Source organism: Eublepharis macularius, chromosome 5, assembly GCF_028583425.1.
Source record: "Eublepharis macularius isolate TG4126 chromosome 5, MPM_Emac_v1.0, whole genome shotgun sequence".
In the NCBI taxonomy this organism is placed as follows: Eukaryota; Metazoa; Chordata; class Lepidosauria; order Squamata; family Eublepharidae; genus Eublepharis; species Eublepharis macularius.
In genome coordinates this window covers 82,402,809-82,531,172 of record NC_072794.1, presented here as the reverse complement: position 1 = coordinate 82,531,172, position 128,364 = coordinate 82,402,809, and the positions used below count along the sequence as shown (strand labels likewise).

At 41.0% G+C, this 128,364-nt stretch overlaps 2 protein-coding genes across 5 annotated transcripts; one reads left to right on the top strand and one right to left on the bottom strand.

The window, feature by feature from the left end:
* Positions 1–33,654: 33,654 nt before the first annotated feature.
* On the top strand, positions 33,655–96,445 carry PRKAA2 (protein kinase AMP-activated catalytic subunit alpha 2). Of its 4 annotated transcripts, none has more exons than XM_054981964.1 (9): positions 33,655–33,754; positions 39,190–39,331; positions 41,120–41,213; positions 43,284–43,428; positions 51,562–51,649; positions 52,238–52,462; positions 53,733–54,234; positions 55,075–55,201; positions 59,659–66,301. In XM_054981964.1, the coding sequence occupies exons 1-9, from the start codon at positions 33,655–33,657 to the stop codon at positions 59,892–59,894; spliced, it is 1,659 nt and encodes a 552-aa protein (XP_054837939.1). In that variant the 3' UTR covers positions 59,895–66,301. The 4 variants fall into 4 exon arrangements, with proteins under 4 accessions (XP_054837939.1, XP_054837938.1, XP_054837936.1 ...); XM_054981961.1 differs by lacking the exon at positions 33,655–33,754 and adding an exon at positions 96,412–96,445 and having other exon boundaries at positions 39,252–39,331; positions 59,659–59,897; XM_054981963.1 differs by lacking the exon at positions 33,655–33,754 and having other exon boundaries at positions 39,188–39,331.
* On the bottom strand, positions 68,544–126,648 carry FYB2 (FYN binding protein 2). Its single transcript, XM_054981960.1, has 20 exons — positions 126,540–126,648; positions 121,012–121,789; positions 120,102–120,239; positions 114,927–114,960; positions 102,037–102,137; positions 101,363–101,394; positions 99,725–99,750; positions 96,742–96,826; positions 95,378–95,504; positions 88,297–88,429; positions 88,133–88,173; positions 84,554–84,623; positions 80,714–80,806; positions 77,623–77,651; positions 76,939–76,999; positions 74,501–74,590; positions 71,474–71,570; positions 70,147–70,306; positions 69,703–69,736; positions 68,544–69,191 (listed from the first exon to the last, which is right to left on the bottom strand). Exons 1-20 carry the CDS (start codon positions 126,546–126,548, stop codon positions 69,185–69,187), a joined length of 2,145 nt encoding a protein of 714 aa, XP_054837935.1. The 5' UTR covers positions 126,549–126,648; the 3' UTR covers positions 68,544–69,184.
* Positions 126,649–128,364: the final 1,716 nt, after the last annotated feature.

The window sequence follows — 128,364 nt, the reverse complement described above, 5'->3', positions numbered from 1 at the left end:
GTTGACAGGCTATATTTACCATGAATAATTGGTGGAAGAGGACTGTTACAAGTATATCAGGTGGTGGAAGAAGAAAAGAGAGGCCTGAATCGTTACATCAGTTGAAGTACAGAAAAATTATTTCAGGCTGTGAAAACAGAGAACATATTAAAAACAACCGAAACAAAGGCTGAATACAAGAAGAAGCAGTTTGATAATAGATTAAATGGCTGGAAGAACAAACCCTTACATGGGCAACATCTAAAAAATATTGAAGGAAAAAGTGACAACAGCCTAACTTGGGCATGGTTCAAGATGGGTACAATCAAGAAAGAAACTGAAGGTCTGATCTTCGCAGCACAAGAACAAGCATTGCAAACGAATGTTATGAAAGCCAAAAATCAGAAAATCAGTGAGAATCCAAAATGTCGACTTTGCCAGGAAAAAGACGAAACTGTGTCCCACCTTATTTCTGAATGCAGCAAAATTGCACAGATGGACTACAAAGCTAGACATGACAGGGTCACAAAGCTGATTCTTTGATCATTGTGTAAAATATATAACTTGCTTGTATCAAAGAATTCATGGGAACATCAGGTGGAAAAGGTGTTAAAAATGAACAAGTCAAGAAGATCTTGTGGCATTTCAGAATTCAAACTAATCGGCACCTTGAACGTAATACACCAGACATAACAGTCATGGAAAATCAAAAAGTCTGGATAATAGACATTGTAATTCCTGGGGATGCCAGAGTCGAAGAAAAAGAACAAGAAAAAATGATTAAATATAGAGATCCGGCAATAGAAACCACCTGACTACGGAAGAAGAATGCAACAGTAGTCCCCATTGTCATCGGGGCACTTGGAACCATCTCAAAAAACTATGCAATTCATATGGAAAAACTACAGCTTTCTGACATAACACCTACAGAGCTGCAAAACATGGTGCTACTTGGAACAGCGTACATATTACGCCAATATCTGGTTGATGCTTCGGTCTCTGGTGGAAACCTGTATCAGCTTAGCAAAGCCAATCAATAATAACATGTGACCTCTGCTTATTGTTGATTGTGTTTTGGATAATTTGAATAATAATAATAATAATAATAATAATAATAATAAACAACTCTATTTCAGCATAGTCCAGTTTGTCAAGGTTTTTTAAAAAAAATCTGCCTTGTCCAAGGTCATTTGTCACCATGAGTCATTTATAGTGCCATCTTAAACAGAGTTACACCCTTCAAAGCCCACTGACTTCAAAGGATTGCAAAAGGTATAACTCTGCTCTGATAGTAAAGATCCAGCATACAGTGTTAGTTTTGGAATAACTTGAGTTAAAATCCTGTTGCAGTTAGGAATGCCTGTCTGAGGGCTGCAACTCCTCACTGAACTTTTACATTGAATGCTTCCATTGACGTACCCAGGCTGAGATAATTGACAAACAACACCACTTAAAGCAGAATCTCAGCTGTGCAGAAAGAGATGCCATAAACAGCCTCAAAAATAACTCTGGCATCGTAATCAAGGAAGTTGACAAAGGCGGCGCAGTTGTCACCATGGACAAACATAACTACATACAGGAAGCAGAGAGACAACTCTCCAACACAACATTCTATAAAACACTATCTTCTGACCCTACAGAGCAATACAAAAGAGAACTCAATAAAATATTAAAGACACTCCCCATGGACATACAAGAACGTATCCATATGGACACACCCCAGGAACCACGGCCAGGAACATTCTATCTACTATCCAAAATCCACAAACCATGTAACCCAGGATGCCCCATTTTTTCAGGAATTGGCACTATCACAGTAGGAGTCTCAGGATATATGGACTCTATCCTCAGGCCCTATGCCACCAGCACACCCAGCTATTTACGGGACACCATAAATATAGTCCATTGACTACCTACCAGACGACACCATCCTAGCAACTATGGATGTTGAGGCTCTGTACACCAATATCTCACATGTGGATGGACTGCAAGCCATCAGGAATATTATTCTGGACAAAACCACAGCACACCTCACCACTGAACTTTGCCTCTTCGTGCTTATTCACAATCACTTCAAATTTGGCAACACCTTATATCTACAGATTAACGGCACAGCCATGGGCACACACATGGCACCACAATATGCTAAAATATTCATGGCAGACTTAGAGCAATGCTCCCTCAACTCCCATCCACTGAAACCACTCCTGTACTTAAGGTTCTTGGATGACATCATCATTTGGACCCATGGGAAGGAAGCCTTTGAGAGATTTCATCAGGACTTCAACAACTTTCACCCTACTTTCAACCTGAGCCTGCACCACTCTACACAACAGGTACACTTCCTGGACACCACTGTACAACTATATAATGGACAGATAAATACCACCTTATACTGGAAACTCACTGACTGATACTCATATCTACATGCCTCCAGCTACCACCCTCAATATACCACTCGGTTGATTGTCTACAGCCAAGCCTTACGTTACAATCGTATCTGCTCCAGTGCTCTTGATCGGGACTCCCGCTTAAGAGATTTACAACAAGCATTTTTGGGGCTACAGTACCCACCAAATGAGGTGAGGAAACAAATCAACAGGGCCAGACTAGTACCCAGAAACAGCCTGCTACAGGACAAACCTAAAGGAAGTAACAACAGAACACCACTGGTTGTCACCTATAGCTCCCAGCTCAAACCCATCCAACGTACCATCAGTGATCTACAGCCCATCCTGGAAAATGATGCCTCTCTCTCACAAGCCCAGGGTGGAAGACATCTCCTTGCCTACAGACAGCCCCCCAACCTTAAACAACTTCTCACTAACAACCATGAATCGGCTAGCAGAGTCACCAATACAGGTACCAGACTCTGCAACAGACCCAGATGCCAACTCTGCCCTCATATCTACCCAGGAAATACGATTACAGGACCCAATGGCATCAACTACACTATCTCTGGCTCTTACAGCCGCTCATCCTCCAACATGATATATGCCCTCATGTGCCAACAATGTCCATCTGCTCTATATATTGGACAAACTAGCCAACCTCTGTGCAAAAGAATAAATGGACACAAATCTGACATTAAAAATGGCAACAGCCAGAAACTAGTGGGAGCACACTTCAATCTACCAAGACATTCCATCAAGGACTTAAAGGTCACCATAGTTCAACAGAAACCTTTCAAAAACAAAATCCAACGGGAAGCTGCTGATTTGGAATTCATATGTAAATTTGACTCAGTCAGACTTGGATTGAATAGAGACTATGAATGGTTATCTCATCAGAAGTAACTGATTTCATTAACAGAAGCAAACTGATCTCATTATGAGAAGCAAACTGATTTGCATCTACTCCCCCCTCCCCTCACCACCTATGTATATCTGGCCAGTTTCTTCTTACCCTGACGAAGAGAACTGTGGTTCTCAAAAGCTTATGCTACAGTAAAGTTGGTTAGTCTTAAAGGTACCACTGGACTGTGATCTTGGAGCATTCATTGTCTCGGGGCTTCGGTTCTCCAACTGTAAGATGGGAAATCTACAGTAAGAAGCGTGAATTATCTATTTTGTGCTTGCAGCAGTGAACAAAGGAGTGTTTGTGTGTGTGGGGGGGTGCTGCTTAAGAGGCAGGGTGGCTTAAGGATCCAAGACAAGTGGGCAGCACCCTGGAAAACAGCAACTGGAGAAAATAATTGGAGGTGGATACAAAGAATTGGAGAAAGGAGCAGCCAAGGAAAAAAATAGGACTGGGGCATAGGCTGTGTGGCTACGGTTAGAGGATAAGGGACTGCAGAGCTGAGAACCTGTCCAGGCAATCTGCCCATTTATTTATTTACTATTTATTTTATTCAATTTATATTCCACCCTCCCTGCATCAGCAGGCTCAGGGCGGATTTACACAGCATGACCTGGCAACAAGGGAGTTGTTGATTTGTGGTACAGTTGAGGGCTATCTATCTAGACCCTCACTCTACCATTATTTTATTTTTTACGTTGTTTATGATGTGTTGTGTTATTTATGTTATTTGTTTTACTTCTTTTATACTCCCCAAAGTAGCTTACATTACTCTCCTCTCCTCCATTTTTTCTTCATAACAACCCTGTGAGATGAGTTAGGCTGGGAGTGTGTGACTGTTCCAAGGTCACCCAGCCCCGGCAGAGTGGGGATTCAAGCCTGGGCCTCCCAGATTGTGGTCCAACACTCTAGCCACCACACCACAGTCGCTCTCATTGAGCTCATTGGATGGCCTACAACAAACCACTAACAGCTAACAGGCTAATCTCCTGAGGGAGAAATAATGTAAGGGCTGTGAAGCACTATGTATAATATATATTGCTGTAGATAATTTATACTAGTTTCTATGTAATAGTAGATAGATAATAAAGGTCTAGTACAAGAACACTTGGCATGCTGCTGTGGGTTTAGAGTGTTAATATGTGCTTTAGAAAATCCATCTGTTCTGAGTGTCCTGGAACTGTCTGTATCATTCTTGTGAAATTCAACAGGCAATCCAGAACTATAAAACATCCTTTCCAGAAATGCTCATGTTATCCAAATCACTGTTAACCCACAAGCATACTTATTTCAGGAGCAATGCACACAAAGCAGCCACTGCGCTATAGTTGCATGTTAGTCCCCTGTGGCAGCTGTAAGACATTTGCGTACGTTTGACAATGCAGTTCACACCACTGAAAGCATCTTAAAAGAAAATATAAGGAAGTCACATGGAAGAAAATCCCCTGATATGCGAGAAGGTATTTATGTCCAGCAGATCATTATGTGGTTTGAGGAAATTTTTCATCACAGCCTTCCAAAGAAAAAGTTTTCAGTCATGTGGGACAAGATCCCTGATGCACATGGCAGCTGTTGCATGTACATGATTGGCCATGTGGATGTTGAGATAGTAGCAAGGGACCAAGGTTTGCAAACAGGTTGCCATTTGGGGGCTGTTTCATGTGACTCAGCCCTTGTTTCATTAAATGTCAGCGTCAGAAACATTTCTATTCCATAGGGGCATTTGTGTTACTCTGTTTGGTGTAGTACTAAAAGTGGCAAGATTCTAATCTGGAGAACCAGGTTTGATTCCCCACTCCTCCACTTGAAGCCAGCTGGGTGACCTTGGGTCAGTCACAGCTCTCTCAGAGCTCTCTCAGCTTCCCTCGCCTCGCAGAGTGATTGTCGTGAGGATAATTATAACACGCTTTGTAAACTTCTCTGTTTTGCATTAAGTTGTCCTGAAAGGTGGAATATAAATCAAATGGTGGTGGTGCAGCCAAAACAATAAAGATGAACCCATTCATTGTGGCACACACTTTGTGGGCTGGAATCCACTTTGTCAGATACTCAAAGTTAGCAGACATATATTTCTATGTTCCTTTAGTTTTAAGAGCTTGGTTTCTGGTCCTTACCTGTTTGTTGTGTAGGCTGCTGTTAAGATGTTATCTCACATTTCCAAAACACCAAAACTGAGAAAATATTAAGAACACACTAGAGAAGCACCACCAGGTAGGTTTTGTTAACATGGATGCCACAGGATGAATTACACAGCTAGCATAATAGAATATGCTGTTTAACCTACAAAATAGGTACATTCCTTTTGTTTCTATACTGTAATCTGCTTTGGCCAGCTGTTTGCCTGATTCAGAGATTTCTGAGCCCAAATTACACTCAAAGTTCTCTTGTACAACTGGAGGTCCTATTTCAGAAGAGGGAACAAGGACGCATGCAGAGACCATCCTCCTGCCATTAAAATGAATACAGTTTGGAAGAGAGGAGCTCCATGCATGCTTTAGAGTTTCAGGTTCCGACTTGCCTGGGTCAGAGTATTCTAAGAATATTTGAAGGGTACAGTCCTAGCTTTGGGACTTAGACCATTTTTCTCTGTACTATATGTAGGGGAAAGGTTAACATAAAGGTCCTCTTGCTGGATATTTGGCATTGTCCTTTAAGCAAAGTTTAGCTGTTTTGCCTTCATGGGACAGAATGATCACAATATCTTGAATTTGAGCAAGAATAATCTCCAAACTGTGAGACTGCAGTCACGCTATTCATTTAGGATTATTCTTATTTCTTAAGCTTCCTTTCCTACTAACTAGAAATGGCTTTGGAATTGTGGGCATTCACCTGATAAATGACTGGCATGAGGGTAATTCTAGCATTCTGCAAACAGGATATAAGATGATTACATTTTTGCAAACAAGCTACAATTCACAGATATCAAAATTCTGACCCAGATTCCACACACAACCTGGAAGTGAACAGTCAGGAACTACAGTTATTTTATCTTAATTTCCCTAGCATAGTTAGCAGGCATATTTTTTAAGATGTGAATTACTTTCTTTCTTACACTAATTCTGTACGGTAATAAATCAAGATGGGTAGCCATGTTAGTCTGTCGGTAGCAGTAGAAAAGAGCAAGAATCCAGTAGCACCCATAAGACTAACAAAATTTGTGGTAGGGTATAAGCTTTCATGAAGAAGTGAGCTGTGACACACAAAAGCTCATATCCTACCACAAATTTTGTTAATATTATAGGTGCTACTGGATTCTTGTTCTTTTCTTCTGCAAGGTAAGTTGTTTCTTTAAAAAAAAGGACCAACGAAGTTTGAGAGAAGATAATCTCTCCCATGGAGAGCTGTTTTCCAAGACAACACAGGCCAAAGAATTAGGAAAGTAGCAATCAGTCACATGTTTGGATACTTAGTACCAAAGAGATTAGTTGTATTGTCCCTCAAGACAATCAACTCCAATCTTCTATAGATTGCAGTGACATACGGAATAGAGGTCCCAATACGAATAGAACAGTTTACTAACAAAAATAGGTTTCTGAACATGCATTTTCTCTAGAATGAATGAAGCAAGCTGTTGCACAGGATAAAAAGTACAAGGACAAAAACCACCCTGTGGTTAGCAAAATGCATATATACCTAGCATTAGGGAGTACCTGTCATAGGGATGTACAGTCTGCCACCCACCTGATCAGATTATCGTGGGAATATGAATCAGTCTCATAGTGGATTGATGTGAGGAAGTGGCATGTGGAAATAGGGTGACTGAGTTGAGGCCTAGTGCCTTGTCTCTTGCTTCCACCCAATTTGAGAAATTTGTTGGAGCCCTAAGAAACTTCAGCTCTTCACTCCCCATAGATCAGTGACAACCCCAAGTGCAGGAGCAGACATGTAGTTATCTGGAAAAATTGTTCTAGTCTAAGAATTCCAGGGGGTTACTTTCAAGTTGCCTTTTGGCTAAGAGAGGGGGAGGGAAAAAAACTATGATACAATAGCAACTGAAGAAGAGGCATTTTGGTTCTTAAAAAGAGAAAGCAGAAGGTGGAAAAAGGAATATATACTTCTGCAAAACTGTTTTCAAAATAAAATGCCTTGTTAAACTGATACATTCTGTAATATAACAAGAATTTTGGAAGGATAAATAGGTCTTTAGAAAACATTCCTGTGTAGTTCTATGCACTCCAGGGCCAATAAACACCGACCATCTCCTGCTTAAGCCCTAGTGATTATATGAAAGGGTGTTGTGCAAGGAGAGAATACTCTAGTTATTTACTCTTTCCCTCATATCCAGGGTTATCTACTCTGGCATCAATTCACTGGGAAAATCTTCTGTTTAAACATCATTAATGTGAAAGTTGGGCAAGAGTTGTAACATTAGCAAGCTACCTTCTTCCCCTGAAGCAAAAACCCTCTGATGTCAGGAAATAGTTTTAAAATTCAGTTTTCAGGCTGTGCAGTCTAGTTTTCTAGTGTACATCCCCCCCCCCCGTTTTGCTTTACACATCTCTCTAACTACTACAAGGCTATGCCCCCTATCATATTAAGTTTGTGCTGAGGACAGAACTGGATGTTACGATAGACACGTACCTGCCCTGGAAAACTTCCCTGTGACTTCTGCTCCTCTCCCGTAATGTCACTTAGTCATACAAAAGACACAATTGCACCACAACTCACCTCATCCATTTCACTTCTTCCTGTGGGAGGCAGGAAAACTAGCAATGAGATGATGTCCTATCAGCTTTTGTATCCATTGTCATTTCCGAGTGTCAGGCACTGTGGGTTCAAACCAGGAGTCCTGTGGATCTGGTCATAGGTTGCCTGCACAATTGGGATTGTTGTCTAGAAAAAGAAATGACAAAAGTTAGCAGATCAACTTATGATCCGCGTGGCCTGGAAAGTCAGTCAGGATAGAAGGCCAAGCAGATGTGACCAGGTGATATAGACTAGTAGATATTCTGATTTCCTAAAGTTTGGGTTATATGTAATGGGAGGAGAGAAATTACTATCCAGCCCAGCATTCTTTGGCCTGCTCCCCAAACATCTTCATGCTACTTCCAGTTGACCTGTTAGCCTTCATTTTGTTTGCTGCTGAGCTACCTGCTTCTTCTAGCTTAAGTACCTGACAGGGTGGGACGGAGGGCAGGAAGAGAGAACAAACTGTAGGGTGACTGTTTTTAGTGCCAGTGATGAGTCTGCTGTATTGTTTAATTTTGATTTAGGAACCCTGTGAATTGGGTATTTCTTTATTTGTCTGATTGTTTGTTCACTTCATCTATACTCTTTCTTTCTCCCCAGTGAAGACCAAAAGTGGTTTATATCATTTTCATCTCCTATGTTGTATCCTCAGAAGAACCCTGTGAGGTAGGTTACGTAGAAAGAGAGTAACTGGCCCAAGGTCACCCTGTGAGCTTACATGTCAGAGGGTGGATTTAAACCCGGGTCTCCCAGATCGTGTTCCAAACAGTACGCCAGACTAGGTTTGTCGGCCTATCTGGCAAAGACTAAATGTGGTTAGAATGTGTTTTGACCCATCACCTGGCAAGTTCATCCCCCCCCCCAACCATACCTGTTTTTTGCAACTGATAGCATAGCAAGACAATTTGCTCCTCCTGCCCTGCAGAGGGTGCTGTTGTATTTGCTCTGTGTATGTTTGTGCATAGAACTAAGATGAAAGTTAGGTTATTCTTTAATGAAAAATATAGCTTAGTATGAAAAGCTTGTCCAAACAGAAATAGTTGTATTGCTTTTTTCGCATTAAGTAGCTCATATACATTTGTACTGAATTACCATTTAGGGGAATGAGAATTTAGAACTCTGTATAGTAAGAGTAGCTTCTAGACTGTCATATCTATGAAAACAGAATGCTTTCAGACCTAAAGTTGTTCTAGATAAACCCTGAAAGAGTTCCATGATGACACTGGATGTACTCTAAAGCAGTGGTCTTCATTCTTCAACTCAATGAGCTACAAGCATGTGACATGAAGTTATGTGATATGATATCAGAGTGATGTGACAGGAAGAGGGGAAACCCAAGTAATGATCTCATGGGTCTCAAGGCCAGGACCATGGACAGCAGACCAAAGGGGCTGAGGGCAAGAAACACAAGCCACACACCAAGAGGCATTGTGTAGGGACAGAGAAGCCATGGGTCAGGGCGATACCGGAATCCCCTCCACCACTGTGTGCCCTTGCCTTGCCAACCTGCTGCTCTTCTCAGGAAACATGCAAAGAGAGGCAGGAGGCATGACACCCTCACTCTCTGTGCATCAGGTCCTTCCAAAAGACAGCAAAAAACAGCAGCTCTTTAGGGGCTGGAGGGATCTATGACCCACTTAGGGATCCCATCCCATAGACTGAAGACCACTGTTCTAAAAGAAAATCTGTCCAGTTGGTGGTGGTGCTGCAGTTATGCCTAAGATAGAAGGACATTCCTCTCTGAAAGGCCTCCATCCCTGGAGTCTTAAGTGTTGCCCTAGCAATGTCACAAGTGCAAGAGACCCAGGCTCATGTTGAGAGCCTTTCAACCTTCTCATTATGGCCATCACCGAGAAGGTCAGAGGGGAGCAAAATCACGGAGAGGTGATGCCAAGACAATGTTTCCTTTTTTGTAATGAACAAGACCTGGACTTTGGTGAAATTAGAGCTCAGCTTGTTCAAAGTCTAGGGCAGCAACTCTTCCCTTTGCTGTTATGACCACCCCAGTATAAATTTCACTATCATCTCTAGGAGTGTTTATATCACTCTTGGCATTTTTCTGCTTTCATATTTGGTAAAAAATAATGTGAAATGGGAATCGCTGCCCTAGGCCCAACTCCATTCAGACAAACTCCTTTTTTATCCTACTACTAGTTGCAGTGCATTCCTAAGCAAAGTCTCACCCTTTTGAGGTCATCAACTTCATCAGACTTGGAAGGGCATGACTCTGCTTAGGATGGCACAGTTAGTTTTTGTATTGAACATGGTGTTAGCATGATTGTGAACAGAGGAAAGGAGGAGGTGGAAAGAACAGGCTGTGCCATAAGAAAGTAACTCTGCCAAGAATGTTTGGAAATCATTTCACTAGACAATCTTCAGGATGAAAAAATGACCTGCTGTGTTATGGCGTGTTCATACATGAAATTCTTACTCTCTAATGCATACAGCAATCTTTGAATTTCTGCTGTGCTTGCATTCTTTTTGAAGTTAATGGGCGCTTCAAGCCTCCAAAGCAAAGCCTGATATCAAAGCACAGAGATCTACCACATTGGTTTAAAGAAAAATCTTTTTCTCCTTAAGAAGGCAATGCATATGAATGAGAACGTGCAACTTTAAAATAAGTTTTTCATGGAGTTTATAGAGCACTACAATCCTCAACTGACTCTGTGTTTTTCATTGGTAAAGTACAAAAAGTACAAAACAAGAATAAGAAGCTATGTGAACAAAGCCAGGGGAAGCATCAGGTAAGATGTTCATAATAACTTGACCAACATTCCAAAATATATCTAACTACAGTACAAATTCATGCTTCCTCTCAATATACCTATCATTTTATGTGGCCCTTGTAGTATTCAACCTTGTTACTTTTGCAGAAAAATGAAACATATCACTGGTCTGACCCACTTCAATTCTAAATTCATTTACTATAATAATATATAGAATTATAATATATATTATTATAATATTATAATATATGTTATAATACACAGTATAGTGTAGTATATAAAACAATAATTTACTATTTAAGTTCCACCTACTTCCAAGTAAACAGGTATACAGTCATGCTGCAGTCCTATGCACACTTATTTTTGAAGTAAATGCCACTGAATAAAGTGGGGCTTACTTCTGAGTAAGAAAATGAAGTGCTGATTACACACCTACATTCTTATCGTGAATGTGGCTGAGATTCACAACCCGCCTCAGTTAAATCATAAGAAACAGCCACATTTTTACACACTTGGATCGGGCAGCAACAGCACATCCTCAGAAACTATGCATAAGATGTAACATGGTAGAGAAAAGCTGTTGTCAACAGTGACACCTTTGCTTGCCTCTTCCAGAAATCACTAATATTTCACCGGGCCTTTTGATCCCCAAGGAGTTGAAATATCATTTTACTGGCCTCCCTGTTTTGTTTTGCTCCAAGTTTGCAGAAGTTGAGTGACTACTATTATCAGCAGATTAATGAAGCTAATTTGGGGGCAGCTATGTGAACAATGAGTCTTCATAAATGGTTAAAAGAATTGTAAAAGATTATTTAGCAGATTAACAAGTAGTTGATATATTTACTGGTGGTTGTTCCTTTGTGTGTGTAGGGGGGGAGTGACTGTAAAATGGGAATAATATTCATGGTCCTCTTAACTCTTGGGAATAGCTGAGCTGCAGCATTCTGCTCCAACGGGAGCCTCCAAGTTAACTTAGAGTGGAGATCTTTGTATAGTGTGTTACAGTGGTCAAGTCTTGATATTACTATGAAATGGATCCAGGTGGCCAGATCAGCCAGGGAGCCATCTTCCAGTCTATCCATCTTCCAGTTTGTGGAAAGTATTTTTTGCAGCTGCCTTAGCTTGCTTTTCTAACAGTAGTGCTAGAAAACCCCTAGTATAACCCATAGGCTCTTAACTGAATCTGCAAGGGTCAGACAAACTCTATTATTAATAATAATAATAACATTCAATTTATATACTGCCCTTCGGGACAACTTAATGCCCACTCAGAGAAGTTTACAACGTATCTCATTATTATCCCCACAACAAAACACCCTGTGAGGTGGGTGGGGCTGAGAGAACTCCAGAGAGCTGTGACTAGCCCAAGGTCACCCAGCTGGCTTCAAGTGGAGGAGTGGGGAATCAAACCCAGCTCTCCAGATTAGAGTCCTACACTCTTAACCACTACACCAAACTGAAAGTGTGGAGTACAATGTCCTTCAAGATCTCTGCCTTCCCAGAAAACATCACTTCCATCTTGTCTGGGTTCAGTTTCAATTTGTTTGCTTTCAGCCAGTTGACCACAGCCATTTGCCTGTGACCCAAGGAAGCTACTATCAGTAATGCGATAGGGAAGGATCACAGACTTTACTACTATTGCTGTAAATATTCATGGACCATAGACTCCATAGACTACTATTGCTATAAGTATGATCCTATTGGGTAGTTCCTATCTTGTTTAATATGTCAGTCATAGAATTGCCTATGTTCTGTTTCAGCATTTCTTCAGCTCTGTATTGGATTTCTGTAGGTTTTTAAAAATCATTGCAAATTTGCATGTATATACCCATTACATATTTTATTGAAATATCTTTGATATTAACTATACTAACTCACACTGTGTAATCCACCCTAAGTCTCAGAGAGAAAGGTGGAAAATAAATAATGTAAATAAATAAATAAAATAGAAGTCAGAAAAATGTGGTTGGCGAATGTGACCGAGGCTTTTACAAACAGAAGCAAATGCTACCATCTAGTGCATTCAGAGGAAAATGCAATCCAAGGGAAACCTACAACCTTGAATATAATAGGTGGATTTCAGACTATTACTGAGCCACATTTGCACATTTTTAAAAAGTGCTCTGCTTTGCATGTGGCACCATGGTACTTCACCCGCACATGCTCAAATTTGGTACATTACCAGATACTAAACTGCCTACCCCTCTTTATTTGTCTGTTTCAGCAAAGTGAAACAGAAATCAAGTGGCACCTTTAAGACTAAGAAAGTTCATTCTAGTATAAGTTTTCATGAGACATTTTTTTTAAAAAAAAACTCTCTGATGATTATACAAATGGCTATCTGTGGCACAACACAATCCACTCTGTAGGGCAGAGACAGGGAGAAAGAGATGAAGGAAAGACAGGAAAAGCTATATTGGATTCAATTGAGTATGAACGTGATGCCCAAGTGGCAGTGATTAAATAACAGCCTTTGTCTATTGAAAAGACAACACCTGAGAATCAGGGATCACCTCCCTGGGAAGCAAGGTTTCTAGAATATGGCCCAAAGAACTATTTTGACTCTCTAATAACCTCCCAGTTGCAAAAGTGGATGCCATCCCATCACTGAACCTCAGACTGGCCTTCATGTGTGAGTGTTTGCATGGGTGTGTGTAGGGAGACCATGCCATTCTTGAGTGGCTTAGCATATCAGAGTGATGCAAAGCACTGGGACCAGAACAGAGGTGCTGGAAAATCAGTTATTCCATTGTTTTCATGGCCACAAAGCTGTAAAAGATTAGGCAGTCCTTCAGTTTGGAGGCTGGCAGGGATAAAGAAGGTGAACCTCACATTTAAAAACAAGTGAAATAAATAATAATCCCTTCTTCCTCACTTCTTCCCAGCCCAGCTGCTTTAAATATAATATAAAATTAAAGTACTGAAATTGGAAAAATTTACTGTTCAAATACAAAGATGTTGAAAACATATCTTGTTTATTTTGAGAAGCAAATTCAAGTATTTGGTGGAGACCTTGGATTTGTTTTGATGTGATATTGCCAGTGCACAATCAACCTGGGATGGTGTCTGACATAAGAGTAAAGCTTGTGGAACTGGACTTTCTTGCCTTCTGCTGAAGGTCATAATACTACCGAATTCTGTTCCTGAGAGTTCAGGGGACCCTTTACAAATAAGATGGTGAACAAACAGGGGCATGCAAGAGGAGGGGGGAATCTGTAAAAACCAGCTTATCTGCCAATTGGAAGGGCAAAAGAAGAGCTTTGCATCTAATCTCTTGTGCAGACTCAGAACTTAAAGTTATATATTTCATAAGCATCAATTATGATAGAAAGGTGAGATATGCTTTTTCAAAAATAAGTATTATATGGTTTCTGAGATGTTCAGCTGCCAAATATAACGCCTGGAGCAAAATTAGAATAATTATGGAAAGCTGTTAAGTAAGGCAGAAAGAAGAGTAATTGTTAGACATTCCAGCACAAGATCAACAACAATATTTCAAAATCACAGCATTTCCATGTATATATATATATTTCAAACTCTTTTTCATGTGGTTATGGCTAAACTTATAGAACTGTGTATAGACTACCCTATGTGTTATGTACACAAAGCAGGCATTTTGCAGTAAGCTGGGAATGAAAGAAATAGTATGTGTGCAAGGGTCTAAATAAAGGCTGGTAAATTCTGACTTTGTGCTTATATGTTGGCCTGCATCCAGAAGTTAGTTTGGCAGGCAAGTAATGTGGTATGCTGAGACTGCATTTTCAGGTCACTTCAGGGATAGCCCTGCACTTGGGAATTTTATAAAAGAATCGTTTCAAAACCGAATGCATCACTGTTTGCACTCTTCAGATACAGTATTATTAGTACTAAAGACAAGTGTCCCAATCGAGAGCCCCATATGAGCATCAATGTACACTTAGAGCTCCTGCATCTATAGAGTTCCCCATTCATTCCTTAAGAGGGCTATGTGTGCCCTAAAAGGAAGGGATGTGAAGGGAATCCCCATTTGGTTGGAATAAAAGGGAAAACTCTTGAAAACTCAGTATGCAAATCAGATTTCCTCTTCCCTGTATGTGCAAGAGAATACTGGAGTGAATGAAGGATTCTTTCTATAGAATTCATGTCACCGGTGATTTTATATGTGTTTCACAAACTAAAAAAAACAAATTAGAAATAACACTGGAATTCATCAAATGGAACTACAGATGTGTAATTTGGCCTAAACAGCCACAGGCAGAGGAGGGCAATCTGGATCAGGACTGTAACACCACAGAAGGAGGAATAAATTCTTCCAGCCATCCTCCTCTGGTACCAGTCAGTAGAGAGGAGTGCCTGCACAGTGAGCCACTTAGTTCATGGGTCTGTAAAATCTAACCCCTTTCTTCAATCTGCTTGAAATTTAGGGGGTCTTATCCCTCTAATCTAAAGACTCCTTAAGTTTCAAGCAGATTGAAGAAAGGGGTTCTGTGAAATTTGGTGCCATTATCTTTATAACTGCTGCCCCAGACTTTTATATATATTCCCCGTTGAAAATAATGGTCTCAAACTCTGGAACCTGAAAAACCAGATTTGAATCCCAAGCCAGTAATGTCCTATCTGGAAACAATCACCGTAAAAATTCCCCCTGCACCAAAGCCTGGATCCAAAATTATAAGACAATTTTCTATCCAATATGCAACCACAGTACAGATAGCCACTTTGGGTGTGCCTGATGAAGGCTGGCATGTAAGAGCACCTTTATTGCGAAGGATTTAATTCCATACATCTTACTGCAAATTTTCATAATATGTTTTGTTCAGAATAATATCACAATCATAATTTCTTTTAACAAGGAATGTTTCGTCTCAGTTCTATACACAATAGTGCAACGTTTCTGGTCTTTTATTTTACAGGTGGGAGTCATCTTGAGTAATAACTTTCATAAGGTAGTACTAAATTGGGCTATCTTATAAGTAGGATATTTATCATGGTAGCACAATAGTTACTTTGCTTTTCTCAAAGTCATTGGACTCTGCTGTCCTTGCCAGTACAGCTGACAATGAATGCATCTGTGAATAAATGTAAGAAATAGTGACAGCTAATAGTATAAGTCTGGAACTCACAAGCACATAAATGCTGACTTATTAGGAGGACTTTGTCTGAAATCTCAGTATGGTGAAGGCCAAATGCAACAAGTTAACAAGTTAAGACTGAGAATAAGTTAAGACTGTTAGCAACTCTATTTTATTCTGGATGACTTAGAGACCTAAGCAGGTCACACTCAGAATCCTACTCAGGTCTATGCAATGGGGATGTATTTTTCGTATCACAGTGTCACAGTAAAATCCTGTGCAGTTATTCCAGACTAAATTCATCAAAGTTAATGGTCTAAGACTGGAAGAATTCTACACAGGATTGCAATCTCAATCTATTTTTGTGAGCAAATGTTTAGAAGGGTGAATTATCTCTTTTTGACCCCCAGATCACCCTGTTGACAGCTAGAAGATTTCCTTGAGTTCCTGGCACAATCCATGCTAGATGATGTGCTAACAGTTTCTGACTTTCCTGATAAGCACCTAAAGGGCCCATCATTCTCCTTATGATGCAGCTGAACCTAACAAAGCCTCTAACTGAGCCAAGGGGATCTTAGTACTTTAAGTACTTTAAGACAACTAACTGGCAGATGACACTGACTATGCTATCCTATGCAGTGATTTCAATGGGCTTGGACTGGGATAACCCTGCATAAAATTGTACGGTTACAGACCTTTTGAGTGTTTCATTTTTTGCCTTTTAAGGATCAGTTTTTGTCATGAGAGACATTTTTCAAAAATGGTTTTTGAATACCTTTGTTGTTTTTTCCCCCATCAGCATCTCATCCCAATTTGGGAACACCATGGCATCCTAGCTCATGCTGTCCAAGAATATGACCATGCTATACATACTCAATTCTTTGGCTGAGGATTGGGAGGTCAATAAGAAAAAAAACAGCCTCCTTTTATTCCTTTTAGGATCAATTTACACAACCACACTGATGTTTAGGATGAATTGCCAATTCATTACTGACTGAGTCATTCATCACAAGCTGAAATCACAAATCCCTGCTCAAGTCAAGGCCCACTCCTGGATTTTCATTTTTCTCGTTTGAACTGGGTTCAGAGATGAGAGGCTGACAAAATGGGAGGAAATGTTCTTTAGGTTTGCTTCATGGTGACTGTCATGAACGGTATTTGAAACTATTTTAAATAATGTGGTGCGATGTGCGCCATCTAGTGTATGCTTAGGGCTGGGAAATTTGTGCAAGATTCAATGGCCTGTATCCTCCTACACTGCTCAGTCAAGTTTGAAGCCTTCCTTCAGTCTAAGGAGCCTTCCTCCCATTTGTGGCTCTTACACTGTCTGGATGAAGAACTAAGTAGCTAGAGGAAAGCTCCTTTCCTGGAGGAATACAAACTTTACTAAGCAGAGTGGAAGGATTCCGAAAGAAGCTGTTAGCAGCTGCATGGGTCCCAAAGTAAAATTCAAAAATCAAAACACAATCCCCATAATACCTTTTATTAGGACCAACCAAATGACACATAATAGCGTGCAAGCTTTCAAGTCTGCAAAAAATGTTCACCTGGCTGGATGTTGCAAAATAAATACATAAATAAATAAGAAGTAGAAAAGGATCCAAGTAGGATACAGGCCAATGGTCCAGAGGACTGCAGCTAGTGCAGGCCAGCAACATTTGCCCTGGATGCTTGTACAGTTTTCTTTCATGTTTATGCTTTAAACATACTCACCAGATCATCTGGATTTGACTAATTGGTCTCTGGCATGTGTCAGATGAGAAATGGTGAGCAGTCTTGATCCTGAGTAAAGCAGCTGTCCTTGAATCTGCAAGACAAAAGGCCTCCTCATTTGTGCTTGTTCACAAAAATGAACCCGTCCTCTTTTTCCATGTATGTTTGAGTACAATAAATACTCTGTGCAAATACTTCATTATGATTTATGAGCTGGTGCTGAGACAGACAGCCTGGTTTAAAAATCAATACAGTCATCATCCTTTAAAAAAAACAAAACCCTGAACCAAGAAGCTTTGATTATTTAAGAAGATATTTAATCAAATATTTTGACCTGAATCCTAAGCAGAGGAAAACAACTTCCCTGCTTCCCCTTTCTCAACTAGCCTTTTTTGACACACATACCCCAAATGTACTTTGGGTATGTGAACCTGAAGAATCAGTGAAGAGTAAGCTGGTGATCTGCAGCAGAATGGGGGAAATGACAAAATTTGCCTTCCCCTCCTTCTCCGCAAACAGAAAAGGCCATTCTATCAGAGGAGCTGCTACTGTGCCAAAGGAGCCAAGCCTATAATGCATTATTACGAAGGAAGAACACCCAGCCATGTCTAACTAGCGGACTTAGTAACTGCATGCCAGCTTGTAATTAAACGGTGTGGCATGTACTACTTCATGTGCAAGAATGCACAGAACCTTATTTGTCTTTATTTTAAACAAGAATGTGTTTCTAGCCCTTATGGCTGTATAGAAAAACTGAAAAATGTACTGGCAGTTTTTGCCAAAGATTTATAGACCAGAAAAGGCACGAGAAACCCTGTTTGTATCCATAATGTTGGCTTTTTAGTTTTGGTGAATCATATTTTCTAATCTTTCTCATTGTACTGGTCTTGCCCCTGGCTTGTACATCCTGTTCCCATTTAGCTCCTCTTCTCCTTTCCCACAATACTAATCCCTAATTAAATATAATTTAACACAAACTGAAATCTAAATTCTGCCATAAATAAAGCCTTCAATTGTGCATCAGTTCTTACCATAGTTTTTCTTAAATAGTTTACAACCCCCTCCCAGTTGTAGAACTTAAACTTTGTAGGGAGTTCAGCACGTACACATGCACAATTTCATCTATCTGGGAATTGTCACGGTAGATTCCACCACATCCACATCCATCGAGGCTCATTTTATTTCCCTCCAGCCTGCAACAAAATATTTAGGCACTACCCGTACCAAACACATGCGTTTGTGCGTACACACGCACACACACACAAACCCCAACCTCCTTTCTCTGCTCTACTTGCTGATCTGAAAATCTGCCATCCTATCAGCCTAGTTTTGTAATTTTCCATGGAAAATCAATGTTTAGTTGGGCTTTCTGTATGGGGGATTTTGGAGTTAAACCATGCTACTTTCACAGGGCAAACCTTTGCAGAGTTACTCCAGTCTAAGGCCATTGAAATCAGTGGGCTTGGACTGGAGCAGCTCTATAAAGGATTGCACTGTCAGAATAACAATGAGGAAGATCAGTGGTATGTTAATCTGGATTTGACAAGCCTTGCCTACAAGACAGAGAGGGAATGCAGTGCCTTATTTCTCCTTTAAGAAAAGCTAGAGCTAAACAGATGGGAAACAGCCCCTCTTTATTGTAGAATGATCACAAATATGTGACCTCTGTAAGTTTTAGGAACAGACTGAGCATGCCTGCAGTTCTGGACTATTTGTGGGAAGAAGCAAGTAGGTGAACATACTGTGTTAGTTAGTCACCTGTGAGCTGAACCTCTTTCACTCATCCACCATCCACCCCAAACAGCTGTCAAATAGCTCTGCAACTGTGCAGTAACTGTGGCGGTCTGGTTTCATTTCCTAATGGTGGTGGAATTTCATTTGCTTGCTTTGAGGGGGTTTAGGAGTAGATGAGATCGTTATACTCAGGGTCATAGATTGTCAGGTCAGATAATTAAATAATGTGAAGGGGGAATTATGCCTCCCCTAAGGTTGTACAAAATAATGTTGATAACATGGACTTAAAGAAACACCAAACAGTGAGACTTTAAAAAAAAAATCAATATATCTAATTCTCAACTTGGCACCCTCTGTGGATACTTAAGTTCAGAGATTAGGTCTATGGACAGGCAAAACAGATCTTTCTACAAACCTGAGAGAAACCCCAGGTTTGCAGAAGTTTATGTTATTTCTGCTATCATGTTAGCAATGCCCTTCCACTGTCTACATTGGACAAATAGGTCAGTCTTCACACAAAGGAATAAGTGGACATAAATCTGCCATTAAAAATGACAATGCTTAAAAACCAGTGGAAAAACATTTTAATCTTTCAGGACATTCCATTGCTGACCTAAAAGTGGCAATCTTCAAACAGAAAACCTACAAGGGGAGATTATGATGTGAGACCTTGAAACTGAGTTCATTCACAAATTCAGAACAATGCCCCCCCTCCCCCTGGCCAGAGCTAAATAAAGACATAGGATTCTTATGTCATTACAGATGCTAAGTTGCATTTTGCAACTTGACTCCCTTCTTTGCTACTGCCCTTCCACATCCTGAGTGGGATATAAAGGCTCACAGATCTCCATTCCAACTTGTATCTAATGAAATGAACTTTAACTTTTGAGAGCTTTATACCATAAAAATCTTGTTGGTCTTCAAAGTACTATAGGACTGAAATCTCTAGATTTCCTGAAAACTCTGAAATCTTTTTAAAAAATACATTGGGTTGTTTAAAAAACCCAAAATAACAGCAGTGCCTGTTGCTTTAAAAAAACAAATACCTACTGTGGTCATTGCTGCGCAACCACAACAGCACTGTCAGTCTTCAAGATTGGGTTTCCATCAGTAAAAGGTAGGGGGAAGGGACAGGATCTTTCCAGGGCTATTTTGGCCTTTGAAGAAGGATTCATTGGGGCAACCACCAGGGTCGAATCCACATTACTCATTCTAAGTCGCATGTTCCCCGCATTCCCCACGCAATCCCGAGTGCTGGTCACATTACCTCATTAAACAGACGCATTTCATTCGCATTTCTCCCAAATATGTGGTCACAGGTTTTCAACGGGAGTTTCACGGTGGCCGTGAACGGGCCAATGCGCAATTTACACGTTTTTTTTTAAAACCACCCCCCTTCCTGTCTCTCTGGCCGTTCCGAGAGTTCCTATTGGCTGATTCAACTTGCAAGTGCTCCATAGTCTGCAAAAGACTGTTTTTGACTTCATAGCATTGGATTTATTGATTATGCTGTTTCTGAATCAAATCTGGTAGTTTGAAAAATCATTTTGGGGTGAATCCATCCTCAGAACGGACTCGCGAAACTTCCTTTTTAACTGTTTTTTATTTTTTTTATTTTATATTACTGTAATATCGAAATTATGAAATATCAAAATAATGACACTCCAAGGAAGTGAAACTTCAGTAAAATTCAGGCACTGAACTGTCCTGCATAGGAAATGCCCACAAAAGCTTCCCACATGCTTCCAAATTTCCAAAAAAGAAACGGGAGAGAGCCATCAGTGCTGTCAGTGGGGGAAAGAGAGGCATCATTATCTTCAATGGTGTTTCTTTATAAGGCAAGATCGAAATAACGGAAAAGTGCGCTCAAAATTTTTTTTAAAAAATGGGCGGGGAAAAAAGGTCCCACCCAAAAAAGCAGTTTTCTAGCGGCCGTGTGACCGGAGGGACGCGCAAGAAAGACGGATTGGAAGCAGGAATGTGAACAAAGAGGAAAAAATCACGGATTGGAGGCAAACGGAAGATATGCGATAAACATGCGGGTAATGAGTGAATGTGGATTCGACCCAGGTTGCTTCGATGGGTCAACCACCAGGACTTGCTACCACATGATTTGAGTAACTTACCCAGGACCAGCCGCTTACTCCTTCCATAAAAGCCAGGGTGTGTAGAGGTTAGAGTTTCGGTTTAAGATCTGGGAGATCCAGGTTCGAATCCCCACTCTGCCAGCCTAGCCTACCTCACAGAGTTGTTGAGAGGAGAGAAGGAAGGAGAGGAGAAAGATGTATGCTGCTGTGTGTGTGTCCTCTGGGGAGAAAGGAGAGGTATAAATGAAGGAAATAAATGGTAAATACAGTTGAAGGAGGGTAGATAAAGGTAATTTGGCTGATGGGTGGGAAGGAGAAAAGAAAACAGGGAAAGCTGAGAATATAGGAAAAGAGAGAACCAGAAAGGGTGAGTCATGCAACCAGAAAGAGAGAAATCGGGGAGGGGGGGTGTTCAGGGGAAAGTCAGGTGTTCTTTGCAACTCCTTGCAGATTTTTTACTGTGCTACTGTGCCCAGTCTAGCTGGCATCATGCAACTCAGTTCAGCCCGGGGAGAGTCTGCCAGGGAGAGGAAGGGAAGCTAAAGACAGGAGGCCAATAAAAGTAGATTAACTGATGGATGGTGGGGAAGGAGAGAAGGAAGCAGGAAAGGGCAAGGGGCTTTTAGGAACAGGAAAGCAGAACTACTGGGAGACAGGAAAATGAAATTACTCCTGTAAGTCCTTGGGTCCTCTTCTTCTCAATAGATCTAATTCTCAGCATCACCAAATCTGTGGATACTTCAATCCAGATATTAGAGCCATGAACAAACACGACAGATCTTTCTACAAACCTGAAAATGCCTCAGGTTGCAGAAAAATCTGAAATCTTAACAAATATACATTGGAAGATTAAAGTGCCCCCAAATAGAAGCTGTGCTTGTAGCTTTAAAAAAACAAATAACCTCTTAGTGGCCAAGGGTTGCTAGGCAACCACAACAGTATTGCCAGCCTTTAACCTTTGGTTTCTGTCAGTAAAAGGCTGGAGGAGTGGGCAGAGCCCTTTCCAAGGCTGTTTTGGCCTTTGGGGGAGAACTCAACACAGCCAAGCCTATGAGCATCCACCAAATGACTTGATACCACACAACTTGCATGACTCACTCAAGACTGGTTACTTGCTACTATTCAACAGCAGCCATGCCACAAAAGTCAGTGTGGCGTAGTGGCTGGAGTTTCAGGCTAGGATATGGGAGACCCAGGTTTGGATTACCACATTGCCATGGAAGTTCAGGGGGTAGCCTTGGATTCCCTGCTTTCATCCTCCACCCCCTGCCTTCACTTACCAGGCTGGCAGGGGAGGATGGTACAAGAATGGACCTCCAGGGCATGCTCCTGGGGCAGTGCAACAATGTTATTGACATCATCGCGCTGCCCCAAAAGCTTTCCTACAATTTGCCACAGGTCAATTTGGGCCCCAAATGAGCCAATTTGGACCTGTTTGAGGCCCAAATCAGCCTGCTGTGAAGCATGTATGCATTCCTGCATCTATGTGGTGATGTCACTGGAAGTGCCGTCACCGGAAATTTATTTATTTATGTCATTTATAGTCCGCCTTTCTCACTGAGACTCAAGGTGGATTACACAGTATGAGGTTAATACAATCAGTATCAAGTACATTTCAATACAATATCATAAGGTAAACAGATACAAGTTTAAAAGACATAGCATTAGCAAAGATCCAAGACAGAGTAGAAAAAATACTGGAGCAAAACATAATCAATTCTAGGACTAACATTAGACAACATGGAGCGCTGGTTGTACATAGAAGTAATATTTAAAGCAGCAGAGAATATCATGGTGCTGAAACTTGAAGAGAGGAAGAAGGAGGTAAGATTCAGGTCTCGCCCCCTCCTGCCGGGAGGGTAAGGGGACCTGGCAACCCTACTTGGGCTAGTCACACATATTCTCAGACTAGTCTACCTCATAGGGCTGCTGTGAGGATAAACTGGATGAGAGAAGAATGATGTGAACTGCTTTGGGTCCCCACTGGGGAGAAAGGCAAAGTATAAACAGAGTAAATAAATAATAAATATGGCTAAGAGTAAAAGACAGGTTGGTTGGTGTACAGGAAATAGAGAAGGAAACATGAATATATGGGGTTTGCCAGGAGGAGAAAAAGAATAGTGTGGGGAAGGCAATAGAGAGGAAAGTGAGGTGCCTCCTGCCAATCCCCATTTGCAACTGGGCCTAGTGGCCAGCACTGTTCAATTTGTCTATAGTTTTCCAAGATAGGGGCTTCCAGGGGATCAAAGTAGGGTTCCCAGATGCCCACTAGTGATGGACAAACTCCCAAGGATTTGCCACCTTGCCCGCCGACCTGCCAGTGGTCAGTGGGAGGTGGCAAGCTCCCAAAGGTTGCCCGTCACTGGCAGGCACCTCAGGAACATGCACTGCGTGTGCACTCCAAGCAAGCACGGCAACGGCACTTTCAGAAGTGACATTGTTACACCAGCCAAAGGAGCGTTCCTGTGCTTTGTTTGGGGCCAATTTGGGCCCCAAACATTCTGAATCAGCCCCGCATGGAGCGAGGGAGTGCTCCCATGGCCGGTGTGACATCACTTCCAGCAGTGACGTCATCGCGCAGGAGCCACAGCACACGCATGCTTTGTGCACACACAAAGAGGAACTTGCTGCCAGCACAAAGTAAATGCCAGGTCCCCCCAGGTGGGAGGGTATAGAGACCTGGCGACCCTAGATCAAAGGGGGAAAGCAGAAAACTGAGGGGCAGATCAAGTTAGGTGGGCTGGTAGGTGGGAAGGAAACAGGAAAAGGGAGATGCTATAGGGGCTTTCAGGGAAAAGAAAGAAGAAATAATAGTAAAGGGGAAATGAGATGTCCCTTGCATACACTCCAATTATATAATTTTATAATTGCTGGCTGATTGATTTGCTCACCATTTCTTTATACAATTAGCTGCCCTGCAGTATGCTGCAACAGCAGATCTGTAACAGAGAGGGGAAGAGGGATTCTCAGCAGCAGCGGTCATTTCGTAGAAAAAGAGCTGGAGGAACTCATTAGAATAACTCATTAGCATATGCCATGCCCCTTGGCAGCCCCAAGAAGTGAGTCGTTAGCATAACTGATTTGCATATACAATGCCCCTGACATCACCTATCCTGGTTGTTTTGGACCCAATCCTGGCCATTCAGGGCTGAAATTGGGACCAAAATGGCAAAAAGGGGCAGAAAATGGCCAAAAGGGGGCTCAAAATGGTCAGGATCAGGCCGCTGCTGAGCGGGAGAGTGACCCACCACCCGTCAAAGGCCCAATCCGGGCCATTTTGGCCCCAATCCAGGCCAAAACGGGCCCAAAATGGCTGAGAGTCAAGTGGGTGAGGCCACCTGTCATGTGACCTATTTGGGGAACTGCTGGAACTGTGTTCCTGCACGTTCCCCCTCAAAATGAGCCCTGCTCATCAGGTTGCATAAGAATATGCATGTGAGACCGTGCCAATTGCACTGCATTGTACTATATGGAGAGCTAGTGTGGTGTAGTGGTTAGTGTCAGACTAGGATAAGGTAGACTCCAGTTCAGATCCCCACTCCACTGTGGAGCTTGCTGGGTGGGCCAATCACACTCTCTCAGCCTGACCTAGATAATATGGAGGAGAGGAGAATCATGTCAGCTGCTTTCAGTCCCCTTTGGAAAAATGGTGGAGTATAAATAAAGTAAATAAATGAAGTAAATAAAACACTATTTAAATACATGATGGGTAACCCAACAAACACCCTTAAACTGTTTTGGAAAAGCTAAACTGATTGATGAAATCTTGGTTTCCTGTTTGCAACCAGTGAACTAACTATGAGCTGAATCAGCAGGTGTTTGAACACCCTTCCCCCTCCCACACTTGCACATATTTGCATGCAGTTCTGGGATCTAGGCCGATAAGGACTTGACAGTTGGAAATTGATGCTGACAAATGCTTTGCCTCAGACTCATCTTGCCAGCTTTCAAACCGTATTTACAGTTTATTGTATTATGTATGTTTACAAGGCCAGTGGAAACTAGCTGGGGTCGATACAACATGTGGAGAATTCAAAATAATGTTATTTAAAGTAATCATGGAGAATATTTGACAGTATTCTTTTCACATTGACTGGTCTGGTACCATACTTGAAATATTTTGGCTATGTCCAGGAGGGCAGTAATCAAAGAAAAAGAAGGGGGGGGGGCTGCACCAAGGCAAAACGAAGATGAAGAGACAATTGGTGCAGAAGAAAAAGCAGTAAATATATGGAACGGAACTAAAAAGAATCTGGAAGATTCCCCCTAACAAAGCTTCATGTGAAACACATAGGGGTTGTACAATTATTAAAAATTCTTTTTCTTCTGTACCAATTGTTTCTTCATCTTCACTATGCCCACGAGATGAAATGGATTTATAATAGAGATTTCAACAGCATGAGTAGAGGCATTATTTGTTGAGCATGTATGGGAAAGGAAAATGGTAAATGTAAGCAAGGGGTCAAGAAGCACCCTCAGCATATTCAGATCACCTTGTATCTTAGAAATGATGTTCAAGAAGTCTGTAGGGCTTGTTCACATTTACACTGCCACTTGGCTGTGCTTCCTCTCTGTATCTGAAGAAGGGAGCTCTGACTCACAAAAGATTATACTCTGAAAATCTTGTTTGTCTCTACAATACTACTGGACTCAAAGCCAAAAAAACTGAGAGTGGCTGTCATCAGAATAATACTAGAAGTTGTGTTCATTGAGAGGTGGCATAGAATATATTTGCAACAGCAAAAAAATACTTATAGTATGGCAGTAGAAAACCAAAATATACAATTGAGCAGAAGAATGTTTCCATGAAAAATTACTGCTGCTCTGTCACATACATCTAAGAAAAATAAGGCTATATAGTTATTTGTGAAAAGATAGCAGGCATTTACGAACAGAAAAGCAGTTCAGATAGCCTGCACGTAAAAATATTGGCAATACTTTATTTAAATGACATACCTAATTTTATGGAGCATTTGTATGGGAAAAGAAGCGATAAAGGAGCACTGAAGAAATAAACAACAAAATTAATCTTTGGGATGGTTTGTTTAATTCAAGCTAAGGATTCCCAACCCCAACCCCCCATTTTTATGTAATACTTGTTACCTTAATATAATGAAAGGTTTTTTTAGAAAAACATGCTTAAAATTCTGGGGGCTTTGATGACCACCCTAAATTAGATTATGTGAACAGGCAGTAGGGATGCTGGCCCTTCTACGAAGTCATCACAGACTACAAGAAGCCTGGACAGCATAGGAAGCAGTGTTGTGATTGGCCAATGCCCTCTGCAGCTCCCTCCTCCCAAACATCTGATACCATTTGTTTGACAATCCAATGATCCAGAACCAAGCCTGACCACCTTTCAGAGCAAAAAGGTGTGGGTGTATATATAGCTAGGACATACTGTAAAGGCCCTGGTAACACCTGACATTACTAATGCTTAATCTATAACGTTGCTGTAAAATATTCTGTATTCTATTCAGTGAAGTTTTTGATCTTCAGTGAAGTTTTTCCTCACGATTTACTGAACAAATCTTTCTTTCTTGGCCTACTGATTATTTCCTATGTATATCAGGTATTCCTTAAGAAGGAAAACACAATTGATTCTTCCATTTAAATTACACAGCAGAGATTCCCATCTATTTTCATCATGTTTTTGAACTTGAAAGAAAAATTGTGTATACAGGTTATCAATCCGTTAGAATAATGGTTTTTTCTGAAGACAATAAACTGAGAAAATAACTGAAACCCCAAGGAAACTATAGGAATGTTTTGGAAAGCAGCATGAAGTGGTGGAGAATAATAATTTTCATAATCTATTGAAATAAATGCCCAAATGATTTTTGCTGAGTGTGCCAATTCATAAAATGGTGGGAGTGCCCAATACCCCACAAAATAAGAGCTCCCTGATCTTACATAATTTATCCAAGGTCACAACCTACAGAATAAAAATCTAAACTCCCCAGGGCTTCTCTTAGGGTTGTTATGCATTAAAAAAACAGACAAATTCCTACTTGCTTGGACATTTTTTTGTCACTACACCAAAAGGTCTTAATTTTTGTTGCAGCAGTGGTTTTCATTTGATATCATATCATGCATTCATTTCACTGGATTCCCTTTATTAATTTGCTCTTTTACCAGTATTGTACAGTCTGTGGTGTCTTGGTGGTAGAGAGTGCTGTTAAGTCATAGCTGACTTATAGCGACCCCTACTGGGGTTTTCATGTCAAGAGACTAACAGAGGTGGTTTGTCATGGCCTGGCTCGACAATAGAGATGGGCACGAACATCAATACGAACCCAAAAAAAGCCAAACAACCCAATCTGCTGTTCGAGAACAAGCTGTTTGTGAGGCCCCATTCTAAATGAACAGATGGTCATTGCAAGCCTCGTTCCTTGCTGTTCATCAAGCCAGACAGTCTGGCACCTGCAATCAATTCCCTTGCCAACTTAGGCAGGGATTGTCTGAACTCCTGCTGTTGCCCTGGAAACCCCAATCTAAGCCCAATTTAGCTTGATAGGCAGGTCTTCCTTCCAAGTGTGGAGCTCCAAATTTATTACAAGGGAGCAAAGACCAGGGGGAGGGGGGCTCCCAGCTCTGGCTTTGCAGACAGTGGAGAGGGAGAGACAGCTGCTGTTGGCATTTGATAAAGTGCATTGGGGCTTGAATTTTCTGTGTGTGTGGTGGGATAGGGATCTACCCCTTCAGGTTCCAGGGCTGCTGCCAGGCTCTGGGGCCAAGCTAGTATTTATTATCGGTACCTTTCCTGCTGCCTGCTCAGGTCAGGTTTCTGGGAGTGGTACAGTAGGGATCTTGACCAAACTTGGACAAGTTTGCGAGTCCCTGTTCGTGGATGGCAATGAACAACGAACATCATGTTCGTTTTTCTTTCTGTTCTTGCCCATCTCTATTCTACAATGCAGTTCTTTGTTGGAGGTCTCCCATCCAATTACTAACCAAGGCCAACCCTGCTTAACCTCCAAGATCTGATGAGATCGGGCTTGTCTAGGCTATCCAGATCAGGGCCTGTGATGTGTTATTTAATGGTAAACCCTGTAACACTTTTTGAACAAACAATAAAAAATACGTTCAATTATGTCCTTCCAGAACTGATCAAGAGTTAATACTGAACACAATACAAGATGAATGAGCATGGCCTGCTCCTGACAAGAGTAGTTTCTTGGATTTGACTGTTGGTGGTACAAAGGAAAGATTAACACATTCCGGTGGATCAAATGATTGTATCTGACAAACACTGGGGAATTTGCCAACATTAGCCTCCTTGCCCTGTTGGAAGTCTTCTTATGAGGAAGGAAGGCTCCATCTTTGGATTCAATCCACTGAATGTGGAAAGCTGTTTCAAATCCCATATAGATATGAGGATTTTACCAATCTGTTCGTTCTTTGTCTTTCAGTATAAGCAAATGAGCATACTTACCTTTTAATATGAACGTAGCTGTGAATTGCTCACTTCTGTTGAGTTATGAAACAGTAATACTGTCATCAGTTTTCAGTTTGAATGTCACTCTGTTCAGTCTTGTTATTTGAAAACTCTTTTCCAGACTGGTATATTTTATTGCCTGATTTTTTTCTGAATAGCATCATCTATGAAATATGCACTAAAGATTTAAACATATAACTAAAATCATTGACATCAGCAAGAACACAGTACCGTTTATGACTCTGAAGTGATGCTACAGATAATAAGAACTTTTAAAACTTACACTTGTGTTTCTTCATATTCATTCAAAGCAACAGTTCAATTGAAAAAAAAGCCTTTACTAAAAATAGCACATCTTTGAGTGCCTAATATGGAGCTTTCATTTTAATTATTTCAGAGTAGTTCCTAGGAGATGAGGAAAGTAAGAGCCCTATTCATAAACTTTCTGGCATTCTGCCACAAAAAAAGTTTTTATTCAGCAAAAGGGGAAAAGGTAGAATGTGTGTCGTTCCAGTAAGAATGTGTTTTTTAAATTCAATTCATAAATCCTTTTTCACTCCATTGATGAAGGGTGAACTCCCATCCATTTACTACTGATAGGGAGAGGGTTTGATAGAATGATACTTAAAGGGAGCCTGGAGAAAGAAATTACATTCTTAAGTGTTTATTAAAATAAATTTAGAAAACAGTGTCACAACAGTGTTGGGACAAATGAAGAAGCTCCAAAAACAAAATAATCTGAAATGAGGGGTTATAATTCAGTGAACTTAATTGTCATCACAAAATCAATAAAATAGTATTGAATATGTAAGATATGATCCACTTGTTAATAATAATTTATTTGTGAAGTGTGCAAGACACTGGATTCTGTAAAAGATTTTATACATTCCAAGGGCCAGTTTCTGCTACAAACTTACGTTGGTTTAAATTCCAATGTAACTCTCCCAACCCCGAACTGTAGTAGGTGAGCATGCTGATAATTCTCCATTAATAGACCCTAAGTCTTTTTCACAGAACATTTCCCACAATTCCTTTTGTGGTAGAAATGTATCAATTAAACATCTTTGTGCAAAGTGCTGTCAAGCCACAGCTGACTTATGGAATCCCCAGCAAGGGGTTTTCAAGGCAAAGAACTTAGAGAAGTGGTTTTCCATTGTCTGATTCTGTGTATCGACCTTGGACTTCCTTGGCGGTCTCCCATCCGAGTACTAATCAGGGCCAATCCTGCTTCCAAAATCTGATGAAATCAGGCTAGCCTGGGCCATCTAGGCCAGGACCCATTAATTTAATACTTTTATGTTAACCCTGAAATGAAGGAAATATGAGAAAGTATGTACTTGTAAAAGATGGGGCATGTTAGGGAATAGTATTGCAGCCACTGCTAGATGTACAAATACAGATAACAAACGTATTTATTGTGTGATGGACAGGCCAACAAATGGACCCCCATAGGAGTTAAAGTCATTGTGCTGCAGTGGTTAGAGAGTTGGGGAGATTCACCTTCAAATTCCTTCTTGCTGTGAAACTTTCTGAGTGGACTACTTAATCTCTTTCAGCCTCACCTACCTCAAAGGATTGTTGTGAGAATAAAATAGCAGATGGAAGAACCATGAGATCCTTGGAGGGAGAGAAAGAAATGTATTACATAAATAAATGTGCATCCAATCTCTCCCTTTGAAAAGCATTGTGTAGAGGAAAAAAGAAGGGTACTCGTGCAGACTGTGACATGATCTGGACCACAACAGTTACTGTAGAAAGACCCACTGGTTGTATCCAACAACTCCCTTCTGTGAGCGTCATCCCGATGGAGAAATGCTCCTTTCAGCAAAGTAAGGTTCCTCATTTATGGAAGCGAGTCATTGTATCAAACCCAGAACTTCCCACTTTCACAGGACTAAACCAAGACGAGGGACAGAATGTCCAGTTCCACTGAAAAGAGACCCTCGTGTTCAATGTTCTGTTGTCCTTCAGTGAAAGAGAATGTTGGAAAGCAGTACCATTGCCATCCAAAAGAAATCTTGAAAATATTATTAAATATTATCAAAAATTGTTAATAATGTTTTAACATTGAACAAAATGCTGCGGCTCGACTATTACCAGGAGCAAGTAGGAGCTTGAACATCACTCCCATCCTACAGTCACTCCATTGGCTACCTATCAGTTACTGTGCTCAGTTCATGGTATTGGTTATTACATACAAAGCTCTTCATGACCTTGGTCTGGCATACCTACAGGACCGCCTCCCTCCGTATGTTCCTCCACAGCAGCTTCGCCCATCTGAACAGGGTCTCCTACAGGTGCCAGGCTGCACATGGGTGAGATCAACAGCAGCCCACACATGGGCTTTCTCTGTGGTGGCCCATACCCTGTGGAATGGTCTGCTTGAGGAAGTCAGGAGTGCCGCCCTCTCCTGGCTTTCTGTAAACAATGCAAAACTGAATTAAAAAGGCTTTTTACTCAGATAGGAGGGCTGTATTGTAGGGATGAAGTCTCAGATGCTTCACTAATGAGTTAGGGACCATAGACTTCACAATGTTGCCTTACATACTATCTGCTGCTTTAAATATGTACACCTATGCACTACTGTGCTTAATGTTGTCAAATGTTAGTCCTAGAATTGCTTATGTTCTGTTTCAGCTTCATGTTGTCTATTATCAGTCCTAGAATTGATTATCTTCTGTTTCAGCATTTCTTCTACTCTGTATTGGATCCTTGCTAATGGTAAATCTTTGTAAACTTGTTTATATTTACCCTATGGCATTGTTTATGGAAATGTCCTTGATACTGATTGTACTAAGCTCATACTGTGTAATCTGCCTTGAGTCTCAGTGAGAAAGGCGTACTATAAATGGAATAAATAAAATAATAAACACATCATAGCATATTAATTTTTACAAAATTATTTATATTTTTAAAAATATTGAAAATATTGTGTATGTCTCCAGAAGAAGAGGGTTTTTTTCCCCAATGCTCCCCAAAATTTCCCACTGGAAAACTGCGACAGTCCTCAGACTTTCTCATGGATGTACTTTTGGAATGAGTGAATACTTTATAAGTTTTTTTCCCACTCTCTATCTCAGGAGGTTTCTTTCAGTGCTATCTCTTCATTGGAAAAATCAAAGTCCTCGGACTTTTTCATGCTTTACATTTGAATATGAAAAATTTTGTCTTAAGAAGGATTTTACTTATATTAAAAAGAAAATATGGTTTCTTTTCAGTGTTCCCCCAAATTTTCCAATTTTTCCATCATAAAAATGGGAAGGGGAGCTCCTGCTAGGTTTCCCTCCCTCACATCTTTACCAAAGAGTTTATTTCAGGGGATTCCCTGTAAAATCACGAGTATCCATGTATTGGATTTTAAAAATTTTACTCAGTGATTGCACCATTAAGTGCTTGATCCATGGTTTTTTAAAAGTGTAGCTTATGGATATGGATGTGTCCTTTGATTTGAAAGTGGGGTTCAGAGAACTACATGTAAAAATCATGAGAAGCCATGCACCTCAGACCCATGTTTTTGCACTACTGTGGCAGCATGGAGTACTGGATCCATGATTGTTAGCAAGTAGCATGTGGACACAGAGTCTGATTTGGCAGTGGATGGGGCAGAGTTCTGTGGAAAAACTAGAGTATCACTCTCCCCCCACCAAACGTGTAGTACTAAAAGTTGAAAAGCTAAACATTCACTACCCCCCACCCCCAAATCCTGGGTGTCAGAAATGCGAAAAGCTTTTTTCAGAAATGCATTGCTTACCAAAAAGGCAAGTCTACAAACATTTGAGTGGGGGGGGGGGGGGAGAGGGAAAAGGTCCATTTTAAAGAATTCTTTGTCTAAACAGTTGGCTTATTGGTGTACCTTCTCATTCACCAAGTCTCTTCCCTGATCTATCTGGTCCAACATTTCTCGTGTGCATGTGTCACCTTTTAAAAAAAATATACATAATGATGTCATTTTGCTGTAATTGTAAGAAGGGTAGTTGAATAACCTGGAAATAGGCTTTATAATGGTTGCAAATAGGCTAGTTATTCTTGCAATGGGGAGGAAAGTACGTTGTTTCTGAAATAACAGTAAACAATATAATTCTTGATTGTTTTGATATATTTCTGCAGATAGTTTTGCACCAACACATAATAACATAATTACTAGGGGGAAAATAAACGGGGGGAGAAAAAATTATACACTTTTATACCTCCCCCCCCCCGGTCTCAGCCTCTTGACTCTCAACAAGAAAAGCGGATGGTCAAGCATTAAGGGATTTTTTGCGGAAATTGCAATGGCTGTATTTAACTGTGCCTGCATATTTTGTTCCGTGAAAGATGAATTTCCGAACATTTTCTCAGTATTGGATGTCGCCAATAATTTTTCTGGACAGTGAATATTAAAGTCATGAACACTCCTCTTGCATCTAAAGCCCCAAAATCTGTGCTCGAAGAGCAACCCCAACCCTTCCCCGCCAAGAGTCATCAGACGCCAGTCCCAACCGACCCGCTGGGATTCATGACCTCCTTCCCAAAAGCGCTGCGTCACAAATTTCCGAAACGCTGAGCGAAAAAGAACCGCGAATCTGATTCGAGAGCCGCGTCCAGTCACAGCCGCGGCTAAGTAGCGGTCCCGCCACTAAACCTGATCTCAGTCAATACTAAAAAAAGAACAGCAGGTTAGAAATCTTTCCTCAATAGACCTGAGCATGTGCAGAGGGCTCGCCCGTCTTCTGGTTCTGCGCGGCTGGAGAGGAGGAGGAGGAGGAAGAGGACAGGCGGCGTCCAGGCAGGCAGGCAGGTCGCTCCTCCGCCCGCCTCGCCGGACTCAGCCACCCCTTTACCTGTCCGCCTCCCCCTCCCCTCTCGCCGCCGACGCCCGCCTCCCTTCTCCGCCCTGCTGCATTGTGGTCCGGCCGGTGGCGGCGGCGGCGGCGGCGGCGGCAGCTTAAAGCGGCGGGAAGATGGCTGAGAAGCAGCCGCAGAAGCACGACGGGCGGGTGAAGATCGGCCACTATGTGCTGGGGGACACGCTGGGGGTCGGCACCTTCGGCAAAGTCAAGAGCTGAGTATGGGGCGGTCTGGTCCGGGCGGATGGCGGGGCCGCAGGGGCGGGCGGGCGGGCGGGCAGGTGGAGACGGCAGGCTTCACCCCCAGCCGAGCTGTCCCCCGGGCCCAGCCGGCCGTCATATCCCCGCGCCCTTTCCCCCTCCCTGCGCGCAGGATCCGGGGTCCCTCCCAGCCAGCACACCTTTTAAAAGACAAAGGGATGCTCTGGAGCCTTGCGGGTCTGGCCGGCCGGCCGTTCTGACGGCGTTTAGGAAACCAGGGCGGGGATTCAAATCCAGGGCCCCTGGTGGTCCTGCGAGCAGCGACGTTTCCTGCCCTCTGCTTACATGACTAGTGGATCCCATCCCCCCCTTCCCTCAAATGCGCAGCAGAAAGGCAGGAGGTCTAATAGATAAATAAGTCGAATACACAAATTCTGTGACTTGTTATGGAACACCGTGTAGGAAGAAAAAACAGGGCTCTGCCCTGAGGGGTTTACAGTGTCAGTCCCATACTGTTTCTGATACAGCTTTCCCCCAAAGTAGTAGTTCAACTTTATGACATTTCCAGATGTTAGTCTTTAGCAGCAAAATAAAACGTATTCCAGCATAAACTTTCAAATGGGTTTTGTTCATTAAGTTGCTACTTCACTCTTGTTTTCTGTTGGTATTTGTTGCTCATAGCATAAATTTGCTTTTGCATAGACCTGCTATTTAGTTTCCATAGGCCTTTAGAGCATCCCAAATCCATATGATGATTCTGAAGATTCCCAGTCAGGAAGATATTGGAAGTTGCCATAGCCTGTCAGACATTTCCAGTGTTTAATTGGGGCGGCAGTGGTGTATATCATGGGAGTGAGTACCTAACTTCTCAGTTCAGTTGAAACTATTATCCACAACCTTTTGTCAAAATCATTCTTCCAAGCAAACATAGAAGCAAAAAGAGATACTGTCTTTCTGTACACATGCTTTGTACTTTTTAAATTTTTATAAAGATAATTTTTAAACACTGTATAAAGTTAAATAATTTTCTGGCAATAGAAAACAGCATAACGGGAGCTGAGGATACTGTAACACACAACAAACAATACTCTTAAGACATTCAAGCAGGCTTAACAACTCTCAAGGGAATGAAACAGCTATATCTATGTATCTCTGTTGCTTACAGCAAGCAAATGATCGATAAGCAAAACAGTCTGTTTATTGTGAATTATTAATGTATCAGCACTAAGATACCCACATCCTGACTCATGTCAGTTCGAGATGATGAAGATTGATTTTTTTCCCCTCCTGAACCATAGTAGGGAGAAGGTGAAGATCCTTGAATATTGTATATAAAACAAACACTCATCCTCAAGAATGTGGGCCTTGATGATAGCAGAACATCCAGCTGGCTTCTCTTTTGTTCCTGACTGTCTGTGAAGTGGTTTTTGCATTGCTGGTCTGGGACAATGAGATGCCAGATAGGTAAAGTGATAGCATCAGTCCACCTTCTAGAGGTAGACAACAGGAAAAGCCTAGCTGCTGAAGGCAATTAATTACCCAAACATTTTATACCCATTTAATCAATAATGTACTATGTTGCTATCACTTAGTTGTTTTATGTAGTGTCTTGGCAAAATGGATGAGAGGGTATATCCTGATCCATGCAAACATAAGCTGTTGCTATAAGTACAGATTTTTGACACTGTGTGGTATATGCAGACACAGCTGCAGGAGTCAACTGTGTATTGTATTCAGGAGAGGGCTTGCCTCATCACATTTAAGTCCCTCTTCAGCATTCACATACAACTGGCATGTGTAAGGTGTCCATTTACTAAGGAAAAGAGGGTTGGCAACTGACCAGAAAAAACGCCTGACCTATTTCTATGTCTTTGTAAAGCAATGTTTGGTGCAGGTTTTTTACAGTGTAGAGATAAGCGCCATCATTTACCAATATCAGTAGACCAATCTCCTGGTAAAGATACAGGAATATGAGTCAGTTAAAAAAATGGCAACCTAATTACCTAAGATTGAACCTAAGATTGAAGCATCAAGACCCCATTGCCTTGAGATTCATAATTATGGGAAGGATCACTGCATTTAGAGTACTGGAAAGAAGGTCACACCAAATGGGCTTTGATGGAATCTAGAGAACCCAATTAGAACCTGCCTGGTGAACTGCATTAATATGGTGACCAGTTACAAAAAAGGATAGCTTATGTTTCTTATATATCAGCGCTAATGTTGCTGAAAGCTGCATTTACGAAGATGTCTTTTTCTACACAAGAATTAAAAGTAGAGAGTGAACATCCAGGATATAAAAAGCATTCATTTTCTAGAGGGAAACGTGTTAATTTCTAGGGAGAAGCATAGTGTTAGTAGCAGGTAACCTGGGGTTCAAGGTTCCTAGGTTCAGTTTCCACATCAGAAAAAAAAAGTTAATTCTTTATGCTTCCTGCTATTTTCATGGGCATTGTCTTTTTGGACCATTTCCTAGAGTGACTTTAATTGCATGTACAGCTTTTCTAGCTATAAGGTAATGTGTATCCCTCTAACATGTAGAGGCATCGTTTTTTTTTACTTATCCTCAGGTTATAGTTAACCAGTGGGCTGAACATGTAAATTACACAGGAGGGCACTTTTTAACTATTGGGTTTTTTTAAAGAACATATAGAAGTGCATAAAAAGGGCAAGCCAGAAGGATTTTATTGGAAGCATGGCAAGGCATTTTATTTTTAGAACGCTCTTATTGAGGAAAGAATTCAGGCTCCTCTTATCTCTGCTAATAATAGTGACTTGCTCACCCTTTACACAGCTCCTGCATCATCACTTTGCCCCTTTCTGTTGCTGGGCCATGTCTGCAATCCCAGATTGCCTCTTTCTTCCTAGAATCACCTTGTGATAAAATTCAGCCACTTAGAGGTGAAATGTTAAACTCTGTACATGTAATACTTACTGCTCCCTCGTCTTTATTTAGGTACTATAAAGATTCTCTGACTTTTAACATAGTGTCATTTCAGTATTTGCTGAAAGTAAACATAAGTCTCTCTGCCTTGGTGGTGTGTTTTATAAAACTAGTTATTTCAGTTCACGATATAGCTATGCGTAGAGTCTGGTAGGATGAGCTTTTTTTTCAAAATCATACTGCATTTTTTTAAAAAAAACCTAGTTGTTGCAGAAATGCTAAACTAAAACCCATTCTCCAGAGTCACTGGATGTTTTTAGATAGGTACAAGGAGCTGATGAATGAGACAAGCAAGCAGTTCCTAAACAAAGACAAAAATCACTATTTTTGAAATTTCTGGTTAAAAAGAAAACAGCCAGTGTTGATTTTTACATATTTATGATTATATGAGCATTGATGCTGAAATACTTAACTTTGCTAAATCTTGGATTTTACATTCTGGATCTTTTCTTCTAAAAGAGTTCTATCTCATTTTAAATTTATATTTGAATCTGAATCTGGGAGGTTCTAATTTTAGATATGAACTTTAAGAAAAGAAGATAAGTATGCAGTGCTATGCAGTTACTTGGATGTAAGTTCTGTTAAGTAAATATGCAAGCACTGGTGCTTTTCAGTTTTTCTTTCTCAATTGTATACTGCATAAACCAGTTAGGCAGTCTTTATTGCCTCAGCGAATTAAGCCATAGTAACAATACAGTGATTCCATCAAAGTAAAAATGTATTAAAATAGATTATAAACTCTGTAGAAAACAGATAGCAGCTTAGGTAACCACTGGGCAGCTCAGGGGAGTAAGTCTTGTGGGAACCCTCAGGATCCTGGTAAGAAGTAGAACTCCAGATCCCCCAGGTTAGGCTCAACAATGGAAGCAGTTCCTGGGTCTGTCCAAGTCCCATGCAAGGCTGAGTTCCACAGAGTCAAGACAGGAATCAAAGGAACTACAGAATTAAAACACGGAATCATTGAGACTGATTTCAATGAAGGAGAAATGTTTTTACAGCAAAGCTGGAAGACAGACTGAGGAAGTACTCCTGTAAGGAGGCAGGGTTGCAAGGCCCATTTGTTTGGCTGCTGGTTCTTAAAAGCACCACACTGCCGAATGCTCCTCTAGGACTAGGATACTTCATAGCCATGAAAGGTCAGTTGAGAGAGACCTGAGGCACTGTAGCTGGCTCTGAGATAAGGGTTTTGGATCTGAGTCTGAGGAGGAAGGCAGTATTTTTTTCTCAGTGACAGATTTGATTCAGTCTCTTGGGGCTTCTGCAGTATATCCAAGTGTTCCTCGGAGTGTCTTGAATACTGCCTCCTGGGTCTAGTTCCAGACCATAACCTTTTTAAATAGAGTGTTTAGCTTTTTTACCCAGTGAGGAGGAGCCAGTGATCTGTTTCCTGATGATCTATGGAAGCAGCTAACAAAGATCCAGCTGATGAGTCCCTCAGAAACCCATCTGTGAGAAATTCAGTGGTAGAGATGGTCAGTTGATGAAAAGTGAGTGCTGAGGGAGAGTTAAAACGTTTTCTTTCTACTCTGTCCACTCATAGTGAGGTATTTCAAGATCCCACTTTTTTCTTGGTATAGCGATTGGAGTGGTGGTCTAAGAACTGGGAGACACAGATTCAGATTCCCACAGCAACAGAAGCTGACTGGCTGAGCTTGGGTCAGTCACATACTCTTAGCCTAACCTACCTCACAGAGTTGTGAGGATAAAATGGAGGAGAGGCGAACAATATAAGCTGCTTTGGATCCTCATTGGGAAGAAAGCAGGGAGGGGGGGAGAGAAATGAAATAAATGTTGCTCTGGTACCTAGGCAAAACAATTTTGTTTACACATATTGATTGAAATAGCATCACTTGCCCTGCTGAGACATTACAATGGACTAATGTGCAATCTGTGTACCATGTATACTGGATTTTTGTTTATATATGCATTGTGTAATTTTCATATTACATTCAAGGCATACACAGCTGAAAGTGTGAGAAACTCCACATTTATCCAGGTATTGGGCCCGGGTTTCATTTGTTCAGTGAATGCCTATTTGCTGTTTCTTACAAATAGATGTACACATGTATATGCAGGATGTACACGTTTTCACTGTAATGTGAAGAGGGCTAGTGCCTGGGTGCAAGTGTTCTAGTTCAGACAAAGAAATAGGTACAGATTGCATTGTTCTCCTTCAGCCTCTCACTAAGGATCACTTCACTTAATGACTCTTCATACATGCAAAGTACTATTCAGTGCTCATATTTAGTATCCTTACAGTTCTTTGCATGCTAGTTCTTTGAATGTATACATGATGTAGGTCCTCAGTCTTTGAAGGGCTTATCTGCTAGGAAGAATTTTTTTTAACCTCTATCTCTTTGGGCTGGCTGCGAGCCAGAAATCTCAAAAAGGTGATTTTCTTGTATGAATTGTAAGAGCCATGGGAATCACATTTCAGCCGCTAAATAACTTTCTTTGAGTGCTGACATTTCTTTCAGTTAACATTCCACTTTTTAAAAATTTAGTTGGCGAACACCAGCTCACAGGACACAAAGTGGCAGTCAAAATTTTGAACAGACAAAAAATCCGCAGTTTGGATGTGGTTGGGAAGATCAAACGAGAAATCCAAAACCTAAAACTTTTCCGGCATCCCCATATTATCAAACTGTAAGTCTTCCTGCTGCTGTTCCCTCTAGTTCTGCTGTGTGTCCCATTGCATGAAATGGGGTGGCATAATTTCATCTCTGTATTCCTGGATATTTTACTGAGCTTCTAATTAATAGTTTCAAGGATAAGGTGGTTGTTCTGTACCAAAATAAACAGGATTTGTACTGGAATGCAGTTGACTTAAAGTTGATTTGTGTGAGGGGCTGTTACAAAGAATTACTCTTCTGGGCTTCTTGTGTGTTTGCATTTTTGAGGGTTGTATGTGGACTAGGGGGAACATGAATTGTGCAATGAAGCAGACTGCCAGTACAATCCTAAACAGAGTTCAAGAGGGTAACTCTGTTTAGGTTTACGCTGCAGATGACCTAACCTACCTTGCAAGGGAAAACGAGGTAATCCCATCCAAGTGTGCTACCCAGAGCTCCTCTCAGGAATGATAGGATATCCAGATCTCCTTCCATGTCAAAAAGAATCTTCCCAGCATTTCTGACCTGTTGAAATGAATATGCTAGATAGATTTAATCTAAAGTTATTGAATTTAAAGATAATTGTGGTACTTAATTAGGCAGTTCCTTGAAGAAAGCAGTCGGTCGTGTTTTTTAGATTTTCGTCTAGTTCTCTGAAATCTTTTGATTTTAAAAAAAATGTTTGAATGGACTTCGTTGATTAGAAAGTTTCTCTACAATCTTGGTTAAAGCTTTGGGTTATACAGTTGTATGTAAAATTAAGCCCTGTCTGAACTGGCATTGCCCTTTTATTTCTTATGTTCAAGAGCAATAGGCATTGGTAAACAGATCAAGGAACAAACAACAGTTTATTTTTGTGTTCTCTCCTGTTTGATATCTTTCTATGGGTATCTTACTGTCCACTCCTAAATGGATTGGTAAACTAGATAGATATGACCCAACAAGGCACTTCCTATGTTGAGTATTGCTCTAAATGGTGGTGGTGAAAAGTGCCATCATGGTGGGAAATCTAGGAATGCACATCTTCTGGATGTGAATAATAGTCACTACAGCTGCATTTACACATTGTTAGATTTGTACTATTGTAATCATTTGCATCCTGGGTTTTCTGGTCCGGACAGGAATCCAGTCTATCTCATATAATTGTGAGGATGAACAAGAAGAGGACAACTTTACAAATACAGTGTTAGAATAAGCAATGACTTTCACCACCCAGTTGCTGCCATTCTTTACATAGAAGACTTCGTCTGTCTTTTGATGTTGGCAGTTACTAGAATTGTGTATGCTTCTGATATTCTGCTATCGTAGTTAACTAATTGGACAGCAGATTATGTTGTATGGAAAAGTGAATTCTGTGCTGAAGTGTTATAACTCTGACTTTGTACTCTGGCTTTTTTATCTTCTAGTGGCACCACAATTCAGCCTTATTGTGCCTTCTTTACTGTTTTATTGCCTTTGCATTTTTAGACATTCTTGAACATCTCTAGCAAAAATAGAAATTCGAACAAAGGTTAGTCCTAAATGAGGTAGGCTTATTGAGCAAATATTCCAAGAATTACATCAAGATTAAGGGAGTAAAAAGGTAAATCTATCAAACATCCATTGGCTACAGCCCAGAAAGAGTTTGTATGTACTACTTACATCTTGAAAATATTATCAATTTCAGTTTCAGAAATAGAAAGCAATTCTGTGGAAACCAATTATTATTTTATGGAAGACATTAGATCTTAAGACGTATGTATCTTATGACTTTACTCTTTTCTTGCTAGTGAAAGCTTTTCAGTCAAGAAATTATCTTTCTTTTTTTACCCATTTTTAATAGGTATCAGGTCATCAGCACACCAACAGATTTTTTCATGGTTATGGAATATGTCTCCGGTGGGGAATTGTTTGATTACATCTGTAAAAATGGACGTGTAAGTGATTTTATTTAACAGTGGTAAATGTGTGTATGTTGGGGACCAGGTATGGGAAGGGAATAGTGTAGGAAGCTGGAGTAGTTTTGCGTAATGATACTATTTTAGGGTTATTAAGGCCCAAAATAGGCCTTAAGTTCTCACAGTCTTACCTATAATGGTGTGTAGCTTCCTGACAACACTAGGACACATTTTCTCATTTGCAACCATTCCCTATATTATTCAGTAAAAACATTCTCTCAGTCTGTTTTGCTTCAGGTTACATACCATGTTCATACACAAGTAATGCATCAGCTTTTTCTGGCTTGCTTTATTTTTTAACCTATGGTACTCAAAACTGTTTGTTGTAGAGTAGTACCACTGACTTGTGTGAAACTCAGTTGGGGATAGTGTGTAGTCATAAACTTGTGTAGAAATGTGTACATGTATACCCTGTATCAATAGTGTAATGTTTTATGACATTACACTGATTGCTTCAGGCAATCCTAAGCACTCCTTTGCACTTTTTAGTATATCTTGGTGATCTAGGGTTGCCAGGTCCCCTTACCCTCCTGGCAGGGGAGGGGCACCACTCACGTTTCTTCTCCCCTCGTGTGGGTGCAAAGCACACACATGCTCCCGGTGCAGCGTGATAATATCACTTCATCATCATGCAGGGCCTGGGAATGCTACCATGCTTTGCATCAGGATGATTTGGGCCCCAAATGGGGTCTCTTCGATGATGTCACTCCTGGAAGTGATGTTGGACTGGGAGGCGTACCTGAAAGGCCTGTTCTCCTGCCTTTTCCTCCCACCAGCTAGGTGAGTGGTGGGGGGTGGAGGGTGGGAACAGGGGATACCCTGCTCCCACTGGTGAACCTAGCAACCCTACGGTGATCATCAGTTAGTGCTAATGATTGCTTAGCAATAACAATGAGCAATTGCAGTAACAATGAGCCACAAAATTACTTAGAATGTAGGTAGGAGTTCAGGCTACAAAGCAAAGACAATTGCTGTCCTCTGTAAATACATGTTTTACAGGTAATCAGCACAATTCATTGAAAAAACTTTTAAAAAAAAATGTCTTGTTTTTGATTTGTACTGATTTTCCTGAAGCTGAGCTGTTTCTGGATGTTTGTATCTGGAATCCAAATACTCTGCAAAAATAATATATTTTATTTCCAGTTCATTGATTCAACGGTTGGAAGAACATGAAGCTGTTCTCTCTTTAATCCTTATGAACTAAAATGTTCCCTACCACATGAGTTATGTAATTGACAGCTCAAGTGAACTATGTAAAATTTAGTGTAAGGGTTCCCCCCCCCAGCAGTCTTAAATTTTCCTAATTTGATCTATTGCTGCTAATTCATTCAGTGAACATTATAATAAACTATATAATTATACTTCATTTTAAAATATAAAGTATATAATCATCATGAATACAGCATTATGATTAACGGGTGAGGCTCATCAGTTAATGGCCTGAATGTTCTGTTAACAGACCTCACCAGCCTGAGCTCCCTCACTACCTCATTTTTAATGCATATGTAGAAAAGCATGAGGTGGTAGAATGGATAGTACAACTTATTGTATTGTAGTGGAAAATACCAGTTTTAAGATTACCCCATAATTCCCACTTCATTCTGTTGTTCCCTGAAGGGGGAATATCCAAAAAGAAGGGAGATTAAGCATACCCTTCCTTTTTGCTTTGCCTGGCACTGAGCCTCAGGAAGAGTGTGAAAGGATATAAGGAAGACTGTTGGAAGAAGGGGAGCACTCTCAGACAGGGTCCTCCATGTTGGGGAGGTTTGGGAGAAAAGAATGTCTCTCTGTGTGTGGAGTTGTAGCAGTGAAAATTTTCAAAGTGATTAGTTGTATATTTGGTTAACATAAGAGCCTTTAATTACTTTAGCAGTCTTGATTATAAGACTTGTACCATAAAGTATCTTCTTTGGATTCCTCCTCCCCCCAGTTTAGTGTCATTCACTGTAATTCTGTCTCTTTTGTCTTGTTATAGAGACACATCTTGTCTTGCTGAGAGTCCTTTCAGAAAAACCTTGAACATTCTTTTCCATCCTGCATATTTTGTAGGTTGAAGAGTCTGAAGCAAGGCGCCTTTTTCAACAAATTCTGTCGGCTGTTGATTACTGTCATCGGCATATGGTGGTTCACAGAGACCTGAAACCGGAGAATGTGCTGCTGGATGCACACATGAATGCCAAGATAGCTGATTTTGGTATGTGACCCCAGCAGCATTCCAAAAACGCAACCCACTGAAAGCCTCTTGCTAGTGTGTTAACATCCTTCAAAGAACCCAGAATCAATTTTCATCACTATTAGCAGTTCCTTTTCTACTGTGAGCCAAGCTACAAGTGATGCCTGGCACAGGTTGGACACTTGTCAGCTTTCCTCAAGTTTTGATGGGAAATGTAGGCATCTTAGTCTTACAGCATGGCTCTCCATTTAATTGAAGTTTACAGAAACCCTCCCACGCACACCCAGCGGAGGGCTGTTTTTAATGTAAAAATCTGAATATATAGCATTAAAATAATTTTCAAAAAATATGCAGTAAGGGTTTGTCCATGGTAATATTTTCTCTCTGTATTTAATTCCAACCAATGATAGGCTTTCTGTTACTTCATTTCAAATAAATCTGTTTTCTCATTTCTTTGGCTCACTAGGCTTGATCATGTGCCTTCAGGTGTTGCTCCAGCATCTTATCCTTAGCTACTCTAGAGACACGCAGGTTGCAGTGCCAAGCTAGGCACTGCAACTTGAGGCCCTTTCTCTCTTTGGAATATCCAGTGGCCTGCTCCTCTCTAGGCCTCTTGGTACAGAGTTTACTTTAACTCTATGATAATCACCTGTGTGCAGAAGCTAATAGAATAGCTAACAGGTCTTTTCTTACATCTCCCAGAATACTAGAATGGGGGGCACCCAGTGAAGGTGACAGGCAGTAGATTAAAGACTGGCAAAACAAAGTACCTCTTCAATTCACAAGTAATTAAATTATGGGATTAGCTGCCAGTGGATGTAGTGATGGCTGCAAGCATGGATGGCTTTAAAGGGCGATTAGGCAGATTCATGGAGGATAGTTCCATCAGTGGCTACTAGCTAAGATGACTAACGGCTACCTCAATATCAAGAGTCAACCAACTATCCTTGTTAGGATGCAACATCCAGGGAAGACCTTTATGGCCTGTTGTTGGCCTCCAGAGTAACTGGTTGTGTGATACAGGATGTTGGATTAGATGTACTCTCTGTCTAGGGCAGTGAAGCTCTGTATTCTTGGTGTTTTTGGGAGGGGGGCAATCAGTGGGAGGGCTTCTAGTGTCCCTTCCCCACTGGCAGACCTCCTGATGACACCTGGGTTTTTTCGCCACTGTGTGACACACGGAGTTGGACTGGATGGGCCGTTGGCCTGATCCAACATGGCTTCTCTTATGTTCTTATGTACGACTGCTCTGATCCAGCAGGGCTTTTCTTATGTCCTTAAACAAATATACCACATTTCCAAGAGTCTTATTTTTTGTTTTTGTTTTGTTGTTTTGCTATACTATATAACTTACCTTGCACCTTATGTAGTTGTTCTTCCCTTCTCCAGTGGTCTTAGAAGTGGAGCAGTCCTCACTTCTGTCATACAGCTCCTCTTTTCCAAAGGCAGGGCCAGTCGGCTGAATTGATCCTGGAGGGGAGGGGCTTGTCCTGGGGATTGCCAGTCTCTCTGGCACTGCCTTCTGAGCAGGACGTCTTCAGCAGTGCTCTGTAGAGCGCAGTGATCCTAGGCAAAAAAGAGGCCTTCAAGAAGGGATTAAAGCATCAAGTTTGCACAGGAAGGGCTCTACGCCTCCCCCCATATTGCTTTGGAACAATGGCGAGTGTCCTAGTCAATGGCCCTAGGTACTCTGAAGTTCTCGGCCACAACCATGAACTCCTGCCAAGTCCCCAGCCTTCGGGCCAGGAAGAACTCCCTCAGATGACCCAGAGGCGGGATTGAGTCTGACAGCCTGTCCTGGAGCACTGACACTTGTGGCAGCTCCTGCAAGCCTGGAAGGAGCAGGTTCCAGCGACAGCAGAGGAGCAGCTCCAACCCCAGCAGCCCTGACTGAACCGCGGTAAAGCTGATCCAATGGGGATGGGGAGCCATAGAAGGAAAGAAGGGAAGGGGAGAAGTAGAAGAAGCCTCAGAGCCAGCTGACTCTGAATAACAGGGATCCATTTCCTTTTTCCCTCCCTCAGCTGGTGGTTACTATAGCATACTTCCACTTTCGGTTTCTTTTCCTATTGGTGGGAATATCAGCAAAGGCAGGCTTAGCCACCTCCCAAGGCTCAGTGAGCACAATCTGTGACTTGGATTTCCCAAACTTTCCAGCTTCTACTTCCTCACAGACTTCCCAACAGGCCAGTGAAGGGAGGGGGTCCACTATATATGGATCTGCCAGGTGAGCAGGCCAAGGCAAACCTCCTTGTGTGGCTCAGGATGGAAATAAGAAAAGAATTCAAAGGAGGAGATGAGCAAAGCTAACCGCTCTATTTTTTCAAAGTTCTATTCACTGGTTCCAGATGCTGTTAAGAGGATCAAACTGCCATGGGTGGGTGATCCGGTGACCAGCTTGGCATCCAATTCCGTGCTGCCTGTGGATGCAGAGGGTCTGCTCAAAGATTCTTGTGTCAGGTGGATCGAACAGGCTCTGTGCAGAAAATTTGAGGCTTCCACTACATCTCTCAGAGCATCAGCAGCAGGTTGGCTTTTTTGCTAGAGCTGCATTCTCCTGGGCCTTGGACCTGGCTACAATGAGCAGCAATGTCCTCAGTGAACTGAAAGACAAAATCAAGAAAAATGTAATGGCAAAAGTCTTTGCGAGAGATGTATCCTTGGGTGCTCTGCAGCTGTCAGCAAGAGCCATGTTTTTTAGCATGGAATCCAGTCACAACACTTGACTTAAGATCTGGGATGTGGACCCTTCGGCCCAAGCCAAAGTAGCTGCAGTCCCCTTCAAAGGCATTAACCTATTTGGAGAAGGTTTGGACAAATACTTGGTGGATGATAAAAAAAAGAAGAAAGTCCTCTCCTCGAAAAAGAAGGAAGAGAAATCAAGAAAGAGGTTTCAGAAAGTCCAATCGTCCTTTTCACACAGGCTGTGCCAGGTCATTCAAGGGAAGATGGCAAACTAAACCTCAAGGGGAGAATAGATCCTCCTCCTTTAATAAATCCAGAACACCAAGGGACTGAAAAAGGGAAACTCAGTGTAAATATGCTGAGACAACAGGCATGATTGTGATTGGAAGCAGTTTACAATGCTTCACAAACCTTTGGCAACAGACAGTAAGTGACAGGTGGGTGCTGGATACAGTGACCAACGGGTATTCACTGGAATTCAACTCTGTGCCACCCGGATATTTCCTACAGATTCCAAAGACTCATTCAAAGCAAAAACACCAACTTTTGGAAAAGACCATTTAGCATCGTCTACATGTAGGGGCCATAGATTCAGTGCCAGAAGCTCACAGAACCTGAGGAGTGTGCTCAGGGTTCTTCATAGTCCCAAAGAAGAATGGGGACATCAGGGCCATATTGGACCTAAAATGGCTGAACAAGAGCAAGAACATTGAAAATGGAAATGCTCAAATCCATTGTGGCTGCCATTCAGAAGAGAGATTTTCTGGCTTCCATCGACCTGTCAGAGACCTATTTACATGTTTTGATATGAGAAGCCCATTGCAGATTCCTGTGCTTTGCATACAATGGGAGGCACTTCCAATATTGGGCTCTGCCTTTTGACCTGAAATTGTTGCCCAGGGTGTTCACCAAAATCCTAGTAGCTCTAGTAGCACATCTGAGGCTGCAGGGAGTGTCTCTTCTTCCCATATCTGGATGACATCTGGATCAAGGCTCCATCTGTACTCCAGGAGGTGGAAGTGATGAAACAAACAGTAGCCTGTCTCCAGGTTCATGGCTTCATGGTTAATGAGTTAAAGAGAAGTTTTCTTCCAGCCCAGAAAATTGTGCACCTGGGGGTCATGATAGACATGGCCCAAGACAGAGTCTTCCTGTTGCAGAAAAGGCAACAAAAGATTCAGACAATGGTAACAGATGTCCTAAGGAACTAGAAAGATGGAGGTGATACTCCTGGCTCACCTGCTGGGGATGATGGTATCCTGCCAGGATGTCCTCCAGTGGTCAAGGTTCCTTGCTGTGCACTCCAGATTCCTGTTGCCATACCAAGAGAGTGGTATATGATAACACACAAGGGGTCTATAAAATTGAACAGGTTAACAGCTTGGTATACTTAGGGGTAGTCTTTCAGGAGAATGGATCCAAGGCAGCCCATTGTAATCTGAGGGCAGAGTGCACTGAGAAAGCTTCACTTGCAATTTTGAGATTCTCCTGAGCTAAAGGTGGTTCTTATGTACCGGCAGTGCTGAAAATTTTCCAGGCTAAAGTCATTAACCAACTCCTTTATGGCACCTTTTTGAGCATCTCAGATCGTGGTTTACATTCTCTGGAGAAAATTCAATCTAAATTTCTCCAGTCCATTTTACAAGCTCCATCCAGGGTGCCCAATTCCCTACTCCGATTAGAAACGGGACAAATGAGGTTCGCCTATGGCTTAGGACACATAAGAATCCAAAAGGCCTTTTCCATTTAATAATTCAGGATGGCTACCAGCCAAAGTGGCTACATCTGAGAGTAAGTTTAAAAAGATGGGCTTCTCTCTTGAAGCTCTGTTGTCCCAAAGTTTTGATCCTGCAAAATCGCAAATAAAACAAAGGATATGTGACATTGAGTGTCAGCAAGACATAGTAAAAAATCCTAAATTTAGGGCATCAGAGGAATCCAATATGAAGATGACCCAATATCTAAAAATGTAGAATTCCCTCCCTATAGGAGGGCTTTCACTCTAGCGAGATGTGAAGCCATGCCATCCAAGGTAATGGAAGGGAGATATAAGAAGGTACCTTATGCTCAAAGCATTTGCTGGTGTCCCCTTGGAGAGGTGGAAACACTGAAACACGTGTTTTTTCACTGCCCCTTCCATAAAAGGATTAGAGACTTGACAATTCTTCCCTTGTTATCTGGATCGGAGGGGATACCAGATAACATATCCTTGGCAAAGCTATTGGCTGTCAAAAATCCAGCTGTCACTAGGATGACAGCTAAGAGCCAAAACACACGAGAAGAAATACCTAGATTCAGCACGTGTTCTCTTACCTCAAGGTTTGCCGGGATCTGTAGGCGTCCTGGAAGCTTAAAGTTTAGCATTTACAGAGCAGCAGGAAGGGATATACAGGCGCCTATATTTCCCTTCCCCTTCCTGCTGCTCTGTAAATGCTAAACTTGTTCTCTTACCTCAAGGTTTGTTGGGAAGTGTAGGTGTCTTGGCAGCTTAAAGTTTAGCATTTACAGAGCAGCAGGAAGGGGAAGGGAAATACAGGCGCCTGTATATCCCTTCCTGCTGCTCTGTAAATGCTAAACTTTAAGCTTCCAGGACGCCTACAGATCCTGGCAAACCTTGAGGTAAGAGAACACGTGCTGAATCTAGGTATTTCTTCTCGTGTGTTTTGGCTCTAAGTTTTGCAGCCAGGTGATTGTGCAACAAAACAGACCATCAAATACTGAAATGGCCACAAGAGATTCTCCTCACCCTGATTAAGTTTTAAAGACTTTTGCCTAATACCGCTTTTATATCAGGGGAATACAGTGAAATAAAAGTCATTCAGGATTTTGTTAAGCTTACCTCTATATTGGTGTATTAGGATATGTGTTTGGATATTTTATTTGAAGTATATGAATTCTAAACAATGTATTTTATCTTGCTCTATGTTCTGATTTTATTATGTATAGCTGGTCTAATGACCGTTACAATAAATACTACTACTACTACTACTACTACCACCACAAGAGGTCTAAGGTAATTCAGTTGCCAGCAACCCTTAAACAAGAGATCAACTGGTGGCTAGACTGTGTCTGGTTCCACAGTGGTATCCCACTCAGAGAACCAAAGAGGATGGTGATGGCAACAGATGTGAATCTATGGGACTGGGAAGCCCACAGCTAGGGAAGAATGACACAGGGCACCTGATCGAAGGAGATGAACAGCAGTATAAACCTTTTGGAGCTCAGAGCCATCAGACTGGGTCTGGTAGAATTCCAGGATCTTCTTGTAGATCAACATGTATTAGTACAGATGGATAATATGACAGCCAAAGCCTATGTGAACAGGCAAGGAGGCACCAGATTAAAGTCCCGGCATGAAGCATGCATCATGTTGAAGTGGGCGGAGAATCACCTCAAATCTCTAAAAGCAGTACATGTAGCAGGCCAGGACAACTTCCTGGCAGACTGGCTAAGCCAGAGAGTGATGAACCAATCGAAATGTATGCTATCCTGAGAAATTTTCCTGCAGGTCTGCCGGAGGTTTGTCAAGGTGGATGTGGACCTATTTGCCAACAATCAAAACTGTCAGGCTCCGAGATTCATCTCACAAAGACCTTCAAGCCATAGGGGTAGATGGCTTGAACTCCAAGTGGCCTCGACAGCTCCTGTACACCTTTCCCCCTGGTGCAGCTGTTGCACAGAGTTGTTCAGAAAATAATAGAGCAACATTTAGAGGTGATACTAATAGCACCATTTTGGCCAAGGAGGGCATGGTTTCAAGACCTGAAGAGACTTTTGATCATGGATCCCTCGCGCTTCCCACTGAAGAAGAATCTGCTAATGCCAGGGACAATGCCACAGCCTCGACCAGCTCTTCTAAACCTCACAGCCTGGAGATTGAGTGTGAATAGCTAATAGAGTTAGGTCATGCAGAGGGTATAATTAATGCCATGTTAGTCTCTAGGAAGAGTTCCACAGAGTCTATAACAATACCTGGCAGGTTTTCCACACATGGAGCCTAGATAGAGTAATAGGGACCTTATCGGTGCCAGTTAAGGAGATCCTATCTTTCCTTCAAGAAAGTTTGGATAAAAGTTTTAGCACTAGTACCCTTAGACAGCAGGTAGTGGCCATTTCAGCTATTAAGGGTTCTAGGAAGGGAAATTCCATAGTGCAACACCCTCATATCATGACATTCTTAAGGGGAACCTCATTGTTAAATCCTCTGCAGGTCCACTGGTTTCCCTTGTGGAATCTTAATTTAGTACTAAGAGCATTACCCAAAGAACACTTTGAGCCTCATTTAAAGACTATTTTTCTGGTGGGAATCACATCAGCTAGACTGGTGTAGAGCTGCAAGCCCTATCAGTAGAGAGGGAACTCTGCATTTTTTGCAATGACAGAGTAGTAGTATGGAGGAGATAGTACTGGCCTCCTTCTGCCCTAATCCAAAGCATGAGAAGGAAAAGGAATGGCACTGCCTTGATGTACATAGAGCTTTGAGCTTCTACTTGGATAGAACTGAACAGTTATGCAAGTCTGAGGCCCTATTCATGTCGTTTAGGAGGTCCTCGGGGCAGAGAGTGTCTATTTCCATGCTAAGTAGGAGAATTAGGGGGGTGCATCATCCTGGCATACAAGGTCAGATGTCTAGAGCCACCTCATGACACATTCTCTAAAGGAGGGCGACATCAGCAGCCTATGGATCCTTTCCGTTGCTAGAGATAATCTGTAAGGTGGCCACCTGGAAATCAGTGCACTCCTTCACCAGGCACTATAGAATAGATAAGTTGGCCTCTGCAGAGGCAGAAAGGAGGGGTAGTACAGCACACCCTCTAGGCCTGGAAGCCAGACGACCCACCCCGGGGCACACTGCTTTTTTATGTCCTGAATTGAGGACTACCCCACTCCCATGGAAGACTTGTTTTCACTTACTGTGAAGCTTCCTTTCTCGGTGGTCCAGGAGTGAGGTAGTCCTATCTGAGATTTCTTACAGGTGGCTTCCAGGAAGTATGAGGGTCTGCTGGAGAGTCAAGATGGTACTTTCTTCCCATAAGTGTTCAGGGGGAGGGACCTTAGTCTAAGGAATTGAATGAGAATAACCTAGGCAGTTCTAGACTGTTGGATTAGATTTAACATTCAGTGTTGTTTAATCAGTTATGGCGGTTTCTATCTGAAGAAAGTTGAGGAGAATTTCTCTCTCTTGGTATCGTTACGGGGAGTCAAGGCTTGGAAACAGACTGGCAATCCCTGGGATGAGCCCCTCCCGCCCCTGGGATCAATTCAATCGTCTGACCCTGCCTTCGGAGAGGAGGAAATATATGCCAGAAGTAAGGATGCCCCACTCCTGGACCACTGAGAAAGGAAGCTTCATGGTAAGTGAAAATAACTCTTCCATTCACCCTTCTTCATTGTAGTGGTGACCAGAGTTTTCTAACCATACCTTTTTGGTGTATTTGTGCATGTCAACATGGGAGAATTTTTTTTTAGGACTTTCCAACATGATGTCTGATGGTGAATTTCTGCGAACCAGCTGTGGCTCACCCAACTATGCAGCACCTGAAGTTATCTCTGGAAGGTAGGACATGAAACCACTAGGTAACTGTTTTTTTAAAAAAAATCAGCGGTATGGTTTTGGAATGGATATTTATTCCAACAACTGAGAAATTTGTGGTCATAGATATATTTAGTCAACGTTCATATGGCAACTTCCTACATAATTTAGATTTCACTAAAATAGTAGCACAAAAAATACTTAGGGAAGATCCCAATATTTCACCAGTGGTGCAGATTATGATTTACCTGTGGCCAGTCCAGAAACATTTTATTTCTAATCACTGCACCAAGCTATTCAAGGAGACTTAGTTAACAAATTTCCAAAAGAATTGGAGTGGCAAAGAATGTGTTAGAGACATTTGGAAAATGTGATACAAGAAGATCAAAAGGGAGGTCTGGGGAACTCTAGAATGATGGACAGGCTGTGAACAAAAGCATGGTGGATGTTACAGTAACCAGATATTCTTTAAAATGTCATTTTGAGGGAGGATGAGTGTTTACCATTCCTCCCCTCTTGCTCTTCCAGAAATCCAGAGTGAGCTTGGGGGCTTCACGCAAGATACTGCGATATGAACATTGTCTTAAGAAACAATGTCCTCCTTTTGCTCAGGTTGTATGCTGGTCCGGAGGTTGATATCTGGAGCTGTGGTGTAATTCTGTATGCTCTTCTCTGTGGGACACTTCCTTTTGATGATGAGCATGTTCCAACACTCTTTAAAAAAATCCGTGGAGGTGTCTTTTACATTCCTGAATATCTCAACCGTTCAGTTGCTACCTTACTCATGCATATGCTACAGGTTGACCCACTCAAACGAGCAACCATTAAAGATATACGGTAAGTTTTGACAGAAATGCTACCTAGCAACATTTTCTCCCATGTGGAAAAGATGCAGGATCATGTTAGGTGACATCCTCAAAAAGTTTGAGTTCCTCTGACATAGAGAAGGAACTATTGGACTAGAGACAATCATGTTGGCTATGTCCTCTATATTAATCCGATCTATAGTGTTTCATAAATAAGGTGGACTTCACAGTATACAACTCTAGTAATTGATGATATAGTGGTCAGCCTGTTCGATTTTAACCAGGAAAAACCTGATTCAGATCTCTGCTGAGCTGTAAAACTCATTAGGCAACCTTGGGCTAGTCATTATTTTATGTGATGCTTGTGAGATGGTGTGGGAGGAGTACTGCTACCATGAGCTCCATGGAGAAAGGGCAGGATAAAATGTGGTGGATAGTTATTGAAATGACATTCATGACAGGTGAATAGTCTGCACTATAAATAAATTAGAGTACTTTTTAAGCAATGGTTGCCAAAATTCCTGAGCCAAATGTAACATTTTTATGTGACCCAGACGACAAAATGTTTTCACAGATAACATTGAAATAATCCACCATGCTATTGCTGGTCTTTCTTCTCCTGCTGCCAGTTCAATTTGTGTTCCTCAGGAATGTCATATCCTAAGACCTCTACAATTTTTGTATCCTCATGGATACAGCACATTGTCATAGCCCATGCTTGAGAAATAGGAGTAGTCTGTATAACGCATATGCATACGGGGATTCCTCAGTATTAATTGGGGTGATGGTAAATTATTAGCTTGTTTTAATTTGGCTAAGTTGTTGACCAAAGTTTGGCTTAGTTGTTGTTAATGTGCAGTTGTGGCTACATATTATTATTGTTCACATCCAGAAGGAAAAATCCATGAGGAAAAATAATTGACTCAGTAACCTGGATAGCTCAGGCAAGCCCAATCTTGGAAGCTAAGCAGGGCCAGCCTTGATTAGTAATTGGATGGCAGACCTCCAAATAAGAGCAAGGTTGTAGAGGTAGGCAATGGCAAACCACATCTGTTAGTTTCTTGCCTGGGAAACCCCAGCAGGGGTCGCCATAAGTCAGCTGTGACTTGAAAGTACTTTCCACCACCAATATAAATCACAGCCTTTAGCACCAAAGTGGCTTACACCAGTTGACATTATAATTGTTATGGTTTACACAATTTGACATTATAGTTGTCATTTTAGTGCTATGGTTTGATTTTCATGATGAATCATACCAGTGCTATCATTAGTATTCATTAGTCACAGTTTTTCCTTTTTAGAGAACATGAATGGTTCAAACAGGATCTGCCAAGTTACTTATTCCCAGAGGATCCTTCTTATGACGCTAATGTAATTGATGATGACGCTGTGCGAGAAGTATGTGAGAAATTTGAGTGTCCAGAATCTGAGGTGATGGCCAGCTTGTATAGTGGGGATCCCCAAGACCAGCTTGCAGTAGCATACCATCTTATTATTGACAATCGGAGAATCATGAACCAAGCCAGTGAGTTCTACCTCGCTTCCAGCCCTCCCACTGGCTCTTTTATGGATGACACTATGCACATCCCCCCAGGAGTGAAACCCCACCCGGAGCGGATGCCTCCTCTAGTAGCAGATAGTCCCAAAGCAAAATGTCCTTTGGATGCACTGAATACCACTAAGCCAAAACCATTGACTGTGAAAAAAGCCAAGTGGCATTTAGGAATACGGAGTCAAAGCAAGCCTTATGACATCATGGCAGAAGTCTACCGTGCTATGAAACAGCTGGATTTTGAATGGAAGGTATGGAATGCAAGTGGCTGTTTATCTAGAACACTTTGCTTGTAAATTCTCAGTTGTGCAATTAGCAGTCTAGTAAGTTTCATGACAATGCCTGATTGTAATTATTATTTTACTGCTGGTTTTGAATATTGAAATATGAACTGTGGTTAAATAACGTTTATATTTTAACTACTGACCTGAGAACACATTTTCTTTTTAAAAGATGCATGAGCTTGAGATGGGGAGTTCATTCTGCCTTCCACAGCTGTAGGAGTAATAGAAAGTCTTCAGATTTATAATTTTAGTAGCTGATTCCCTTCTGTATAACTGATCTTCCTGAAAGCTCCTAAGGCAATAAGTTTCTCTTATTTTTTTATGCATAGTTACCAGGAATCATGAAGGCCAGGAAAAAACATGCAACATTATCCCTTAAATCTGTCTTAAATAATGTGGTACTTTCTAGCTGGCTCATCTTTTTGCCCCAGGATAGTTGCTTGATACACATACCACAGGCTAAAGCATGTTCAAGCTGCCAGTGCCACAGGCTGCCACATCTGGGGAGCTTAGTATTTATGGAGAAGAGTTGGTATTGCCCCAGACAAGTCTTGAAAAATAGACTAAAATGTTGGTGACCGAGAAATGGAAGAAATGATAGTAAGAAGTATAAAATGCATTTCCAAGTATGCTAAGTGGAGAGCTTTATAAAATTAGTTTCTGTATTTTTTTTCAACTAGGATATTGACAGTATTTAAAGTTCAGTTATTCTTTTGAGGCAGCATTATGTTCTTACCATGTGTAAAAGGCTGCTGTTTCTGTTACGCCAAAATTCTATTTTTCCTGAAAGCTAGTTACATGTTTTAGGTGGTGAATGCCTATCATCTGAGAGTTCGTCGGAAGAATCCAGTAACGGGAAATTATGTGAAAATGAGTTTACAGCTTTATCAGGTTGACAATCGCAGCTATCTTTTGGACTTTAAGAGCATTGATGGTAAGCAGGTTTCTGGGGAGGCAGCATAGGAATTTTTTAAATAAATAATAAGAGCAGGAAATGCTGTGGCATAAAATCAAGATATTTGTTTTATGCTTAACAATTCTACCATCTCTTTCCTCTGCCATTGCCTCTTTTTTTAAGGTTACAGGCTATTTAATGGTTTCTGCTAGTAAGAACTGTTTTCCAAAGAACACTTTGATCTGCTTGTTATCACTGGTGTTATCTGTGAGAGTTTAATAACTGAGTTGAAAAATATGTTTCTGCTTACCAGGGATAGTCTCTATTTTCTGGAACAGCAGGATTTGAGTCTAGTGGACCTTAAGGGTATCTGAAGAAGGGAGCTTTGACTCTTGAAAGCTTATACCCTAACAATCTTCTTGGTCTCTAAGGTGCCACTGGATTCAAATCCTGCTGTTTTACTGCAGACTAACACAGCTGTCTACCTGAAACTATTTTCTGGAAGCTGTTCCTGGTAAATCATAGTCTGTGTTTTGCCTTATTTTCATTTGGGATGGGGGATGCCTTGTTAAAATGTTGTTGGTATGGGTAGCTAGAGTTGTCTTTCTTCAGGATTCAGCATTCTCTCCAGGGTTTATCTGCCTCTGGAAGTTACCTCTGGGACTGTTGTGTGATGCATCCTGGCTAATGCACATGCATTTACATGGTTGTGTGTGACCATTGTGGCACAACACACTACACAGCTGGCTATTTGCTCATTCTGTTTTTAGCATATCTTCATCCTTTAAATACCTTATTGGATATTTTGTGACCCCTTCCTTGTGTATTGGATTATAAATATTAAGTATTCAAAACTTTGAAGAAAATGAAAGAAGCATGCAACAGAAATAGTAAACTCCACAATGTACAAGGGCGAATGCATTCTTCTCAGGCCATAATCATTCTTGTGAGACAGCTTGTAGTATAACAAGCATATCCCAATTTTTGTCTATGAAACATTTGAACTATGGAATCCAACTAATAGAAAAATTTACAAGAACCTGTAAGCAGATGATGATTTCAGTAACTTCTTTGGTCATAGACTGTTTTAGCACTTCTATATAATTCCAGATTTTTTCAGCATACCATGCTCTCCCTCCCCAAAGATGCCATTTATGATTTTTTACTGCTTCAACTGAACCAGAAAAAGCCCTTTTAGTTTCATTTTCCCTTGTATTATGACCAAAGATCGTATTTATTTTTCATTTCTGTTTTTCTTTTTAAAATGTTGGGAGTGTGGTGTCTGAGAACTGGAAGAAAGAGTCTTTTGCTTAGTTTTACCAAACAAGCAAATTTTAACATGAAGATCAAAATGTACAGCAATTCACCTACCTACCCTTACCTTGTTTTTATTGTCATTAATATTTTATGTTACAGAACCCAGAAGTTACATAGGTTTAGATGCCCTGGAGATTGCCGCACTCTCCCATGACAGCTTGAAATGCCCCCCCCCCCCCCGCCCGCCTTCCTAGGAATGAGATTTCAGGGGGCGTTTCAAGCTACAGTGGGCAGGGGGAGACAATCCTTCCATCCACAGAAAACTCTGGGGGAAGCTAAGCCACAGACCTTTCCAAAATAGTCTTATAAACACACCACCCAGTTTAATTAGCATCTTAGTTCCTCTGAGGTCAATGGAACAGAGGCATACATAACAGTAAATTCAATTGAATTCACATTCAGTCTTTGTTAACTGCTCGGGAATGGGCTCTAAGATAAAATCAGGACAAGCCTATAGGAGGGGATTTGCTTGGTAAGAACAGGGAATAGAGTCAGAGTTAACAGGGAGTAAATAGAACAGAAAAGGAATTATTAGGGTAGTATACTAAAGATGTGCAGAGGAAATAAGATTTGAAGGAAGAGATGATATGATACAGTTAGGCTGGATGTAGTCATCACAAACAAACAACAGTTTGTTGGCAACATGAACAAACTTGAATTCCATGGGAACATGTTTTCATTTTTTTTTCCCTTTTCCCATGTGCAGAGTTAAAATCAAAGATACCCTGGTTTAGCAAGTCTTGGATCTAGCCACAGTTTATATCATATTCAAATTCAGGCACTTCAACTAAGTTTATTTCTTGACCACAAATTTAGAATTCCCATTTGTTAGCAAGGAACAAATTCTAATTCTAAATTCTTAAAAGTGGCTGAATTTGTACGTAACAATGAATTGTGTCTGGATTGATAGGTTCATAAACTGGAAAGTCTTCAATCTGATCTCTGCATACAAGGGCAAGAGATAAGGTTAGGGAGGGAGATAGCATGCAAGCCCAACTATTTGGTGCTTATTCACATTATTTTTAAAAATGTGGCTGGTTTGTAAGGTTTGAACATAGTTATGCAGATCAGATTCGTTTTATTGTATATGGCCATTGGCCTTCACGATATCAAAACACTCTCGAATGTCAGTATAATACACAATCAAAATTATCAGGTAATCAAACACTTCAGAACCACATAAAATGCCCTACTAAAAAAACCCTTTAAAATTAATAAAACCTTCTAAAAGCAATCACAGCGAATCAATGGCTGATTCCTTTGCTCTGATCTTCCTAGCAGCTAAAGCAAAAAGCTCCAGTCTTAGGGAAATAAAAGAATCTTGTCAGAGAGCATCGTGACAATCTTATCAGAGACAGACAAGGGATGTAGAGCAAGCAAGATCTTAGCCAGGAATTTATTCCTAGGTTCTGTGTATAAAGGGCAAGCCAGGATGTAATGAGGGAGGTCCTCCATTGAATGACCACATACACAGATGCGTTGGTCAACTGGCGTCTTTTTATATCGACCCACTAGCATCTCTGTAGGCATTGTTTGAAAGCACAATGAAGTAAAGGTCCTCCTAAGATTATACGCAGTTATGTTGGTTAAGTAGGAGGCCTTACAATGATCTTTTTTAATCATATTAAACCAAGGGGCAAACCTTGATTGAGAGATCAGAGAAGCATCAATTAGGGCATCTTCTCTAAAGACCCAATCGCGAAGATCAAAGCTATTCCCTGAGGGCTGCAGTAGATCATCAGGGATAGTATATCTGGCAACGATGTAGTTAATAAATTGAAGGCGAGCATTATCTTTGTTATTCAGTAGATGGAAACTAAGTTTACTGTATGAGTCAGGAGTTCTTAGCTGGTTTTTTCCCCAAAATTTTATAATAACCAGGTGGGCTCGAGCCCTCACTGAAGGGAGTCCCAACTCAGCTCGTAAATGGGCATCCGGTGTCCCTTTAGGGAGTGCCAGAATTCGCCTCATAAAGAGGTTTTGGATTCTTTCTAACTTCAGAAGTAATTGATCTTTCCACCCCCAGATCTCAATACCATACAGCAATTGGGAGATAATTTTACTAACAAAAAGTTTCAACGCTGGGTCTATGAGGAGACCTTCCCTGGTGTAATAAAATCTCATTACAACTCCCATTGTCTTAAGGGCTAATGCTTTAGCTGATTCTAGGTGAACATCCCACTTGAGGGTTTCACTAAAAGTTAAACCTAGGTATTTATATGATTTACATTGTTCTATTGGAGTACCTTGTATTCTCCATTTAAACGCTTTGGGCCGTTTCTGAAAAACCATAACTTTGGTTTTTGAGTAATTAATTATAAGTTTTTCTTCCTTACAATATTCACCTAAACTGTGCAAAAGCCTCTTCAGTCCCATTCTGGTTAAAGAGATCAAAACCATATCATTTGTATATAGTAAGATTGATATTTTTTGCTGATCTAAGGAGGGAACATAGTTATGCAGTGGCATCTTAAGAAAACTTAGCTGGGAGTAAACTCCGTTGAATACATTTGAGTAGGATTGTGGCTTAACTTGCTTAGGATTGCTCCCTTGGTGTCCCTTCTCATGTTATCCTTGTAGCATAGAAATTGCAGCAACGTGACTCTTTCTAAAAATGGACTTCCCCTACAGAGCCTGAGGCTTCTGACATTACAAAAGAGGCATGGGAGCACACTGCCCATCCCACAAACGTAACATGAGAAGGGACCCTAAATGTATCAAGTCATATCCACTCTTTCAAACCTCAGTAGGAGATGCTGGTTTGTTTGTTTGTTTGTTTGTTTGTTTGTTTGTTTGTTTGTTTGTTTGTTTGTTTGTTTGTTTGTTTGTTTGTTTGTAGGACCCTCTGGGAAATATATAGAGAGAGACAGTCCTGAAGATATGCAGGTCCCAGTCTATTAAGGGCCTTAAAGGTTAACACCAACACCTTGAACTTGACCCAGAATTCAACCAGGAGCCAGTGCAGCTGGTGCAGTACATGTCGAATATGCATCCCATGAGGACACGTGCCACCGCATTCTGGACCAGTTGCAATTTCTGGGTCAGTTTCAAGGGTAGCCCTGCATAGAGTGAGTTGACAGTATAGGAATGGACAAGAGTGGGAGAAAGGAACAGAAGGGGTATCAGCCTAATACCAGCACAAGATGATATTTTAATGTCATCTGTTTATGCCTTTAAAGATGATGTCATGGAGCAAAGATCAGGCTCTTCCACACCTCAGCGCTCATGCTCTGCAGTTCGTTTGCACAGACCAAGGCTGAGTTTTGATTCTGCCACTGCTGATTGCCAGTCACTCCCTGGATCCCTTGCTGGCTCCTTGACTGGGAGCATGCCGTCTGTCACACCACGTCTTGGAAGCCACACCATGGATTTCTTTGAAATGTGTGCCAGTCTCATCATGGCTCTTGCTCGCTGAAAGGTATTGTTAAGAAGCTTGATTTCTTTGGTTAGGTTCAGGCCTTTGCAGAATATACGCAAAGAAAAATTTTGAGCATTGGTAGCAAAGGGAAGCTTGATTCTGCAAGTAGAAATAATTTCTGTAGTCAGAATGTATTATCTATATTATGGGAAGTATGCAAAAATAGCTCCATTTATGTCATTCTAGTGGCAGAACTTGCCATATTTTTGGAATGTTTCTGTTGGATGTTGAATATGGTGGAAGAGATGGAGCAGTGGAGTGATTGGTAGTCAATAAGGAGGATTGGGGCTCTCTCCAACTACTGGTATGGTCATGATGATATTGCTTCCTACTCCCAAGTTAGATTCTGCACAAAATGCAGCAGTTGCCAAAATGTTAAGATGTGTGCTATTGCAGAATCCAGAAAGCCCCTGACATTGTGGATATATCAGTGCAATAATGCTCTTGAAGATTTGATTATTCCTTCAAAAGATTCAGAAAACTAATTTGATTTCAGTAAAGCCCCATTGTTAGAATAAGACCCATGGCTCCATTGGAAATGTACTTTTTGCCTGAGGCCCTGGTATCAAAATATTTGCAAGTTTAGTCCCAGGTTATTGCTAGTTCAAAAATCATTGGTGGCAGGCCTGGCAGCCAGTTGTAATATAATGTTTTCCTTTGTTGGAGTGCTTTTGGGAATGGTGCAATCTTAAGAACACTTTTCTGGGAGTAAGCGTCATTGAATGAAATGGGACATGTCCAAGTAAACCTGCTTAGGATTGCTTGCTCTGTGTCCTGCTCACAAATTTGTGTAAATATGTGACTTGTTGCAACCTAAAAGTATCCCCTCCCCCAACCCCACTCCTGTGGGAGAATACATCTCATCAGAAAATGCCAAGGGATCCACTCTCCATTTCATGATACATTGGAGAGCTGGATTCCAGATATGCTTATTGCTGTGGTTGACTGCACTAGGCTAGGACACTCATTATAAGGCAGTTTTCTCAAAGCCTTGCTGTGGTGAAATTAGAGAAAATAACTTTTTTTCTACTGACAGCAAGTGAGGAATGATGGACAGGTTATGGAATACCAGGCGTACAAAAAAGCCTGTTATTCCCAAACATTTCCCAAGTTCTACACATGTAACAGAATGTTGGTTACTGCTGAAGTGTTTGGTTGCCATACCTTTCTCTTATTCCAGTGGAAAGTTTCAAATCTATGAACTGAAATGTTAAAATGAATGGATGAATACATTCTTATACCAAAGTATGCCTATAATAAACAGCAGCAGTGCAGGTCTCGCATGTGTGGATGCTGTAGGAGTTACAAGATGATCCTTGTCACTCTTCTTTACAACACCTCCCAGGCATATCCTGCTTGTGTAATGTATGGACTGGGCATGTGTGTGCTCTCTGTAGTGACAATGGAGGCTCAGGCCCAGTCCCTTGCCTAGCAATCTCATCAAGAAATCAGCGATCACTTGAATGCTTAACAAGCATTCTCTTTCATGGGAAGCTTAGTAGCACAGCTCATTACGTAAACATCCCATGGTAACATTTTCACAGTTTAATTAAAGTTTTGCATTAAGGAGTTCATGTTCTCTCTAAAGGGATTTTTTTTTCTATTGGAGCCTTTCATAACCACTCTGTACTCACAGCTATTCATTGGCCTGGGCTTGTTAAGCTCAGACCACCTACTAGAGCTCATAAGACATACTCAAAGACCACTCTTAATCACATTATTAGTCCTCCATCAATCATTGCAGGCCATGCCTTATACTGAACATATCTAAGTGCAAGCCTCTAGTTAAATAAAAAACTGATTATTCACCCCATGGCTGCTGAAGGTCAGATCAAAATTTCTGTAATTGTCCATTAATGGAAGGACGGGGAGGAGAGTATATTGTTCCTCCAGTTCAGAAAGTAACTCAAAACCTGCACAAAGCAAAAGACTTGCAGAGAAGCCAGGGTTATTTCAAGGGATATGAGGAAAGGGGGTGATAGGGACAATGAGAGAGACTAGGGGAAGAATCAGGTGGGAAAGATCTTGGTTGGTTTTACTACAGTTAAAATTACAATGAGTTTGTTCCTTTTTTTCTTTTTAGTTGCATTAATCACTCTTTTACTCACTGACACCCCCCCCCCCCCATTCTGTCACCATTTCTTCATTCAGTTTTTTGCTTGCTAGCAGCTCATAGATCTCCTTGGATCCACTAGAAGTAACATGATGATGTATCTTATTAGTTTCCCCTCCTCATTCCCAACCCCTTTCTCCCATTGCCTTTCTTTCAGAATTATGATTATTTATATATATTTAAATATTTTCCCCTGTTCCTTCTCTCAGGACAGCATGCATGGTCACCTTTCACCCTCACCCCATTTTCATAAAACCTTTGTGAGGCTGGCTGATGCCTGGCCCAAGGCCACCCATTAATTGCCACAGCAGAGTATGAATCTGAACCCGAGTCTAATCCACTCTCTTTACAGAACAATGGGCAGGGATGTATTATGGGCACCTCAGCTTCAGTTTCTTCTCTTCCCAGAGATCCAGAAATATTTGACACAGTTAACATGAGACTGCTCTAGGATTAAGTTTATATCATGAATATTTTATAACAGCAATGTGACTACTTCTCAAAATGTCCATCATAGGCAGTCAGCTGACGTGCGCTGTCATTGGCCTCTTAGGCTGTGCTTTTTCATGAAATGATATAACATTGATCCTAGAGTAGTCTCTTTGACAATTGTAAAAATTGGGAGCTTCTTCCATGATAGAGGTTCCATAGATTTCATTGAAAACCACACCATCATTCTATCTTTCTAAATCCAGACGTAGAAGTTCAAGGTCATCTCTCCAACCAACCTGAATGTCATTTTCCAATACAAAGGAGGTTGCACATGGCCAAGTTGCCCTTTAGGCTGTCCAAAATATGTAACAAAATGCAGTCTTGGCAGAATCACGTGTACTTCTTGTGCAATTCAGACTGATGCCCTTGAGATCTAAGGAGTTCAGTGAGCTTTGCATTTCAATTCAAATAATCTTCCTGAGACTGAGTCTCTGGCAATTATTTCCTCTCTGGCAGAACAGCAACCAAATTTACCTTTCTGGTATGAGAGCAGATAGTACACAGAATGGGTCAGTTTTATTGTAGCTGGAACATAAATTTGACAGTACTGTTCCAGGCCATAGGGCTTTCACATACCTAAAGCTTAATTGATTGTGACCTTCACCAGTAGGGATAGCATATGTTCCATTGTTCCTTTTGTAAATTCTCTCTGAAGGAATCAGGTTTACTTGACTTACATTTTCAACCACATCAGAATGAAATTTTTTCTTTTACGAAAGGGCAGCTTGTATGGATCGTGTAATTATTAAGTTAATGGTGTTGTGTTAATATAATCAGCTGTTGTTTTACAGTAGGGCTTAATTGTTACCTGACAAAAAGTGAAAGAACAGGCTGAAGTCAAGGCTAGTTGAACAGAAATATGGCTGAGCAGAAAACAGTCGCCATGGGGAAACAATTGCTGTGGTTTTAGGCAGGGCCCACTAAATTAACATGTTGCCATTTTAAACTGTTCTGGCATAGAAAAAGCAAAGCTCATTTATTTTCTGACCTATTATCATTTTCCCTGTGTCAGAAAGAGAGACTTTTATGTTGTATTAATTTCTATTCTTCAACATTATGAAAAACTCCCAGAACAGAGAGGCATGTCCCAGTTGAGGAGCAAAAAAGCATTGTCAGGTAGTCTGCCATGAACATAAATTAAAGAAAAAACAAAACCAAGCCTAGCTGCTCAGTTTGTAAAACTATCTGGTTTGCTGTTACCAGGAAAAAAAATGTATGAAACACCTAAACAACAACAAGTTTCTTTGGACCAGTTGTAACTTAAAACCCTTATCTGCAGGACAGGTCTAAAATGTTAACTTCTCCTTTAGTTTCTAGCACTTACCTTGCCTTTTACCTCTTTTAAAGGTAATGAACTAATACAAATGAAGGAAAAAATATTCACAATAATGCCTGTTAAGTGGGTAACACCGTTTAAGAGCCCTGCAGACTAAAAGGCTCTGGTAGCTTTATTGATACATCCAAACAGCTGATAACCATATTTATCAGAAGTAACAACTATCTAGCCATCAGGTATTTAAATGTCTGTCAGAATGGCTGCTACTAGGCTTATCTCTTCCAATGTATCTTTTGGTGTCTTTTGAACAAACCTCTGGCTTCAGGATTTCATCAGATTTTATACAGTGGCCCTAGCACAGGTTCAGATAGCCATCACCTATATTTTGTTCCAGTGTGAGCTACTGTTTTTATTGGCATGCTGCAATAGAGAGATCAAAAAGCCCATTTCTAGCAGCAGTCCCAAACTTGTAAAGATTTGGGGTGGTGCAGTGAGTAGCCTGGTCGTCATGGAATAAAACATTCATTGTAGCTCATAATATGATCTCATAGGCCTTTAACTAGTTTTCTTGCAGTGATCCTTGTCAGTGGAAGGGGGGGAAAGTGCCATTTTCTACTGGTGCATCTGAAGTAAAAACCACAGTATGGTTCATTGAATGTTCTAATACAGGTTGATATAATTTAATTAACATTTGTAGCTTAGTGACAATTCATATTATATTGATCTGGGGAAAAGGCTGCCTGCATTAGATAAGAAAAACCAAAATTGTGCCTTCAGTTTGCATAAGCTGCTCCAAGTAACAAATGCATTAATTCCATGACTACTGTGCCGCATTCAGTAACCTATACACAAAAATTATCTGCATTACTTGAAGGGCTTGCTCTGTTCTTCATTTGTTTCAATATTTACGCTTGCATGGAACACACATTTGGCTTGCACTAGACAGATGGCTCATGGAGTCAGGGCTACAGTTGCATCAGGGATACTCTCACAACAGTGCATTCATCCTATATTTTTTCAGCTAAATTTACTTCTGCCTTCTATTTCTTTCTTTTTCCCAGCCCTATGCCAAACAGTGTATGGTTGCTTTGGAGTTTTGATTTTATTTCTTAGCATTTCATCCATAATTCTCTCCTGTTATCACAGTCGTAACATATCTGTTTATTAAAAGAAAAATTCAGAATCATGTTCATGCTACATGGTTGAAGCGGAGCTCACATAGCACACCCCATTCATTTCACAAAATAACAGCTCCACAGGTACTGCCCTTTGCGCTTAAAGAACTTGTGCACAGAAAAATTCCATATATACACAGCAACACTGGATCATATAGTAGACTATGACCACAGTGAGACAAACTGAGTGCTCTTAGACTTCTCTTTGGCATTTTACAGCGGCTCCCATGCCAGAAAAAGCAAGCTACTCTTTGTCTAAAGAGGTTCCCCACCTCTTCAGAGGTGAGAGCTGCTTTGGATTTTTTTTAAAAAAGCTGTATCTGTGCACACAGGCTTTAATTTGCATGCGTGTGACTCTTAATTTGCATCCCAGAACTGCAAATAGACTTTTTCATAAGCTGTGCTCTAACTGCAAGCTGCTGCTGCTGCTGCTGATGATGATGGAAGTTGAAAGCTAACTGAAAAAAGCAGCCATTCAGACCAGTAGTAAATGCAGTTTTTTATGCATTTAGATAGCAATATTTATATACATGCTTAATGGACAAGAAACCTGGTCAACAGCTAAATTATTTTACCCTTTTGCAATTTTGCCACATCTGTGTTTGATTCTCAAATGCTTTAAATGTCCTACTGAAGTTGCCTTACTTGATCAAACTTGTTTATGTAATGTATTTGTCTGAAGACTCCTAATGCTCCACTATGAATTTTTTCCTTCAGTAGTTGAATATAGTTTATTTATTTTCATCTCCCAAAGCTCTGAAACAGCTACCATAAATATACTAGTATTTATTCTTGTTGCTGAAAGCGAATTCGCTTTGTAGTGTTTTGTATGTATGTATGTTTTGTAAATCTAGCAGTATTTTTCTTTTGTGTGCAAAATAAAGCTGAAAGCCACACGATCACATCTGTGACCTTGAAAATTACTATAACTTGGATTAATAGCATCACTCAAATATGCACTGAAGAAGCTTGAGAAGACTGTATTTCCTGTTATTTAATAGTGGGGCTGCATTATGTAAATTACTGTGCTAGCACATGTAGGCGAGATAGTGTTTTGCAGACTGGTTCATAAAAACGTTTTCAGATTAAACTTCAATTTTAAGTTTATAGAAAGGCAATACGTGACTATTTCAAAGTAATCACTTCTTTATTTGCTTCAGCAGTATTTGGAAAAGATTATAGTCCCCTCCTTTTAAATTGTTTGTATGCATAAAATGAAGGGTAAATAACTGCAAACAAGATTGTAACTTACCTCTTTGTGTTACAAAAGTTTATTTTACACTGTATGTGCTGCTTATTTCATGAATAACATTTGCTCTTCAACAAAAATAAATCTTATAACATTTCAGACTAAGGCTACTACTGTGAACTTACATTTTATACAATTTCAGACATACACACAGAAACATGGATTCAGGTTTCAGGGGTATGGACGCAGTTTTGCAAACTGTCAGGCAGTGCTGAAAGATGAAGTTAAGAGTTTACAGAGAATTGACTTCAGGTGGCAAGTACATGGTGGCACCTTTCGTCAGCAATAACCCTACAATACCCAATCCAAATTGCACACATTCCATGAGTTGAAAGGCAGGACAAGGCAACAGATTTCATTCATTACTACAAAATTGTGACTCTTTCATAACAGGCCCTCTTTAAAAACACTCACAGAATCACAGAGTTGGAAGGGGCCATACAGACCTTCTAGTCCAACCCCCTGCCCAAAGCAGGATGAGCCTAAAGCATCTCTGACAAATATTTATCCAGCCTCTTCTTGAAAATTGCCAGTGAAGGGGAGCTCACCACCTCCCCAGGCAGCTGATTCCACCTTTGAACTACTCTGACGTGAAAAAGTTTTTCCTAATATCCAGCCGGTACCTTTCTGCATGTAATTTAAGCCCATTGCTTTGGGTCCTGTTCTCTGCTGCCAACTGGAACAGCTCCTTGCCCTCCTCCAAATGACAGCCTTTCAAATATTTAAAGAGAGCAATCGTCCCCCCTCAATCTCCTCTTCTCCAAACTAAACATTACCAAGGCCCCCAGTCTTTCCTCGTAGGGCTCAGTCTCCAGATCCCTGATCATCGTCATTGCTCTCTTCTGCACTTACTTGATTTTGTCCACATCCTTGTTGAAGTGAGGCCTCCAGAACTGCACACAGTACTCCAGGTGCGGCCTGACCAAGGCAGTATAGAGAGGGACTATGACCTGCGATTTCAATGCAATGGCCCTTTTGATACAACCCAAGACTGAGTTTGCCTTTTTTGCCACTGCATCACACTGACGGCTCATATTTAGTTTACAGTCCACTCTTACCCCAAGATCTCTTTCACATACACTACTGCCCAGAATTGTATCCCCCATCCAGTATTTTTGCTTCACACACCTGTACTGGTGTCTTTGTAATTTAAAAAAAGTCAGCGGTAGTGCAAATGCCAGTTTGACATGACTTTCAAGGAAATAGTTTGAATTATTCACCATCTATATTAAAGATATTTCATTAAAACAATAAAGGAAGTAGGAGCATCTATTCAAAGCAATTACTAGATGATTGTATATAAATTTACATTTCTTCTCATAGATTATTAGTAGGTGAAAATCGGTGGAAGGAACATTAACAATTTGAGATATGCAAATAACACCACGTTTCTGGTAGAAAATAATGAAGACTTGAAACGACTACTGATGAAGGTTAAAAGAAAAAAATGCCAAAGCAAGATTACAGCTGAACATTAAGAAGACAAAAGTAATTACTACTGAGGAATTACACAGTTTTAAAATTGACAGTGAGGCAAGATTTTCTATTCCTTGGCTTAATCATCAACAAAAAGGGAGACTGCAACATCATGAGAAGACAAGACTCTCTGGAAAAGTCAGTGCTGGGAAAAGTGGCAGTAGGAAAAGAGGAAGACCTTAAATGAGATGGCTTGACTCAGTAAAGGAAGCCACATCCTCCAGATCTGAGTAAGCCTGTTAATGATAGGACATTTTGGAGGTCTTTCATTCATAGAGTTGCCACAGGGCAGAGGCAACTTAAGGGCACATAACACACACAAATTTTACTAGCAGCCTCACAAAGCTTTCACATGATTAAATGCCTTTGAAAGTAAGCATGTAAATCAACACACATATTAGAATAGTAACAGAAATATATGCGTTGAATATAAGGTATGTCAGATATTTGCTTAGGGTTCTGGATTTTTTTATTGAAAGTTTTTCCAATGTATTTGGTAAGTGTCATTTCTCAGACAAAATCTTAAGAAATAATATTTTCAAACGATTGACTAGCTTTAGTATATGCTGACTTCCTTTCTTGAATGCATTGCCTTTACTGCATTTTTTCCATTGATAAAGAGATCACATGAGACTTCCACAACTGGCTCGGATCAACATTGTGAGTGTGGTCACTGGAAGATTTATAATGTGTGTCCCAAAATTAAGGTGCAAATCTAAAAGTCTGCCAAAAAAAGTTCCCTCACTTGCTGTCTCGATCCCATTCTTTACCATGATCCTCCTTTGAAATTGATCAGAACTACATTCAAAATCCTTCATTTTTTAAAAACTAATTACATAAGACAAATAAAACAGCCAGCCAGATGTGCTTTGAATAGTGCTGATCTACTGATTTGTATTCAGAATGTACATTTAGCTTTCACACCTTCAAAAATGACTTAATATACATTAGCATATAAATGTCCAGTTTTACATCAGCAAGAAAGTTCTTGTACACAGAGACTGCGTTCCAGAGAAGTACAAGATGGTTTCCACGAAATCATGGGCATTTTTCTGTTTTCCCCTCATGATAATAGCCACCCAAACTCAGAAAGGTTCAGGGGATCATCCAGTACAGTATGACATACACGAAGAGCCAAAGTTGACATAGCTGATTTGAGTCCTTTATGCATTCAAAGTTACTTTAGACATGTACATGGGGAGCTAGATCCTAGCCCTTATCTACAAATTAGCAAGCTGCATATAAGGCAGTACAAATCTGAAGAATGGTAACAAACTAATTAGAACTGGTAATATTGAAAAGCTCTGGAGCAGTCACGTGACAGTCAGTCAGTCAAGCAAGAAACACTTGAGCTACTGAAGAATTCCAATTTAGTATTGACCTAAATGACACCACTCAGTCCTATTGCACACCAAGCAAAGAAGCTTCTTACCATTGCTTATATTCAGTGTTTGTTTCCTATGAAGTCATGCGTAGACACAGGAGATGGGCTTCAGTCCTACTACATTAATGACTGTTTCAGGAGAGAACACACAAAACATATTTGTTCATGGATATGTAGAGTCACAAAGGTCTGATTTTATACTACATCAGGTTCAGACTAACTGAATGACATCTGCAAAGGATACACTGACACAACCATGAACCTACGCCAATGGCACAGCAGCTGAAGCATCTCCTGGTTGCAAACATTGCATGCATGTAGCCCAGGGTACCAACAAAGTTAACTTGTAGCTTCCACTACTCCTGAATTGTGCCTATCTTCCTCTGTCTTTTCATGCAACAGACCCTGTCATGAAGCAGTAGGGCAGGAGATCATGTCAGGGAAGAAAGATAGGATTACAGTTCCATATTGGGTTGGCCTCATCATTCCTAAAATTATAGATCTCATCAGACTCAAACACGCACACAGAGAGAGAGAGACACTACCATCCTCCAGATCAATAGAGTGATATTTTTTATTTAGCAAAGTGTTCATGCATAAATATTAATTTCTGATCATAAGCACTTTCAGCACAATTTACCTGAAATTCAAGTGTTCTAATAGCACATACCCATCTAGAAAGAAGAAATAATTAGTTGTAGACATGAATTTTATAGAAACTTTCTAACTATATGTATCTTAAAACTAGCATTCAAATAAGAATTTGTAAAAAAAATTGAAGATTCACACAAATGACAGTGAATGATAGAGATTTGCGGGTGGCAGAATTCAAGTTTCGGGAAGTAATGCAGCAGCAATATTACAGTTTCTTAGCTTTAGAAGTGGGTGAGGGGCCCAAAATTCAAGGTAAATTCAACCCAATTTTCTTTAGGGTCTGGATTTATTTATTGAAGGGGCTTAGCTTTTCCTTTCCAGTAGTTATTCACTTTACACACTGCTTCCCAAGCAATGCCTTCAAAGGGGCCAGTTGGTCATTTCCCTCTCCACAATTTGCTTCTGCTCTGCTTTACCCATGGATACTTACATGTGCCTTCAGAATTTCGACAAATTAATTGGTTTCCTTCAGCAATATCAATGACTTCAAGTTGTTCTCCAGCTGTGATCCGTAAGTCAAGTTTTCTTTTGGTCAAAGTATTTGAACAGTGTGCAACTGCTGTATTTATTACTGTGATTTCCTTAGTATACTGAGAGAGAGAGAGAGAGAGAGAGCGTGCAACAATAAAGCAAACAGACTAGTATACAGAAAGCTAATTTAGGGCTTTACGTTAGGCATGCTCAGCAGTGATTTTTATTACTGGATCCCATGCCATATTACATTGGGGTTCAGAAAGGTTCTTCTGGAAGTAGGTTTCCATACTTTTAAGGATGGACATGCTACTTTTTGATAAAGCCTATTTAGGCATACAGAAGTAGTTGTGCAGTTTTTTGAATCCCAGGTTACATTTTGACCGTGAACTACTTAGTTGCTATTATGGTAAACAAGCATATAATAGATCAACCATGTTATCTACAAGGTATTTTAAAATACAATAGCACATGCAATAAAATATAAATTTTGAACCAATTTTAAAATAGCTTGAAGAAGAAAGTGGTTATGATCTTTAACATGCAGCAAGGCCAGAGTTTATTTTAATCTTTCCCAAAGGTTTAAAGAAAGCTAATACTAGATTAAAAAGTAAATGATTCATTTCAAAAGTACATTAATTTTTTAAAAGGAACACTGCTACGATCTCTAGATCTTTAAACTAGGAGTCTCCAACAAGTAGCTCATAAAATATTTCATGTATCTCCTAGAAGACACAGGAAAGGATAGCAAAAAGATAGTTTGGGATAAATTTCATTACTTCACACTGTTTCTTACTAAAGAAAAGGTGAAACCTTTAAATTCTGATCCCTAATTATAACAGTCATATGAACACTTCCAGAGAATGTCCAGGTGCTTTTAGGATAACCACTGAAAATGTGTCTTTATAGGCTGTAGTTAACCATAGATGTCACTTAAATAGCAAAGGGGGATTACTCCTTATGGTTGCAGGGCACCCGATCTGGTGGAAGACCAATGTTCAAAATCATCACTAGAGTCTTACACAGGAGTCTTTCACAGGAAACATGAACTGAGGGCTGGGTATTAATAAGGCTCAGATCAGTTTAACAAATAAATCTCAGCTGAATCCATTTATTGTATGTACGGTGTCTTTAGGGGGGGCAACTACTGCATCCAGCCAACAAGAAGATAACATTTCCAATCTATTCACAGTTCTATGGCAGCAGTAGACAGACTAATTTTCATATACTGCAACCACACACCACTTTACAAGCAACCAAACACTGGCCCAAAGGATGTTACATACCATAAATCTCTCTCTAAACAGCTGCTCTTCTTTCAACATCTTGCTATGCTTTCCAACATTATATTTCTTGACTTTGAATAAGTTTCTGGAAGACAGGCTATTAACAAAAATTATACGCATAATAATCTCCAGCAAATAAACATAAGAATTTTAGTACAAAAAGCTGCTAGTTCCCCTTATTATTAAAGCTTTTTTTCTATGTGACCTAAAGATTCCAACCCTGCAATAGGACTTTCCTGTTCCTCCCCCCACTGCAGCCCCTTGTTGAAAATTTGTTCCTTAGGTCAGTGGACCCACTGGGGTAGCTTGCAATTCAGCACTGACGAATGTGTGTGTGTTTGGTGGGGAGGGGAGGGGCGAGGCATCAACCATCCTTTGCACAAGCTTTTTACTCATGCTAAGAGTTGTTCGAATCTAATTACAGAGAGGTACCCATGTTAGCCTGTCATAGCAAAATAAAACAAAAATCCAGTTTTCTTTGAATTTTAGCCTAGAATTGACATTTTCGCCCTTATGGCAAAATCAATTATGAATGTTATTAATGCTAGAGAGGGGGAAAAAAGGTATCATTTTTAAGTCAGACATATATTAAATGCAGCCTTACAGCTATATGTAAATTTACAAATGCAGAAATGTGCCTCTGCATGCAGTGTGAGCACGAAGAACATTTATCAGTCTGAGATTCTTGCTGGTGACCTTTGCTATTTAAAAAAGATGTAATGCTATGTGCCAGGAGATCCAAAAAGCCACTTCAAGTACACCCATCATCAAGCTGCTTTTTACAGTCCTTCCATTTCAAAAGTGATTTACTAAGCAACATGGAGGGCTTTTCCCTGAAAAGCTCGGCACCAAAGCTCTCTTGGTTACCTGGGGCTGGATCTAGATTTATGGGAGCAGAAGGAATGAGCAAATCTTCCTTTCCCATAGGCAACTTCCAGGGGACCCTCCTCGATGCATCCCCTGGTGCTATAGTACATTTTGGCTGCCATCCAAAGGACACTTTCCTGGAATTAACCCCCTCCCCCTCCGAATAACATGGGACTTATTTCTGAACAGACCTCCTTTAGAATTCTTTGGTGCTTATCAGCAGCACAAGAGTTTGCAGGTACGGTGCTACTGTGGAATGGAAAACAACTACTTGGAGTAGGAGAAAATGGTCTCTGGCTTTGGCTTGCTACTCTAGATATTATCCATACATGGACTGGTTTGGAGCACAGTAATGATCGTGAGTTGCAATTTAGGGCCTTGGGGGAGCTTGTTCATTCATCACTAGGGTTGGATCTAGATTAAGTTAGCATTTTCCATTTATTCCCTCCTGCCACTGCAGTCTGTTTCCCTCCACATACACACACCGCCTGCTCCCCTAACCAGCAGGAGCAACATTTTATGGGAATCAGTGGGCTGCAATGGGTGAGGGAAGAGACAGGAAAATTCAGTTCTGCCATTGGCAGATCCCAGTAGGAACATCTGTGGAGCTTTTGTACAAGTATAAGCTCTCATGTATTACTATATTTTGAAATAGTGTTTTCAAATGATGGCAGATTCTTACAAACAGCCTAAAGGGGTAGATTCCACCAGCTTTTTCACTTAGGGATGAATGAGACATGATGGTGTTCTTGTGGCAGCCATGAGAACTCCACTGCCATTTTGAAGTCATTTAAAATACCATGAACAGCTCTCCCCCCCCCTGCACTTTTCCAAGTGCTGAAACAGCCTCAGGGGGTGGGGATGAGAACACATCAGCCCATTGCACTTCGGGCCTGACCAGGGCCCTTTTCACACTGCTTACCTGCTGCTGCAATGATGCGAAATATCGTGCAAAAAATGCGAACATCGCGCGAGAAAACACGATGTTTCGCGGGTTTTGTGTGATATTTCGCATCATTGCGGCAGCAGGTAAGCAGTGTGAAAAGGGCCCAGGATTGGGCCCTCGCAGCATTTTAAATGACTGTAAATTGGGAGCAACATCTTTGTTGTCATGAAAACATCCCATCTAGACTGGGTAAGGTTAAGGGCCAATTTTCCTTACTAAAGCCCTCATTCCATATGGCTGATCCCCAGATGTGATGTAACAGAGCCCTGGTACATCATGGGTTAATAGAACAATTAAGAACTCAGTTCTGTTAGCTCAATGCACCTGGAGAGAAATGTTCTTTTCAATTAGCAACTCAAGGCCACAATACAAATTGATTTCAGTGCTGGGATGGGGGACTGATAAGCACTCAGTTCTGGAAAGTTATCAGAAACTGGCCTTCTAATTGATCAGTGTTGGTCAGAAGCCTATAACTGACCTAGGGCCTCAGCTTCTAAGAATCTGGTGGCAAGATAGTAAGGCAGAATCTTCAGACCCTACGCTATGTTGCCTGATGTTTGTATCTTGCATGCTTCATTGCCCGGCTGTTATCCAAACCATCTGTACGTGGGAGCTAAAGTCCCAGCTCAACTCCAGGTAATTACTGTAACATCTACTTAAGATAGTATTATTATTTTGCAAGCTTCAGAACTGCTGAGACCTGTATTAGATTTATTTTAATTGGATTTTAAAATTGATTAATTAATACAATACTTATTTTTCTAATGAAGTTATTAGCTTGTGAATATCCCATCCATGGAACCCAGGAGAGGGTATCTAGCTGTTTTGCCAGGGTTTACCAAGAAATAAGGAGCTATTCTGGTTTCCAGGCATGGAAAGTCAGAAGGAGCGACAAAGAATGAGCTTCCCATCCTTTGCAGAGCTTAGGCCCTGTCAGGGGAGCAAGGGAATGTGGAGAGAGAGTCTGGCAAGGGGGGGGGGGGGATCATGCATTATACCAGTATAGCATTTTTTGGTGGTCAAAATGGCCCTTTCCTCCTTTTTCATCAGCAGAAAAGCTGGTTGAATCCAGTCCACTGTTATTTTAAACTTTAAATGTGTACACTGCTTTGATTGCAGCTTGCAACGAAGAAATGCAGCATAGAAATGCTCAAAATAAACAGAACAATTCCCCATCCCTTTGTTGATTAAGGACCTCGATATTGGCTTATTACATTTCAGCATCTTCACTGCTTCTCCTTCGATCCTTTTCTTTGGACACAAGGAATCTTGACTTCCAGTTTTTATGCATTTCATTCTTTTCTCTAGAGAGCAGAGAAGGGGAAAAAATAGGCTTCTGAATGTCATGGATGTGGCAAAATGCTGACGGTCCAAACAGACAATGGAGTATTGGTAAGATGAAACACGATACCACACAACAGACCTCATTTTATGCACCACTGAATCACAAAGACATTTTCAAATAGGAATCATGTAGTAACAGCAGTATACAGGCGTGTGGTTCAATAGGTTTCAAGCAAAGCGCTGAGCATTCTTTACCCAGTGTAAAGCTGCAAGGGACTTTTTTAAAAAAATGCACACACAAAGCAGATGATGTGCTCAAAGAAAATTTTAAAATAATTTTGAGGCCACAATTTTAAGCCATCTTATCTCACCAAAAGACATTTTCACTCCATTATTCCTACTCCTACTTTGTCACTTAAAGACCACCAGTTCCTGGAGTATTTGAGTTTTCAGCAGTCTTCAGTTTTTGGGTTTACCTTGTAAGCCACAACGAGTCCCCTGCTGGTAAACATCGTAGCAGCAACAACATAATTGTTTGCAGTTGTTCTCTGCCCATTTGTAGGCCTGCTCAGACCAGGCTCAAATTAAACCCTAAGATATCGATCCTTTTGTGTTACTGTATATACAGTACACAGTATACTTTAAGGACAGCATTGTAGTTTACAGATCCAAAGAAAGTTATGAGATACTGTAATGACAGATGCTGGAAATCTTGCTACATGAGAGGTGTATATGTGAGGCCAGAACTGTATCCAAAAAGTGAAACGCTGACCATGAGTGAGTGCAGGCTGAATGAAGTGTTGCAGTCCTTAGCCCTAACTATCACCATAGGTAAAACTAGGTAAAAATGGAAGGAAAAGTCAAGCCATGGAAGCAAGAAGTAGCACCAATGAGATAACAGATTTTCAGCACTGGGGTTCTGAGGAAATTTACACAAAACCTTTACAGATAGAAAAGGAAAGACTGTTTGGCTCCCCTTTTTCTTGGGAACACTGTAATTGAGCTACTCTTTACTGATGTGGCACCACCACTGATAATTTTGCTTTGTTTTTTCTTGAACTTTAGTCTGAACTCTCAATCATATTCTTGGCCTCTCTTGCTTTTAGTTTCCTTCCAGCATCTTTTGATATCCAAGTTCTATTTTTAGTGGATTGATTGGATGACCTCCTGCCACAGAGTAAGAAAACTGTTCCCACATATAGTGAAGATCATTCTGGAATAGATCTAACTCAGAGGGAAATGCTTGATACGTGCGGGTGCATATCGGATCTTGCAAGGTTCCCTGGGAATTGTATTCTTACAAAGAACAGCTGCTCGATGAATTGCACCAAGGGGAAGTTCTCTTTCTATTCTTTTTGTAGAGAGCCTTGTGCAAATGAAATGGACCCACCTTCCTCAATTTCACCTCTTAGCTAGCAGTGAAATTGACCAGCCTCCTCAAGCCAGGAGGTGAAATTGATGAAGGTTGGTCCGTTTCAGCTGCACAGAGTCTCTGCCAAAAGAATAAAAAGGGAACTTCCTCTTGGTGCTTTCAAACCAGTGATTCATTGGTCCTGCAATGGCCTTAACATTTTTTTTAAAAAAGAGGAAAGGAGGGGAGGGGAAATGGAAAGGAGGAGAGAAGGAGCAGTTGGACAGACAATCACAATGAAATGAGAATCGCAATGGGAGAGATTTTCTCTCTCTCCCTTGCAAAAAGCCTTGGCTTTTTCCCTGCCTCCTGTTACATCTCGCCCCACCCCACCCCCCAGCTCTCAGAGGAAAACCCAAGCTGAGTGACTTTTTGAAAGAGAGAGATTCCCCAGTGGAGAGTCTCATTGAGCGGCAGTTCTTCGTAAGACTACCCTCCTAGAGAATCTTGCAGGATCCGACACGTAAAGAACACGTGTCTGGCATCCCATGTAATTTGGCTCTCAGATAGCAATGGATATTGTTTTGTTTTTCAAAAATGGAAAATATTAATGTATGGTGTCTGCCCATGATAACCCAACACTTAATTTCCTTTTCTGTATATTATAAATCATTCATCTATAGAATAATCCAATTCATTATTAATAATAAAGATTACTGGAGTGAGAGGGAGCTTGGAATTGCTAGATCTAATTTTTTCATTACTTTAGTCACATTCACCACTAGTTGAACCAGAAACCAGCAGCAGAGCCAAATGCAGTGATTTTTGTTAGGAATCTTTTAATGTAGTTTTATGACAAATACGCTATGTAACTGCTTAACTGCGCGGTACACAAAATCAACTTATTTGTTTTTTAAAATTGACAATGGCTATTACAAGACTTTACAAATTAGAGGTCTGGTGTAGTAACATTATTAACAGGGTTTTTTTGCGGTTTGAGACAAAAACATTACCTACTTTATATCATTATCTTCCATGTTGACATCATCATAGACCATGTTTTCTTGGGTCATAACATCTACCATCAAAACCAATCAACAGTTAAACACAACAACATAAGACCTTTATTTGATAAATATGGAAATTAAGTCTATATACATTCTAAATTAATCTAGACTCACTAAGACATCAGAAGTCTTTTTTAAAAGCTAAGAATTGTCTCGAGGGACAAAAGTAATAACTGTGGGAAAGTTAACTGTTTCCTACCTCAAGATCTTACTACCTCAAGATCTAGAATATTGATACGATATCAGAAACCCAAAACGACTTGACTGAAGAGCCAGTATAATGCTATATAATACTATATAAGGAAGTGAATTTGTAATCCTCTTTACTTAGGTATAATACCTGTGAAATAAGTCTTCAAAGTACTTTTTGAAAATTATACGCTATTATCAAGTGGGCATTAGGCAGCTCGAATATGTTTTTGCACATACTGAACATTAGTCCTAGAGGGCAGATAACAGGTTCACCAAATATGTATAGTCTCCTATAAAACTGATGATGAAAGTCAGTCAATATTTTTGAGAAATTAAAAATTGCAGTTTGACAAATTACAGGGATAATTCAGCCCAAAGCTCCAGTATTGTACAATCTTTTAAGTGAAGAGATTTTTTTTTATTGTTGAACAAATGTCCTTACCTAGATTTGGCACAGAACTGGAGAGGTTGCTGGAGGAGGGAAAAAAACAAAATTACATGCATTTCAATATTATTTATAAATAGCTATATTGGTTGCATAGCAACTGCAATCAAGGCTTCAAGATGGGATTTCTCTCTCGTCCCTCCCTCCTTCTCAATTTTGGAACTTAAGAGTTTTAGAGGGAAAAAAAGTAAAAAGAGCAGATTAGAGCAACTACCCATTATTATTTACGTGGATAATAAACCCCTAGTATAAATCATTGTAGTCTATGGCTTATAGATCTTCTGCCCAATAGTTCTTATATATGTTTATGCATACTAGGTATAGCTACATTAAATGGTTCATGCTACTTTTTTTGGCATTGTTTTATTAGTTACTTTTTGTTATGAGTTAAGAAAAAGAAGAGTCAGCATTGTGTAAAACGGTGATGCTTCCCCAGTGGCCAAGAGGACTTTGATTTTGGAGTTGGTTTTTATTCAGGGTATCACCATCATTAACATTTTGACTGTTCAGCTTGGATCCTGAGATGCCTTTTCATTAATGTGACAGTAATTAATCCAATGGTTCCATTTGCCAAGGACAAATTTCACCAATTTTATCCTCCTGCCAAAAACTCCAACTTTGCCCCTCATACCCCTGCTGTGTTTCCACTGACCTACAGGATCCAAATTTCAGGGGGCACAGAAGGCTGTTGTAGGAGGGGGGAGGCAGAGAAGTTTCCTTCCTTAAGTGCTATTTTGCTTGGGATCCCAGACTTGGTTTGAGCTTTGTCTACTGACCAGAGTGAGAGTTAATACACATAAATAAAAATAATCAGTATGAAGAGGAAGGTTAAGGTTAATAGTAGGATAGGGTTGAGGAAGCATGCAAAGGAAAGAGTTCTGCTCAGTCATCATTCAAGTACTGCTGTGAATTGTGATGTAAAGCATTGATCTTAAAAATTATCTCCATCACACATGCCACCATTTTGCATTCCACAGAAACTATAGTCTCTCCGATAAAAATATTAGAAATATGCAAAGCAAACTGCCAAAGACCATTTTTATTTGATGGATAATTTGGGTCTAGTAGATATTTGGAGACTGAAAAATGGCAACTCTAAACAGTATACCTATTTCTCAGAGACTCACAGATCATTTTCAAGAACAGATATGATTATAACTTGTAATGACTTAATTACAAAGATTTCCAAAATAGAAATTTTACCAAGGACTTTCTCATATCTTAACACAGTAAACATAGTTGTAAAAGAAGATTTAATACATTCAGATGGAGATTAAATGAAACATTGTTACAGAAAGAGATAATTGTAAAGGATTGTAAGGAAATTAAAAGAATTCTTTGAACTTAATTCAAATAAAGATACTGATATGACAATTGTCTGGGACACAAGTAAAGCTTTTATGATACTGTATAGTGCTAAGCTGAATAAGAAGAGGCAAGAGAAAATACAAAATATCATGGATGAGATTAGAAGAAAGGAGGAGGATTTAAAAATGTCTATTTGCCGATTCTTCTCCATATGTTTGCTTGAAGCACTCAGATACCCAGCTGCCTAGAGTCACTGGGGAAGGTCATGTGGGTGGTACATGGTGGTGGCACTCCTGGTGACCATGGTAGTAGCACTGCCAGTTGTATGCACTGGCTAGTGCTGCTGTGGAAAGGTTGTGTATGTGCTACAGGCAATTGGGCATGGGAGGTGGGAAGGCTTGTGTGCAGGAGAAGGATGTGCAAGCAGGTAGGGGCACACAAGTGGGGGTGGAAAGTGAGGCATGACGGGTGCCTGATGGTGGACCCAGCCCCCCTCCCCCCAAAACCTAGAATTGGCCTTGGACTTGAGCAGTATGGTCACTCAGCCTCCCTATGTTCCTGCATGTGGGTATAGAGAAAGTGGCGCACTCTTCCCCAGTCACCTGGGATAGGTTTCTGCTTTATGACCTTCTGCAAGTTCTTCAGCTCCATGCCACAAACCAACCACTGCCAACAAGTGCAGAGCTGAGATACAGCAACAGCAAGACAAACTAGTGTCTATGTTCAGTTCCTTTGCCTCAAATATTCTGCACTACTAATTTACTAGGCTTCTTATCCCACACTTGCTTTCCATGTGCTTAAGGGAGATAGAATGGATGTTAACTCCCATTTTACCTCCCTAATGTTTTACCTACCCCTTTGGTAGGTATCCCACTTACATATCTTGGTGTAGTGCATGCCATTCTGGTACTAATATTCTACAGAGATGGGATATATGTTTCTAGAGTATTGTGATCTACCATCAAAATTTCACCACTGATCCAAGGAGTGGGCAACCCACAACCAAAGGAGAAGGGTACCACAGTCCCCAGTAAGAAACGAAAAGGATAATTCAAATATGAATTTATATGTTCTAACTTCAAAGTGCCTATGTGCTTATATACTCATAAATAATCTACAAATTCATACAAAATTCAATCAATGTTCCAAAATGTACAATCTATGACAATCAATAATACACACACGATCAGTTCATAAGCAATGTCACAGAAAGGTCAGCCGTACAAAAATGGTAATGACCTATCGAATACAAAAACTTAAAGATAAAAAAAGATCTTTTCTTCTCATTTAGATGTGCTGAAGGAAATTCATCCATGATCAAGGTAAGTCGCTGATGAAAACTGTGTTGCAGTCTTAGCGTGCAGAGACTTACCTTGATCATGGATGATTTTCCTTCAGTGCACCTAAAAGAGAAGAAAAGATCTTGTTATCTTTAAGTTTTTGTATTCAATAGATCATTACCATTTTTGTACAGCTGACCTTCCTGTGATATTGCTTATGAACTGAATGTGTGTGTATTATTGATTGTCATAGATTGTACATTTTGGACTGTTTATTGAATTTTGTATGAATTTGTAGATTTATGACGCCTATGGATGGCATCAAAAATTGCATGAGGAAGCCGGCAGCCTTCTGTGAGTATCATGCTATTTTAAAGATATGTGAAAACGGCCCTGGTAAGCTTCAAATAGATTTCCTTTTACTTCCCTAGTGAATAAACTAGTAAAGACTGGACAAAGTAATTTAATTTGATGGCTGCCCCATGCCAGTAATTACATACCAGATATTCTCTTTCAGCTGAGAGTTTTTCATTTTAAACTTTTCTTTCTTGAAAAATTTTCCAATTTTCTTCAATTTTTCTACTTTGTCATTGCTAGATAAAAAGAAAATGTAAGACATCAAATTAAAGAGTGTAAGTGATGTATAGTAGATTTTTTATCAAATATTCATCAAAGGATTTGTAGGAGATTTATGACTGTCCAAAGGAAAAATTCCTTCACATCACATTCACTTCCCAAGATATAAAAACAGCCATTAGTTTATCATGCTTAAATGAAATTAGACAAATTGCTGAAGTAGAAGTATAAATAGAATGTTTAAATGTTCAGAGGCAGTATGCTTCCAAGTGCCAGATGTAGGAACAGGGAATAGCTCTGCCCATATGTAATATTTCACGTCAATTTGCTTATGTATTGTTTCAGCATTGTTTTCAGCTCTGAATTGGATTTCTGCTTGTTTTCAAACGTCTGCAGTCCTACCCCTATAATATTACATACTGAACGTTCCCAATTATTGATTGTATTGACCTACACTGTTTAATCCGCCTTCAGCCTCAACAAAAAAAACAGACTATAAATAAATAAATGGTGGTGGAGAGGGTCATCAAGTCATAACTGACTTAAGGCGACCCCTGCTTGGATTTTCAAGGCAAGAGACTCACAGAGGTGGTTTGCCATTGCCTGCCTCTGCATCCTCTGTATTCCTTGGAGGTCTCCCATCCAATTAGTAACCAAGGCTAACCCTGGTCAGCTTTTGAGATCTGATGAAATCAAAGTTGCCTAAGCTATCCAAGTCAGGATGGATGGATAAATAAATAAATAAATAGAAACTTTCCAAGGCATTTGCCTGGCCATTGATGCATGAAAATAATCCTTAAATCAACTCTCATCTAGAAAGACAGTTCTTATACATCATCCGACAATAATTAAACAATCATCTTCAAAATGAAGCAGGTGTACAGGAGTGTTATGAAAACAGTCACTGATTTATCTGTTATTCAAAACAATTTTGAAGGAGAGAATTACAGTATCTATACATCAAGAGGCTGATTGCAACTGGGAGTAATTAGTCTTGGAAAAAATAATATGGTCATAATTAAAAGAGGATGTGCTTTAAGCCAATGTTTCTCAGACTTTTAAAAATGTACCTACCATCTAAACTTATTCCACTACCACCATCCTGTTCTAGCCTGGCACAAATCAGATGCATGTGTCCTTGCAGGCCATTGTATGCATTCATGCTAGTGATTCCGCATTACCATCAGAAGAGAATGCACAGGATTTCTCCAAAACCCTCCTAAATCTAACTAGAGGGAGTTGGACAACAAAGCAGCAGCTTTTTTTCTGAACTTCCTTCTTGGCGAATGAAGAAGGTGCAGTGGGAAGTGGAACACAACACGAATCCAATGATTATATACATTTCTGGAGGTATCCAGTTTATCCAAAGCATGGCTGTAGATGAGGAAGAATTTTTCTCTCTCAGGATTTTATCCTTTCATGCAACTTTGTGGCCTGCGGATACCCTTTAACCATTTTAAAGTCTTGATTTAACAGAAAATGTTTCCATTGATATTTTAAAGATATCAGTAGGGGTGTGCAAAATGAAATTCCTGAGCCAAAGATGTAAATGGAAATTGTTGTTTTGAATCATTTTGTTAATTATTTGGAATGGTAACACAAATCAAAGATCCTTGAAGTAATGAAAGTGCCTCCCTGAAAAAAACATGGTTTCTTTCAAGTTCTGATGCTTACCAGCCATGCAGCATGAGCAGATGTTTTTCTTTTATTGTATTTCCTGGAACTGGCATCTCTCTTTTCCAATCATATCCTTGCAAGGGAGGAGCACACAGGACTCCCAGCCAATCCCAAGCTGCAGAGAGTTGCTATTCCCCACCCCCTTTTGTGAGTTGAAGAGAGAGTTTTATTTGCTTCTGACTGTAGAAAGCCTGGGCTTGTTCAGGGGCCTCTAGAATTCAAACCCTTTGTCCAATTTGCTTGAAACTTGAGGATTCTTTGAATGAATGACAGAATACATTCCACTGCAATTCTGGTGGCATTTGGTTGAAAAAAAATTTTCTCAGAAAAAGTCCCCCATAGGGAATAATAAGAAAACTGCAGATTTCATTCCTTACTTGGTTAAACAGACCACAAGAAGGAAGTGTGGCAAATTGATAGTTTTCATAAGAATGGTAAAAAGGGGGTGGGTGGGTTATTAGTCAGTAAGAGCAGGAAAATGAAATGACTGCAGATGAGGGGGTGATATGCCAATGCCTGGTCTGGAGCTCTCATACTAAGATGCCACCATTTTAGAAATCAGATCTTCCATGAATCTATCTAACCACCTTTTAAAGTTGTCTGTGCTTGTGGCTATCATTCACTACCTCCACTGGCAATGAATTCCACAGTTGTAGTATCATGGGAGAAGGAGAAAAAGCTCCCTCTAACCACTTTCTCCCTCATGCATGATCTTATAAACCTGTATATTGTATTTGTTTAACTGTCTTTTTTATAGACTGAAAAGTCCCAGACTCTTCAGTCTCTCTCATAGGAAAGGTGCTCCATACCCCTAATCATCTTGGTGTTCCTCCTTTGTGCTTTTTCTAGCTCAGCAATATCCTTTTTGAGGTAGTGTGGCTAGAACTGCACTCGGTATTCCAAATAAGGCTGCATGATAGCTTTATACAAAGGCATTACAATATTGGCCATTTTATTTTCAATCACTTCCCTAATAATATATAGCATGCTGTTTGCCTCTTTTACCACTGCTGCACACTGAGCATTCTACTACAATCCTAAAATCTTTCGGTCTCAGCCAGACCCCATCTGGCTGGACACTTACCCACATGGAACTTATTTACCATGATGTTCTTACTTATCCAATTTAGAGAGATTCTTCTGCAGCTCTTCACAGTCTTCCTTGGTTTTCACCATCCTAAATAATTTGGTATCATCTGCAAACTTGTCTACTATACTGCTCACTCCCAATGTCATATCATTTATGAACAAATGAAATAGCACCAGCCTCAATACCAATTCTTGTGGGATCCTACTGTCTTCTATCACACAATTCTTGGGTCCTCTGGTTTCCACAAATGAATGAGATTGCTCTCTGTGGTGTAGCAAAATACCTTTGCTTCCCACTTGCTCTGCAGCTCAAAATTCCCCCAGGAGCCCAGTTAGGACACCCCTCAGAAAAGCACAGGGGAGAGGGGAGGGTCAGAGGTTCGTGGTTGGAAGGCAGTCCCCCTCCCAGACTTTCACTGACAGAAATCTCATTGGATCCAAATCAATGGATTCATCTAAGACAACCATTTAGAAGCATGGCTTAGTTAAAGAGTTTTCTCCAGTCTATTCCTAGGGTAAGATTGCCAACCTCCAGATGGTGGCTGGAGTTATCACAGAATTACAACTGATCTCCAGGCTACAGAGTTCAGTTCCTCTGGAGAAAATGGCTACTTTGGAATGTGGACCCTATAGCATTATACCCTGCTGAGATCCCTCCAGGAATTTCAGAACCTGGAGCTGGCAACCCTATCCAAGGGTTACTCCACGCATTTCATGTTTAAACCTAAACCATATGGGAATGTAATACACACACACACACACACACACACTCATATGTATGTATATACAATATATGTATATATAATATATACACACACACACTATACATCAAGGATCCAGGATAGGCCACAGTTCCCTATGGAGTGTGGACTCAATTGAAACCCTAGTGCCGATTCATGCAGTTTGCAGGGGAAAATGTACTGCATGAAAACAAGGTACCTAATCAATGAACAGAAGAAGTGCTCAAGAAAAGTACTTTATAAAGACATGACACTCACTCTGATTTTGTTGATTTATAATCTCCACTTTGAACATCCTCATATGTTTCTTCATAGATACTGTCTGGAACTTGATACACAAAAATAGTGATCTTCAGACAAGAATGTGGAATTCCATTAAAGAGGAAGAGTTAATTATCCAGAAGATCAGTTTAAACAGTAAAAAATGTTAACATTTACAAGTTATTTAATTAAGCAGAACAGATTTTAACAAGATTTTTTAGAGCAGAAATATCAAAGTGGGTTTTAAAGTTTTAGAGTGGACAATAAACTAGACATCTAAATGCCCAGACTCTAAAATGTGGAGCACTAACCTCCAAAGAGTAGAATGTTTTGTATGACACAAAGGGTTGGCTCGCATCTGACACTTCCATGCACAGATGGATAACTTCTCCAGCTCCCCATTCCCAGAGCAGCCTGAAATCCCCCCCTCCTCAATGCTGCTCCTCGGAGACAGGGCAGCATGAGAGGAGGCTGCTATTGAGGGGGGGTGGGATTGGCAAAAAATTGCTGCCCTTGCACACATGGATTTTTGTAGAGATCTAACCCAAAATGTTTTCTGTGCAACAATGTATCACCAGAACGAATGCATTAAATTCTTTAATTATCTTTGCAGATTCTTGGACCTTGCATATGGGAACAGCAAGATTCTTAAAAGGTTGTGTGACAGAAAAGGAAAAGAAGGGTAGTTTTGAAACCAAGAGCTTCTGCAAGGAAAAATAACCACAAGATTATTACAAATAAAAGCAAAAGGTCAATGATTCAGTTAGTCATACCTACAAACCATTTCATGAAGACATGTCCTTTGAACAGGTTTCTTTAAAAAAATACCAAATTATTTTAACAAGCTTTACTAATGTATTGTCGAAGGCTTTCACGGCCGGAGAACGATGGTGGTTGTGGGTTTTCCGGGCTGTATTGCCGTGGTCTTGGCATTGTAGTTCCTGACGTTTCGCCAGCAGCTGTGGCTGGCATCTTCAGAGGTGTACAACTACAATGCCAAGACCACGACAATACAGCCCGGAAAACCCACAACCACCATCAAGCTTTACTAATATTGAACAGTCCATATATTCTTAGGCCAAAAGTCTATACAATAACTGAGACAAAAGAGCAGAGTAAAAACTATCACTGTTCTTACAATGAAATGTTAACATTAAATTATATTAAAACGGGGATTACTAGGACTTTAGCAGTCACACTGAATTACCACTATTAAGTATTATTGTGGGCTAATCAGTTTCTCATAAGGGAGCCATTTTTTCTTTGACAGTATGATTATAGCCCCTGGCAATACCTGTTTGAAGTAACTGTGGTTATTTCAAAAAAAAGGATTGTAAGTAGTTTAAGGGGAGGGGAATGCACAAAAAGGCCACATGCCAATCAACAAGCCTGAAGCAAGATTCAGTAAGAAAGTGAGGGGGCCAAAGGGACCTGGCAGAAGGTACTATGCATCTTAGCAAAGAGAACATGCCTCAGGCTCTGAAGACCTGCCATCCCAACCTCATACAAAAATTCACCTCCTATTCCTAATTTGAGGAATGCATCCCTTTCCATTAAAAAAACTGATAAGCAATTCCTATTTATTGTGTTAGCTTTAAACTAATGGGCTCTCAGGAGCCTACAAAGCTGGTATTGCAGATGTAGTATATATCCTGAGGGGGGCGGGATTTCCACACTTCTTCCACATGAAAAAGACAACATTAGTCCCCTCCCCATGGCTGCCATCCCCACCCTTGCTACCCAAAGGATTTTTTTTTAAATTAGCAGTGGAAATCATCACTATAATGTTATAACAATTTCTCTGCTAGGTCCTCTGAATTTCTACCTTCTATTTAAAAAAAGTTTGTAACCCTTGTCATTTGGTGATACAAGGGGGAAAGCATAGACCAGAAATGAACAGGGCTAGAGACTTACATTTTTAAAAAGAGATTGAAAGCTGGGAATACAGAGGAATTAGTAGAAAGAATACTATATTACTAGAGCAATATGTCAATTGGTGAGGATTTTTTATTTTTATACAAAAACCCAAAGAAAGCTTCTGGGGGAGGTGGCAGAATATGGAGATGATGGGCGCATAGATCTATAAGAATGTGACCTTCCATCTACAAGGCAAACAAAACATACTTTGATTGTGATCTTTAAAAAAAAAAGGAGAGAGATAAGAGATCACAGTGAAGTGGAGAAAACAAGGAAAGTGGATGACTACAGGACATCATGTGGATGCTTAATAAAACAGCAACCTTCTTCTTTGTATGCCAAGCTAGATCAAAAATTATGTTTGCAGGTAGCCTTGGATCATGGTATGTATTGACAAAGCTTTTCAGAGGGTATTTTAAAAAGTTGAGAAAAGCACTCTGTAAAGATGCTCCGCTTACATTGACAGTAAGTATTACAATCACGCTGGAAGATAGGTTAGAAATAGCATTCCGCATATTAAATTTGGGAGAAGAGCCAAGCTAACGAGAGAGGATTTGGCCCCAAAACCACTCAACAGTTCAAGGTATTGGTTATTACATACTAAGTTCTTCATGGCCTTGGTCCAGCATACCTATGGAACCGCCTCCCTCCCTATGTCCCTTCACAGCAGCTTTGCTCATCTGAATAGGGTCTCTTGCAGGTGCCAGCCTGCATATTGGCGAAATCAACAGCAGCCTATACACGGGCTTTCTCTGTGGTGGCCCCTTGTCCTATAGAATGGCCTGCCTGAGGAGGTTAGGAGGGCCCCCACACTCCTGGCTTTTCGCAAACAATGCAAAACTGAATTATTCAAAAAGGCCTTTTTCTCAGCTAAGAGGGCAGTATTGTGGGAAAGAGATCACAGAAGTTTTGCTAATGAGTTAGGAACCATAGATTTCACCATTATGTTGCCTTACATATTATCTGTTACTTTAAATATGTACTTCTATATATTACCTGTGCTTCACGTTTTTTAGTATAAGTCCTAGAATTGACTCTGTTCCGTTTCAGCAATTCTTCAACCCCATATTGGGTCCTTGCTAATATTATGTCTTTGTAAACTTGTATTCATTTACCCTATGACATTGTTTATGGAAATGTTCTTGACACTGTAAGGAAATGCCTGTCCTTGTCCTTGCCACTGATTGTACTAATCCCACACTATGTAATCCGCCTTGAGTCTCAATGAGAAAGGCGGAATATAAGTGATATACATAAATTAAATAAAAACTTCGTGCAGTATTAAAGTGAAATTTGGACCAGAATGCCCTTCATTATATCAGCTTTCAAAAGAGAATCTGATTTATTTTTATTTAACAAAATTTATATCACTCCTTTTGCCCTCATAGGTAGCTGAATTTCTGAAATGTGTTGTGGTACACAGAAATATATATAGCTAGTCATGGAGAAGCTGTCGAGGCACTATACTGTGTCCAGAGTCCCAGACTTTATAGCCATTTGTATGATTTGGGCAGGATAGATGATTCATTGACAGAAGTTTGGCCCTTTGCAAGAATTGCTAGGAAGGCTTTGTACAGGTTGCAGACACAAGATAACCCCATTTTGTGAATATTATTGAAGAAACTTTTCTAAAGCATTACATTACTTTCACACACTTACCACTGTCAGAAGTGAATGAGCTTAAGGTATCCAAGGCTTGACTGCAACAAAAACAATTTCAAATCATTTATTCCATTTAAATTTTCAGTTAACAAGTTTAAATCTACAGGTAAAATCTAATTTCAGTTAACAAGTTTAAATCTACTTATCTGTAGCTTACTCACAATTCCCTCTCTATTCCTTCTACATCATCGTACAATTCCTCCAGAGCTTGCACAGGACTGGGAGCCCTGGGATCCTGAGCTGCTTGTTCTTCTTTGACTTTCAAAGCTTCCAGGCACACGTACCCATCTGAAACTGTAGAAGGGCCCATGTTTACAAGCTCTCCTTAACATACACAGTGGATAAATGTCTAAAATGATGAAATTCCTGTAATTTGCATCAGTTTCTCTGAGCTTTTCCTCCATAAAACAAAACTGCCAACAATGCTTTTCATTGGCTGCTTCTAGAACCTTGGGTTCCAAGGGCAGTCTTCAGTGGTGCACTAGAAGCCAAACTAGGCTGAACTGAGCAGCAGTGCTAGACTGATTTGCTGCAATGACTGAACTTGGTACAGGTAACCTCAACAACAACTGCACTTATATACTGCTCTTCTAGACAGGTTAGTGCCCCTTTAAGAGCAGTGAACAAAGTGTCATCATAGGAAGAGGAACGCTCAGGGAGCGGACCATACTTGAGGTGAATCATTGGCTGAGATGGTGGTGCCGGCAGGAGCGCTTTGGGTTCTGGGACCATGGGATAGGTTTTCTTAGAGAAGGCCTTCTAGCACATGATGGGCTTCACCTCTCAAGGGCAGGGGAGAAAACGTTTGGAACAAAATTGGAGAACTTCATTAGGAGAGCTTTAAACTGATGCCGCAAGGAGAAGGGGACAATCGACATGGTGATTTCAATGACGAAGTGAAAACAGTGGGGACCCACCTGGGTAGGACGGGTCAAACAAAGGTACATGGCTACAAGTGTCTATATACCAATGCCCAAAGGGATCGATCTGTCAGCATCTGAAGGACCACTCAGTGATCCTGGGAAGTCAGCATGGTTTTGTTCCTAACAGATCTTGCCAGACCAACCTGGTTTCCTTCTTTGATCGAGTGACCAGCTTACTGGATTGGGGGAACTCTGTTGACGTGATTTATCTGGATTTCAGTAAAGCTTTTGATAAGGTCCCCCATGACATTCTGATGGGCAAACTGGAAGACTGTGGACTGGACTATAGGACAGTTCGGTGGATAGGGAACTGGTTAGAGGACCGCACTCAAAGAGTGGTGGTCAACGGCGTTTCATCAGATTGGAGGGAGGTGTCCAGTGGGGTGCTGCAGAGCTCGGTTTTGAGCCCGGTACTTTTCAATATTTTTATCAATGATCTGGATGAAGGAGTGGAAGGGCTGCTCATTAAATTTGCTGATGATACCAAATTGGGAGGAGTAGCAAACGCCCAAGAAGATAGAATTAAAATTCAACAAGACCTGAATACTCTGGAGAAGTGGGCAGCTGTGAATAGGATGCAATTCAACAAAGACACAGTATTACATTTGGGCCACAAAAATGAGAAGCACAAAAATGGGAAGCACAAATACTGGATGGGGGATACACTTCTGGGCAGTAGTATATGTGAAAGGGATCTTGGGGTAAGAGTGGACTGTAAACTAAATATGAGCAGTCAATGTGATGCAGTGGCAAAAAAGGCTAATTCAATCTTGGGTTGTATCAAAGGGGCCATAGCACTGAAATCACAGGAAGTTATAGCCCCTCTCTATACTGCCTTGGTCAGGCCACACTTGGAGTATTGTGTGCAGTTCTGGAGACCTCACTTCAAAAAGGATGTGGACAAAATCGAGAGGGTGCAGAGGAGAGTGACGAGGATGATCAGGGGTCTGGAGACTGAGCCCTACGAGGAAAGGCTGAGGGCCTTGGGAATGTTTAGTTTGGAGAAGAGGAGGTTGAGGGGGGACATGATTGCTCTCTTTAAATATTTGAAAGGCTGTCATTTGGAGGAGGGGAAGGAGCTGTTCCAGTTGGCAGCAGAGGGTAGGACCCGAAGCAATGGGTTTAAATTACATGCACAAGGGTATCCGCTGGATATTAGGAAAAACTTTTTCACAGTCAGAGTAGTTCAAAAGTGGAATCAGCTGCCTAGGGAGGTGGTGAGCTCCCCCTCACTGGCAGTTTTCAAGAAGAGGCTACATGAATACTTGTCAGAGATGCTTTAGGCTGACCCTGAACTGGGCAGGGAGTTGGACTAGATGGTCTGTATGTCCCCTTCCAACTCTATGATTCTATGATTATCCCCACAATACAGTTGGAGAGCTGGGGTTGAGAGGAGTAGAACATGCCTTCTCTAGCCTCCCGCCTTAGACAAGGTCTCAGTCATATGTGGGCTCCATAGTCTGTTCCTGGGCACTTATAGAACAGGCATATCTGAGTTTCAATGAAAGCCCTCTTGCTAGATATAGAACAGAAGTTTATAAAGAGATACTGGCCACTAGGGGTGAGCACCAAGAAAGTTTCCATTTCAGTTTTGATTCTGGGGGGTTCCGGAATAATTCTGTTCCAGTATTTGTTTATTCTGGGTCAGCTGGTGCTGGTTCAGAATATGTCCATTTGGGGTTTTTTTCATTTTAATGAATTTTGGCCCATTGTGTGCACATTGGCTGCATGTGTGCCAACCCACACTCTTCTTTTCAAGTGGTGGGGTGGGGAAATGAGGTTCTGAACAGCTGTTTTTGCATTCAGTGACACCAGAATCACATCGAACACAGTCTTCCCTCTAAACCATCATCCCACAGAGTCTGAGAGTGGAGTTCCTTGCTTATGAACTCCAAGGGACAGTTGGAGAAGGCATGCATCAAGGCGAGCATTGTGCTGTGCAGTGCTCACACGTATACTCTATTCTTTTCAAGGGGGGGGAGTTGAGGGTTACGAGGCCGTATTTGCACTTAACCAAAAACTGCATTGTCCCAAACCCTTCAATCCTGTGAGTTTCTCCTCAAGCACATGAAGACTCGCATAACAATGGATGCCAAAGAAGATGAATGTTGGCGGGCACACACAATGGTGGGAAACTTACTGGCAAATTGGCACTGGCAAAGCACGACAACATAACATGCAAGCAGGATAGCTTTCCATTGCCAACTAGCACAGCACAGCAAAATAAAAATTGCTTCTTTATGATAGCAAAGCCAATAAATTATTACCTTTGAGACCTTCTGTTATTCCTTGTACCTTGTAGGTTCATTTCTGGGATGAGTGGCGAATCCTCCTCACCCTAATCTGCTTTGTAGCAGCCCAAGGTTCCCTGTTTAAAACCGCTGTCCACTGGCCTGTCCTAGCACTGTGCATAAAAGCACACAGAAAGGGAGAGCTAGATGCTGGCTTTTCCTTCATGGGAAGGGACGTAGAGGATGGCCCACTTTCCCCCCTATTGTTACTAATAAAAGTGGGAGAATATACAGGATGTTGGCTGCCTGTCTCCCCTTCCGACTAAAAGTGTTAACTCTTAATCTAGAGTTGAATAAAAAGGAAAAAGGAGAAGTTAAAGGAGGCGAAACAGAAAGAAAAAATGTTACCAGATCAGTCCTTCTATGTGGAATACTGATTGGGAAAGACTTGGGTACAGTCAATGCATACGCCTACTACTTCTGTTATTAACGCTGGGTTAACAGTTTTAATCAGAGAAGCCCAAAAAGCCTGCCAGAAGGGTTTATGGGCAAGATGAAATTCATCCCGGTGCTTCTCAACCTGCTGAAAAAAGGGGTGCATAAAATCTTAACCCTCCCTGTGAAGGCTGTCCAACATCCTGATTTAAACGTGTATTAATAGAAATACACTGCTGTTTTAATGATGTTTTAATGTAGATGAATTTTTATTGTATTTTAATATGTTGTTATCCACCCTGAGCCCGCTCGCAGGGAGGGCAGAATAGAAATTTTAAATAAATAAAATCTTTGGAGGACTTCTTTAGTCATAGTGAATGGCCCTGGCACCATGGCATGTTAAGAGAAAGATAGAAGCAGCAGAAGGCCACAGGATGCGCATGAACCAGCTCCACATGCCTGGGACGTCCTCAGTGTGGCTCTCCTTTAATAAAATGTTTTTTCTTTCCAGTTTTCACACTAATCTGCATAATATGAGCCTTGGCCATAGCTGGGGCTCAGAGGATAAAGGAAAGCCCTCCCTCTTCAAACTTACATGTGCACACCTGCGTGGATGTTTCCAGGCCAGTCTCTCCTTGCATTGTGCATAAAAGTGCACAGAAAGGGATGGCAATGGCAACGCTGGCACTGATGGCACCATACCATCTGCTGCTCCCCTCCCTCGTGCAAAGCAAACCTTTGATCCCTATCAGCCACTCAATGCCATAACCCCATTGCCCAGGAAGTGCTGAAAAAACCACTCATGTGCACCATGCACATCCCCTTCCTACCAACAGAGTTAATGTAAGGGCTCAGTCTCTCCCCTTTGGAGCCAATTGGTTGCATGCAGACAAACTCGCCATTAAGGAAAACAAGATGCTGCCAGATGGTCCCTGACTACCTGGTCGGCCTGTATGATCTCTGTGCAGCAAGTATCACAAGAAAACATACAACGTTTTCAGCGGGGTTGGGGTGGTGGAGTAGTAGTTACAGCCTCATTTTCCAGATTTCGTTAAGCATTCTGGAATCTGCTGAACCAGTGAATTGTGCATGTAATTTTGGCTTGTTTTTTTCCGTTATGTACACCCCTACTGACTACAAATGGGTAGCTCTTGGTATAAAGCCAAAGCTCTATGTAGCTCTTGTTATAAAGCCAAAGCAATGGGAATAAGTGGCAATAAACATGCCTCCTGGAATTTCTATGTGGGAAAGATATGTACTTTGGTCATCACTTTCTCTTTAGATCTTTACACATATAGGCTTCTTTTTTCAGAGATTTGGATCCAGATTAAGTTCACAATTTCCTTCGATACCTAGGCCATCCATTTACCAGTTCCCAATCCCAGTTTCCCACCTCTTGAGAAGCAAGATAAAAAATGGCTTCCACATAAGGATGCTCTAGGAATTTCCCCTAATCTCTATGGTAAAAACAGAGAGATGGGGGAGGCAGCCTAGAGAGTCATATCCTCCTTCAACTCTGCCCCCAATCTCCCAACATTTGCCAAGGCAGTGCTAGGAACATTGTTTTACCCTTCCTGTTGCAGATCACCCTCATGACATTTGTATTAGTCCTCTATGCCCCAGGAGTAGCATTTTGGACAGGTCAGTGGGCTACAGTGGGAGGGGGAGACAGAGGACTTCCATTCTGTTACTGGAAAATTTGTCTGGATCCAACCTAGTAGCATTGGGTAGGACCTCCAAAAATAGAAGTAATGAGAACACAACATTGAGTGAAAACATGTGGAGTATATATCTCATGTGCATTCATTATACAAACAATGGTTGTGCAGAAATGCATTCATTAGCTGCCAGGTTGTGAAGCTGTTCTGTTGCAAAAAAGAGATATACTTTTGAACAACCAATGGGGAAGCTGAACAGTTTTCTGTTCTCTCTTCAGGAAAACACCTCTATCTTTTGATAGTCTTTATTATATTCAAGTAGATTCACATCAGACCCTTGAGCATTCTAGCCAAAGCCAATGAATGTATTCCAATCTCTCAAATCCTGCCAAGGCAGACTAATAGCTTTCTGTGGGAGTCCCAACTGCATCTAATAGTCGAATTAGGTTTTAACACAGCAGTATTTATTTTCAGAAGAGATGTTAACAGCAAGGAAGAGTCTCAGCTTCTAGCTCATGAACACTGAAAGGCTCTTTTATATTTGAAAGCAAAACAGGTTATATGAATGAAGCTGTTAGAGGAGGTTCACAAACAATGCGTGTGTCATCACCAAATTAGAGGCAGTACAGAGTATTCCTGTGAGGCAAGAATCCCTCACATCTAAGCATGTAGATATTGTATAAGTGACAGGACAAGCTCAAGCCTTTGCACAGCATGGGTACAGAATAACTGAGAAAACAAGGTCTTGTATATTCTCAACTAATCAGCTACCAAACACTTTCCTTATTTTTTTTTGCAAACTCCATGTTCTTCTCAGAATGTTTATTATGACTAGCATGAGACTAAAGTCAAACAGTGATATGACCTTTAGTCAATTAATAGGTTAAAAAGTATACGTTTTACATATATATAAAAAGCATATTTTGGTTTTAGATGTCAAACAAATGTTTCACAGCAGGCACCATCTTTAAAAAAAGAGTCATTTCCATTACTTTTCTCATGGTGGGGGACAAAATGCCTCTTAATATGGCTTGCAATTGCCATTTTTATTAGAGATGTTGCTTATGTTTGTAATTTCCCCATACTTCAAATATTGTAATGAGGCAGGGGGGGGAGGGGTAGAAGCAGGATAGGGAAGCACAGAGAGACAAAATCTCTCATGCCACATTTCCCCACCCATTGGTCAGCCACTTCCACAAACACCTGCCCGCTGCAACTACTGGCTTGAAAAAGCTTTCTCCAGGGGTTGAGTGTTCTTCTGAGTGGAGTACAAGCTTGAGCCACAAGATTAATATTTGGTATCCAGAAAATAGTGGCATCTTGATCTACAAGATTGTTGTAACAATTATAATTTAAGACAGCTTCAAGTAGGTAGCTGTGTTGGTCTGTAGCAGAAGAGCAAGATCTGGGTCCAATAGCATCTTGGATATTTAGATGTCTTTAAGGTGCTGTTGGACCTGGATCTCGCTCTTCTAAGGTCATGGAGGTCTGTTCTAATGCCCATATTGTTGTAGCAGGGCTGAGGCCTTGAAGGACTGTAGCTTGTCTAAAGCCCCCTAACCAATTCAAAGCAATTTGATCTGAGACATCCTGATTTGTAGACCCATCTCTTAACTGCTGCCCTACAGGTCTACCACCTCTCATACTGGCACATCTAAATCAAAAGGTAAGGTAGGAAATGAAGACAAAAATTCGACTCCCATTGTTTGAATCTGTGGTTTCTTATGAAGGAGAAATTGATTTATAGTGCAATCCTGAACAGAGTTAAACCTTTCTAATTCTACTTAAGTCAATGGGCTTAGAAGGATGTAACTCTATTTATGATTCCACTATAACTGTGGGATGGAGTGCAACCTTACATAGGGAGTAAATCCAACTGTAATTTATTTCTGAGTAGACATATACAGGCAGGACTAGAAGAGGCCTGAAACAAACAAGCTCACAGAAGTCAATGTCAAGAAAGTGCAAATTAAAGAAGCATCCAGCAGTACTTACAATTTCTATCTTTTTCTAGGAATCGCTCACTGAAAGTTTGTGGTGTTCCCTTTTGAAGCACATTCTTCCCATCAAAACTTTCTCCCTTTAATCTTGTTTTTGCAAGTATCTCTCCATCGTCTCCAATCTGTTCAAAAATATTATGATACTCAAATTATTTTAACTCACATTCAGCCTCATCAATAGGAAGCTTCTGAAACCCTGGTGTCACATCAACTGAGATGGGAAGAGAGTTCCAAAGTCAAGGGGAAGCTCCCTGTCTGTTATGCTAAACCACATCACTTTAGGTGGGCACACATTTAACAGCACCTCACTTGCATATCTTAGCTAACAGACACGGATATACAAGAAGACAATTTTTTAGACATGGGTTAGGGACCTAAGTAGTATAGAGCAGAGTCCCCCTTCTGCAGCCTTATTCCCCCACCCCTCAATTATGCTCCTTTGGGTTGGTGGACATGAAAGAATGGGGGTGGGAAACTGCGAGTCTGAAGCAGGAAGAGGGATGAGCAAGAATCACCGTCTTCTCTCCCACAAACATAAAAGCTGTTCCATCAGAGGAGCTACTGCACTGATGGACGGGCAATGGCAAACTTGCATCATAGGATCCCAGCCAAACTCTTTAGAACTTTGCAGGTAAGTATGAGCACTTTGAAATATGCTTGGAAATAAATCAGCAGATTTCAGAACATTCCTTGTTTATTCGTACAGTTTGAACTGTAACAGAACTTCCCGGTAGAGCAGGAAATGTCTCCTTATGAAAAGAGATCAAAAACTTTTCATCCATTAGAACTCATTCTTAGAGGAGGGTCTGATGGGACAATACATAGTAAATACATTTGATGAAAATCCATTTTATAGTAGTCCTAAAAGCCTCTGCAGGGAGGAGTGGCTACTTTCCAAATTATACCTCAGCTATTAGAGAAATGGATCATGAGATGCTATAGTCTTCAAAATGAGCATCCAAGTTTTAATTACGTCAATCCTATGCCAGAGATTAGAGCAACGGCCATAAAACCGCTTTTACTTTCCAGGAGGAAGAGATGCATGTCCAAACCAGAATCTGTCACTGCTATCACCAGGAGATCAATTCTCTTATCTGTGGACTCAGAGAAGACCTGACAAGTTCTCATTGAGAGGAGAGGATTTTTGCTGTGCTGAATACTGAAAAACAAAAAAATACTGAAGACCACAAAAAGCTGTGGGAACCTCATCTTTCCCCTTTCTGAGAGTGGTCCCTGTGCTAGCTGAAGAAAGAAAATTACCAATTCCATGTTTGACTTAAAGATGTATTTTCAAAACTAAAAATGGGGATCGTACATTCCTTGGTTCTTCCAGGATTGCATTTCTCTATTTAAATGTACCTTGAATATAAATTTTGCTGCTTGTTGGTTTGATGATTCATTATTCCAGACTGCTCTTCTCTCTAGTTCATCCTCTTTTTCAGAGCTGAAGTGTTAACAGACAACAAAATGTCATATCACAGTACTGTAAGGTTATTCACAGATATTGCAATGGCTATTGCTTTAGATAGCTTTGGAGGAAGACCTTGCCACATATGTCCTTGATGGAATCTCAAAACACAAAATCATAGATTAGAGGGAGGATCTAAAAGGGCTTGTGAATGCATGCACTAGATTACATTTTCTTGAATGTAACCGCAACAGTTTTTCCACACAAAACTTGGAGTTGTCAAGATGGCTATGTAGTTTAAACTGTAGGAACGACACAGTTGCTCTGCCCCCTCCCTGGGAAACCATCCCTCAGAGGCAGCCAGAATACTCATCAGAGCTAATGATACCATGGACAGCTGAACCAGTGGAGCACAGCAGCAACATCAAGGCTAGAGTGCCTAGAGTAGAGATGGGCACGAACCAAAATACGAACCAAAATCCCATTTCTGACAAACCACCACGAATGTTTAGGCTGGTTCGTTTGGTTCATTTTTTGGTTCATCACTGCAGACAGCCTGGTGCCAATCAGTTTCCTAGGCAACAGGGGATAGACTTCCTGCAGACCTTCTGCTGACCTGGGAGTGACCTTCTGCTGGCCCGGAAGTGATGGTTGTCTGATCTGGATGTGATGTTTTCACTAACCAAATGAACTGGTTCATGAACCAGGGGCAGGTTCGTGAAAGTTCATAGTTCGTGAAATTTGATGAACCACGAACCACATTGTTCAGTTTTTTTCCAGTTTGTGCCCATCTCTGGTCTAGAGGAGAGAAGTCTGGGAGAGAGCAGCACATCTTGTCTGTGCAGCCACCACCAACTTCTAGCCCAGACAGCCAATTTCTGTGAGGATTAGCTACTAGTGTGGGTCACCCCTTTGAAGGCGCTGCTTCTCTGGTGTCACAATAGTAAAAGTCCTCCTCTTGTATGGTTGTTTTTTGAGTGGTCATGATACCTATCAGGAATAGAATTTAAATTTCTTCCTCCCCTATGAAGATTCGGAGAAGGAATAGATGACTAATGTATTTAAGATTTGGCAATCATTGAGCAACCAATAGGCTCTTGCACTGGAGGCTGGGCGGGGGGGGGGGGCGGCAAACTGAATACTAAATCCTGTTTTGAATATATCAGTCTTCTCTAGTCCAATGTTGCTGGAAAAGGGTCATGTATAGCTGCTTATGAAAAATCCACTATGCTACTCTTTTGGGGTGGTGTATGACGAGAAATATCCTGGGCACAGCTATAGTTTTAAGTGTTGGGCACAGGAGAAGGATGGCAGCAGAACTGGACTGACTAGTTTAGGAGAAGGAAGTTCAGACATTTACAAACCTGTCTCACTACTGGTCATCTTATGGATGATAAATAGGCAGGCTGTGGGTGGGGGGAGGGGGGAGGTAAATGTCCATTCCCCTTCAATGAAAGGTAAGGCAAAAAACCAACCAACTTAGGAGGACAGATCTGTGACATAGGATTTGAGGCTTCCCTACACAACAAATCAGTAAGGATAACATTTATGAGCTGTCACAACAACATCTGGCCTTTGCAGTAGCTTCATTCTTTCTCTGTCATGATTACCACCAGACAGCACCATCTCTGACCTGAATAGCCCAGGCAAGCTTGATCTCATCAGATCACAGAAACTAAGCAGGGTTGGCCTTTGTTAGTAATTGCATGGGAGACTTCCAAGGAAGACCAGGGCTGCAGAACCAAGCATTGGCAAACTCTGTTAGTCTTTTATCTTGCAAACCCCAGCATGGATTGTAATAATCAGCTATTAATTGATGGCACTTTCTATCACCGTGCAGCAATAACAGACTACAAGGCCATGGCACAAATTTATTTTAGAGCACTATAGAAAGTGACCTCTTATGGAATTTCTACCTCATCTTATTTAGCCATTGAGCGTTCACCCAGTTTGTTTTAATTTCTCATATAACTTCAGTTTTATAGTGGATGAACTAGTTCTTTGACTGAATAAGGGCAAAATCTTTTTCAATTTTTAACAACTGACACCACCTAATTTATCATGCTTTTGATCTGCTCCCATCATATCACCAGATTTTATGAGGTGCTCAGTTAGGGTACTTTTAAGTATTAATTTCAGCAGCAATGGTAGCCATACTGTAAAGAGTAAAACAAGGACTATCTGGCCACAACCAGGCCACAACCTACCAAAATTAAGCACTTCTAAATCCCATTTATTTGAACAGAAGATAACTAGGTACTTTTTTCAGTTGTGATTCTGCCCTCCCCCATGAGATAAAATTCTATGGTTTACACTCCTGACCAAAGAGAATCTTCCTGCCAAATTTCAGTCAGATGGAGGATGGATACTCCTATTACGGATAATTAAATCAATAGAAATTGAGAGTGTACCCCACATCCATAATCATGGAAACCAAGGTGGCATAGAGTACCCAAAATGTTTCCCAGCCCAGCCCTGCTTTGTTGTATACCATATAATCTACCTTAAGTCTCAGTGAGAAATGTGGGTTATAATGTAAATAAATTAATTTTAAATAAGTAATAAATTCATAAATTAATCTGGATGAACTATTGTTAGGTTTGTAGAAAGCATGCAGATTCTGACTACAACCATCAGTTTGCATGATGCCTGCAGTGAATAGGGTTATACAAAACAACTCCTCCTGTAGAAAACCTTACGAGGCTAGTGATCTATCAAGATATGAGAAATGCAGGATAATTTAAGTGTTCCTTGGCCAGTTATGCTACCTTTCCAGAAGGACTAAGAAGATTTAAAAGGAAATTTCAACCTCAACATCCTACATTCACCCACAGCTGACAATACATCTTCAGTCAGCTTCACTTCAAGTACAAAATCCCATTGCTCTAACATTTTATTGTGACATATTAAGATGAAACTCTAGAAAAAACTTACCTACATGCGGCAGTGAGAAAATGTCCCTGTGCATAAAACAGAGAAGACAACTTTAATTATCACACACTCAAACCCAATTAAAACTGGAAAAAAAAGTTGTCTTAGTGTGCTTCATACCATTAGTGTGAAACTGGAAGACAGAAGTCAAAGAGACAAATTGAGCAAAATGCTTCTATGGGGAAAGGGTTGTTAGTATATCCTTCCAGCATCAGTCCTAGTCTGATGGCCTGCAGCTGAGAGGAAGGAGAGAGTGTGTCCCCATGTACACATGGTCTTTTGGCTTTTAACCACATTTTTAATATATATTGTCAAATACCTTATTAGTAAAACTTTTAAAAATGACAGACATTTCACATGGAGTTTGAATTCATCAATCTATGCCCTATTTTGTGAATAAAAGTATGCAGATGTGATACACTTGCCGAAATTTGCATTCTGGTTGCACACTTTGGTGCCAAAACACAGATCTCAGCATGATGCTGCTACAAGGACATTCTCCATGTGAACTGATGATTGTCAGTACTGAACATCTGAAAATCCCTACTTCAGGTAGTTAAAATTGGGAACATTTGCTATCTATTCAGTGTTACATAATGGTAGAAATCAACCCTTTTGCCCTCTACTGTGCATATGAGATTCCTGTAAATTTTCTTGTTTATTAGCATCTTTCATATTACTGTGGTGGACCTATCAAATCATTTTCTCAGAACCCTTAGAGATAACCCTCACTGATTCAGCGCTTCTCTACATGCTGGGTGCTCATCCCTCCTGCACCCCATCTTTGTGTCAAGTATTTAAGAACAAAGTGATGGCCTTAGTGGAAAAATCCTTGAGAGTTACCCAGTTTGTTCCACCATGAAGCATCTAAGATCAGACTTGCTGTGTGAGTGATCAGTATATGGTATTAAGTTGCATGGGATAAGAGTCAAGGAGGCTGGCTCAACAGAGCAACGTGAACTCACAATATTCTGGAATATTGGCAAGTTTTATCAGCAGTCCACTCTGTGCAGACATTAATCCATTGGGTAGAGAAAGCCAAAGACAATAGGGCTCAATGCTTTGTATATTGCTGCCAGACAATAACTTGGTACATCAATATGATTCCAACAGGTAGAAAACCTTCAAAAGACCTAATGAAGCGAGGCAGTCAGTTCCTAACAAGTGTAGGATGCACTCTTATGGAATCTTACTTAGGAATAAATTCAACTGAAGTCTGTGTTGCTTACTTCCAAGCAAAATGCATAGTATCAAACGGAACAGAACCCTGCAATTCTGTGCCATGGATGGAAATTTAAAATGAAAAGGCAACCAATTTTGAATAATGCACTGGAATTTAACTAGTGTGAATGGAGTGGTGCTTGTGGAAATGAATCTCATCCTGCTCATCCCACTGCAGCCTGTTGTATTACCTAAAATCCTGCCTCAGAGGAGCGATAGGTTCCAAGAACAGCATGAAATGAATCGGGGGTCTTCAGGGAGTAAATAATTGGTGAAAATCACACTCCTTCTTTTCCGCTGGTTGGAGTATCTTCTGCTAGCAGAAAACAGTTATTTTGACCCAGCTCAATAACTCAAGTTTTGGTACACCACAGCATGATGGTTCAGGCCTAGAGTTCATTAAGAAATGGGATAAAATACCTTGATATTTTTCATTTTTCCAGTGCTGGAAGCTAGAATAAAAATGGTCAACAGTTAGTATGTTTTTCTTCAGTTCATTTCCATTATAATACAGTCATCGCTACAAACAGAATGGAGTTTCAGTTAATGCTGGATTAGCCTACATCGTCTACCTGGGCTTCTTTAGACTATGCAGCCTTTTAATAACACTATTATAGAAAAGTAAGCCAAAACCAGAGGCTGTATATTCACACACACAAAATTTATAATTTTATGCATTATTTGAATACAATTCCGTGACCTCATAACTAATTTAAAGAACATATTGTAAAATGTACTCCCTGGAACACAGATAAGATAAGAGTGATAAAAGGAAAAAGGATAGGGCAACAAGAAAAAGTTCAGGAACCATGGTGACAGTACAAGGCAACAGATAAAAAATCCATTCCATACTTAGCAATGAAGAATAGACAAAAGTTTAAGTCTGCTAGAAATATCTTGAGGATAGAAGCGTCCTCTTAACTTCACATATTTTCCCTATCCCTGAATAGTAATGCTTAGCCTCCTTGTTAAGCTCTTTCATATCTCTCTCTGCAACATTCAACTAATCCATATTACAAACTCATCACCTATGGAGTTGCTGCAAACAACATATTCCATAAGCATACATGAAGCAAATAACTGATAAGACTTACAATGTGTAGTTTCTTGAGCAACGTTTGAGCTAGAGGAATTTTCTTGCTGTTTCAGGTAAGATACTGTTTCTTCATAAGTATTCTCTTCTCCAGTTTCAGGACTAAGGAGGATGAGGACAGGAGATTATCATTGTTTGAAAATACCACCCAATAATGAAGCAGAAAACTTCTTTTCCAAAGAAAAACGGCCAGAACAGGACATGATGTGATACATTTGTGGGCTGCATTCAGATGTCATGGCAGACAGAGGATTTTCCTTGAGGGGCATGAACACATCTTGTTGTTGTGATACCTCAATGCAGGTATCTGAAAAAAAGGCTTTTTGTTGCCTCCTCATAAACCAGGATCTTGAAACAGGATTAAAACAAGGTTTAGACTAGCGCTCCAGGAATTATGGTGGGGTGAGAGAGAAACTAAAATTGAATGAATGGTTTGGAACTGACTAAATTGGGGGACATATTACTGTACCACATGATCTACTGTGGCCTTAATATAGTAATATATTCTCTAACCTCTGGACAAAAGGGTTGTTAGCTTGAAGGTTGAATTTGGTTATGCTACCCTGTTAGTGCAGTCTAAAAAAAGGAAATCATTCCCTGAAACTATTAAAAAAGAAAGAAAAGTTTTCCTAGACTGCTGCAAATTGGAGCTTTAGAAGTTGATGAGTGGAGGGGAGCTAAACTACATGGTTAGGGTTATGCTACTAGGGATTGTGTTCAAATACATTGACTCAAGAGTAAATTGTATTTGATAGGAATGTTTCATAAGGTCTGAGATGTGCATATGGCTAGGTCTTTGCTATATGATATGTGGTTAATATCAGTGTCATAGGTCACTGCTGTGTGGACTGGCATTGAGCTTGTCCTCTGCTGCTGGTCAAAATGAGAAGTGAACTGGATAGTGGTGGGCATAGGGAGGGGGGCCAGTATGGAGTCAGAGATTCCAGTCCTCTGGGGATATGGGAAGTATGGAGGTGGGAGCTGGTCTCGACTGAGAAGGGCACGGAGATATGGTTTAGCTCGATGCCCTTCTAACCTGCGTCCCATCCTGAAATACGCTGGGGATGGAGCTAGGAGAAGGAACCCCCCGACACTGATGTTGTGCAATGCCAGGTCCATAAATAACAAGACTGCTACATTGCAAGACTTTTTTGCGGTCAGCAATATGGACCTGGTATGCGTGACCGAAACCTGGGTGAGGGAGGGTGAAACAGTTGCCCTGGGAGAACTGACCCCCTCCCCAGGGTATTCGGTCCTTCATCAGTCCCAAATAGGAGGCCGGGGGGGGAGGGGTGGCAATCCTCACTCGAGAGTCTTTCTCCTTCAAGCCGCTCCCCACCCCTGAGATCTCTGGCATTGAATGTGTAGGCCTGGTGTGGGGTGCCGAGGAGAGTATGGCCATCTGTCTGGTGTACCGTCCGCCTAGCGCACCAGCAGATACCCTGTCGCGCCTGCTAGAGGTGGTAGCGGGGTGGGCCTTGGAGTTCTCCAGAGTGTTGGTCGGGACTTCAACGTCCACGCTGAAGACGGCTCCTCTGCACAGGCTGCGGACCTAGTAGCTTCCATGGCAGCACTGGGACTCTCCCAATTTGTATCGACCCCCACACACAGAGCAGGCCACATGCTAGACTTGATCTTCGGGATGGGTCTTGATGTGGATCTAGAGGCAATAGAACCAGTGCCATGGTCAGACCACACGGTTTTGAGGGCTCAACTGGAGATGCCCCCCCACTCGCAAGGGCGGTGAGCTGATTTATGCTCGCCCGCGGACACTTATGGATCCAATTGGTTTCCAGAATGCTCTGCGGGATCCTATGCTCCACGGCGGTTCATTAGATGAGCTGGTGGAGGACTGGCAATGCCGGCTCTCCGAAGCCATCGATGAAATTGCTCCCCGTCACCCTCTTTGCCCCCGTGTAAGACGGGCTCCCTGGTATACAGAGGAGCTTCGAGAAAAGAAGCGGGAGCTAAGACGGCTTGAGCGAGTGCGGCGGTGATCTCGCGACGAAGAGGCAAGATCATCTTATAGGACGTTTATGAAAGCCTATGAGATGACGGTGAAGGCTGTGAAGAAGGAGTTTTATACAGCCTCCATCGCATCAGCTAGCTCACGCCCAGGAAAATTGTTCAATGTGGTTCGATCACTAGTCTCCCTCCCAGGGGGAGACTGCCAAATTCAGAATTCGAACATCAGCTGTGAGGCTTTTGGGAGCTTTTTTGCTGAAAAAAATTTGTCTCTCCGCCGTGACCTGCCAGCCACATTTGATACAGTGAAGGAACTAGAGACCCCTTGGCCGTCTTTAGGGTCAATATTTGATCAGTTCAGTCCACTCTCCGGGGAAGAGATTGACAGGACCCTGCAATCTGTTAGGCCCACCACGTGCCCCCTGGACCCATGCCCATCGTGGCTGGTAAACGCCAGTGCCGATGGTCTGCAGTCCTCGTTGGAGGCCATTGTTAACACATCCTTGGGCACGGGGGTTTTCCCCGCGCCACTAAAGGAAGCCGTGGTGAGACCGCTCCTGAAAAGACCATCACTGGACCCCACTGACCTGGTCAATTATCGCCCAGTCTCGAACCTCCCATTTCTGGGAAAGGTGATTGAGCAGGCGGCAGTGGGACAGATACAGGGTTTTCTGAATCATGTCTCAGCCCTAGATCCCTTTCAGTCCAGGTTCCAGCCAGAACATGGGACGGAGACGCTGCTGGTCACCCTCACGGACAACCTTTGCAGACATCTGGATCGAGGTGGTTCAGCGCTGCTGATATTACTGGATTTGTCAGCAGCGTTTGACACAGTCGATTACGATCTTCTGACTCACCGCCTCGCCGATGGGGGGATACGAGGGACTGCCTTACAGTGGCTTGTCTCTTTTCTCCACAGTCGGGGACAGAGGGTGGCGCTTGGGGAGAAATTGTCACCCATTGGTGTGTGGGGTCCCACAAGGGGCAATACTCTCCCCTTTACTGTTTAACATCTATATGCGCCCCCTTGCCCAGCTGGTGCGAAGTTTTGGGCTTGGGTGCCATCAATATGCAGATGACACCCAGCTGTATCTGATGATGGACGGCCGGCCCAGCTCAGCCCCAGATGTCCTGGAACATGCATTTGCAGCCATGACTGATTGGTTGAAACAGAGTCGACTGAAACTGAACCCAACAAAGATGGAGGTCCTATACTTGAGCCATGGGGGACTGGATTCGGGACTCCGGCTCCCGTCCCTCGATGGGGCACAGCTTGTGCCTGTTCCAAGGGTTAAGAGCCTGGGGGTCTTCTTTTTTCCATCTGCGGCAGACCAGACAACTTGTCCCTTACCTGTCTACCTGTGACTTAACTACAGTGATCCAGGCAAATTTGCGCTATATTTGACCGTGTGAAAATGGCCCTTGTCTCATAAAAGATTGGAAGGCCCTCTTTTTATTGTATTAGGAATTGTTGGGTTTTACTTGTTTTAAGTAATCCAAATATAACTTTGTTGGTTGCTAATTTCCTGTCTAGTAAATTTTCCTTTACAAATTAACTTGGTTTTTAGTCATTGCTCAAGGTCATTTGATCACAAGATCTCTGGGGAAAAAAGTAAAGTAAAGGTTGCAGGCTATAGTCTGACAGTAGTATTGGTTGAACAAAGAAGCAAGCCTGGGAAATTGCTTTCTTTTTATATTTACAAAACATGTACTTGCTTGTTTAAGTTTTTATTGTTATATCCTGGAAAGAGATAATTTTCAATAGTTGGATGGATGCCTAGTTAAATCTCTGAACAACTTGATCTAAGAAGTACATAGCTTGATACATTTATTTCTGTGGACAATTTCCTCTAAAGCTCAGAGATGCTCTCACATCATACTATCAGAACTGAAAAATTGAGTTTTGATATGGTCATGAGGGCTTCAGATACTTAAGATTATATAAGATCGACACACCCAAAACACTCCTGAATTTCTCAGACATGGGTTTCATGAGACTATCTAATCTTTCTGAAAGAATTTTGGTGAGATTCTTTAATCTCACTTTTAATGTAGATAGGATAAGGGATGAAGATATGTATGCTTATCCGTTTCTGATCTCTTTGACATAAAGAAGTATATTTTATGTCTGATCATTTCATGAATGTTTTGATTGACCTTAAAGAAAAGTCTTCAAAGACAAGGGGCAAAATTCCTATGTGGAAGTGGTCTTGGTCTCTTATGCCAGCTCTTCTCTACTGCTAAGGTATGGCACACCACTTTGTATTTCTTCTTACCAATCAGTTTGGTTGCCAAAGAATCTGTGCACAATGTAATAAAGCAAATTAATGTTCTTTCAAAAAACATGCAGAAAAATTTCACCTACACAGTGAAAACTCAGAAGAATGCAGCTACATGGTATTCATGCTTGGCTCAGAATCCTCACAAGAAAAATGTAGCTCAGAGACTTGCTCAGAAGTGGACAGGACAAGAATTCAGGGATGACTGGGAGGGAAATTGCAGGGTCTTGGAATGAGAGGCAGGTGCAGCAGGAAGTACTGGGAGAGCAACCAACCAGTGAGACTGAACTGAATGTTTCGGGGAATTCTGCAAAGGCACTCTCTCACACACACATACTGGAAGACACATGGATCAAAACACCACAACTCCCCCTCAGTCTGGGGCTAGAGGGCAAATTAGATAAGATTGCCTGCAATCCTTTTTGCCAAGATTCATTAACACAATATTAATAAAAGCCAAGAGAATCTAGTTTAGTGGTAACAACAGTATAGTAATGAGGGTTTTTTTTAAAAAAAAAAGTATCACCCACTCTCTTGAAGCAGGCAAATGTACTTCACCTTGCTCTTACTTCTCTAAGCCAAAAATGCATCTGCACAAATCCTTTCAAAGCAGAGTTTGATAGGAGCCAAGACAAGCTTGTCATGTGGAGATCCCCAAACATGTGGCCCAGCCAGTTATCAGAGGACCAGCATTGCCAACATTAGTACTGGTGGGTTAGCAGTAGCCAGAGAGTGTAGGAAACCAGAACATTCAGCCAAGTACCAAGGACACCCTGCCTGTCTTCTACTATCTGCAGAGGATTTTTTTAACATAGTGCTGTTATTTTTCTAACTTCCTGATACATACATTGGCCACTATTAAGATTAAAGCTATTACTTATGCTTCTAGGCTAAACTTAGACAAGACTCCCAAGTCTAACCAGGTCTTGGATCTTCCTTTTTTCCTTCAAATGCAATTCAGTTTAATCTTTACTTATGCAAAGTAAGTAGACCCCCCCCCCCCGCAGTGAAACTACTGGAGATTTTTACAGTTAAGCTTCCTTGTCTTAGCTTACTCATCAGTTTACACATGGAGGGCAATGCGCACGCGCTAGCGTTTGGACGCCTTGTCTCCACTCTCCCGAGGACATCCAAGTTAACAGCTTTAAAAGAATGTAAACTGCTGATTGAAACTGCTGAAACTGATTTATGAGACGTCTGGCACAACAAGAAGAAGCTTGGTGAAAGAATAGGTGAGAGGATAACAGAACTTGTTTAGTTTTAAAAGGGAAGGGAGGACGAGCCGAGACAGAGATAACATGGCGGCTACTGTGAAAGGCTTATCAGAACAACTGGCACAATTTCAAGCACTAATGCTTGACTCCCAGACCAAAATACAAACTTCTTTAACTGAGCTAACAGCAGAAATGAGAAATTTGGGCTCAGAGGTTAAATTGGTGGCAGGCATTGCATCGGAAGCCAAGGCTCTTGCGCAACAGAACAAAGTGGAGATTGATTCATTGAAAAAACAATACATAGACTTATCCGACCGTAATAGGAGGGGGAACATTATTTTCTTTGGTATTTCTGAAGAAGTTAAAGCATGTGATTTAGAGCGGACCCTGGTGGAATGGTTATCACAACAGGAGCTGGAAATAGAAGAAGAAGATATTGAACGTGCCCACAGACTCCAAACAAGAAGAATGGGGGGGGGGAACCGCGCCCGGTGATAATGAAGCTTGTGAGGGAGAAGTTACAGCAGAGGATATTCAAAACACTCAAGAAAAATAAAGAGCTGACATTTAAAGGCAGAAGGGTTTATGTGAAGGAAGATTTTTGCAAAGAAACGCTTTATCAAAGGACTCAAATGAAACCTTTTGCACAGAAACTTAACCAAAGCAACATTAAATTCAGCTGGGCGTACCCAGCATCCCTGGTTATTTACCAAGAGGGGAGGAGGCTTTGTGCGAGGAACCCTGAAGAGGCACGGGACCTATTAGAAACTTTGGGAGTAAATGTGAGGAATACTGAGTCAATCCCGATGGATGAAACGCATCAACCTCGGCCACAGCAACCAGACTCTGAGGAAGGTCCATCTAACCGTCAGGACAAGAGGCCAAGACTGTCTCGAGACTGAGACATATTAAGGGAAGTATACAAACAAAATTAAAATAGTATTAAAATGGTTATTAATATAACTCGGGGAGTGGAGGGTGCGCTTACCCCAGATGTGTAGAGAAGGGATGAGTACTCATCCCCAGCTCATGGCTCTACACAAGGGAAGGGGAGGGGGAGGGAGGGGGAAGGGAAGGGAAGTTGGGTATACAAAGGGGAATATCAAACTAAATATCGGGCCAGGGGAACAAAGGGAAGGTAAATCTGAGTTTGAAAATGGATAAAACGCTACAGGTGCTGACACTGAACGTCAATGGTCTGGGTTCGGATTTAAAAAGGTATAAACTTCTTAGATTTCTTAAACAACAGAATATAGATATAGCATGGCTCCAGGAAACACATAAATCAAAGAAAGATAAAAGACCTTTATTCAGAGACCCTAATTGGGGGATCTTGGCAGAGGCACGTGGATCATCAAAATCAAGAGGTGTGGCAATTCTGGCTCACAAGAGGAATGATATAAGAGTAATAGAAGTGATAAGAGATGCTGAAGGGAGGTTCATAATGGCTAAATGCCTGGTTGAAAATAGATTAACAACATTGATAAACATATATGCTCCAAATACGGGACAGAAAACCTTTTTATTAAAGGTATTAAAAAAAGCGCGTAGCTTCTCTGAAGGAGAGGTAATTTTGGCAGGAGATTTAAATAAGGATTTTAATAAAGATAACATAATTAATTGGAAACAATGGGATCTGACTGAAGTACACAAAGTTCTTAACCTAGTGCCCAAACCCACATATTTTTCAAGTAGACATAAAACCACCTCATGCTTAGACTATGTACTTATAAATAGAATGAGTACCTGGGAGGTAAAAAGAGTAACCACCCATCCAACATGGATTTCAGACCACGCCCCGGTAAGTGTAGAACTAATACTAATGCATAAACAAGTTAGAAGACCATGGAGATACAACAACATGATTATGGCTAGGGAGGAGGACAAGCGATATATTACGGATCAAATAAAGCTATACTTCAAAGAGAACAGAGGAATGGTGGAGACAAATACACTATGGGATGCGGCTAAGGCGGTAATTAGAGGGCAATGTATTATGAAAGAAAAGGAGATAAGGAAAAAATGGCATGCCGATAGGGAAGGGAAACTACAGGAATTAAGTAAGTTGCAAGAGGACCAAATAAAGAAATTTTGCCCCAATAGACATAAATTAATTAGGGAACTGCGGAAAAAACTGGATGTTCTTGACTCCATGGCATTATGGAAAAAGCAGGTTATGGTAAAAAACGAATACCAGAGAAATACACTTAATTCAGCCAAGAGATTAGCAAATTACCTGAGAAGGGAAAAGGAGAGACAAAGGGTGAGGAGTATTAAGGTAAATAAAAAGGTGACACAGAATCCAGAGGAGATAAAAGGAGCATTTGAGAAATTTTATAAAAGTTTATATGAGGAAAAAGAGGTGAAGGAATTTGAGGAAGAGATAGGGACGGTGTTAACGGAAACTGAACGAAGGAGGCTTGAGGAGGATGTAAAGTGTCAAGAGATTGAGCAGGCGATAGGTAGCTTGAAGACAGGTAGATCTCCAGGGTTAGATGGTTTTTCAGCTGAATTTTATAAGGAAATGAAAGAGGTATTGATCCCTGAATTACAAGAAGTATTTAATAATATATTAAAAGGAGGAAAGGCCCCAGATACCTGGAGGAAAGCAGAAATAACGGTGATTTTGAAACCTAAGAGGGACCCCCAAGAAGTGGGTTCATATAGACCGATTAGCCTGCTGAATCAGGATTATAAACTCTTTGCCAAAATATTGGCAAATAGACTTAAGAATATTATTCGGAAAGTGATAAAAGAGGATCAATACGGTTTTATGGAGGGTAGAAACATTGCACACCCGATAAGAAATTTAATCAATGTCTTGTGTCATAGTAAATTTAGGAAACTGGCTTTATTAAAATTAGATGTTTATAAAGCTTTTGATACACTGTCATATCAATTTTTATGGACAGTTATGGCCAAATATGGAATTAGTCAATCAATTATACAAGTATGCCAGGAAATATATAGAGAAGGCACAGCGGTAGTTAGACTCAATGGGGAACATACCTCACAATTCTCAATTCAGAGAGGAGTTAGGCAAGGATGTCCGCTTTCCCCGTTCCTCTTCATAATGGCTATAGAACAACTAGCTCAACGCATTAGGAACTCTGGGAGGATAGAGGGATGTCAAATAGGCAAGGAAGAAATTAAATTAAACTTATTTGCAGATGACCTGATCATAGTTATATCTAATCCGAAAGAAGGAGTCAAAGAGACAAAAATTATATTAGAAGACTTTGAGTTAAACTCAGGATTAAAAGTTAATATGGCAAAATCAGAGATAATGTATATTAATGTGAGGATGGAAGAAAGGAAAGCGATACATAAATGGACAGGAATAGGTTTAGGGGTCAAGAAATTCAGATATTTAGGGATAGATATAGTTAAAAATGTTAATAAGATGGTAGAGAGGAATTATAATCGGACGTGGAACACAATATTGAAAGAAATGAGGAGGTGGGGCAAGAAGACATTAAACATAACAGCTAGGATTAATATAGTGAAAATGTTCTGGACCCCAAAGTTATTATATTTGTTTCAAACGATACCTTTAGAAATCAATAGACAAAAAATTAACAGTTGGAATGCGAGAATAAAAGAATGGGTCTTTGGCAGTAAAAAAAGTAGGGTTTCTAGATATTTCATATATGCTCATAGATCTGACATGGGATGGGGTGTCCCAGAACTGGGAAATTATTATGAAGCATTTCAAATAAAAACATTAATGGAAATAGGGGAGAGAAGTGAACAAAAATGGGTTAGAATCGAGAATGAGGCAAATAAAGGGGTTGGAAGATTTGGAGTATTTACAGGAGGAAAGTTTAAATACAGTATGTTAGAACCGGGACCGAGAAAAACAGCATTAATGATTTGGAGGAAATGGCAACCGAAATGGTTAAAGGGAGTATCTAAACAAGTATTATTAGAGGCATTGGATGAGGAGGAGGAAGATGAGAAGTGGTGGAGATTACTTAAACAGAAAGGATACACTAGATTGCAAGATATACTATGTGGGCAGTCACTTAAACCATTACAAACATTACATGATGAAATAGGAAGGCAATATTGGTTGAAGCTAATAGGTCTACATAATAGACTTAAAAAGATAATCGAAAATAGGACTCTGACGGCGGGGGAACCAATGGAGGAGTTATTAAAGGTGATGATAAACACAAAAAGAGGATTAGCAGGCAAGATATATAGAAGGATGATGTCTGATAAAGATCGGACAAGAACCCTCCTTCAGGGGAAGTGGAGCGTAGAAATTAGTCTAGCGGATAGAAGGGTTGACAGAATTATAAAAGGTATACAGGAGATAAAAGTGCATAAATTCAGAGAGCTGGAATTGAAATTCTACACGAAGTGGTATAGAACCCCGGCTATATTAGCTAATATGTTCTCAAGACTAAGTTCAAACTGTTGGCACTGCAGAAACGGGAAAGGATGGTACTCCCATATGTGGTGGGAGTGTGCAGAAGTTAAAGCTTTTTGGGAGAAGGTAACAGAGCAACTTTATAAGTTCTTCGCAATAAGACCAAAGATAGACCTAGAATTGATGTTAGGTAGTACTTTAGGTCATAAAGATATCAGAAAAGAAGGACAGGACTTATTTAAAGCAATGGTGCTAGCCGGTAAAGCAGTAATAGCATTTGGTTGGAAAGACAAAACTAAGTGGACGGAACTAAACTGGCAGGATTATTTATTTGAATACATTCAATCAGACATTATAGCCATAATTAATCAGGATGAGTCATGGGAATTAAGAATAGGAAAGATTAAGGGAAAATGGCATTTATATTTAAAATGGGTCATGGAGGGTCAACAACGGGACGTTCGGTGGAAGCTCCTAAGCTTGTGCCCCTGGCTAGAAAGGATGAGTAGCTAAAGGGAGGGCGGGAGGGATAAGGGTATGGAAATACAGATGAATAACTTGAATGGGAAATAGTCATCCAAAATACACTAAAACTCTCAACCCTCCCCGGCTATAGGATACAATATCTTCGGCGATGAATTAAGTGAGGAGGAAGAGGAAGGAGAATCAAGGAAGAATAGAAGAAGGAGAGGACTCAGAGACTTACTCCTCTTATCCGGATGTGAAGAAACAAGATAAATAGAAGAATGATTCTTACAAGGGACTTCTGCCGAAGATATAGAAACTGTATATGAACTTATGGGGAGGGGTTGGGCAATGGGTATATATGTACGGGAATAAGGATGTTTCGAAGGAAATGCACAAAAATATACAATAAAAAAAAAATCAGTTTACACATCTTTCTGACTTTTTATGAATACTCTTGATTTACAAAGACACATTTATCAGCTTACCACAATGCCAGATATCCAATTAAGCACTCACACACAGAGATCCCAAACACAAGCCTTTCTCAAAAGGCTGTCTAAACAGAGACGACAACTTGCATAGCTTAAACCTGGGCTTGCTGCATAAACATTAGAAAATGGGAACTCAAAACTCATCTGCTGTCAGACAGCGATAACAATAGAAGTCAGCTCTCAACACCTGTGGATTAAACTAGCCCAGAGTGTTTACAGAAACAGTACGTTACTTTAGAATGCCAAATCAGTGAGAATGAAGGTATGGGGAAAATATTGTGTGGGAGTCGAGCAAGCTTCTTCAGAGAAAAGAAAAAGCAGCCTGGGCACACACACTTTACTATATTTACTACAGGCTAAACAAAAGAGTACCAACAAGAAAAAAAAAAGAAATGAAGCAGAATTGGGTCTGCAGTCTTGTAGAAGTGTGTGGTGGGGAGAGATACATGGAAAATATTGCTTTTGTGAGATTTCTAGATCTATAGTCAGTATCTCCTATGAAAACAATTTGTCACCAAAGTTTCAAGTACAGCACTCAATTAATTTATAAAGTAGGTGGTAGCGATTAGGTGTTTGTGCTTCCGGGGAACTTGTATGATTTGAACTACCAGCTCTGTTGCCTAATTACACACAATCATGGAAGAGTTTGTGAGATAAATTTTTCCACTTGTGGTAATGTAAGACTAATATATTCCTTATATGCTCAAAAAAACCTTTCCTGTATTATGTGACTGCTGGAAACAGGTCTGTGGGCTGACATCACTAGTTGTTGGCTTACCAATTCACACAATAGAGAAGACTGATGGGGTACAGGGTCCCTGTGATAGACAAGAGTTTTTGGTTCTTCTCAGTTCCCACACATGGGGTATCCAATTTGGATTGGGACAGTGGTGTGCATAGAGAAGGGGCTTCAGCTCCCCACCACCATAATTTTCCCAACTTGGAATGATCTAGGAGAGGGAATGCTCAATGGGGAGCTAAATCCAAAAATACTTTTCCTGCTGTAACAGCACTTATTTGCGGGAGGAAGGAGTGGTGATGTTTCTCCTCTAGCTTCAGTCTTCCTTTACCTTCCCCATGCATTTATGAGGGACTGTCTGTCCTCAGGAGTAGAATTTCATGGTGCTCAACAGGAGGGAGAAAGTGAATTTGATGTGCTCTTGGTACTTTGAATCCAACCTCTAGAACTGTTAAAACAATGGAAACATCTGGCCTGGGCAGAAATATCTATAGCATGACCTTATAGACCACTCTACCTTATGGAACAGCCTACCTGAAGAGGTCAGGAAAGCCTCTACTCTCCTGGCTTTTCACAAACTATGCAAAACTGAATTACTCAGGAATGCCTCCTTACCCAGGCAATGGAATTGTGCTCTAAGGAAATGGTCCAGAGAGATTTAGCATACTGCCTGTTGCTGCAAGTGTGCACCTTACTGCATAGTTCCACATAGTTAAATGTCATACCAATCTGCTTGTGCCTTGTTTCACATTTTTTTCCAGCTCCGAATCAGATTTCAGCTTGTTTCCAAATTTCTGTTATCCTTACCCTATTGTATTATTTATTGAAGGTCTCAGTCAATGATTATATTAACTTATACCGTGTAATTCACCTTGAACCTCAGTGAGCAAGGAGGACTTAAAACAAATAAATAAGACCACCAAGTTCTGATCTTTATATCTGGAAAATAAGTATTTATGGGCTTTGGACCATGATGTTCTATGGCAATAACTTTTGTTGTTGAATATTAAAAAGTGGCCCACAGTGACAACTGCAGTTTTTTGGAAGGGTAGCTAGAAACAACATACTAACTGAAATCATATAATGGGGCGGGGGAAGGCATGTAGCCTATTTCTTTTCAAAGCTAGGAAGACAGAATTAATGATATAATAGCTGTTTTAAGGTTATATATGTTCTCTAGAAATATACTGTAAAATGATAATTAAAAACCCCAAGAAAGCTTGCGAGCTTCTTAAACTAACCATTTAGCTCTGCCCCTCTTTTTGACCTTCAGGTTTTAGACATCAGTAGCTCTATATGTGTGTGTTTCAAGAGCTCTGGTTTCCAGGCAACACACATGCACACAAAGATATACACTTACCATTCAGGAGTCATATATTCATCATCTACAGCATCTGAAAACACAATTATTTATTTATTTATTAGAAGATTTATGTTCTGACTTTTTTCTGTTTAAAAATAAATGTTGTATTGTACACTAAAAAGTTGAATATGGTAGTGAAGTGCTTATTTATTCATCCTAGACAGAATTCCAAAATACAAAGATTGCAAAATATATATGAATAAGTGATTAACAAGAGCGCAAAGACTCACATGGAAGGAAAAGTATAATTTTTCACCAGCCATCTTTCCCATGGTATAAGCATTTCCCTCTATCACTTTCCCCATACCTGTTTCTGCTTCCTCTGGTTGTTACATTTTCTCCTTCACCCTGGCACGTAGCCTACCTCCCCCCCCCCCATCTTTGAACTACTTTTTCACCAACCATGCTGGCTCCAACTCTAATTTGTTTATTTAGCTGTTTCCTTCTTTTATAGCCCATGTTTCTGTGTCTCAAGGCAGATTGTGCAATCAGGCAGCATATGACATCCAATGAACAATGTAATAGGACTAGGATTACAAAATTAGAAGACAAGGCAACAAAAGCAAATTAGTGCAATAGACTACATCCCTATACCCTTCATAAAAACATCCAACTGATCCATTTCATTATACTGAAGCCTTATTTCCTTTATGAAAATGCTACACTGAGCATTTCTTTTCTGTACATTCTACGGAATAGTACTTCCTCAGGAAAGCCATTCATTCCACAAGAGGAGAGGGACAAAGAGAAAGTTCAGCATGGGCAGAGGTTAGTTTTACTTGTTTTTAAGGCAGATCCTTCAGAAGGCAGACTAACGGACATGGGCATATGGCTCCTGGAACCAGAAGAGGATGACTCAGCAGAGGCCTGAAGGGATAGGCTCTGGCCCTTGGAAAAGGGCAAGAGAAGGCAGCAAGGGATATGGCTGCCAAGCTCAGGTGCAGCTTGGAGTTCTCCTGGAATAACAACTGATGTCCGGACTACAGGAATCAGTTCCCCTTTGGTTTCTAAACTCCAGGTGGGGCCTGAAGATCTCCCAGAAGTATAACTGATCTCTAAATGACAGAGATCATGTCCCCTGGAGAAAATGGCTGTTTCAGAGGGTGAACTCCATTGCATCACATCCCTGGTGTGCTCCCCCCCCCCCCGAACTCTGAAATCCCCAGGCTCTACCCAGAAAATCTACAGAGGTTCCCCAAATTGGAGTTGGTAACTTCACCACCCTATCAAGGGAGAAGCAGAGAGATGAGGCTGGGATTAGCCCAACTTTAAAGGAAGTCTGGGGCAGGAGACAAGGTTCAAGATGGCAAACAGAGAAGGAAGGCACAAACCCTTCCAACCAGCAAGTGGAGATGCTCAAGGAGCAGCAGGCCTCTAACAGAGAAAAGGCCAATAAGTAGGGCTGCCAGGTCCCCTGGTGGGGGCAGGAAATCCCCCTGCTCCCACCCTCTGCCACCCACCACCACTCACCTGAATGGCAGGGAGAAAAGGCCCAGAGAATGGGCCCAGGAGGCAAAAAACCTCCTAGACCAGAGAGCAGCGGGTGCACTCCTGTGTCCTGATGCAGACTCACACTGGCAGCAAGCAAGGGAAAACTCCCAAGTTGTCCGAGCAGGGCAGCACCCAGTTCCAAGGTTCAGGCACCAACTGGGCACACTCACGGCTTCAAGTCCAAAGGGGGCTTCCAGAAACACTCATTGCTTCCACGCAGCCACTCCCTCTTTGGGCTGCTTTTAACCCTCACAGTGCTCAGCTGCCTGTGCTACAGCAAGCACCTGCCGGCTGTCTCAGTCCTGCTCCTGCGAGCACTCATCATCACTAACGATGCTGGGCCGGTGCTGTGCTGCTAGCCTGGCACTGCGCCTTCTGGCTTGGAGGGCTCTTCTAGCCCTCCTCTGGCAGCGCTCCCAAGGCTCTGGTGAGGAAGGGGGAGAGCTGGCCTGCACCTGGCTTTCTGTTGCCAGCCCAGGGCTGGGAAGCTGAGGAACCGATGTGCTGGGACCTGGCTGTGGATCAGTATCTGAGCCTTCAGGGCCTGCCTCCTCCTGCAATGCCTCTGCCACTGGCTGTGGATCTGGGTCAGGTTCACCAGCTGCCTCTTCCTCAGAAGAGTCCTCTGAGTCTCTCTGCTCCGCTGGGCCAGGTTGGTCCATGACATCCTGTCAAGCATGATGACCTCACTTCCTTAAGTGACATCACTGCAACCAGTGGTGGGCAGGAGCATGCAAATTGGCCCCTGTGAAGGGCAGGAACATGACCGCTGGCAGGCATGGTGATGGCACTTCCAGAAGTGACGCCACAGTGGCTGGTTGGAGCACACGCATGGAAAGCGCAGCAGGTAAGTACCATGTCCCCCCTCCCACCAGGGAGATAAGAGGATCTGGCAACCCTACTGATAAGTCACAAGGCTGACAGTTTTATGGAAAGAGTGACTTGGTCTGCCACCCCAATGTCAATACCCTCAATCCCCTGGTATCCTGTTGCCAATATATTTTTGCCTTAAGAATCTAAAGAGTAATTTCCTGATCAAAGAGTGAACTGATTAATTAATAATTTCCTATAGGTGGAAGACCAGCTCCAGACTGCTGAGGTCAGGTCTAGCACTCATAGAAAATAATAACTGTTTAATAGGCCTCTCCTCCGCCCCTGCAGATACAACAAGAGTGAGAGAGAGATGCCTCAGACCTCATGTCTGAAAGGGGGTCTGAGTAACAAAGAGGGGTTGAGGAAGGTGATCTTTGGTTCAGTAAGCATGGGAACAGTCTGATTGCAATGGTGGTGCAGTATGATGTTCCTCTGCCCCCAGAAGCGCATACACTCCTATGTTCATTTTCAATTTCCTGCAGACCTGAAGTTCCATCTAGCTCTATGTGACCCTGTTGTGTGATTTTTTTAAATCCACATGAGGAAAGGCCCTACATGATTGTTGAGTATAGGAATATCTGAGATGAAAATCCAAGTAATAATTTTGTAGCATTTCTGTATACAATCGCAGACAATCTCAGACATGAAAATGGTGTAGTTGTTGACATTTGAAAGTTTCCATCATTGATGGCTGTTATTTCTGAGGATTTCTGTATACAGACATACAACAGACTGCAGGACTTTGAGAAATCACACACAGTGGTGTGGAATGGGTAACATGATAAATTAAGGAATGTGCATAGTTGTTAAGAAAGGTTTGGTGGAAATCTAGATTTGGTACCTTAGTGCTAAACTAGATGAGACACTGGAAATCCATGAATAGATTCCCCTTACCACTTGTTGTTTTGGTAAAACAGTGGCCAATTCAGGCCTAGGGTGTAATGCAGAGGGGAGTAGGACTGAATCTTTCTCTCACCCGTCCACTCTCCCATTCTCAAACTACCTCTCAGAATTTTTCTTTGCCCATTGGGGAAAAAACATACAGGGAACATAAAGACAGCCTATGTGCTTCTACCAGTGGTACAAATAGTAGCTCTAAGAATTAGACATGGGCACAGACCAGGAAAACCCCACAGACCACTGGGCTGTAGTCTGTCGATTTTCACAGACCACGGACCATAAAAGTTTCACGGACCAGCCCGGTTCGTGGACCAGTTCATTGGTCTATACTCTGTCACTTCTGGCAGCTCTGGCTCCACCCCTTCACACCCAGAGAGCCCAAACTCACAAAGAATCTTCAGCAGCCTCTCCTCCAGCCACCCTCCAAGTTTGGTCAAGATTGCTTTTCAAATGTCCGAGTTACAGACCCCCAAAGCAGCCACCCCTAGGAAACTTCCAGTAGATACTGGAGTCGCAATTGTCAATTGACTTGCATTGGCTAGCAGCACCAAAAACTTGCAATGAATCAAAATCAAACAGAAAATGGTGGGGGAAGAGCCTCCTAACTCACCACACAGACACCTTCCCAGTTGTTGCCTAGGGAATTCATTCTTGCTCCTTGCTCGTATAGAGAAGAATGGGAGCTCTCTGGTTGGCAGGCAGAGCTGCCTATCAAGGTTTTGAGGGCTAAGATTGGCTGCAGAACATCCACCCCCCCACCCCCCATTGCCTAGGGAATTCGTTCTTGCTCCTTGCCCCATAGAGCAGAATGAGAGCTCTCTGCTTGGGAGGCAGAGCTGCCTATTAAGTTTTTAAGGGCTGCAAAAGGTCTGCAGACATTCCTCCATTGCCTAGGGAATTGATAGATCAGTGCCAGGATGTCTAGACTCACAAATCACAGACTGGCCCAAATGGACCAAAATTTGTGGAAAAGGTGAGTCCCACGAACTGTGTGTTCGCGAACCACGAACCGGGCCGGACCATGTCTAATTTAGGTCCATTTTCCAGACCGTGCCCACCTCTACTAAGGATCTATTTGTAGTTAGATGAAGGTGGGAAAGGGTTGACCTCACCTCCCTCATGTTACAAATTGGGCCTTCCCTCCCACTGGCTATTTAATTGTTAACATTTGAGAAAGCCATTCACACATCTCCCAGAGTTTCATCTTGTTACAGTCACTCATTAGTGCTGAGCTCAATTATAGAATAAAAGAAAGAATATTTTAAAAGTGTTTTCAAGAATAAGAACAAGAATCATTTTGGTAGGTGAAATAAAGAGATTTTCATAACTAGTTCAGTGAATTAAAATGAAGAGGACTTTTCAGTTGAAAGAGTTATTTTGGCTTGCTGTTGCTGCATTAAGTCTACAGAGTGATATTTTTAACATTAAGTAGGTTGACTTTTTTTTACTTAAGGGTTTCCCATAAAATATCATGAACATTTTACAAAATAAAAATGTGTAGAGAAGAGTTGTCTTGTTTGTTACAATATGTGTATCCAGAATGAGCAATCAGTCAATTTAATTAATATTGCCTCATTTTTAGTTCTGTTAATAATATGTTAGTTTACAAGGGACAACATTTAAATAACTCTTCCCTTTTAGCATAGCAGACTACACAGAGTCCTTTAATAAGCAGAAAAAAACTGTTATCTGTATAGTATGGAAACATTTCTATAGCAAATGGAACTGGAAGGCTAGCTCGAGAAAAATAAATATGTTACAAGTACATAAAAACAACATACCATTCTGTCTTAAGTCAGTGACAGATCTGGTTGCATATCATTCTAATATTTGTGATAGTTCTGTTACTATCTAGCAGCCAACATAAGACAATATCCCAAAAATAAAAAGGCAAACTGAACAGCTTACCTGGCAACCTTTTATGGAAGATACTGAGATCTACCTTAGGAGGTCTTGGTGGTTTCTTTGGAGGAGGACCAAGTGACACAATGGAAGGCAGTGGTTTGTTTTTTGGAAGTTTGCAGTCCTTGACATAATGATCTTTTTCTGGGCCAAAGTGAAAAGAATATCTTAATGCTTTGCACAAATAAATGAAGTTATTTCCATAGTGATACATATGTGAAGTAGTTCAAACTAAGCCCACCCCTTTGTCATGGGTTCTGTGCTGAAAATTCAATTGTGGGATGCCTGTGACTTTAGTCATTATAAGACCACAGCATACAAAGAGAAGGAATGTATGCCTCCCCTTCACACCATTTTCCCAACCTAAAATGGCCTTGAGGAGATTCTGTTCACCCCATGGAGGTTCCATGACCAGACCACTGATGGGCTGTATATAAGATTCTCAGCAAGGAAGATAGTACCTCCTGAGGCTGTTTCAGACCAGGGAAATGACATGAGGCATAAATGCCCTCTCCAGACAGACACCATTCCAATATCCTTCAGCAACATTCTGAAAATCTATGGAGAATATATAAGCTTCTCACTTATTACTGAACTCTGATGTCTTTTAGAAAGTTCGTGTTGTGTTCCTCTTAGTACCTGTTTGCAGAGCTGCCAAAAGTGACTATAAGTCTCTAGCCAAAGATCTCCTTCAGATTTTTCTGCACAACAGCAGACCCAAACTAAACATTATATGAAAACAAATCATATAAATTTCCAGCCCTGAAGTCGCACCACCAAAAGGTGACCAGTGCCCCTGAACTCTGTCCCCACAGTCCCGTCCCCCCGATAAGCAATTTGAAACAAACTATAGCCATTATCCGACTATCTGAGATATCAAAATTACATGAAATTAACATTAAAGCAAGGAATTTACCATTTGTGCCTTGAATAACCTTATTAGGCATGGCAGGGTCATAAGCATGTTGGATGGAATCAATAACATTAATGGTTTCATGTGCTCTTTTCTCCAAGCTTGTATGACCTCTTGGGGGAACAGGTGGTGAGATGGTAGGAAATGGAGCTGGCTCACCATGTAGGTGGGAAGGATTATTTGATGCAGAAAATACCAGTTCTTGCTTATTTGCAGTGATTTTTATTGTATCCTCTCCAGTGACAGTACCAGGATTATTTTTCAGTTGTATAATGGATGCTACTTTATTTGCACTTTGTGTTGGTATTGTAGAAGACTTTTGGTCATTATGAGATACAGCATTTTCCCAAATATGCAGAGTGTCACGGAAAGAACTGGGTTGTGCTGGAGCTTCTGGAGAATGAAGACAAGATGTTGGTCTCTGCTTTGGTGATTCTGTCACAGGTGCAGTCTTTGCACTAAAGCACTCCAGCAAGTCTGTGCTTTTTTTATCTTCATCCTTGTCAACTGCAGATAATTCACGAAGCCTGATCCTTGGCAAAACCACAGGCTGTACTTGCACTGTTTCAGATTTATGTGATGTGGACCACTCAGTCTTTTGCTCAGGATCTGGAACTTGCGCTCGACGAAAGGGCTTGGGTTTTGTTGTACAACCACCATTGGTATTTTGCTTTGATATGATTTCTGCAGGAAGCTTCTTTGTAGGTCGCAGCAAAACATTCGAAAAATTGGAATCATTTTGAAACTTTGCTCGAAGTGCCTGGAAATTTCCAGTTCCTTCCTAAAATGTCCAAGAACAGGAAAAGCAATAATTAATTGCAATGATATTGAAATTGCAAGCTAATTTTAACTCAGTTGTCAGTGTTATAATTGTCAGAGTGTGGGCAGTCTTTAACTACCCCAAATACACAAGCCTGGCAATCAGGGATACCCCATTGTCTCAGGTGTTGGCACAGTCCATGTATGAGTATCAGATAATATGTTCAGGTTCTATGCCTTCAGCACTCCTAGTTATTAGCATGATATGCTACAGAATCTCAGAGGAAACAGGAAATACCATTTAGGCCATTATAGCTATTGAGTCTCTATATACCAACATCTCTCATGAAGATGGACTACAAGCCATCTGGAACAGTATCCCTGACAATACTGCAGGCGCATTCTCTCAAGCGCTGCTACTTTGTACTTACTCATAACTACTTCACATTTTGCAACAGCTTGTAACTTTAGATTAATGGTACAGCCATGAGTTCCTGCGTAGCATCACAATATTCAGCCATTCCCATGATTGATTTAGACAAAGGGACTCACTGCCTCACCTGCAGGCATCATTGCAGCTGGGAGGTGAGGGCTGGCTGATCTTCCTGAGGGGCGATGGATGCTGGCAAGGAGGAGCATTGGAAGAGCAAGGCACCATGCTGGCAGCCCTTGTATTCCTCACTGCCATTCCTGGGCAGTGACAAAAGCTGCAAAACGGTCTCCCTCCCTCCCACCCTAGCTGCCAGCTGTGACTGGAGATGCCTGTCACATCTTGGCAGTTTGGGGCCAGATCAACTGGGGTGAGTTGTGCTGGTTGGGTGGTTCACTTCCCTTTTTCGGGGTCCACATAAGGGATCATGGGGAAACCGAGGAGTATGCACTAGGTCTGACCATAGCTGGCTTCACCCTAGTTGGCAGGGGCTGTCTGGGTCAAGACTGGATGGAGTACATTGCCTGCCGTCTTGCAGTCCCCAGCATGCAGGGTGGGGAAGATATACTGTCGAACGGCAGGTGGGTAATTTGATGTGGTGGATCTGTGCCTTATGCTGTGCCAATGCTCTGATGGCTGTAATCAATAAAGTTGTGGTCTATTTTCACCCAAGATTCTGTGTGTTGCCATGTACTTGTCTATTGCTCCAGCCCCATTCATGGCATATACAGCCTCATTCATGGCATATACAGCTTTCTCTCCTGTTCTTATCAATGACACTTAGGCTCTTTATGGGAAGGAAGCTCATGAGAGATTCTACCAGGATTCAACAACTTTAAGCCCACTATCAATCAAAGCATAGACCAGTCTATGAAACAAGTGCATTTTCTGCATACCATGGTATAACTACATAATGGACACATAAGCACCACCTTATACCAGACAGTCATTTACCACCATACATATCTACATGCTTACAGCTACCACCTGAAATGTACTGAGCAAACCTTTGTCTACAGACAAACACTGTATTACAACTGCTTTTGCTCCAGTCCTTCAGAGTGGAACTCTCACTGGAAAGATTTTAAACATTAATTTGATTCCCTACTTTTCTCCACAATGGATACAGAACATTCTCCCCTTCTGGAGATATTCTCGGTGACAGGTATATGAAATCATATGATTCCCCCCATCCATCCACTCCTCTTTTCCTTCCCCAGCCCCCCCCCCCCAATTCCCACCCAGCTCAGCAGCCAGCCAAAATCTTCTTCCTCCCCTCCCATCTGTCCAATTGCCTGGTTCCCCAACCACCTGCCCAGTCAGCCAGTTCAGACACATAGCTGGCATTCCCTTCACCTAAGCAATCCCCTACCCTTTTATCACGTTTTTCAAGCGATGTGCATGTTGTTCACTTTGTTTATTATAGGGGGTATTTTTAAAACACCTTTCACCATTACCCTGGCCTCATTTGCTAGGACTGCATGAGGCACACTGACCAAAGTAGATTAAAAACACAACATATTTAAAAGGAGGCTCAGCTGTCAAAGTACCCCTGAAGACAAAGCCTCTCCTTTAGGAAAAGTGCAACCCTGCCCAGTCCCAGGAGACTCCTCAATTGCTGGTTGATTACTTCATTGACCACCTCAGTCTTATCTGCCACCACCATAGGTCTGCGGAGATAATGAAAGTTAGAAACTTTTTAAATAAAATTGTATTGTTGAATGACAATTTATTGCCCCTTTATGTGCTTGAATTGCATGAAAAACACCACCAGCCATGCTCTGTGCAAAGAATGGCATTAATCAAAATAAGTCTATCAGATTAGATAATTAGGTGAAAAGATATTCCTGGACAGAACTTCCATTATGTTCAAAAGACACTGATGACTTTAATAAGGGGGAGACATAGTCATTCATTGTCCTGAGATTTTATTGAATTCTGTGTAATTGCATCCAACTTATTATATACAAAACAGTTTCTCCTGAATAACCCCTTTTAGTCAACTTCATTATTTTCACATTACACAGTGTGATGTAAAGCACCTAGGAGATCTTTCAATTGCTCTGATTGTACTGGAGCAGCCAGCTGTATGATACATCCCACTAAGCCAGAGTCTAGTCCAACCTGGAGTGTATATGCAATTAACATTTCCGTAAAGGAAAAATAAAACAAAATCTCTGATCTGCATCCAAAATACCATACAGAGTTATGGCTACAACCAGTGGAAGCCAAGACAAAATAAAATGCCATTGTTTCAACAGTGTGGGTACATTATCTGAGCACGTACTGTAAAATCTGCTCAAACACAGAGCACTGTTTACAGCTCTTTATTGCAACCCAGGTGTTTCTTTTATTACTGACTTTCTCATCAGAGCTAAGCACAAAAATGAAATGATGAAAGAAGAAACCCTTTCCAGGTTGCCATTCCCTAACTGGAGAGATGCAACTTTGTACTAGAGCCTTGTGATTTTATGCATTCGAACACAGCTGAAATTACAAAGTGGGTTCCTTGAGACTCTGTCTCTCCATTTCTAAAGTGCACTGTAGACGCTACTACTTCCTCTTGCAGGGCGTCTATCAACACACTGGAATACTAAGCCCCTTGATATGGCAGGCAGGGGAGTACCTTGCCACTGGTAGTATACGCTCTGGTGTGTTCGTTATTTATGCTCTTATCTTGGTAAATATAGTCATTCTTTTGTTCTTAATCATTTTTATGCTGATTAATATTCAGTGGTCCTTCTTGGTCTCTTCTCAGCTTTTTAATCTAATTTTTGACCTTTTTCTAACAACCACAGGGTGGAAAGAGTACCGAACACAACGTAGGTTTTTTATTTACTCACTTCATTTATACACCACCTTTCTCCCCAGTGAGAACTCAAAGCAGATCTTCTCTCCTCCGTTTTAAATTTATAACATCCCTGTGAGAGACATTTGACTGAGAGTGATTGACTGGACAAGGTTACCCAGCAAGCTTCCATGGCTGACCGGGGATTAAACATGGGATATCCCATATCCTAGTCTGACATTCTAACCAGTACACCACCCATGCTGGATGCTTCAAACATTCATGCATGCCTATCCTACCTAAGTGCTGACAGTGGTTATAAGACAATACTTGTTTTGCTCCATTCTGTTTGAATAGAGACTTCTATTGAAGGAAAGAGTGAATCACTGCAGAAAGATCATCCAGGAACTACCAGAAGCATTATCTAATATTAGCTCATTCTTCTTGTTCTTTTATATTCCAGGAACAAGAGCAGCCAAAGTGATACCATACAACAGCAAAAAAATCAGGGGATTATTAAAAATAATTAGGATCCTTAAGAGTAAATACAGTGACTGCAGAATGGCGAAGTACGCCACAGGGAAGGATTCCTAGCAATCAGTTGGAAACAGTAGGCTGTGGTGAAAGAGGTACTGCTATGGAAATCACATTTTTAAATCAGAGAAGTTAAGGCTGGGAGCTTGACCTTCACCCAATCCATATACAAATAAATCATGCTCCTAGCCTACCATTATTTAGACATGAAAGGGAACTGAGTGCAGAGATAAAGAGATCACAGGTTCCTAAGACAGTAAGATATCACATACCAATAGAGAGCTAGCTAGAGTTGTCCTAGCAGGGGTGCCCAGGTAGACATTATTAGTAGCATAAATCACATCTCTTTGTCATAGAGTTTTTCCAAGGTGTATTTTCAGCAACCAGAATTTCACATGTTGCTGTTTACATGAAGCTGTTTTCTATTTCCTGTTACAAGCCATCTTAGCTTTGTAAACTTTAAGAGGAACAGGGCACATTTATTATTTGTTTAATCAAGGCAGTACTCTGACCCCAGAAAACACAACAGGCTGGAGTCTTGCCATGTGCGTCAAGCAATCTGAGCTGCAGCCCAGAAAGTTTCAGTTTTGCTGTGCAGAATCCACCCATAGCTCTTCAAATTGCTAAAGGGTTACTGAGATAGTTTCCCAATCAAAATAAAACAAAAGATAAAGAAGTCCAGTTGCAAAAGAGGAGAAGCAAATCACAAAGTACTCTTAAAAGATTCAAAAATAAGGAACTAAAGATTTTCACCCTTTATGTTTAGTGAAAAAGATTATATATCCCATCCCCATTCTTAAAAAGAGGCACTTATTACACTTCAAACCATCCTCATTCTTAAAAAGAGACACCCATTACACCTTCATTTAATCAGAAGTTCTTCCCATCCTCTCAGACACCAAACTGTAGAAAGCTATGACTCATTCTTCAGCAAGCTTAAAAAGGATCTGTTTAAATAGCAAGGTTTTTTTTTTAGTACTGATTTCACAAAGACAAAAAGAAAAGCCTTTCAATAGTTACCATTTCCATGCTTGCTCCCTCCTTTCATACCTCCTTCTGAAATGCCTTGGCTTTGCAGCCCATTTTAATTCTGGCTGTTCTCAAAGCAGAGTTCATGAAAACTCAGACCTACTTCCTCCCTTTCCTCGCAGCTCAGAGCAATCATGTAGTAGGAGCCAAGGCGGAGCATACGCAGAAGAATCCATACCTGAGGTTAAGAACCTAGCTCCTCCCTAACCAAACCCTCAGGGTGTGAGAAGGGAGACTACCTTCACCTGCAAACAGATTTTCCTCATCATTGCACAAGAACCAGGCATTCCCATACAGGCAAGGGAAGCTTTGGTGGACTGGGAAAGTACGTACTGTGTAGTCAATGGGAAAGGCTGTATAGTGCAGGGGGAGCATTACAGAACAGCTGTGTAAACTATGTACTGAAACTAGTCTGACTTCTGCACTTATATAATCCAAATCCTGCAGATTTTGCTTCAGTTATACGTATTTGCAAAGATGTAAAACTACAGGATTTTTGGTCCATTAACTTTCAGTGAGAAACTTAGCCAAATAATTAAATTATTTCCCAAATTGGGGGGAGGGGCTTCAAAGTCCTGCCTAACTTTGGCAGGACTGAGCCCATGATTTTATCCCAGTACTTTGCTAAGTTGATACTCCTTCCAACCTACCCAGTTGATGTCTTGCTCATCTCTTGACTAGCTTTTAAAAGATGGGACCAAACATTTTCTAAGTTTTGCCTTCTGTAGCTATTGGGGTTGCCAACAGGCCTAGAGAAACATGCCCTGTCTATTCAATAGAGGTTTAATGTGTGAGCAGCTCAACCATTTCATGGTAAATGCCAGGTAAATATTATCACCTGATAAATAGCAGCCTATTCAGCCAGTATTAAAGGGACAGGACTTTTCCCAGCACTGTAAAGACCAATAAAAGTTGCCAGAGAATACTGTAGAAAATGTTGTTGGTCTTTAAGGTACTATTGGACTCAAATTTTGTTCTACTGCTACAGACTAACATGGCTGAAACTTTTGAATACCATTTATCTTAAGAAAGCAACATCTAGCATCTCCCTTGGGTAGTATTAACTTGGAGGAATGGATCTTCAGAAAATGTCAGCTGAGTAAGCTGGTGTACAGAGGACAAGATACTATCCAATTGGCATTAGTTCAAGTTGTCCTGATTCTCAAGTCTGGCTAGGAATGGAATCTTGACAGGGCTAATATACGTATTATGGTTTCACATGGAGACAACTTAAAATTAGTCTCCGTGGCAGCAATTACTGCATGACAAGTAACTGACGTATAGCAACTCACCTTTTCTTTATAGTGCTTCAGACATTAGAAAGAGAGGCCATCTGAGTCAGCCATGGCACTCAAATATCAAGCAACACACTAACAATTACCACATGGAGCAATTTAAAACAGTTTCTATGTGGCTATAACGTGTAAAGTGGCCCCAAGACACAACATTCCATCCTTTCCCTGACCCATCGTGCAAGACTGTCTTTTTAAATGTCAGGTTTTCCTCTTTACCAACACTAAGCCTGAGGAGGGACGGCTATCATCTTTCATCATATAAGCAGTGCTTTCTGTTATAAATCTCACCATACAACTAGCTCTCCTAAAGCATAAATACAAAGTAAGATACGGAAGCAGACATTTCCCCAGAGCAAAAGAACTTTGCTTTTATTGCAAGGTAGCAGAGATCAGTTTTGTTTTTTTTTTGGAATAGTATTTCAAAGTGTGGTGCTGTGGGAAATGCATAGAGTTTGAATATGGGAGACCCAGATTTGAGTTTCCAACAGCCATGAAACTCACTAGATGCCTGTGAGCACTTT

Bases quoted from the DNA above. Each gene is read 5' to 3' on its own strand.
- PRKAA2 (XM_054981964.1), top strand. From the start codon at position 33,655: ATGGCTGAGAAGCAGCCGCAGAAGCACGACGGGCGGGTGAAGATCGGC. The intron at 52,463-53,732 runs GTAAGTTTTGAC...TTTCCTTTTTAG, and splicing joins GCAACCATTAAAGATATACG to AGAACATGAATGGTTCAAAC. The intron at 55,202-59,658 runs GTAAGCAGGTTT...ATGCCTTTAAAG, and splicing joins GGACTTTAAGAGCATTGATG to ATGATGTCATGGAGCAAAGA.
- FYB2 (XM_054981960.1), bottom strand. The intron at 96,827-99,724 runs GTAAGTTTTTTC...TTAACACTTCAG, and splicing joins TTTCTCACTGCCGCATGTAG to CTCTGAAAAAGAGGATGAAC. The intron at 88,174-88,296 runs GTGAGTAAGCTA...TTTTTGTTGCAG, and splicing joins GAAGGAATAGAGAGGGAATT to TCAAGCCTTGGATACCTTAA.